Source organism: Gopherus flavomarginatus, chromosome 14 (assembly GCF_025201925.1).
Source record: "Gopherus flavomarginatus isolate rGopFla2 chromosome 14, rGopFla2.mat.asm, whole genome shotgun sequence".
Classification (NCBI taxonomy): Eukaryota; Metazoa; Chordata; order Testudines; family Testudinidae; genus Gopherus; species Gopherus flavomarginatus.
The window spans coordinates 13,778,471-13,922,649 of record NC_066630.1 but is presented as its reverse complement, the minus strand read 5'-3'; the positions used below and the strand labels follow the sequence as shown (position 1 = coordinate 13,922,649).

General features: G+C 40.6%; 2 protein-coding genes and 1 long non-coding RNA gene across 4 annotated transcripts in view; 2 read left to right on the top strand and 1 right to left on the bottom strand.

Moving 5' to 3' along the window:
• LOC127034251 (uncharacterized) overlaps positions 1-1,570 on the top strand; it is a 2,132-nt gene extending 562 nt beyond the window's left edge. Inside the window, exon 2 of the mRNA XM_050922895.1 lies at positions 950-1,570. Within this exon, the coding sequence (XP_050778852.1) occupies positions 950-1,491 (542 nt within the window). The 3' untranslated portion in view covers positions 1,492-1,570. The remainder of the gene's footprint in view (positions 1-949) is intronic.
• A 32,168-nt stretch (positions 1,571-33,738) lies between these two features.
• Positions 33,739-66,748, top strand: LOC127034256 (uncharacterized). The gene is made up of 3 exons (XR_007769340.1): positions 33,739-33,942; positions 58,488-58,597; positions 66,666-66,748. It is a non-coding gene; the product is annotated as an uncharacterized LOC127034256 (long non-coding RNA).
• On the bottom strand, positions 62,915-126,901 carry ADAMTS18 (ADAM metallopeptidase with thrombospondin type 1 motif 18). 2 transcript variants are annotated; one of them, XM_050922866.1, is made up of 20 exons: positions 126,743-126,901; positions 121,117-121,316; positions 120,511-120,594; positions 119,487-119,646; positions 118,394-118,499; positions 113,568-113,705; positions 111,706-111,859; positions 110,498-110,593; positions 109,384-109,532; positions 102,773-102,945; positions 95,624-95,754; positions 95,368-95,491; positions 93,405-93,649; positions 80,261-80,402; positions 78,737-78,863; positions 74,622-74,823; positions 70,629-70,820; positions 69,821-70,033; positions 67,838-67,985; positions 62,915-63,846 (listed from the first exon to the last, which is right to left on the bottom strand). In XM_050922866.1, exons 1-20 carry the CDS (start codon positions 126,813-126,815, stop codon positions 63,731-63,733), a joined length of 2,973 nt encoding a protein of 990 aa, XP_050778823.1. In that variant the 5' UTR covers positions 126,816-126,901; the 3' UTR covers positions 62,915-63,730. The 2 variants fall into 2 exon arrangements, with proteins under 2 accessions (XP_050778823.1, XP_050778824.1); XM_050922867.1 differs by lacking the exons at positions 119,487-119,646; positions 121,117-121,316; positions 126,743-126,901 and having other exon boundaries at positions 120,511-120,592.
• Between the last annotated feature and the right edge of the window lie 17,278 nt (positions 126,902-144,179).

Sequence of the window (144,179 nt, the reverse complement as noted above, 5' to 3'; positions counted from 1 at the left end):
CGCCAGGTTCGCGTTTCCCCAGCCCATGGCGCTCTGTTTTTAACCCCCGCCCCTTCCCAGCACGTAGGCAGCCATGCGGTGCGCTCCTGTGTTCCAAACCCCCCCATCCAAGCAGGCATCCAGCACCGCGGTGTGTTCCCGTGTTTCCCAGCCCCCTTCCCAGCACGTAGGCAGCCACGCGGTGTGTTCCCGTGTTTCCCCCCCCCAGCACGTAGGCAGCCCCGCGGTGTGCTCCCGTGTTCCCCACCCCCCATCCAAGCAGGCATCCAGCACCGCGGTGTGTTCCTGTGTTTCCCACCCCCCCCGCCCAGCACGTAGGCAGCCCCGCGGTGTGCTCCTGTGTTCCCCACCCCCCCTCCAAGCAGGCATCCAGCCCCGCGGTGTGCTCCCGTGTTCCCCACACCCCTTCCAAGCAGGCATCCAGCCCCATGGTGTGCTCCCGTGTTCCCCACACCCCTTCCAAGCAGGCATCCAGCCCCGCGGTGTGCTCCCGTGTTCCCCACACCCCTTCCAAGCAGGCATCCAGCCCCGCGGTGTGCTCCTGTGTTCCCCACACCCCTTCCAAGCAGGCATCCAGCCCCGCGTTTCTCCCTCCCCCCCCCCCGTCACCAGCAGGGCGGCGTGAACGCGGACCAAAGAGAACCCCCCCCCCCAAGCAGCTAGCTCACCACCTTCATGTTCACTACTGTCCCCTCTTCAGGACACCAGCTACCTCCTGTACCCATTGCTGATAAACCCCAGTGACCCACTGGTCAATTCCCACTCCCAAGGGGAAATCGGGGCAAAACCACTCACCCCATTGCTCGCCATGACTTAGCTTGCCTGCCCTCTCTGTGTTATGTGAGGTATGTGAGAAGGATGCTACCAAAAGTCTAAAAAGTCCTTCACCAAGTGATAATAAACAATGTAGCCTCTGTGTATTACATGTTTCTATCTCTCTTTTTTCTAGTGACCTTGACTGCTGCAGCCGGATCACCGGCCTCACGTAGGTTGCAGAACTTGAGACGGAATCCTAGAAAATCAAAAGAGGAATTGATAAAATCTGTTATGAGCCACTACAACAGAGAAAGTAGGAAGACAGAGGAATGGAGAGAGAAGACCTATGAATGGAGAAAGAGTGTACATGAATGGAGGCAAACAGAAAGCAGGAGAAAGGAATTGTCTGCCAAAAAAACCACAAAGCAGATGATAAGCCTCCTGTCTCGCCAAACTGAGTCTTTCGAGTCTCTTGTAGCCATGCAGACAAATATGTACCGTGGTAACCCACAGCCCTCCCAAAGCCCTCTTCCTTGTTCCCCAGTATTTCCACAAAACAACTTTCTCCAGCAGCCAGTTCCGTATTATCCCCAGCTGCCCCCAACACCTGTAAGATCACCTACCAGCCCTGATAACTATAATTCTTACCCTGTTCACTCCACCCCCATTATTCTGCAGCATAGTAATCCTGAAGTGCAGCAGACAGTGAATATTGATCAAAATAGGACATATTAAAACCTGTAAATGTACAGTCTACCACCCCTACCCCCTTGCCTGTTATGTACTGTATGTTGAATAAAGTTTTTTTTTTCTATTTCTTTCACTATGTTTTATTATTGCTGGAAGTGGTAAATATTACACACCAAGGTAAAGCAAAGCACATCAAATGCATCAAACATTACTGCTGGCTCTCAGCATCAAATTGCTCCCTTAAAGCATCCCTAATCCTTAAAGCCCTTTCCTGGGCCTCCCTATTAGCCCTGCTCTCTGGCTGAGCAAACTCATCCTCCAGGCGTCGAACCTCAGAGGTCCATTCCTCACTGAATCTTTCACCCTTCCCTTCACAAATATTATGGAGGGTACAGCACGCGGATATAACAGCGGTGATGCTGCTTTCCACCAAATCTAGCTTCCCATAAAGACAGCGCCAGCGAGCTTTCAAACGGCCAAAAGCACACTCCACAGTCATTCTGCACCGGCTCAGCCTGTAGTTGAACCCGTCCTTGCTCCTGTCAAGCTTCCCTGTATACAGTTTCATGAGCCATGGCATTAAGGGGTAAGCAGGGTCTCCAGGGATCACAGTGGGCATTTCGACGTCCCCTACTGTGATCTTGCGGTCTGGGAAAAAAGTCCCGGCCCTCAGCCTCCTGAACAGGGAACTGTTCCTAAAGATGCGTGCATCGTGCACCTTTCCAGGCCATCCTGAGTAAATGTCAGTGAAACGCCCACGGTGATCCACAAGCGCGTGCAGAACCACGGAGAAATACCCCTTGCAATTAACGTACTCTGATGCCAGGTGGGGTGGTGACAGAATAGGAATATGCGTCCCATCTAGTGCCCCTCCATAGTTAGGGAACCCCATTTCTGCAAAGCCATCCACAATGTCCTGCACGTTCCCAAGAGTCACGGTTCTTCTTAGCAGGGTGCGATTAATGGCTGTGCAAACTTGCATCAGCACCATTCCAACTGTAGACTTTCCCACTCCAAACTGGTTCGCCACCGATCTGAAGCAGTCTGGAGTTGCCAGCTTCCAGATTGCAATAGCCACCCGCTTCTCCACTGGCAGGGCAGCTCTCAATCTCGTGTCCCTGCGCCGCAGGGTAGGGGCGAGCTCAGCACACAGTGCCATGAAAGTGGCTTTTCTCATCCGAAAGTTCTGCAGCCACTGCTCGTCATCCCAGGATTGCAGGACGATTTGATCCCACCACTGAGTGCTGGTTTCCCGAGCCCAAACGCGCCGGTCCACGGAGCCGAGCATGTCTGTTACTGCTACAAGCAATTTACTGTCTTCACAGTGAGGCGATTCAATATCATCGTCTGACTCCTCAGTCTCACTGTCACTCTCACTGTCACTCTCATTTTGCAGCTGAAGGAATAGCTCCACTGCCAAGCGTGATGTGCTGGCAACATTCATCAATAAGGTCGTCAGCTGCTCAGGATCCATTTATAACAAAAATCGCAGAAAAAGCTCTGTACAATCACAATGCTGCCACACTGCTCGGAATGTGTACCAAAGCACCACGGGGCGTTGGAACAGGAAGCGGAAAGACAATCATACTTCCTTCCCCTTCCCACAAGCCGCAGCGCCGAAATGGGACGAGGTGCTCTGTGGGATAGCTGCCCTCAATGCACCACTCCCAACAGCGCTGCAAGTACTGTTAAATGTGGCCACACTGCAGCGCTGGTTGCTGTAAGTGTGGCCACTCTGCAGCGCTGGCCCTATACAGCTGTTCTAACACAGCTGTAACTACCAGCGCTGCAAAAGCGTAAGTGTAGACATACCCTGAGTGATGTATTTATACTGACTTAATTTCCTAGTGTAAACCAGGCCTAAGTCCCCATGCTTGCCTTTTGAAGGTTTTGTGCCGAGTTCCTTTGAGCACAAGTATTAAACCAGATATGGAGTGATTGCCTTGTGGAAAGTTTCCCACACAGGTGATAGTGTGTTTTGTCTTTCATCATTTTTTTGAGTGAGTTCATTCAAGAGTGTAATGATTGTCTGATTTCACCCACACAGCTGTTAGTGGGGAATTTGATGCATTAGAGGAGGCATACCACATGTTGTGATAGGCATGTGTAGAACCCATGGGTCTTGAAAGGTGTGTTGTGGAGGGCATTTTCATTGTAACAGTGGAGATATGACTGAAGGTATTCCATCTGTTGTTTTGACACCACTTTGAGTTGGTGTGTCCTGGTCTGTGGGGAGCTTGCTTCTGATGACGAGCTTGGTGAGCTGGAAGGTTGTTTGAAGGCCAGAAGAGGAATTTCAGGAAACATTTCTTTCAAGATGTGGCCCCCATAAAATATGGGTTGTAAATGCGATATCCCGCATGGCTTCCAGTGTGAGGTAGCAGGGGATAACTAGGGGTGTGCTGTCAGTGGTTTGTTTTTTCCCCCTGTATTGAAGCAGGTTCTCCAGGGGTATTTTGGTGAACTTTTCCATGATGACATTCTCTGATAGAGTGTCCTTGTTTGGTCAAGGCATTTGTTAGTATGTTTAGGTATGTATCCTGATTTTCTCTTTAGAGCAAATTTTTTGGTATCTGAGTGCCTGGCTGAAGACAAGAGATATTTTAGTGTTTCTAGGGTGGTGACTGCATCTGTAGAGGTAAGTGTAGTAATTGGTGGGTTTCTGGGATACAGACATTTGTAGGGATTCATTGTTGTTGTTAACTGTGGTAACCAGGACATCAATGCTGGTTCTGGAGAGAGTTTGTGTTGGAAATCAGTCAGGGGTATATCTCAGATATATTCTTGGTTTCATGGTGTATTTTTTCAAAAATTCTTCCTCAAGATGGCCCATGTAGAGTTGGGCATATTGGGGCCAAACTACTACCCATGGCCATTCCCATGTTGTGGAGAAAGTATCTGTTAAATAGGAAGTTGTTGTGGGTGAGGATGAATGGTTATGTTTGGCAATGTGTCTTTTCCAAGTGTTGTACATTTTCTTGTAGGTATTTGAGGCAGGCAGGAAGAGTGAGGGATGTTAGTGTATAGGGAGGTGAGATCCATAGTGGCCAGAATGGTGTTCCTGGGGCTGTTGTTAAGATGGTGAAGTTTCTGGAGGAAGAAAAAGCATGTGTTTTCTAATACTGCATATGGATTTTAATATTTAATATTGTATTATACCAAAAGTTCATGTTTCAGTTCAGGAGGGTGCAGCGAAGGGCTGACTCACTGGTGCAGCGCCTCCTGCTGGTCATCTGGGAATTAGCTCTTTTCCAGCATACGGAGCACCCTCTGCAGGCCAGTGTCTTGCCTGATGCTGACCCCGTGTCCCTCCTGGACCCTGGTGCCCTTTACCTCTGGGTTCTGCTCCAGCAGTATCCTCTCACTCTGGGTCTCTCCTCCCAGGGGAACCCCCAACCATCTAGCCCCCTTTCCCTGGGGCAGACTGCAGTCTGTAATGGCCGCTCATCATTGGCAAGGGGTTAGGACCTGCTGCCTTTGCCTATTCCCAGGCTGTTTCTCTGCAGCCCCAGTACCTCTGTAGACCTTCACCAAGGCCTGCAGCCTGAAGGTTTTACCAGGCTGGAGCTCCCCAGCTCCCTTTGCCCTTCCCCAGCACCACTCCACCTCAGGTACTTCGCTCCCAGGCGGCCAGCCCTTCCCACTCCAGGGCTAGAGTGAGACTTCTCTGACTTCAGGCCCACAGCCCTCTTATCAGGGCCATCTGGGCCCTAATTGAGCTGGCCACAGCTGCGGCTGCTTCCCCAATTAGCCTAGCTTGGCTGCTTTTAACACCTGTTCTCCAGGAGTGGGGCAGATGCCCCACTACAGAGGGTTTTACATGTCAATGAATGGGTAGAGGATGCTTCCTCTGATTTAACCAGCTTATGTGTCTTCTGGTCATAAGACAATGCTAATACTTCTTTTATTGTTTACTTATTACAGTCTTCATGTAATCTTTCCACTCTATGCATTTTTTAAAAACCTAATAAGATCATATTTGGTCCTCCAAGTTCCCTGACTTAAAAAAATATAAAAAGCTACAGAGAAAGAGAGAGACTCCCTTTTCCGTACTTCACATGGCTTCTGATTAACGTATCCTCTTTGGACTGCATGAGATGAAAATGGTCTCTAACTCTCATAGCAAAATATTCTTGTACAACAGATGCATAATTGCATTTATCTGTTAGATGGCCTAGGTGAAATGGATCTGTTCTCAGTTCTTTTTCCATTGGACAGGTGACTACAATACAACGATCATCCTTACACTAAGCACTCACTGACAAAAAAGGTCAAGAGGATTGAAGGGACCCTTAGACAAACCCAGCTAGAGCTGATTGCACCGAATCAATTTTACATATGCTTTGACGTCACTGCCAAAAACGTGTTTTGGGTTTTTTTAACCTCAGGATAGTTATTACGTAGTAATACACATGAGCTATCCCAGCATATATACGCAGTGAAAACCAGATACTTAGTTTAGTTACCAGTGAGGTAAGCTGCAAGGTAAATAGACTTATACACTCTCCCAGGGCTGATTGCCACAAGTTTACTTTCAAGTAAACTAACGTGCCTGGTCTTCACTGTGTTTTTACCTCAGGATAGCTCACATGTGCTAGTTAGCCCAAGGTAAAAAACATACCTTTCTAAGATAAGGCCATAGGGTTGATGTACTCTGGAAAATTAGATTGACTCGGCTACATTGCTCCTGGAGTGTGAAAAATACACTTAGCCCTGATCTACACTACAAACTTATGTTGGTATAACTACATTGCTCAGGGGTGTGGAAAATCCTAATCCTCAGTGTAGACAGCACTATGTCAATGGGAGGACTTCTCCCTTCACATCTTGGGCTGGTGGAGTACTTACACCAACAGGAGAAGCTATCCTGTCAGCATAGGTAATGTTTTCGCTAAGCACTACAGCGGCACATGTGGAGCTGCACTGCTGCAGTACTGTAAGTGTATACAAACCCTTAGTTAGGCCACCTTAAATCTCTGTGTAGACAGCATTAACTATCACCTCTTGGGGAGGTGGATGTACTACAATCATTGGAGAACCCTTCCCATCAGTGTAGTAAGTGTCTACATTGAAGCATGTGGTGGTGCAGCTGTAGTGTTGCAGTTGTGCTGGTGTAGTATTTTAAGTGTAGACATAGGCATAGTTATATGTTAGTCAGGTAGGACCAGAAATAGGCAGGGCCAGATTAACCTTTTGTGGACCTGTTGCCAAACATATTTGTGGAGCCCAGTGGGGGCAATGGAGCATGGCATGGGAGGTCAGTCCCCAGAGTGAGGGAGTGGCCAGCGGCAAAGGGGCATGGCATGGCGGGGTGGCCCCATGCTGCCCAGCCTCACACTGTGCCCCCCGCCAACTGGCTTAGATTGGTCAGGTTTCTGCACCAGTCCCAGGCAGCTCAGCTATGGGGAGACAGGCGGGGTCCCACAGCTGGTGGGAAGCAGAGACTGCCCAGAATTGGAGGTGTGTTGGGGTTCAGCCAGGGAGCAGAGAGGAGCCAGCGGATGGGGCCAGGGAGCAGAGAGGAGCCCTTGCCTGGCTGGCCAAGAGGAGCGAGTGGTGGGTGGGGGGGGGCCCAGCAGCCTGGCGGGGTCTCAGGGCGCAGTGCAAGTGTAGCACGCCAGGGCCCCTTCTGAACATGAGCCCGGCTCCATGGTGCCACTGGTGCCATTGTAAACCCCATACTGGAAATAGGTAATGGTGATTTGATGGTACATAAGAGTTTCTGCAGTGGTTTGTCTAGTGCGGCATCCTTTCTCTGGCTGTGTCAGGGGAAACTTTAGTAGCTTTGCAACACGCACACAAATTCATGTATCAAGGAGCCCATTATTCTTAAACAAAAAGGTCACGTCTCTGCCATTAACAATCAATTGAGATCAAAGGCACCTTTGTCCTCACCAGTGAACTGATCACTGAGCTACTTCTGCTGTGACTGTAAACTCCTTTTGTGAGGTCTCATGTCAGATATTCAACTATGTTAAGAGTCTCCTCTCTCAACCACTTTAATTTTAGTGTTCTCTCTCATTCTGTGGGGTTTTTTTAACCAGAGAGGGTCGAATAAACTGCTAAATTGTCCCAAGCCTTTTAGGTCATTAATAATAATAATTTTACTTGTGAAGCGAAATTATATTTCTGTAATTTAAAAACATTAAGATACTTTTATAGGGAGGAAGGATGACCCAGTGGATAGGTTGCTAGCCTAGAACCCAGGAGATATGCATGCAATTCCTTCTACAAACTCCCTCTGTGATATGCTGCCGAGTTACATTGCCTCTCTGTGCTTCAGTCACCATCTTTAAAATGGGGATAATAGCACTTGCCTATCTGATAGGGTGTTTGGAGGAAAAATACATCAAAAGATTGTGAGATCATGTAAGTATCTAAAATAGAATTATTTACGCAGATGCCAATAACAGGTCATGTTCAACGTGATCCTGTTTAAGAGCCAAGTTACAAAAGATTGACAAGAAGATTTAAAATTAGGACTGAACAGCCTTCCAACTTCCGTTTATAGCGGCACCACCCTCCTTTTCTCCACTGATGTCAACAAGAGGGCCCTAAAACCTCTCTGTAAAGACCTCTTCCCATTCCTCTCTAGAAATCAAGGACAAGAGCCACAGCCCACCCCTAAATACCCATCTCTATTATTCATGTGTTTGTTTGAACAAAAAAACAATCCACCCTCTCACCCTTTGGTGCTATACACAAGGTCACTCCAGTCTTAAAGCTGGGGAAAATTCCTCAGATTGTGCAACCCCAGTGGAAAAAGACAGACTGAGCAAAGATATTGACTTGCAAAATGAGGAGCTCTTTTGCTCTTCTCTATAAGCAGATTCTGAATAGAGCTTTGTGTAGCTTGAAAGCTTGTCTCTCTCTCACCAACAGAAGTTGGTCCACTAAAAGATATTACCTCATCCACCTTGTCTCTCTAAGATCCTGAATAGGTCAGTCTACTGCAGAGCTTCCTCAGAAGCTCTGTTGCATAGGATTCACTGTTGACAACACCCTTTTATTGAGTGTTAACTGAGTGAATGAGTCAGATTTTCTTAATGTATCAGAAGCAAGAAACAGGTTTGGCAAATCTATTAGCCCAGCAGACTATAAATAAGTAAATAAATAAAATACAATAGCAGGTTGAAGGTGATACTTTACTAATGGGCTATGCAGAAATAAATACAAGAAGAAAGTCTGGTTTCTTCGTTCATGTGTATGGAACATGAGACCTGAAACATGCATTATAGAATGAGCTGGTATATTAATTAGCTATTATGATCTAGATTCACAATCACCTTTGTAGCAGTAAAGATGATTTTTGCAAATTAAGGATTGGATCCTGCTCCAATTTAATTCAATATCAAAACTCCCATTGACTGCAGTAATGCTTGGATCAGGCACCAAAAGAAAAATGCTACATGTGTGTATCCAGCTTTAACTTTTAGTTAAATATTGTCATATTTAGAGGGGGGAGAATAATCTCATTTGTGTACTTATAGGTTAATTTAATTGGTCCATTAAACAATTAATTTAGTGAGTGAATGTTATACACTAGCATTCAGGTTATATGAGGTAAATTGTCCAATGCATAAACAGAAACAAGAGTCCAGAATAAGTTCATATGCAAGCAAGAATAAAAAAGTGAGAGATGACACAAATAATATGGTGTGTACGGGTTACGAGAGACCTCTAGTGTCCTTTAGCTGAATATTACATAACATAATACAGTTATAAGATTAAAAGGTACTGGAAGTTACAGAATTACTATTTACTGCAGGTCATTTATCATTTTCATTTTTGATTTTTATAAATATAAGTATCTAGAATAGATATACATTTGTCATTGTTATCCATACTCTCCCGAATTCTTATTATGGTTGCATTCTCTCAGTCAGTCAAATAATTGAAGTGTCTTGTTCAGGTTTTTTTAGAAATTCAAATAATTCAAATAATACAAACAATATTGTGAGCATAACATGCTTGTGACATAACATCAACAATCTGGGATTTCTTTTCCCATCTAATATTTCAGTTGGCCTCTACTCCCTCCAAAACTCTTAGGCAGTTTGAGTGAAGGTCTTCAATTAAAAATAAGGACATCCTAACCTTTCCACTGAATAGACAGGGGGAAATGTACCTGTACTAGTTCAAATGCAGTGTGTTGATGATACTGAACTAGGAGTCGAGCATTATCAAGGGTCAGAAGTCAATGAAACTCAAGTGATTGCAAATCTGCAAAATGGGGAAATCTAAAGGATAAAAGATGGGATCGTCTGCTACATAATGGCCTAGGGAGGGTAAGAACTTCCTGCCAGCTCCCTTTATAAATCTTCTTGTTAAATGGAAAAAATAAGTCTTCAAGTATCTAATCTGTTTGTTTAATTATCCTCACATCCGGTAGTTCAGCTGCAGCGAAGAACAAAATAATATATATACTACTGTCAGCATTATTTTATATAGGGAACCCAACCTGGCCGATTAGGAGACATTCAAGAATTTGTCAACAGACATTAGGTTTGGAGAGAAATGAAATCAAACTTAATCCCCAAAATGTTTGGTCACGTACCTTTCTGAGGCATGTTTTCTGATCTTACAGTCTGTTCCGATTAATACATAAACAAAACAACAACAATAGAAATAAAAGAGCTTATAAATGTTACAAAGGAAAATATAGTCAAGGGCTATCTCCTTTACACTCTGCCATGTGCATTCTGATGGGACAACAACTCCATCTACAGTTCACTGATGAAATAGTTCCAACAAAATGTTCTCACTGATATCAAAGAGCCTGGTCATAAATTTACATGATATGGCATCCCAGGATTATCGTAACATGGGGCCCACATTTTGCTCCAATTTAAATAACTGAAAAGCAGGAGCAAGCCAGAGTAGAAATACCTTCCTCTGCTATAGGGTATAAGGGTAAAAAAGTGAGATTTTAATCTATTTTCTGGACTATCCCTTCAAACAATATATATACACAATACAATATATCCTGGTGGAGAGAGAGCTCAATGGCAGTACCACGGCGACTGGCATTCACCGTGGAAACCAACATATGAGCCAACCTGATTGGTTGGTTAGTCGCACATTTTATTTGTTTTATTAGTAAGTTCTGGCCAGTTTCACTTTCTGTGACTGTGTCATCCCATCTTCTGGATTTATAGGGAGGGTAGCTAACAGGCCAACTACCCCAGAATGGTGGGATACATAAAAGTTACTACTCCTATAGATTCCAAAGTCAGCCCACAGTGGAGGAGGATTGCCTGGATGAGGGCGGAATCAATAACTTTGTATAAGAGCAGAAAAGCTGCCTACACATTGGTGGGGACAGGTTGCCACTAAGTGCTGTGATCCAGTGCAATGGGGTGGATCATGGAGTCCAAGATGTGTGTTTCAGGGCTAGAGCAATTCCCTCCTCAAGAGTAAATCAATTTACAAAGACTAGTTCCCCCCTGTCATCTATTGTAGCGAAACTGGAGTGTTGTTAAATAAAGTTGCAGCCAATCTAGGCAAATTTTATAAAGCATCTGTGTATGTGTCCATGTGTGTCCTACTTTGCAATATCCCTAATAAACAAACATTTACATTTTTTTAATTGTCATTGACCCAAAAAAGCAACCAGACATGGTAGTAATGAAGCTGTAATATGATTCCCAACTATTTAATTAATAATGATTATTATTTTCAATTTTTCAACCTTGGGTGCATCAATTTAGGCAAATAAATCCACATATTGTCACCTAAATGAAAATGGCCTGGTTTTCAGAGGTGCTCACACTCCACTTCCAATGTAGGCAAATAAATCCGCATATTGTCACCTAAATGAAAATGGCCTGGTTTCAGAGGTGCTCACACTCCACTTCCAATGTCTTCCCCGGGAGTTGTGGATCCCCAAAGTTACTTAGGATCCTAACTTCTGGATCTCTGTGCTTTGAAAACCAGACCACTGTTTAGGATGCTAAATATGGGCTCAAGGGTCTAACTTTAGGCTCCCAAGTAAGAAATTTTGTCCTTAGCAGTTAACATGATCAGAACACAGTACAAATATTACAGAATTAGTCTTCGCAATAGAGTTGTGAGGTAGGTAAGTAAAAATAATCATTTTACAGAGGCAAAGAGATGAAAATGACTTTACTAAGGACACAGAGCAAGTACTTGGTACTTATATAGCCCCCATTATTCTAGTTTCTGAGCATCTTACTAATTCTTAAGCTGTTGATTGTCGCAACACTCATGTGAGGTAGCAAAATATTATTATCCCCATATTACAGATGGGACCTGAGGCAAAAAGTCTGTGGGGGAAAGAAGAAATTCAACCAAGTTCTCCCAAGTCCAGGTAAGTGCCCTAACCACTGTACCATCCTTCCTCTCATTGATGGTTATCATTTAAAATCACTTGAAGACCATCCCTATTCTCCTTGCTCATGCTACCCATGTTGCTTCAGGGGGTTTGGTAAGGCTTTTTAACAAAACCTCTATAAATACAGTCTCAAAATCAGAGAGAGAATTTACTTTCTAATTATTCTAAGCCACAATGTAAACAAACATTTTTGAAAATTTAATTTTAGGACTTATTCCCACAACTACTTATGTTTGAAATCATTGCACATTATGTTCCAGGGACATCTGTTAATAGGGTTGCACTTAATAGTGTAGTTAGAAAAAAACACTCACTCTCGTCAATTTAGAGTCTGTGAAAGGTGCCAGGTTGATAGCCTTGGAGAATTAAGTCCTTGCTTTACCCACTGAAGTGGTACAGCACAACCAATGGCAGCGGAAACTTTCTTCAATATCCTGAAATGTGCCTTAAAAATATACAAGTGAGAAAGCAGGTCAGTCTCCATGGCCCACACAGTCTTTGGACATTCTACCAAGATTGCTAACAAGGATGCCTTCCCATGATGTTATTTTATGGCCACCTATCCATTAAGCACTGAACTGAGACTACCAGTCATATATCAGATAAGCCACTGAACAGCTATCTGGTAGCAAAACTTTTGGTGATTCATTACCAAGCCAGAGTTGGATTTCAAATGGTGACTTAGAATTAAAAGGCTGGTAATGGAATATAAAATCTCCTAGCAATCCAGTCCCCTGGTGTGTTTGTTTAATGCATAAATTTCCACTGACATGACAGAATTGGAGGCATCACAATCTACCATGTCAAGAATTCATATATTAATGGTTCTAGTCAGCACGCATTGGCACAATACACTGTACTAGTTTTGAATTATGCTAATGAACCATAGATAATAGGTCACAAGGAGATTTTTGAACCGTACCTTTAAACTAATGACACGGTGCTTTTAGGATGTGTCAAAGTGCATGGTGGCTTGGCACTATGACACGCTTTAATGCATCTTCAGAGCACCTTATCTCATATTAAATGGCTATGGAGGACTGAATACAATTTCAAGGACAATGCAATCTCTCATATTTCCCGTGAAAGGTTTTTAATGTATTTTTTTAAATAAAGACAAAATATTCAGTACAAATATATTATGCCAAACTAACATTAAAGGTCTGATTCAAACCCATAGAAGCCAATGCAATTAGAACTAAAAGGATGTTACCATCCCATTGCGCCTGAACATCATGGGGTCAAAGAACAGTGTATGATCTTGTGTTCCATATGTAATATTATACTTAAAAACAAGGGCACAAGTTAGAGATGGAGGCTAGGATCCTAACAGTTTACAGATTCCATTGAAATTCAAACTGGATCTATTCTGGTTGGGTAAGAGCTCTAAGGGTATTCCCCAGGGGCTGTATCTAACAGTTTTGCATCCCTTATATATGATTAAAATAGAAACAACACCATAATGAAGTTTTTTCCAGTGATCAATAGGGCTATATAACTGTGTCCTAAGATGACTAACATACAAACTGCATGGAGAGAGTATTAAAAAAAAAACAACGTAATGAACTTCAGTTTAATAAACAACATTTCAGTTAGTTGCAAACTTGAACTCTCTGCCTTTGTTCAATAATAATAAAAGGTCTTGGAAGATGGTGCCGTTGTATTCCAATAACAATGACTGAATAGTTTCATGACCCTACTGGTTTTGCATTTGAGGACTCATTGAAAAAGCTGCCACCATCTCACAAAGGATGTGAAGTGTAATACTGCCAATTTTTGAATTATTCAGTAGGCAGAAGGAATAACAATAATAAAAAGAGCAAGTCAGTCTCTGGCTTTTTTTATTTTATTTATTTATTTATTGTTTTACTACTCTCCACTTTTTAAGAGACAGGAATATAATTCTTCCCGCATATCTGCAGCCATAACTCATAAAGAAAAGAAAATATTTACTCTTGAAAAGTTGGGATTTCTAGGAAAACATTTTCCTCTTTTAAATTGCATTTTTAACATATGGTAAAACATTTCTTTGACAAGGTAAGTAAAGTAAGCAAAGATCAATGAAAAAGTAGAAATTATTGAAGTACTGGGAAAAAAATGCTGCAGGCTACTTTTTCACACATTGCTGCTCAAGTCAGGATTATGCTCTGACAGTTCTAACTCTCCTGCTGACATCCTTATAGATTCTATTACATTATTTACTTCTTGTAAAATAACATTCTATTATAGCTGCTTCAAGTCCTGCTGCTATTCTAAGTTCAAGGGAAAGAGATTCTGCTCAACCATAATTTCTTGCTTCCAAATCGTTAATACGACTCTGAGGAGATCATTATTAGAAAGACTGATATGTGGTCTCTATTTCATGCCTCATTTTCTGTTGCAGCGAAGATTGGATTTCTAGGGTGTTGGTCTTCACTTAAATCAGCAGCACTGTACTGAATGTATTAGCATGTGTCTTAAAGTATCAGATGGAGCATGCCCTACCTACCCTGTGCTGAAGCTGTATTATGCAGTGTTATTGTAGCTGTGTTGGTCCCAGGATATTAGAGAGATAAGGTGGCGAGGTCATATCCAATCTCTATTGGTGAGAGAGACAAGCTTTCAAGCTTACGCAGACTTCTTCCAGACCTCAAAAGTTTGTCTCTCTCACCAACCGACGCTGGTCCAGTAAAAAATATTACCTCACCCACATTGTTTCTCTGAAGATGTATTGTCATTTTTCTTTCAGGAAGAGACATGCTCTCAGATTCTCTCCTTCTTTTTCATTGCAAGGAAGAGAAAAGCCAGTCATACAAACACAGACCGCTTCAAAAGAAAACTAATCAGTTCTCAGAAGCCTTGCCAAGAGCATCTGTGGATAAAGCAGAGTTAATGGAAGAAAGGTTACTTGAATGCTCCCTGAAGATTGGTCGAGGTCTCTTTTTCAGCTGCAGGAGATAGTCAAAACATATTAGTGACTCTCATTTCAAGAGTCTGCTAAAACTTGTTTGGTTGAAAACACACTTACTAAGAACTAGAAAGTGAATTTGCCTGCTGTCTCCAAATTCTCAAACCTTTCTTCAGTATAAGCCCAGTTAGCATCTGTGATACCATTAACAAAATATCCCTGCAATACAGTGACTACCTAGAAGTTTTTATCAGTTTTTATCAGACTTTTTATCAATACATTAGAAGCAAGAGGAAGACCAAGGACAGGGTAGGCCCACTGCTCAGTGAGGAGGGGGAAACAGTAACGGGAGACTTGGAAATGGCAGAGATGCTTAATGACTTCTTTGTTTCGGTCTTCACTGAGAAGTCTGAAGGAATGTCTAATATAGTGAATGCTTACGGAAAGAGGGTAGGTTTAGAAGATAAAATAAAAAAAGAGCAAGTAAAAAATCACTTAGAAAAGTTAGATGCCTGCAAGTCACCAGGGCCTGATGAAATGCATCCTAGAATACTCATGGAGTTAATAGAGGAGGTATCTGAGCCTCTAGCTATTATCTTTGGGAAATCATGGGAGACGGGGGAGATTCCAGAAGACTGGAAAAGGACAAATATAGTGCCCATCTATAAAAAGGGAAATAAAAACAACCCAGGAAACTACAGACCCGTTAGTTTAACTTCTGTGCCAGGAAAGATAATAGAGCAAGTAATTAAAGAAATCATCTGCAAACACTTGGAAGGTGGTAAGGTGATAGGGAATAGCCAGCATGGATTTGTAAAGAACGAATCATGTCAAACTAATCTGATAGCATTCTTTGATAGGATAACGAGCCTTGTGGATAAGGGAGAAGCTGTGGATGTGATATACCTAGACTTTAGTAAGGCATTTGATACAGTCTCGCATGATATTCTTATAGATAAACTAGGAAAGTACAATTTAGATGGGGCTACTATAAGGTGGGTGCATAACTGGCTGGATAACCATACTCAGAGAGTAGTTATTAATGGCTCCCAATCCTGCTGGAAAGGTATAACAAGTGGGGTTCCGCAGGGGTCTGTTTTGGGACCGGCTCTGTTCAATATCTTCATCAACGATTTAGATGTTGGCATAGAAAGTACGCTTATTAAGTTTGCAGACGATACCAAACTGAGAGGGATTGCAACTGCTTTGGAGGACAGGGTCAAAATAATCTGGACAAATTGGAGAAATGGTCTGAGGTAAACAGGATGAAGTTCAATAAAGATAAATGCAAAGTGTTCCACTTAGGAAGGAACAATCAGTTTCACACATACAGAATGGGAAGAGACTGTCTAGGAAGGAGTATGGCAGAAAGAGATCTAAGGGTCATAGTGGACCACAAGCTTAATATGAGCCAACAGTGTGATACTGTTGCAAAAAAAGCAAACGTGATTCTGGGATGCATTAACAGGTGTGTTGTAAACAAGACACGAGAAGTCATTCTTCCGCTTTACTCTGCGCTGGTTAGGCCTCAACTGGAGTGTTGTGTCCAGTTCTGGGCACCGCATTTCAAGAAAGATGTGGAGAAATTGAAGAGGATCCAGAGAAGAGCAAGAAGAATGATTAAAGGTCTTGAGAACATGACTTATGAAGGAAGGCTGAAAGAATTGGGTTTGTTTAGTTTGGAAAAGAGAAGACTGAGAGGGGACATGATAGCAGTTTTCAGGTATCTAAAAGGGTGTCGTCAGGAGGAGGGAGAAAACTTGTTCACCTTAGCCTCCAATGATAGAACAAGAAGCAATGGGCTTAAACTGCAGCAAGGGAGATTTAGGTTGGACATTAGGAAAAAGTTCCTAACTGTCAGGGTAGTTAAACACTGGAATAGATTGCCTAGGGAAGTTGTGGAATCTCCATCTCTGGAGATATTTAAGAGTAGGTTAGATAAATGTCTATTAGGGATGGTCTAGACAGTATTTGGTCCTGCCATGAGGGCAGGGGACTGGACTCGATGACCTCTCGAGGTCCCTTCCAATCCTAGAGTCTATGAGTCTATAAGTTCCCTTTTGACAGACTACTGCTTTGAAGGCATTCCTGGCTAGAAATCAGAATCTAGAGAGTACTGAGATATTGCATTCTGAGATCCTGCAGTTGTGCTTTGCAGCTGGTACCATATATAAAAAATGTTGGCCTCTGAATGTCAAAGAAGCATAGTGTGGTGTGTCAGCTCACTTCTCAGGAAGACGTACATTGGTTCCTATTTTGCTTGGGAACAATGACACCAGGTGTATAATGGAATGTTAAACTCTATTATACTGTAAAAAGTGACAAAGAATCCTATGGCACCTTATAGACTAACAAACATATTGGAGAATAAGCTTTTGTGAGTGAATACCCACTTCGTCAGACGCATGTAGTGGAAATTTCCAGAGGCAGGTATAAATATGCAGGCAAGAATCAGTCTAGATATAACAATGTTAGTTCAATCAAGGAGGATGAGGCCCTCTTCTAGCAGTTGAGATGTGAACACCAAGGGAGGAGAAACTGCTTTTGTAGTTGGCTAGCCATTCACAGTCCTTGTTTAATCTTGAGCTGATGATGTCAAATTTGCAAATGAACTGAAGCTCAGCAGTTTCTCTTTGAGGTCTGGTCCTGAAGTTTTTTTGCTGCAGGATGGCTACCTTTAAACCTGCTATTGTGCGTTCAGGGAGGTTGAAGTGTTCTCCTACAGGTTATACTGTTTTGCCAGTAGGTGGCTCTCTGTAAAATACCTTATTTAAAGCTAACCTTAGTAATATCAGGCAAAGTATTCAAGAATCTTATGGTGAACACATCTGTTATGTATAAGCAAGCTGTCCATATCTGGTACAGGGAAACATGACACACTGTCAGGAGTAAACTAAGATCAGCAACAGAAGGAACAAAGTAACAAAGGTTCCAGGATTTCATGCTGTTCTTCAGTGCCCCAGAGACCTTCATCTTTGACAAACCTTCACAGTGCACAGACCTGGAAGCAGTATTTTGCAAGATTCCAAATTGCAAACAAACACCACAAAGAAACTGGAGCTATAGAGGTATCTTCTTTAATATATGCTATGGGGAACATACCTTTAAATCCTTTGACTTTACTGAAGATAGTCCCAAAGATGACCATGAAAGGGTTCTGGCTATGTTTGATGCATACCTCATTGTTTGTACCTCAGAAAAGTGGTTTTGAAAGACCATGTTTTCACTGGAGAATTCAAGAACGGGGTGGTGGGGGGGGAGGTTTGAACGTTTTACCAGAGGTCTGCATGCATTGGCTGAAAATTGTGATTTTGGGAATGAAAAACAAAAATATGCAAGATAATCCAGCCTATTGGGTTAACAGATAAAAACCTTTCACAGCATGTACAAATGAAGAGAGATTTAACCTTAGTCACAGTTATGCAGAGAGAAAAGCAGTCTGAGCTGGTGAGACAGCAAAACCTAGAGCAACTTGACAAATTTGAAAAACCTGAAACTATCTTAGAAACCATAAACAGACACTTGAGTGCTAAAAGTCATTATCGTAAAACCCTTGAGGCAAGGAGAGAGAACTCCCAGGCTAAGAGGGACGAATTCCAGTGAACATGCATGGAGTGTGGCAGAAGTATCCCAAGAGATGATGCATGTCCAGTCAGAGGCACACAGTATAATAAATGCATGAGCTATGAATATTTTGCAGCTGTTTGCCACACCAAAGCAGTCAGGAAGTTGTCCCATATTACAAAAAATCAAGAGCTATCACCACTGGTGACAACACTGAACCTTCCTGGAGGGTGAAATTGAATATCCATGGCAAGATTATAGAGTTTAAAATTGACTCAGGAGCTGATGTCACAGTCATTTCAGAAGGGACTTACAATCACCTTCAACCCCTCCCAGAGCTGAAGTCATCTAGTGCAGCTCTGACTCACTCTGGAGATATTCTGAACTCCATGGATCAGTTCACCAAAAAATAACTAACAAAGACAAAAGCTGTGCATTCAGAGTGTATGTGATCAAAGGACCTCAGCCACACCTTGGCAGTCATGATGGTCCTAGTGAGTAAGGTGGAAGAACTCAATGGAATATTTGGTGATAGTGGACTTTTGAAAGGAGATCCAGTACAAATAACCTTAAGAGACAATGCTGAACCATAAAGAGTACATACACTTGGCAGGATTCCTATCCCATTACTTCAGAAAGTAAAAACTGAGTTGAAGGAAATAGATCAGATTGGCATAACTGAGAAAATCCTAAAGCAACAGCACAGTGTGCCCCAATAGTACCAGTTGTAAAAAAATATAAAAAATGGAAAATTGTGAATCTATGTGGCTCTTAAAAGACGTAAGGGATTTTCTACACTTAAAATGCATCAGTGGTGCCATTGTAGAAATTTCAGTGAAGACACTACCTATGTGGACCGGAGGGCTTCTCCGGTAAGTGTAGGTAATCCACTTCTCCAGCAGGTGGTAGCTAGGTCAACGGAAGAATTCTCCCATCAGTCTTGCACTGTCTACAATGGGCATTAGGCCAGTTTAATTGCATTGTTTGGGTATTGATTTTTCACAGCAACGTAGTTATACCAACCTAATTTCCTAGTTTAGACCAGTGCTTAATGAAGCACCTGTGAGAGAAAAATATATCCTCCCAACACTGCATGACTTCTTCCCCAAAGTGAATGGAGCTGCAGTATCCTGTACAGAATCCTCAGGTAGATTCTGGCAAACCCCTTTAGCCAAAAAGTGTTAAACTGACTACACGTATCACATCCTTTGGGGATTTTGCTTTCAAAGATTAGCTTTTGAGATTACCAGTGCACCTGAAATTTTCCAAAGAACGATGGCAGAGCCATTAATGAACGATATTCTGCTATATGGATTTTTGATGGAAGAACACACCAAAACCCTCAACAAAGTCCTAAGCCTAATCAGTCTGCACCAAAGCTAAACAAGAAAATATGCATTTTCTGTCTACCCCAATTGAGCTTTTAGGACAGATAATAAACAAAGCTGGAATCAAGCCTACCCCTGAGAAAGTAAAAGCAAATTGAGAATTGAACACACCAACTAATGTACCAGAACAGAGACATACTGGAGATGATAAATTACCTTGGTTGGTACCTACAAGACATTTCTAGTGACAAAATCATTGAATGAACTGTTAAATCCAACACATCTTGGTTGTGGGGGCCAATTCAAGAAATTGCCTTCAAAAAGGTAAAATAAATTCTCTCAGCAGCCCCAGTTCTAAAGTGCTATGATATGAACAAAACTGCAATAGTCTGTGTGGGTGCAAGCATCTATTGCCTAGGTGGTGTGTGTTGCAACAACATGGCTCCGAGTGGAAGCCTATTGCATTTTGTTCTTGTGTACTCAGAGAAGCAGAAAAAACATATGCACAGATTGGAAAGCAGTTCCGGGAAACCATATGGGCACATAAAAACTTTCACAAATTTGTATGGACTGGATTCATTTATATTGAAAACAGACCATAAACAACTTGTAACCTTCATCAATGGAAAAGATCTGGATCAAGCACCACTGAGATGCCAACATCTACTGATAAGCTTAATGCAATTTAACCCACTTGCCAAATATATTCCTGGGAAAAATCTGACAGTAACAAACACCCAGCTTCACACTCAACTATTTGTGAGATGTACGTTGACGTAAAGTTGTACATGGATGCTGTGGACACATTCAGACCAATGTCAGAAAAGAGACTACTCCAGCTGCAAAAAGCAATCTCAACAGACATGCAACTTCAGAAAGTTCTAAATTACATTAGGGACAGCTGGCCCAAAAGGAATTGACACCAGACTACTTTTCAGTGCATGCACAATAAAGGAAGTCAAGTGGACTCATACTTAAAGGCAATTGCATCATAATTCCAAATGAAATGAGAGAAGAAATCCTAAACTCATCCCTGAAGGACATCAAGGATTAACAAAATGCCATAAATGGTCCAACTAGTCAGTGTGGTGGCCGGGCATCAGCAAAGACAAAGAATAAAGTATCTGCATGTGAGCATTGCAGAACTAACAGACCAATACAATAGAAAAGACATTTAATAACAACACCTCTACCAGACATATGTTGGAAGAGACTAGCTGCAGATATATGCAAAATCTGATTTATGTCAGAGGACATCATTACCTGATTTTGTGATTGTTTTTCCATGTATATAGAAATGATGTACTTGAAAGACAAATGTATTGCAGTGTTATTGAGAAAGTGAAGACCACTTTTGCTCATTTTGGTATTCCAAAACAACTAGCACCTTCATCATAACAGCATTCTTTGCTGGCCCTTCACATGGATCAGAGTGAGCATGACAGTAAGATCTATCTTTACAAGCCAGCCAGTGGGTCTGGGTCCCCCTCTGTGGCTGAGCCACATAAGATAGATGCTTGCTATTTGTCCCACCAGATGAAAGAATTAGGTCCAGATGTCCAAAAGTATTTAGGATTCTAATTTCCAGTTAAATAAGCCTAAATACCCTTGTGGGTTCAGTCTTTTGTCCTGTTGTGTGGTCTCATGGTCTCCTGCTTAGTGGTTAGAACAAGCAGGCAGGTACAATCTCTGAAAGCAACAGAATGTGTATTTTAGTAGAGGAAGAGAGGTCAGAGACAGCTCCTCTTCTGCTGCTGGTGCTGCTGACTCTCACATCATTGTCCTTTTCCCTAGGCAGGAAGTGCACGCTCCACCAGGGCCGTCCTTAGGCATAGGCAGAATAGGCAACTGCGTAGGGCCTCACACTGCCTGGGGGCACCACTCTCCAGGCAGCCCAGACAGTGTAGAAGCAGGGCTGCTGGGTCCTAGAGAGAGCCGAATGCAGCACAGTGGCTGCTGGGGTCTCTGGGAAGGGGAGGGGGTGGGGGTTGGGAAAGGAGCTCACCTGTGAGTGTGACTCTTTCCCCCCGGCTGAGGTCAGGTGAGGCTGTGGCTCTGGAACCAGTATCCTTTGTTGTCGCCCATAACATCCATTCTTCTCCCCCCTGCCCCACGGAGCACCCCCTCCTTTCTCCCTCCTCCCCAGGAGCATCCCTCTCTCTCTCCTCCCTCCCCTCCGTCAGGGCTAGGTTGGGTGAAGTGCTGGGAGGGAGGGGAGACTGACTGGCTGCTTGCTGAGGAATGAAAGTGAAAGTAACTCACTTCCTGGGCAGGCAGCCAGAATTGGAATGTCACACTGCGTATATAAGACAAAACCCCAAATATCGGGACTGGCCTTATAAAATCATGACATCTGGATCTGGCCACCCTAGCTGGGGAGCGCCTCTCCCCCAGGCTGGCAGCTGCCAGCAATCCATCTCATCCGGGGGGAGCTGCACAGGGAAGGATGAGCTGCTGTGGCTCCATGGGTGCCCTGTCCCTGAGATCAGATGCTGTGCTAACTTCACCATGGTCCATGAGGCTGGTGGTGGTGCCCATTGGCGTGTGATTGGACCTGAGGGTTTGCTGCTGCTGTTGCCACTCTGCACCCCAAGAGGTGGATTTTGGAGTCCTGCAGTTTTCCACCTATCTCCTTCTCTACTGCAGCTGTTGGACCAGCGGGCTGGGGGGTGAGCCAAGCATGAAAGCAGTACTGTGTTGCCATTTAGATTGTCATTTAACAACTTTGTTTGCCAAAAATTCTTGCTAACAATCCTGAATCCAATTTCAATATTTTTTTTTAAAAAAAATCAATATCTTAGCCAAAAACAGAAAATTAAGTTGTTGACAATTATTAGTGACAGGTTTGGTTTGAGGCAGGGAGTGGGCCAGTTTTCATCAGAGAAACAAAAAATGTTGACTGACTTTCCTATAGCCTGTTACTCCTGATAAGAGCCCTCCAACAACTGTAATATGCTCATCTCCTTACTAGTGTATAAAGCAGGGGTCGGCAACCTACGGCACACGTGTCAAAGGTGGCAGGTGAGCTGATTTTTGATGGTATGCAGCAGCAGGCTGAGCGGCTCAGCCCATCACTGCTCTGGGGTTCCGGCTGCTGCCCTATTGCCAGCTGGGATACCAGCCATCGGCCCCACTCAGCACCTGCTGCTGGCCTGGGGACCCCCAAGGAACCCCAGGCTGGCAGTGGGCTGAGCAGGCCAGCTGAACCACTCAACCTGCTGTCAGCCTGGGGTTCCATTCACTCAGCCGGCAGCGGGCTGAGTGGGCTGGTGGCGGGCTGAGCAGGGCCGGTGGGGGGTTGAGTGGCTCAATCTGCTGCCAGTCTGGGGTGCCAGCAGCACTCAGCCTACTGCTACTCTGGGGTTCCGGCTGCCGGCCCCTTGCCAGTCAGGAGCTCAGCCGCCAGCCCCACTCTGCCTCCTGCCAGCCTGGGTGAGCAGAATCCCAGGCTGGTAGCGGGCTGAGAGGGGGTTGGCGGCTGGGATCCTGGCTGGCAGGAGTTGGTGGTCAGAACCCCAGACCAGCAGTGGGCTGAGCAGGGCCTGGGATCCTTGTCTAGGGTTCCAGCCACCAGCCCGCTGCTGGTTTGGGGTTTCATTTACTCAGCTGGCAGTGGCCTGAGCAGGACCAGTGGTCAAGACCTCAGATAATAACAATAGTTTATTTATATAATATAGACATAGAGAGAAACCTTCTACAAACATTAAAATGTATTACTGGCACGAGAAACCTTAAATTACAGTGAACTTGGCACACCACTTCTGAAAGGTTGCCGACCCCTGGTATAGAGTGACCATATGTTGTACTAAGATTCTCCTGCTTTTTTTTTCCCTTGTGAGTCAGTATAACTTTTGCCAGCCCAGAAGTTGGGCAGCCAATGTTTTACGTTTTCACAATGTTTTCTCCAACTTTCATAAAGTAAATACATAGTTAATATGAGTTAAAAAGGCCAGGGACACTTCTTTGTGAAGAATCTGTACAGCAGATCATGCCCATAGACGATCCAGAAAAGAAATTTGAGGTTGAATTTTTTAATGTTGTGATGGATAAAGCAGTATCTGCTGTTGATGAAAGGTTTAATACCTTGCAAGTACACCATGAACAGTTTGGATTTTTGTATGACATAACTAAATTCAACGAAATAGGAAAACAAGAGCAACTAATGACAAAGTGCAAGAATCTAGAGAGCCTCCTGAAGCATGGTGATAGTTTTGATTTAAATGGACTTGAACTGTACGAAGAATTGAGTACACTGTCATCAACGTTGCCACATGCAAAATCGGTGATGGACATTGTACAGTTTATTCATACCCGCAAACCTGTTGACATATATCCTAATGTGTACATTGCCACTCGTATTCTACTGACAATTCCTGTAACAGTAGCATCAGGAGAACGGAGTTTCTCAAAACTCAAGCTCATTAAAAACTATCTCCACTCTACAATGAGTCAGGAACGCTTGACTGGTCTTGCTGTTCTTGCGATCGAACAAGACACGACTTTGTCTTTGTCATATGATGACATTATTACTGATTTTGCAGCCAAGAAAGCCAGAAAGATTGCTTTTAATTAAAAACAAATATCTTTGTTTCAATACCTCTTCATATAAATTTCCAATAAAATTTTGATAAATTAAAAAAATATATTATTTGCATCATTCTGTCATATCAGAATTTTTTCTATAGTGCTGCTTCTTTAGTGCTAGTCCATCAGCATTACAGTGTGCTTAATTAAGTTAAACTGGTTTTAATAATGTGAATGTGGCAAGTTTTCCAATACTATAAGCTTATGTTTGTGTTGCTAAGAGCAGATCAGGCACAGGGGCACCAGTTTAATAATCTCGCCTAGGGCACCATAAATCCTAAGGCTGGCCCTGCGCTCCACCCTGACCTTCCTCTCATGGTTGCTGGCTGAGGAAAGATTCCTTTGGAGTCACAGCATTTAGGAGCGATCTGCAGGTATACCTCATATATGCATGCCCAGTCAGCACAGCAACTCTGTTACAGTGCTTTAGTTCAAGTGCTAGATGCCTGTTCAGTTGTCCTGACTCAATTTGCACTGGCAACCCAAGCAGGTGGTCATTATATATTTACCTGACTGCGTTTTATGGTTTTGTACAGCACCCATCACTGCAGTGTATAAGTGTGTTTGGTAACTAAATGCATGATCACCTGGGAAAGCAGATAACTTCATATAGTTTGGAACCTAACCAATTACAACTGAAGCTACCTTTTATTTATTGCAAAGGCTAGCACATTCATCAACTTGCCTAATTAAAATATACCAACTAATGAGCAGTAGCAAACCCCATACAAAGGTCAGTAGCAACCTAAGCAAACTTATCAAAAATGCAAAAGGGTTTAGAGTTTTTAAAAAGTTCATTCTTTCATTAATTAACAGATCTAATTACAATCCTGACATAACAAAATGCAAAAATGTTCTCTTCAAAAGACAATTAAGTCGAAGGTTTATAAGCACAGATAACCTTCTTCTTCAGTACACACTGACCCAAGTGTAGAAGGAAATTTTACCAAGCAGTCAACAGTGCTTATGAGATCTCATTGACAGAAATTAAAGCTAAGCAATACACAGGAATCCCAAAGCAACAAAGGAATTGAGAGCGAATAAAAACTATCTTGCACCTTGGGATCTGAACTAACACCAAGTCAAGTCTTACAATAATCTCCTTTCTTAGTAAGATATCAATGTGTTTATTCTGTGACCTTTACTGGTTAGTTTTGAATAACACTTTCACATAATAAAGACTGCATATATGTAATTGTCACCTCATTTAGCTAAAAGTTATCCTGCAAAAAATCAGCTGGAATAGTGTATTCTCTTCTCTATTTAAAAATTAGAGCGTTAGGTATTTAAAAGTCATGCAACTATTTTTCAAGCATTTAGGAGCTCAAGTTTATTTTCTAGCTCCTAAGCTAGGATTTAGGCAAGCAATACATCTTCTAGAAAACGGAAAAAGAAAATCCAAACATACAGCGCTGTTCAGTTAGGTTCATAGCCTTGCAAAAAGAGGATGGCAATAATGATGCTGTATTCATATGAGAGCTAATGAAATCTTCACAGTTGATTTATGTGGACAAAGGTCATTACACCTGGGCAATATTAAGTGACTGAAAGAAAAGATAGATTGCTCAAAAATGAATAATATATAGCTGGAATGAATTGTTACCATTCATCCTTAGGTTTGGATTAGCAGAGAGAACACCAATATATGAGGCAAGATCCCTTCAGGGCAACCTGGACCATACAAATTTAGTTATTAGTCATTTCACTCTGTCAGTGACAAAGTGAACACAATCTATGGAACATAGGTACATACAGTAGAAACAACTGGCTCTCAATAATTCTCTTTGAAAGGGTTAAACACACATGAGCCATATTCCCCTTGTACTGGAAGAAAACTACATCAGACTAAACATTTCAGGCAAAGGACTCATTAAACACAACATGAAAACAGAGGGACATGCCAAGCAACTTCCATGTCCTTTAGATTTACAGCTGCACTATCATAGTCTGAATTCATTTAATATGGCATGATAATTTTCTATCAGCTCTCAAAGTGAAAAAATGAACTCGAGTAAGCGGCTTAAACTCAGACTGATAAACATGTTAGGAGGTATCGGTTAGTCCTTTCTTTACAAAGAATACAATGTTGTTATTTTAAATATCCTGCTTTAAGTATATAAATGGTGTCAATCACCCACAATAAACCACACCATTATAGCCATCAGTCTGGTCCTCTGTAATATATTTGAAAACAGACATGGTGGGAACATGTATTTAAATATGGCAAACACATATTATCTGGAGTTATTCTTGCAGCCCCATATGCACAGATGAGTGGTCATGACACCATTCTCATCCCACCCAAAACTAACCTCCCCAGAACCCAGAGGCTGGAAGCCAGAGTTTGCTGGCCCCTGTGATTTCTCTGCACTCTGCTGCAGGAGAGGAGACATAACTTGGCCCTTTGCATTACTAAAAATGTACACATAGTAGAATAAATAGATTCAGCATTATCACATCCCTTCTTTCAGTCATTTTTCGTAATCTTTTCTTTATAGGATAAGAAACCAAAACAAAGACTTCTCTGAAACAGCATGGAATGTATCACTATAAAAATCCTCCGAAGGAGTCTGTCATTGGCCCAGGCCATTTGTGATTTGCTCCACACTTACATTTCTCTTTCTCCTCCCACCTCCTCAACTGAATTCTGAATCATTAACTTGACCCTTGACATTTCCAAAGGGAAGCTTTCGTAAGCAAAACACTTTTCTTCATGTTCGATGATGTTAATCACTGCTGCCATAAATCCAAGACAACCAGCCATCCCAGCACCCTGAATTTATTGAAGAGCTGCAAGCAGCAGGATGTGTTTTTTTGTTTTATTTTTCAGCACTAAACAACATTCAGGCTTAGACAATCCCTTTTATTAATAGCAGTCCAAGCAGAGTTGTTAGCAGTAATGTATGGGCAAAATCACAATATGAAAGGGCAATAAATCGGGCTAAGTGAAAAAAAAGAATCAAAACAACAACGCTCCCAACTTCAGCCAGCTTTAAAGCTTACATTTTGACATGGAGTTTGCGCAATAAAACATAAGTAAAATCTTAGGGCTGCACTGGAGCAATCCCTTTAACAAAGAGGCAAGATGCCTGCATGCATTTCAGCTCCTGCTATGAGCCTCGTAGTCATTTTCTTTTCTTTTCATCTTTCTTTGCCAGTATTACACCCACACAACAAAAGAATATGAGGCCTCTCGAAATGTCCTTGAATTTTGTTTGGTTTTGGAAGAACACATCTTTGTCATTCTCAGACATCCAAAAAGAGTGAGAAATGTGAAAGGAACCAAACTTTTTTGTGTGTGGGAAGCTTTCTGCAAGCGAGCCCCACCACCTCTCCACTCAATTCCTTGATGAATAGAAACACATGCACTGATTAATCAATCTACCCTGCTTTGCTGAATTTTGCTTACATATTAACAAGTAGAGATCATCTATCTGGGGCCCCCTCTGTCTCACAAGCTGAGTATATCACATACATTATTGCCCTCTAGTGTTGTTTTTAAATGCATGTAAAAGATTTTGGAAAAGAGCACATTTTGCACATGAAAGCAGGGGCACTGGAACAATTCTTATAGTGGGGGTGCTGAGAGCCACTGAAGCAAACTGTAAACACTGTATATAATGAAAACCACTTCAAGCCAGGGGGTGCGGTAGCACCTCTAGTTTCAATACCTATGCATAAAGGATCAAATCCCCAGCTATTGCTGAGGAGTTGTCACTGCAGCTGTGAACCAGGAGTCTCCTCACTCTTATCAAGGAGTCCCCTCACCCTTATCTTCCCTGCACTGGGTCAGTTGCCAGAAGACTGCCCTCGGCTGATGTCTAGTTATCACTCTGTCATGTTTAGGCATGTAATGTTTTAATTAATCTTTCAGTGGACGACCACTCATTTCTTAGTGCCATTTGTGAAAATACTTCCAGATTCTGAGAAATTAAAGCCATTCCAATCCTTCATTACTTATGTTAAAAATAATAAAAATCTCACTTTCTAGGAGAGAAAACTAAGTTTAAAAAATTCAAGTTTGCTGCAAAGCAGCAAGAAACTTTAGACCCAAACCCTGGATACAACCTTGGACTTTGGGAAAGTTTGCATCCAGGTTCAGATCCGCCCTTTCCCTGAAAATGGGAATAACATAGCAAAAAATGGCTAGGATTTTAGTAAATAAACTAGTCTCAATTTTCAGATGTGGGTGCCTAAAATTAGGCACCTAAATCTGTATTTAGGCAACTAAGTAACCCTGATGTAAAGAGATGCTGAGCACCTACAACACCACGCAACATCAATTGGACCAGTGGGTGCTGATTTTCTCAGAAAATCTGGCCACTAAAAATTCAGCCATTATGTTCAGTACTGTTACCAGAGAGATACTGAACTTCATAGATGCATCTTCCTTGTCAGTTTATCTCCTCGGCTAAGAAGTATGTTGCTAAAGGGAGGCAGTGTTGCCTAGTCTATAAAGGTGCTGGCTTTGGACTCAGGAGATTTGCATTCAATTCTCAATTCTCTGTCACAGGTTTGCTGGGTCATGTTCCTTCTCTGTGCCTTAGTTTCTCCATCTGCAAAACACTGATACTGACCTCCTTTGTAAAGTGCTCTGAGATTTACTGATAAAAAGTGCTAAGAACCAAATATTATTATTAAATAATATTCTGACTCTTTCCCCACTCTGCAAATCAGGAGTCCTAGCGAAATGGCTGAACAGATTTGGGGACAAAGGGAATATTTACAGCACAGAGGACATGAAGATTTGTGAGTAGATCTGGAATTTTGACTTCTCAATCAGTGTCTGAGTGCCAGAGTCTTAGCTATGAACAGCCCAAGACAGTCTGAACTAAAAAGACAAAAACTTCTGAAACTGACATCACAGAATGCAGAAAGTGGATTGACAACAAGTAGACATGGGCCTAAATCAGGATGTAAAACCCAAGCCCCTTTGAATTTGTGATTTTAGCCCAGAATCTTTTAATCCAAAACTGTTCCTGCTGTTTAGTCCCAATCTGCAAAAACTATTTCTGTTTCCAAGTCACAGGCATTTGCAGTCTAACAAGAATGGCTGAATCTACAACATTTCCACCATTCAAGGTGGCAATAAATTGTGCAAAATTATTGATCTCACAAGATTTCCACTGTCTTGCAAGCAGTTTGTTAGATTTTATTGCCATTCAGTCTAAACCCAAATTCTAGCCCTGAATCAGCCTTGAGCATGAACTCTGTAACTCAGCATAAGGGCTTGTCTGCACAGGTCAACTGACTGACACAGGGACCATCTTTTTGTTCTCTGTTTGCTCAGTGGATCGCACAATGAAGTCCTGGTCCATGACCAGTGCTTTTAGGTGCTTCAGTAACAGAAATACATAAATAATAGTGGGATAATTATCCTGTAGAGCTATGCAGTATACTCCCCATGTGTACAGTCTGTTGTGGAATACAATCACATTTATTCTGGTATAGAGTGGATATGGGGAGTTACACTGACATAGCTATAGCAATGTAATTATACTGCTATAGTTCTGCTGGTCAGTTTCCCCATGTAGACAAACCCTCAACCTAGTCTGGATAGGAATAGTAGATTTTGTTAATCTGCTAAAACTCAATCTGAGCATGTGAAAATGTTCACTAACCTTCATGAAAATGTTGAGCCAACCCGGACAGATTTATTGACATGTATCAAACTCTTTAATATTGTCTTTTTGCCTCAGTTTGGGGGGCTTGTTTGAAGCCAAAACTGAAAGCAAACCTCAGAAGGTACAAATCCATAGATATCAATCACAAGAAAATGCATATACACACACCCGCAAAGCAAAATTGCCAGTTTCTTCTGAGATCTCGATGTCATTCCCTTTTTCAGGAGCTAATGTTCCTGGGAAGAAATTTAAAAGGTGGCAGTCTATCAATCTAGGCACTACTGGGTAAACAGTTTATTGGGAACACTCTGAAAGGATCAAGCTAGGTTCTCTATACTCATTTCTAATTGGAAAGTACACATTTCCTCAATAGAAGCAAAATCACGATACAAACAACCCTAGGTATTTTGAAAGCAAGAAATGTTACTCTTTTATTTTTTATCAGGCATGTTTTTGAACTCCCCATGATTTTACACCAGAATAACTCAATTGATTTCAAAGACATTACTACTGACTCATGTTAGTGTTAAAGAGATCAGAATCAGGTAATTTTAAGTAGCCCATAACTAATTTTTGATTAATTCATCCATTGTTTTAAATTGAGTCACACTTGGGTAGGATTTGATCCATTCTGATTATTCTTCTGTGAAATAGTCACTGCAGGGCACAAAGTCCTTCATAATTGTGCTGTGTAGCTAGAAGAACAGACAATGACATCCAAACACCAATTGCATTATACGACACTCTCAGAACATGCTTTGCCAACATTTTTACACATCTCCTTGACCTGTCTGCTGAAGGCTGACATGTCTCCCTCTAGACTCTCAAGGATGATTCAAAATTTGATCTTCAGCGGGGCATTATTTTTCCATAGGATTTTAAATGTCTAACATTTCATGCACTGAAGACCATTTTTAATGATACTCGTAACTGGATTTTACTATGAATTTTTATGATACAGGGAAATCAAATCAAAGTGGTTTGTGTCCCCCATGACTATAGGTACTACTTTATAGGAATCTCAGGATGTGTGCACCTTGGGCTACACAGGCTGGGAGTGTCATAGGATTTATATCCTTTAATTACAGATGGTGACTGTAGTGCATATTATATAACTCTTCAGTATTTTCCGAGGCCAAAATTTGTTGTCCTGTGCAAAGTCTGACTGAAGAGGTTTTGTATAGGGGGAGGGATAGCTCAGTCGTTTGAGCATTGGCACCCTAAACCCAGGGTTGCCAGTTCAAGCTTTGAGGGGGCCACTTAAGGATCTAGGGCAAAAATCAGTACTTGGTTCTGCTAGTGAAGGCAGGGGGCTGGACTTGATGATCTTTCAAGGTCCCTTCCAGTTTTAGAAGATAGGTATATCTCCAATTATTATATTATAGTTCCACAAGAGCAGGGGAAGAGAACTTTCCTCCAAGGCAGGAAACAGCAGCAGAAGTGCAGTATGCAGAATTGCTACATAGCCCATAGGCTGCAGCAACCACAGCTGCAAACCCTTGCCCTGGCAAGAGTTGGTCGGTGAATAGGCACAGTCATGGATTTACTGGGCAGATCCCTCTGTATCCCCAAACCTGCCATGTTAACATGGCTGGAGACCCCACAGATCTCTGGGATGCGGAGGCTGAGGACACGTGCTTGGGCTATGCACTTTCTCTATTCTCCTGAGCAATAGAACTGTGCCTATTAGTATTTGTGGAACTGCACATTCTGTCCCTGTGAACAAAGGAACTGGACCTGTTCACATGACATGCACATAAGAGTGGTATCTTTCATCTGCTGGCACTGGCTCAGCATATGTGCCTTTGACCCGGGGTCGATTTCTGCCACTTAGTGCCTGCTAAGTGTGCATAAGTAAATTGAGAATGTCAGAACCTGCTGAACATTCACCCAGAACTGGAACTGAACCCAAATGGAACCTTTTTATGGTTCAAAATGTTTGCTTAACTGTTTCATTTCATTATTTTTTTCATCTTTGCCTTCCTCTTAGCCTGGACTGGAAGTGGGATTGCAAAATGGTGCAAGAACAACCCATGGCCTTCAAAAAGCTCATAAGTGATGGCACAAAATAGCTAGAACAGAATCTGGTTCCTTGTGTGTTAACCAGGGCCGGTTCTAGCCATTTCGCCACCCCAAGCACGGCTGCACGCCGCAGGGGGCGCTCTGCCGTTCGCTGGTCCCGCGGCTCCGGTGGACCTCCCACAGGGACACCTGCGGGAGGTCCACCGGAGCTGCCTGCCACCCTTCTGGCAACCGGCAGAGCACCCCCCGCGGCATGGCGCCCCAAGCACGCACTTGGCGCGCTGGGGCCTGAAGCCGGCCCTGGTGTTAACAGCTGGCACTCCTCACATTTTGTCTTCTGAATTACATCTGCTAACTTTAATGACACTACTTTGATCTCCTGTTAGCCTTGCAGAACCAACACAGCTCTGGGAGAGTAGCTAGGACAAAAAATTGACTCACACATCTACTGTAGAATTTTAACTAACTACTGCAGAGAAGTGGTAATGAAATGCATGAGCCAGGAAGAACACAGGGCTGCCAGCTAGAAAAAATATATTTTTACTTGGAAAGTGGGCAAATTTAATCTGTAAGTCATTCAGAAGCAATAAACTTCAACCCCAGTATACCGCTTATCACTTTTCAGAGTACAACAGCTCCTTAAAATTCTCATATTAGTGCACCAGAAGCTCATAAGCATCTTGATGTACCCTCACTTTTTACCTCTTTGAAGAATCAGCAACCAAGTTTATAACAAGACCTGTCCTCTTTTATTCAGCTCTAGAGACTTCTTTAATCACTTCACAGTTGCCTGCATGTGTCTAATTTTATGCAGCAAGACACAGAGGAGCATCTCCTTACTGACTTAGCTAGTTCAGAGATATTTTGTTTTGAAATTGACAAGCAGCTGGGATATCCATGACTGGAATTACCAACACAGAGAGGCACAACATGCCTGGAATTACATTTCTTTTCAGGTGTTCCTCTGCAGCTGGTGACATACCTCTGGCAGTCCTCGGACAGTCACAGAAACATGAATGTCATTTGGCTCTTCCTGAATAGGTATAAATTCTGGTCCCAGTATCTACAGATTATTTTAAAGTGGTACAGATTTATAAAGAAGACTATCCATTAGATATCCACACTTTTAGAAGAGAAAAGAAACAGAACTGGAATCTGATCAGTTGCAGCATCTTTGTAAATCTGGAGTAACTTCATTGTAGTCTATGGAGTTGTTCCATTTTTATACTGGTGTTACCAAGATCAGTGGAAACAGCAGGCCTGTGGAGTTGAAGCATGTGGAGGCTTTGTGGTTAGTATATCAACAATATGAACAGAATGGGGCAATTTGGTCTACATAAATTACTGATCACGTATTCCCTCCTACTGGTTTGCCATAATTGATACACTTTTAAACTGCACCCACTGTGCATCTCACCAAGAATATTTACAGTGCATTTCAGCCTCTGATATTATACAAAACATTTGTTACCTTACAACTACAGAATAATGGAAGATTTCCTTGGGGATAAACAGAGCTTCTTCAGGGAAAAACAAACAGAGAGAACTAACTACTGAAAAACTCTTGATCTTAATCTAGAATGGGATTTTCAAAAGAGTCTCAGACTGAGAAGCATAAATCCCATTGAAAACTCCCATTTCTAGTAGGCAACTGTCTTACACCAAAACCATCATCACACTAACTCTTTTAAGACAAGACAGAGTGGACAAAGATTACATGGACAGGAAAGATGAGCTAATCTTTATCCCAAGCACAATCTCTTCCAAATTGGGATGAGGTGCATAGGAGGAAGGGAAATTAACTTGAACACATGTAGGTCATGCTGTATCTGTTCTGCAGATAAGCAGAGTACTCAGTCCTGGCATCTTTCCCAAGCGCTGCAGTACATTCACTTTCAGTTTCACCCAGTTAGTAAACAAAAGAATGTAAGATCCTGGGCTTGGATGTGTCTCTTATTATCAGAATTCCCACCCCGGGGAAAGGTTTGCTTTTCAAAATATCAGTTGAAAGTCACTCTAAGGATGGAGCTGTCATAGTTGTTTATCTTGAAGGAAGACAATACAGTGAAAATATGAGAAAGAACCATTCTTTGACCTTGAGGCCCCTTTCCCAGCCAAGATGAGCGTACAAAGGTATGAAGTTGGAGACTTTAACCAACTAGTAGCTACAATTTGCTAACCTATAGAAACCCATCTAGTCACAGTAATATTGATGGATCACATTCATAAAGTTCTTATAGGTTTAAAATGGTCTAAACTAACATTCTGCTGATTACACTGTTTAATGCCAAAATCAAAACATTTGTCACTTTTCTGTACCCCTCTCACAGGTCCATAGAAGCTAGCCAAGTACTGGTAGAGAAAGAGGATTAATACTGACACACAAAGGGGAGAGAAGCTTACAGCTGCATGTCTTAAGTGCATGGCTACAGCTGGGCCAGCTGTGGACAATTAAGTCATTCCCTCAGCCCACTATAAGAAGGAAGTCAGGGGTGGTGTTCTGGTTAGCTGGTATTAGACTCAGGTAGTTCTTTAGAGGAGAATATTAACTGCAAAACCTTTTTAGCAAAACTCTCCTATGCTTTGCCTAAACATAACTATCCTTTTAGTTAAGTTGCTTTAAAAGCCAGGCTGAAAGAACCTTTTTTTTAAAAAAAAAAAATCTCTTTAAAACCCTGACTGTGGGAAATGTTATTATCTTTACCGGATTTTGGAAAGACTGGATACCACAGCTTACCTGCTGTTGTATGTCCCCACTTGCTGCTTCTGCTCTACCCTCTTAACGATATAACTGATATGGTGTCATAACAAAGCTGATGAGTCATCATATTTGTTGATTACTGTGTCTCACAGAAGAAGGGCACAGGATGTAAACAAAAAAGGAGCTGAGCAGTGTGGCTATTGATTCCTTTAATAGCAGCACTGCTTGTCTATAATTGTCCACCTCTGCAGTAGGAAGTGATATGGAAAAACAGGAGGGAAACAAACTTCCAAGCTTGAAATTATGTAAAAATATTCAAGTTCATAATTACAATGAAGTCCAGTCAAGTAGTCCATTATTAGACAAAGACTTAGTTTTACCCTAGGCCCTTAATTTTACCAGCTGGTCCTTATTTAACTGCTAAAGGCCAAGAATACTACAACTTATTCTTTGGTTAATTATCACAGCTTGCACAGCCCTCCTAAAACCACAGAGAGAGTCAGTAGTGTGCAAAATCCACACAGAAACCAGAATGGAGTGCAAAGGAATGGTTAAGATATGGATCAAACAAAGACTTGTTAATAAGCTGGAGGGAAGAGGGATATTTTCTTAGTGTTCTATATATAGCACTATCTTCTGGCACAGCAATAATCTAACAAGTTGTGCTTTCCCATGCCTCGTATGCTTGATGTACAGTGGAACACAGTGATCAATAAAACCTATTAAAGTATAGTCATCACTAGATCTAGATAGTAGAAAATATAGGAGTCAAGGTCTGTTATTGCCATGCACACTGCAATTGTCCTATAGATTGTACATTATATGGTTGTCATATTATGTAGGTGTTCTGAAAATGACAGCTGTAATTACAAGCTAGGTGGGGTAAGGAGAAGACCCCAGGAATCTCAAATCTCTGATGTACCTGAACATTTTCTTGACAACAGTAACTATATCCTAAGCATACACAGTTAATTTGCAGCTCAGCTGCAATCCATACATATCTGCCTTACACACTGAAAGTTTCTCTATTAGGATAGGTGCCGTAGAAATCCCTATAGTAGATTGTTTTCCTAGATATCTTGTAATCCTCATCCATTTTAAACCATCTTTCAGGTGTAATGATGATCCTGTTTTATGTTATTAAGCCAAAGAAATAATATTTTTAAAGTGCTTGATGCATTTCAACCTCAGTTCTGAACAGGGACTCTAACTTAACTGGAGTTTAGCGTATGATTCATTCATTCATTCATTCATGGATTTGTCAAGAACAAATCATGTCAAACCAACCTAACAGCTTTCTTCAGTGGGATAACAAGTCTTATGGATAATGGGGAAGTGGTATATCTTGACTTTAGTAAGGCTTTTGAGACTGTCTTGTGTGACCTCATAAACAAACTAGGGAAATACAACCTAGTTAGAACTTCTGTAAGATGAGTGCATAAGTGGCTGGAAAACCATTCCTAGAGAGTACTTATCAGTCATTCATCAAGTTGGAAGAGCATATCTAGATCACTTCTGGGTCTGGTTCTGTTCAATTTCTCCATCAGTGATTTAGATAATGACAAAGAGAGTACACTTTCCCAACTTGGTAATATCCATAGTTTTGTAATATGAGTCAATAGTGTAAAAAAAAGGCAAACATCATTCTGGAATGTATTAGCAGGAGTAATTCTTCCATTCTACTCTACTCTACACTGATTAGACCTTAAGTGGAGTATTGTGTGCAGTTCTGGGTGCCACATTTCAGGAAAGATGTGGACAAATTGGAGAAAGTCCAGAGAAGAGCAACAGAAATGATTAAAGGTCTAGAAAACATGGCCTATGAGGGACAATTGAAAAAACTGGGTATGTTTAGTCTGCAGAAAAGAAGACTGAGGGGGACATAACAGGTTTCAAGTACATAAAGGGTACATAAAAGGAGGAGGGAGAAAAAAAATCTCTTTAACCTCTGAGGACAGGACAAGAAGCAATGGGCTTAAATTGCAGCAAGGGCGGTTTAGGTTGGACATTAGGAAAAGCTTCCTAACTTTTCGGGTAGCTAAGCACTGGAATAAAATTGCCTAGGGAGGTTGTGGAATTGCCATCATTGGGGATTTTTAAGAGCAGGTTGGAAAAACACCTGTCAGGGATGGTCTAGATAATACTTAGTCCTGCCTTGAGTGCAGGGGACTGGACTAGAAAACCTTTTGAGGTCCCTTTCAGTCCTACACTTCTCTGATTCTGATTCATGTTAGCATGGCTGTTGTTCTTCTGAATAATAAGGGAGGCTGGATGGCCGCTAGCAGGGAATAAGAAAGAAGAGGGGGAATGAAATGTAATGGCAATGGTAGACAAGGAATGTTAAGGACTTCCTGGGTGGTTTTACATTCCAGTAGCTACATAAGTGATACTGCTTGAGACACCAATGGAGCAAATGACAAAAGAGGGAGGAAACCACAATTCTAAGGTTGCATTATCCATTCTGTTAAGTAGGGCCTTCATTTCTGATTATTTTTGTTCATTTGCCAGTGTGTAATTCTACTAAGTACTAATGTGTTTAATCTTTAATGCCATTACAATGGTAGGGGAGAATAAGTAAAGAGTAACACAATTATGAAAGGAAGCTTGCTTAAAATTATGGAATGTAAAGCCAGTTTAGAATCTGTGATGCATTGGACCCCAAAATGGGGGAGGCGGGAATCAGGTTGGGGAAGCTGTTTTTAAGAATTTTTGTAGTGAGGCTAATGTTTGTGAGAAATGCTGGGCTCACAGCCCTGAAAGAGAAAATCCTAGCTGATCCATAGATCACATACGGCAGTGGCAGACTACCTCACATCCTCCTCCTGATGTGATTGAAGTACATAGAGGCATAGAATTTAAAGCCAGAAAGAACTCATAGAAAAACTAGTCTGTCTTGCTGCACATCACAGGCCATTAAACCCCACCCAGTTACACCTGCATGGAACCCAATATCACTGTTGTGGAAGATATCACTTGAGGTTGGAAAGTGTTTCAGATCTAATTCCAATGAACCTTCAGCTCTCTCTACTGAGCTGTCTGACAAGTGCCAGTTGTGATGGTTATTTACATAAAGCCACTATCCACTGGATTCCAACCAAGAGACATTTCATGTGGGCCATAGAGCAGCCAGTTGTTGACAATGCACTTTGGTTACTATTTATCTAGAAATGTTAAGGGGAAAGGCTTTGATTCCCATGAGGTACTCACTCATGCAGATCAGAGATACCATCAATAGTTTGTCTGCTGGGGGAGAGGCAGATGTTTCAGTTATGTTTGGTTCTTTGCTTATTGCACCACTCTTTGGGGGGCAGAGACTGTCTTTTTATTCTGTGTTTGTACAGCTCCTAGCACAGTGAGCGCCATATTGGGGCTTGTAAGCACTGCGATAATACAAATAATAGAATTAGGTTTTTATGGCTAGATTATCTCTAGTGCAAGTGTGGAGCTTAGATGAGGGGAGGGTGACAGGCATCATCTCCCCTCAAAGGTACTCATTCCATCTGGTGTCATGGGGGGTAGAAATCACCCTGGCCTTCATCTTCACACCATCTGTCATAAACAGATAGTTAAGGGTTAATGTCTCTTTTACCTGTAAAGGGTTAACAAACAGGGACGCAAACACCTGACCAGAGAACCAATCAGGAAACAAGATACTTTCAAATCTAGGTGGAGGGAAGCCTTTGTTTGTGGGTTTGGGGTTTGTGGGTTGTTCTCTCGGGGTCCTGGACGGGACTAGAGGTGCAAACAGGTTTCTGCCAATCTCCCTGCTACAGTCTCTTGTCTATTCAGAATAGTTAACAAGTTACGTCATAGTATAATTCCCAAATCTGAACCTTAGCGTCCAACATATGGGTACTAGCATGAATTTTCCTAAGCTTAATTACCAGCTTAGATCTGATAGGCTGCCACCAATCAGGACTTAGGTAGAGTGCCTGATAGACTCTGGTCTCCCCAAACCCTTCCCTGGGGACCCCCAAGACCCAGATTCCCTGAGTCTCACAACGAAGGGGAGTAAACCATTTCCCTTCCCCCCTCCTTTCTTCCTCCTAGCTCTTTCCCGCCCTGGGTACACTAGGAGACCACCATAATTCAACTCCTTGAATCACCCCTTTCCCCTCCCTTCTTCCCTGGAGAGAGATACAGAGATAAACGCAGAGAGGAGGTTTTTCTTCCCTCTTCCCTTTCCTTTCTCCCACCAATTCCCTGGTGAGTGCAGACTCCCTTCCCTGGAGTTTTACAAAAGATAACCAAAAAAAACACTAACCTATGGAGCTGGCTGGGCACAGTAGGAGAGCAGGCTGCCCCTTCCCAGGGGTAACGTGTAACATGCCTGTTTGGCTAAAGTTCTGGAGAGCTCAGGGACTGATGGCACCCTCAGAGCAGGGCAGCTATGCACCATCTACAAAGAGTCAATAGCTAAATGTCACAACCTGGCCCTTATCCGTGAGGTAGAGGCAGGGTAAAGAATGAAAACAAAGCAGGACTTCAGTACCTTGGGTGGGAGGGAAGTATTGTTGAAAGGCCATTTGATCAGAGTGGTAGTGGTGGTGATGATATTTTTGTCTCAATTACTTTGACATCAAAGGCTTAGATCATCTCATTGTCAATAATGTAAATGAGGTCACGCATGGCTCAGAATTGCCATTCATGTGACTGTCAGATGGGTGCTAAGGGGAAAAAGCAAACTTTTTTTTAAATTATCATGTAATATGTTTATTATGGCAGTGCTTACGCACCAGCCAAGAATGGGACTCAGTTGTTCTAGGCACGGTATATAAAGAGAGGAATAGTTGGTCCTTGTTCTGAAGAGCTTACAGTCTGAATAGGCACTACAGGGTGGGGGAAGAAGTGTAACATACAAGCAGACTTAACAATATGATGGCAGCAAATGGCATGTTAGTTCCATGATGTTTTGGGGAAGGAAGTAGGTTTACTTAGGAGGGAATCAGCCTTCTGTCTCACATATCCTTCCAAAACAGTAAGATGAAATATCCCAGTATACAAGATCCAGGAACTTTGTATATGCAGACACTGCCATTACAGCGAGGTACACAAAGTGTCTGATCTAATGTACCCTGTAGTCAAGGGGACTCTTTCCACTGACTTCAGTGGTTGTGGGATCAGGCCAGTTTCAGCACTGGGATGCAAACATTGCAACTCCAGCTCACAGAGGAGCGCTCCACTGTATCAACTAATGCAAATTTTCCATAAGCAGAGTCACCGAGAGGGAACTTTGCTACTGCACACATAGGCAGTTCTACAAAGAAGCCCATTCACTAGAAAGTAGTGATGTGCACTACAAGTTAATACATCTCCAAAGCAGTCTGTGTAAAACAGTCCATGCTCTGCTATCCATCCCACAAGGCTTTCTTCTGCTCTGAAAAAATTAGTTTTTATACTTCTCACTGTATTTTCTAATTTTTATATTCATTCATGAAATCACCTTATTTTACTGAGGTTTAGCAAACGGTCTTAGCAAAATTCAAGACTGGGAGTTAGGATTGTGGTGTCTTTCTGGCTCTGCCACAGGCATTGGGTGGCCTTCGGCAAATCACTTCAGCTCTCAGTCCACCATTATTCAGTATCTCAAATGAGGGTAATAATACTTAATATGGGGGGCATAGAATGCCTGCAGTGCTCCCAATGGGCCACATGACTATGCACCAACCCAATATGAGGCTGTACATGTTAAAGGCACTATCAAGTCGTTAGCACCTTGAAATCCTCGTCTCTGCAGTATTCATCTTGTTATTTACAGCACGCTCAGTGCATTTCTAGTGGTAGGTGATGTAGTCTGGCAGGGATACAGAACAGTAATATAGTACTATGTATCTGACAGCTATAAAGCTGCAATCCCATTCGCTCCTACTGACAAAACCAAGACAATTCAGAACCAAGGCTTTGCCTCACTCTATACTATCTGAGTATGGGAGAGACCTGAAATCACCATGTAATGTTTTTGCCATAAAGAATGCACTAGAGTGGTTAGAGAAAAGTGCCAAACTCCACACTGGTTCACACCTCCACGCCATCCTGTTGTCTTCAGCGGAAGTGCACCTGCCCTCTATGAGAAATGTAACTAAATGTTTGTTGTTGTAAGTGAGAAATCTAAGTCAGTTTAATCATTTGAAATGCAGGTTTTTCTGTTTGTCTTTGTAAAATAGGAAGCAGTTGTTCTTCCCTTTACAACAATAACATGGAATTTATTCATGATTTGCTAATCCGGTGGGAATTGAATTTGCTTTGCTTTTCACTGGGTCTGTTAAAGAGGGATTCAATGTGACAGGATAACTAGCTAAGGGAGGCGATAGGTGATCTAATGGCTAGTGCTGAGTCAGAATGTCAGGGTTCTATTCCCAGCTCTGTGAATGTTCTTAGGCAAATTGGTTAGGGGTAGATAGATCATGAGTTTACCTTTAGCCCTGAGATAATTGGCAGTGTCTAGCTGTGTTGCCCCAGGGTAAGTTCTGCTCCCCTCTTCCTCCTGGAAAGTAACTTATTGCATGGCACGACTTATTTCCCAAATCATTAATCAGTCCATCTGTGAGACAGAGACATGAACCTCTCCCCCTCTCCCCGCCCGCTTCCCTGCTCAGCTGCTCCTTAGGGAGAATATTGTTCTGCCCTCACCCAAGACACTGGAATGTCCTACACAACCACCTGAGGTGTTTGGGGAGTCTCATTCCCCCATGTAATTGGGTAGGAGCAGGACATGATATACAGATTTTAAGGCCGGAAGGGACCATTACACAGTCTACTTTGACTTCCAGTATATAACACAAGCCAGAGAATTTCAGCCAGTTAACTCTGTATTGAGCTTAGTAACTTGCCCAATAACACACTGACCCTCAACCTCCTAGTTTTCCCATATCTGCCTCACAAGAGAGATGTACATTTAAATGAATGAATATTTGAACGATGCTTTGAGATCTCTCATAGAAGGAACTCTGTAAAGGCCAAGTGTCATGGATAGACCCGATGGGAAAGAGTATACTGCAAGTATAGTGCAGTCTGCAACACATGCTCATGGTAAAACTTTTAGCACAGCACAGGCTTTCTACTGCTTTTCATATTGCTGCAGATGATACTAGAGAGCTACACAAAGAGAGAGAACTCTTCTTTTCAAAGTCAACTTGTACCTTCTGTCATCTCTCTCATCTTGGTTTGTCTCTTGCTGTTGTTTACCGATTTATTCTAGGTGCAAAATTAGAGACCAATATGGGGAAACAGGGAAAAAAATCAAGAACTTAAAAAAAAAAAGGCAAACCAAAAACAAATGCTTCCCATCGAGGAGAGACTCTGCTCAAGTGCTTTCATTTTTTGTTTTTAAACACCATGCACACTAACAAATGCTATTTATCCCGTCTCCTCCACCCATAGGAAGGCTTTGTGCTAAATGACAATTACAGGGAAAAGCAGATGGGAGATAAAATGTTGGGTGAGATTTTCTATCTGTCTAGCCATCTATTCATTTATCACTTGTCTCCATATGTCTTTTCCTGACTTTAGTTATTACATCATGTGATTCTTTAAGTGCCGTTGTTAAATGTCAGAGATTCAATGTACTGCCACACTGTGCTATCTTAGTCTTTTCCAACATGGGGAAAATGCTATTTGTTTATATTGGGTGGTTTTAATTTATTTATTCATGTGTTTTTAAAGTGCTTCTATGATGGGCTTCATGGTGTAGCCCATAAATATATAGAGGATGTTTTACCTACAGTGCAGCATATATGCTTGAGGGTTTTTCTTGTCTTCCATGCTACATATCTTTATTTCTCTTGCATGTTTTAAGTCCTGATGTTGAGTCTTCAGTTTGCTTGGTTCCCATTGCCCCTTTTAATTTTTTTTAAAAAGAAATGTTCATTGAAAGATTTTACTGTGTTGCCTGCACCAGAAGCTAAAATACTTAAGACAAGATGTAGCATAGTTCTGAGGACTATACTCAGGATTAAGGAGCAAGGTATTCCTGAGTCCTAACTTTGCCTTTGATACCAATACTCCAATCCTACATGTGTTGATTAAACTTTCTCCCTTTGTTTCCCTAGCTGGAAAGTAGAGATGATACAACTTTCCCTACTGCGAGATGTGTGGAGAAGGATAATTAATTTTATAGTGGTCATAGAGGACTTTTGAAGAAAGAAAGCACCATAAACTTGCTAGGGCCATTCTTGTTTGGAGGGGGAGTGGATTATATTAGAGTGCCCATCTATTGCAAAAATATGACATTTTATTAGTAAATGGTGTTCAGATAAACAGCAGCTTTCACATCACAACATGAAAATGGGAATAGCTTCATGTTTCGGTGGGAAAAGTGCACTTTGTGAAAAAGCTACATTTTACAGGAGTAAAATCATCCAAAACATATCACCATTTCACAGAGTGCTGCTCCATACACAAACTAACTTCCTTTCAGCTGACTATACCGCACGATCACTTTGGAGTGTCTAACAAGAGTAGCAGGACAGAGCTGTGGGCAAGGAGGTGAGTTTTTAGAGGAGTTGTAAAAGAGCTAGGGAGCTGGGAAGGGGGTCAGCTCTGTTGCTGAGGGGATGGGTATTTTCAGGAGGAGGCTAGGAACTGAAGGAAATTAACTCAGGGAACTCCTATGATTGGTTTTGTACAGGAGATCAGAATAAATTATCACAACAGTCCCTTCTGGCCTTATAATGTATGAATCCTTGGGGTCATCAGTTCAATTTACTAACTCCTAAGGTTTAAGAGTACAGATAAACTCTTGGTTCTTCTACGGCCCCAAGGTACAATAGTCATTGTCTTGGAGACATGCTTGTGGTCTTTCTCTTTATCAGTGTTTTACTCATCAATTTACTGTTCTGCACCTTGTTCACTGAGTCCTTGCAGTGGTTATTTAACAAAAAGTGAATTGATTCATAAGAAAACAGGAGTCACTCCAAACTTTTGCCAACTCCTGCATCAGGTCCATGCTATTTCTAAAGTTTGTATTGCTTTAGAGAAGGAACCTTTTCCTTTCCTCATGTCCCATACTTTCAGAACCACTGTCCCTTCCTACAAATAGGCCCCCCGTATACTCCTGTATAGCCAGCCCTGCTTCGTGCAATAGCCTTAAATTCTTATTTATTTCTTTTGACTTCCTCTAATCCCTTGTAATCATTTCAGCCATGGTGCTCTCAGCAGCTTTTGCTCCGGTTCATGTTCTAATATGAAAAGCCTTTGTATGGAATTGTCTTATCTCTCAAGCTTGAGAAACTCTATTTTGTTACCAATTTTAAATCCCAACTATAGATTTAATCCTGCTACTTTTTACTCAGACAAGTAACCTTTCCTCGTGCCAGTAGACTTTAATGGAAGTCACATGACTAAGAACTACTTTCATGAATAAGGATTACAGGATTAAGTGCTGTTTCTTAGTAGCAGCTTGATTTTTTCCCCACAAACACTTATTTTTTTGCCAGAGACACTGAAAGTTCACCAGAGTTGCATGGTTGAATTTTTGGCTTAGTAGCTGAGGGTGAAAAAATGTACAGTTGTGGCTATTGTATGTTCTGTAGAGAAAGAAGTTGTTATTTGTGCCCCATTTTCTTTCCTTGGATGAATAATATGCATCAAATATGAGCACAAATGCAGACGTTTAAATCTTTCTAATTCTTCTGTGTAGAAGAATTAGCTCCATGATAAATGCCAATGTCTTGCAGTCTCAAAGCTATAGAAATCAATATCACTTTTTGCTTTTCAGGCATTTCCATTCCACTAACCTCTGCGAAATACCGTGCAGCTGAAATCTTGGCTTAACTATTTTCATCCTTATTTGACACAAGTTGCAAGGCGGCTGGTGCCTTAATGACGTTATGTTAATTGACTTCACCATGTCTAACATCTTCCTCAGTTTCACTTTTAGCCTTTTTTTTTGGTTTGTTTGTTTTGTTTTGTTTTGTTTTATAACAATTGCTTTGGTCAGCTCAATGTTTCTGCCACATGGGTAATTCAGGCCAGCCATGCCAGCATGGATAGGGCTCAGATTCCCTTGCTTGCACCACTCCTTTTGTGCCACTGTGACAACGCAAATAGGATGAAATTTAGCCCTGTCTTCCTTTCTGAGAATTCCCAGCTGTGGGGAGTCCACAGTGGCCATTGAAGAAGCTCTTTCACCCCCATCCCTTGTAGCTTCTGGTAGTGTGTTCTGCCATACTGTATGGCAGGTCATTGACTCTTTTGAGCCAGGAGGCATGATACTCATAGAACAGAAGGTCCTATGGAATTTACCAGGACAAACTGATGGATGGTATGTGAAAAGGGAGGTTGGAGATGTAAATATGTTCTCCATCTTTTTCATGATAGGAGTGTAAAATATTTATTATAAATAGAGACAAACCAGCAGTAAACTTCTCCGTCACCTCACTGTGAGAAGCTGTTTTTTTAATTCTAGCTGAGTGTTGATTAAGTTGCAAGAACACGTACAAATATACTGAAATATTTTCATAAGGGCAATTTACAGGCCAATTCCTGCTTTGAAATGGATCCTACTTACTTCCCCACATAAAGCTCTCATGCTGGTCTATGTGTTGACTAGACAGACTGATTCTTTGGAATAAAGGATTTATTGTAGGTATATATATATAAAGACAACTTTAAAGAGGTGTTAGAGTTGATTTACCAAAGAAGGCTATAGTGCATCACAAATCTTGATTCAATGAAGCTGGCTTGTTACTGAGGTTTGGATAACTTAATCATATAACACGAAAAGGCTGCAGGGGACCTCCCTTTTGGAGGAGGGGAAGCTTGTATTTCGGAGAAGCCAGGTCAGCATAAATAAAATAATGACCTCTTGAAGTTAGAAAACTCAAGGGGAGTGAGCAGAGAGGGGACCACTTCTGAAGAAGGACTTCAGCAGTAGGGGGGTATGGGATGAAAACAGTATGGTGAAGTGATTCCATGGTGAATGTTCAGCACCTGGTGGGAAATTTTCAATGGGATTCAGGAATGGGTAGGGCACCACTTAAGGGGAATTGGGGCTCCAGCTTTCTCTTAAAGGAATAGCAAGACTGCCATGTACTGTATGATGCTCTTGGAAGTTTAGACAGAAGGGTTGGGCAGCTCACAGAAGACAAGTCGGAAATCATGACAAAAGATGAAATCCTGGCCCCACTGAAGTGAAAGATGGCTTCAGATAAGCTAGGGTCAAGGCAATGCCACATTTGTTCACTATTCCAGAGGAGTGATATTTTTGAGCGTGAATTTTCTTGTTTCTCTCCTCTGGACATACATTTCCTCTCTTCTCCTTGATGTTCCTTTCCTACAGGTGGCACCAACTCCTGAGGATACTTCCTGTTTCCTCTCCTTTTCTTATGTAGAAATGATCTCTAGTGAGGCAGCTAAGCTAGCTCATCCTCCTCATTTCCTGATGCAGTGCAAGGCTTTCCTTTAGCAGTGAAGGGCCAAGGACATCTGCACAAGCAGCTGGGGAAACTTGGAGAACTGACACCACATGACCTGTCATCATTCTGCTGACAACCAGCAAGTGCTTTACAGACTATAGTTTGAGAACGGTTGCTTTAACACATTTCATATTCATTTCCCAAAGGAAAAATGATTTTTATTAACCATTTATTGTGTAATGTAATATCTGTTACTATGCTTTAAAGTTTTTCCATATGCCATAAGTGTATCTCCAGTCCTTACTCTACCATCTCACCAAGCAGTCTGTGATATAATACTTTTGTTCCAAAATTAAGACCACTAGGGGAGATGAATGGAGAGAGCTGTCTCACATGAAGAGTGTAAAATATCAAAGAGAATGAGCAGACACTTCTTTTATGTTCTGGATTAGCTGTGGGATGTTTTCACTTCTATGAATGTTCACAGTCTGCCTGATTGAAATCCCCTAAATTTATAAAAAATGATCAGTTTTTTTTCTTTTAAATCCAGACTACTGAACTTTTTCCTACATCAAGATAGGCTCGAAAACATGCTGTAGAAGACAGAAGTAGATATCTCCACACTCGACGGTGTGTTTCTATCAGCTGTTTTGTTAGCGTTGTATGGTATCTGGTGTTATGTATACACGCATACATACTGTTGTTTTCTGTGACATTGTTAAATTAGAAGGTATATCTCTCAGTTTCTCAGACAGGTCAATTGTCTAACACTCCACAAAGTGTCAGACACCCTCATCTCCCCTACATTGTTTTCATTAGAATGGAGTGAGTCATTCATTGCAAGTAATTTATCCAGTGAATGTAGGTGCTCGTTTCAACATGACTTTAAATTTTTGCTTTCCGCAAAGATCCACATGCCAGAATATCTCAAATGCAAAACAGTTGGAGAAAACTAAACATACAAAGGGCCGAGTCTGGCTGAAGTGAATTTGTCAAGAAATTCAAATGAATATTCATGAAAAACAATGTGCTATCATCTTTCATCTCTCATTTTCACAGAATAACATAAGAATCTGACATCAAATCTACTAGTAATACAACCACACACTTTTTCAATATTCCAGGTTGCCAGCGTGTCAGCTTTGAACTTCTCACACATGTTTAATTCCACATGCCCAGGTCAGTTAGGTTTATGCTTTAAACTACAGTGCTACTGCCATATGACGACTTTGTTCTAACATCAGGAGGTGAAATGTTGGTTGTTCCACACCTGACCTCACCAACTTATGCAGTAGTGCTAGGCTGCTGCCCCTCTTTAAAACCTGGGAGAACAAACTCCAATTAATAAATTAGGGCAGGAATCAACCCAATAATCCACAAATAATCCAGTTTCCATTCCACAAAAGACTCAGACGTTTTAGTAGACATGCTTCTGCAGCAGATATACTTTGAGGGGGGTGGAGAAGTCTGCCAGGGTGTCTGTACTACAAAGAAATTTGGGCCCATGGTCCATCTCATCTTATACCCTGTCTCCAGCAGTGGCCAGTACCAGAAAGCTTCAGAGGAAAGTGAAAGAAAATACCTGCTCCAAACAGTTATGGAATAACCAGTTTACAGGAAACATTTATTTCTAATTCCCATCAGTTAGAGGTTGTCTTCTAGCCTGAATCAAGAGGGGTCTCTGAGCCCATGCTCCCAAGAGTCAGGCTCAATCCACCTTCCACCTACGGAGGACTAGATGAAAGACCCTTTAGCCAATTGTTGCCACTGTTGAGTGTGTTAGAGGGATATAAACAATCCTTCAGCATCGTCGGCAGTGCTTCCATCCCCTGCTTGGCAAGGACGTATTCATACTTCCCCCTGGGAATAGAGTTACAGCTTAGCCACCTTTATTTTCTTTTAAGTAAATCAAGAAAATTGTGAGACTTAAGGGCCTGGAATTTGTTGTTGTTTTTATTCCATTTTATACATGGTTTGACCTAAGCATACAAAGTCAAATATCTTCCTCATGTCAGAGTGAGTGGCGCTCTTCAGGCTGGCACAGCAACATTGGAAATGAATGAACACAAGTCTCCGGTGTAAGAATTCAAGACAATACACAATATTCTGGCTCAGAAGCCATGAGTGTTCCCATTTCTACCAATTTACCTTTGAAGCTGCATGACTCTCTTGTGCAGGCCGATATACACTGGGTCTGATTCCATTGTTGCTTACATTAATGTGTAAAATCTGTGGAGTCAGGGCAAAGTAAAATTGATGTGCAATCCGAATCAGGCTGAGCATTCCCAAGAGACATGTTCTTTCAGTGTGGATATCTATTAATATTAACACCACAGGAACAAAAGCTCAAACAATCCCCTTGCCTGTGCAAGAACAGACAAAAACTACTACAGATGCATGCTTGGATGGAGAACTGTGAAGGAGAGTGAGTCCACTATAGGGTTATTTCACCCTTCCCTGGGCCTATGCACAAGTTCCCTCTCTGTGCCCAGGAAGGATGAAGAATAGTGGGACTGATGTGGGGGAAGCACGAAGGTTAATCTTGAGTGTGGGGATACCATGAAATATTTAACACTGGCAGTCAGTACTGACTTGTATGCTTTCCCCACCACACAGAGAAAACTTCCTGCATATGGGAGAGATGTTTTAGGGGCAGTAACCCATGAGAAATAAAATGTATTGCAATATTGGTTGGTATAGCGTGATCTAAGCTCAGTGCTGGAAGCACAAGGCCTCCGGGAGATTCTGAGAGCTATGCATTATAAGGAGGAACCTCATTTAGGTGGAGTGGGAAAATCCTGCTTCCCCTCATCCCCCAAATGTATGGAGATGAATTCAGTTTTCCCAACAGAGAAACGGACCATGTTCAGGGACCAATTTAGTCCAAAGCATTAATGGCAAAGAAATCGCCAAATAGCAGCAGTTTTGGTGTATTTGGAACTTTAGAGGAAATTTCTGCCAAAAGTCCCAGTTCTGGAAACTGGTCATAATAAATGCTGTTAAATAGCAAAGACATGGCAAATGGGACAGAAGATCAGAATCCAATGAGAGAGAGACACAGAAGTGAAGACAGGAAGATTTGTGGGGGCAGAGGGGAGCACTGTGACTATTCAGTCTCATTGTGGTTGAATTCTTTGTAGCTCTCTGCACCGTAGGAGGGTAGGAAGGTCTGAAGAGTGAGCCCTAATTAAAATCAGCTGATACACATGAGAGATGACTTTCTCCTTGCACTTCTTTGTGCTGAATGCATTTAATTAGGTGCAGAGTGCTGATCGTTCTCAGTGGGATTAAAATTAAAAGTGCATTTGCCAGCTATATTTAGTACAGTAGTGATATCCAGGGACTTAGCCATTCAAAACCTCAGGGCTAAAGAGACAAAGAAGCTGTACTTCCAGCGCTTTGAAAATAGCTTTGGAGTTTGAGAAGCATTTCTCCACACTTGCTATTTTGAAGCCACAAAGTATTGAAATTTTAATTTCTACATTATCTCAATGATTATCTATAATGATAACATTATTAGCTAAGTTTAATGTTTTAGTTGTTGTGAACATAAACTTCCATCAATAGTATTTTGTCAGGGGCTATTAATAGAGGGTTAAACATTGGAGATCTTTGTGTTTTTCTTTTAGACCCTGAGGAATTCTAGGCACTTGCTGTTTTCCATTACTTTTATATTTCATTTTAACTGCATCTTTGGCTCACTGAGCATTTCTGAATAGTGGGACTGCCTGAAAGCTTATCTGACTTTCAGTTTTTAATTTTCAAATAACAAGTAGGTTTCTTAGCAAAAGTGCTTAGCAAATAGAGAATGATATTTACTGCCCCAGACTCAGAAGCTGTAACCGCTTGAGAAACAAACTGCAACCTCTGGGGCTGCTGCATCTTAATACTGCATTCTCTGAGTGCATATAATATGAGGATAAACTTGCATGCTTATTGGACACGGAGGGGTAGGATGGAGGGATAGTTGGCTAGATCTGATCTATCCATTGCAAGAAGTCTCACTACATGATTTACAGGAACCTAAGTTCCCTCTAAGCCACGGGTAGGCAACCTATGGCACGCGTGCAGAAGGCAGCAAGCGAGCTGATTTTCATTGGCACTCACACTGCCCAGGTCCTGGCCACCGGTCCAGGGGGCTCTGCATTTTAATTTAATTTTAAATGAAACTGCTTAAACATTTTAAAAACCTTATTTACTTTACATACAACAATAGTTTATTTATATATTATAGACTTATAGAAAGAGACCTTCTAAAAACATTAAAATGTATTACTGACACGCAAAACCTTAAATTAGAGTGACTAATGAAGACTCGACACACCACTTCTGAAAGGTTGCTGACGCCTGCCCTAAGCTGTGCGGCCGAGCAGCAGCCTATTAAGTGCCACACAGGTGCTCAGGCTGTGGTGGGGAGAGATGCCTCTCCCGCAGCCTCGGACCTGCCTCCTCTCCCCTCCGTAGCCCCTGGGTACCCTGCACCCAAAAACCCTCATCCCTGGCCCCACCCCAGAGCCTGCACCCCCAGCCCTGAGCCCCCTCCCACACTCTGAACCCCTCAGCCACACCCCCACCACATGAATTTTGTTATGTGCCCCAATATGGAAGTGATGTGTCACCTTCATATTGGGGCACATAACAAAATTGATTCCACATATGGGTGGGAAAAATTAAAGAGAACATTGACAGGAACTATTACAATTTTCACATGCATATTTGAGGTTTATGATTGAAAAAATGTTGACATGAAAAATATGCAAATATAAACATAGTATGCATGCAAATTCACAAGGGCTATTTTAAAGGCCAGAGCAGGACCCTTTTGAAATGTTGGCTATATAATCTGCTGTGGGAGTTAATTGACATCAGGGCTTAGATTCTGGGATAGCAGATTAGATACAAAATTACTTTCAGCAACTAGTATAGATGTGTCTATTTAGCTTAGTTTTTTTCTTTTAAACCATCAGTTAGGCTAAAAGTCTAGAAACGTTTTGCCTATTAGTAATAAATTGCTGAAAAAACAATCTGAGTTAGTCATAAATAAATTAGAAATCCTGTCTCTAAACTTCAAATAATTCAAAATAATTTCTGCTGTGTTTGTGCAGAAAATCACTGAAAATCATCTCTAGTTATGTTGTTTTGTTTATAGAGCAGTTCCAGCTTTCTAACAAAAAAGGTCTTATTAAATATCCTCACCAAGGTCAATTCTAATCATGTCCACTAGGTGGCCGTCTAGGAACACACATATGTTTTGGCTGGCAAAATATATTAGGGTTTAACATTGTGTCATATTCTGATCATACACTAGAGTGTAGTCTCTCATCAAAAGCATCATATAGAGGTACAGATTATGCCAGCTACACTGGCTGTCTCTTGCTGAGCATTAGTAATAGATCCAAATCCATAGTTTAAATCAAATTCCTTTGAATGAAGTCTTACATGTTACCAAGACAGGGAAAAAATGTAAAAGACAGAATTAAAATGAATAGGCGTGTTGATTACATAGGATGAGAACCCTTCGCCTCCCATGTTGTAAAGGCTGGTGTTTGGCGACCTGGCTGTGATTTCCCTGGCTTCCCAGTTTCCAGGATTCGATAACATATTAAAGTGAAAACTGTGGACAAGGCACATTGACTCTTATAATATCCAGCAACAGTAAGTTAACAAGTAACTTTAAAAGATTGCAACCTGTGGGCTTGCATGTAGGGACGGGCACTGGAAAAATCAGAACTCATCCAGCCATTTGCCTGACACTCAGGTGGAACAGGACCTACTGTGAGGACAGAGGAGTTTGGTCATTACTGAGTATGAATTTTTTTGGCTGGGCCTTTCTTGAGTACTAAACACTGGTCATAATTTTTCATTTTTGCTCCCCCCGCTATAGATCAGAGTGCCAGCCTTCAGCTAACCTAGTCCTTTGAGACACGGCCCTGTATTGAGGATGCGGGTCCTAAGGAGAGAGAGCAGGAGCCACAATCGCTCATTGGTGCACAGTCTGGACTATTGTCCTATCTCCTCCTACCACTGGAACTGTATGGAGGGAGAAGTCCCTGTGAGTCCCTAGGATCAGAGACTGTAATTGCCCCTGGTTCTTGCCAAGATCAGGAAATGGGGATTGGGAGAATCATCTCCCATCTCTTGAACCATCTTCCTGCCCCCATTCTTCGCAGCTGAAGGAACAGTCACTACAGGATCCATATGTGTAAATAGAAGAACCAAAGTATTGCAAGAAAGCTGTTCTGGTGGTTATTTCCAACCCTTCCAGAAGCAAGGAAATCCCAAATACCCTGGAGGAAATCTAACTTGGCAGTATCCAGGGACTTGATTCCGACCTTAAACACATTAGTTTGACATGGGTATAACTCCATTGCCTTCAGTGATGTCATTCTTGATTTACAGAGATGTAACTGAGATGAGACTCAGACCCCAGAGACTCAAGAGAGTTCAGATAAACTTTGGATAAACATTCACACTTTTGAGAGCTTTTCTGAATGGAGGCCTTAGCGCATCAAGGAACTTCTGTATGCACCTAAGTGTAAGACCATGAAGTGTCGCATTGACTTCAATCCAATGACATAGGAGCATAAAAGGGAAACATGGCCACATGCAAATGCAACCCTGTGCAGCCTCCCTGCATCTTTGTTGCAGGCACAGGAGAATTATAAGAGCTTCATGTCCTGCACTATCTCCACATGCACTTGGGCCAGGGATGTGCACTGTCTTGCCTCTTCCCCATGAACTGCTGGCTAGCACAGCTGAACCAGCATGGGGTTGGTAGTTGATAGGCAGTAGTAGTCTGCTACTGGTGTGCAGCAAAATGGAAGAAAGGAAAGGTTCTTTCTAGAGCTGGTCATGAATTTTCTGCCAAAGTGCTTGAGATTTTTTTTTTTTAAAGGAAAATGCAGCTTCTGCAGAATTGAAATTTCCCAATGGAAATTATGAGTTAGCCAAAACATTTTCAATATTCCCTCTAAACAAAATATTCCATTTTGGAGGGGGTTGCCCCAGATCAAAGCCTTTCAGTTTGTCAAGCTGAATCTAAATGTTTCATTTTGTGTCATTTTAACCTTCATCTGAACTGTGATGGTGCCTCATAGGGTTGTAATTTCGGTATCTTATGCCTTTTCTCTCCCCTGTGGACTGGGCTCCCTATCTGGACAGCCTCTCCTGTGAAGCACCATGGTTTCTGCTCTGATTGAGCCAATGCTCCATAGTTGACTGTGGTGCAGCATGAAAGAAGTAGTTTAGGAAATGCTGATTTTTAACCAGCTCTGATTCACTTCCTGGCATGACACAGCCACTTGCACTCCTCTCTTACTCATCCACATAAATTCATGATGTAGGCCTTTGGTTGCCATGAGTACTAATTTGCCTGTTTCAAGTTTAAGTGGAGCAGTGGTAAGTTACAGGGTTGTTCTTCGTCTCTCCACCACACACATATGAAAAGCCAGCATTCTTGGTTCAAAACCTGCAGGATTGCTATGAAAAGTTAAAACATGATCTTGGAGCCAATCAACCCTTACAAGCTACACCTGAGGGGAATTTTTTCTCAGGGAATTCATAAAAAAAGTTCTTCTTTTCTCTTGATTAGATGTGACTGTTATGATTTAAAGGGGGAGCAGTGTCTTGTACATGGATTCCAATATAAACAGCAGTGGGGGCCTTACTGTTCCAAAGCCATGACTTTAAATCAGCATAGTTCCTCTGTCAAAGGGGATTATTGCAAAACACTGCACTACTGAACCCACCCCTTCCAATGGTTTCAAGGGGGTCAGAGAGGGAGGGAACGCACTGAGAAAAGGATGGAACTAAAAGAGAGATATGCAGAGTTCTGCGCCAAACAGTCACGAAGATTTAAGGACTGGACGACGCATGGATTATTAACAAATCTCTTTGCAGCCAAATACGTTTTAAACCACTAGATGCAAAAATAAACGGCCTCCAGTTTGTGTCTCGTCCATCTATTTAGAGACTTACAATGACACAAAGAACAAAGATGTCCTGAAAACGGAAGCGCAGACTTGCCTTTCAGAGCAGCCTTTTGGTGGTTGAAGGGAGCTGGCTGGGCTCCAACAAGCAATGGGTGCAGAAAATTAATGAGAAAATTAGGAAAGAGAATGTCTGAAAGTCAGCCCCAAGAATAACAATCTTCCCTAACTGCTCTGATTTTAACCCTAGCAAAGTGCAGTTGCTTCAGCTACAAAGCTGTTGATGCTACTTCACTTAATATTCTTCTGCATATTTAATATTATTAGCCAGATCTTCAGCTGATGTCGGTATAGCATTTATATCAGCTGAGGATCTGTCAGTTTCCCTACCAGTAATACGTGAGACAGTATTTGAATTTTTGACAATTAATTTTAAGAAGAATCTAAGCTGATGTTCTCCTGCTTACAGGTGATGTCAGCTGCTGGAAAAGTTGCAACTGCTGATGCTGAGACAGTCCTATTAACTGGACATTGGTGCATCTTAGTTCCATCTGTTCTCCGTGTGTGGCATACAGTAGTTTAGTTTCTGGAAGGATATAATACTTTGGTCTAATTATGGTTGTTGGGTTTGGTGTGTAGATGACTGGGGGTGTTGGTGGCCTGTGATATACGGGAGGTCAGACTACATGATCTGGAGGTCCCATCCCCAGAAAATTATACTGCTAAAATTGTTGTTTTGAAAGTTCAATCTCTTTAATGAGTTCAGTTATTTGAGGAGGTGGGAAAAATCTATGGTAAATGTCTTGCTGTGATTCCATTGTTTTAGAAAAAGAACACGTCATTAACACTGTGACTAACCCAGGCAGGCTTGTTCCCTTGCGTAAAGCATGGTGAAATATATTGGTTTTTTAAATGAAAATTGGTCTATTTTTAATCAAAATTCATTTCTTTGGACACTTTTTCTGGCTTTTCTAACAGAAATAAAGTGAACATTTTTCACTTGTGGAAAACCAAAAACAACCAAAACAATTCTGGTTATTGAAAATAAAAATAATAATAATAAAAAAAAGACGAAGAAAAGAAAAGATTTCAATCTGCTCTAGTAAATTTCCAATATGCATAGGCAAATTGTAGTTGTCAATGGGTCCTGTAGTTTTTCTTAATGGACTGGGTCGTGTCCCTAGATCTGCAGCCACACAGGGCAGTATTTGAGTTGATTTCTCTCCCCCTTCCACATAGGAGAACTTTGTGCTTCCATATCATTGTCCCCCGTCTCTGTGGCCCCTGCAGAGAACTCTTGACGTGGTCTCCTACACAGGTAGAGAGCAGGGAGTGGGCAGACCACTGCTGGAGGCTGGCTGAATCACATTGAAAATTAGTCAGAAAATCCTGGGGCCTTTCTGCGATCCTAGGCTCATATGTGATTTGGACAAGTCTCTGGTAGTATGAGTGCAACAGAGCACCTGTGGTCCACAGCTAATCTGGAGGCATGCCTGTGCAGTGCATACCTGATTTGGGGTGGGGTCTGAGGCCTTTCCTGTTAGACAGGATGACATGGGGAGATCTCAGGGAGGGAATCTTATTAGAAGCTTCCTCCTATCATCCTCCCTCCTGATTGCTTTTCCATGGAAAGCAATGATTTGAGCTAATACTTCTATTATAAAAATCCCCATAAACCTTTTCCAAAGAAGCTATTGTGTCAGCTCTCATACATCATTATGAGAGGATTAATGAACATTGTCACACCAAAACAAAATTAAATTCATCCTCAGCCACCTGAAGTCATTTAAATGATGCTAAGAGACCATTTTAAATTCTGACAAGCACAGAAATTCCATGTTAAGGCTGAAATATTGGGTGACAGTGGCTTGACTTAATCCTGGAGGATCAGTCTAAATGTTGAGGTTTATCTTAATGTCTTTGCCTCTGTGGGCAAAATTCAGGCATTAAAACCGAGTTGCTTTGTGGTTGAATACTTTATCTATGTTCAGCTATAAAAATATGTAATGTATCATTTCATTGCATGAAATATGACATAGCTACTATAGAAAAGATAGGTATTATTTTTCATGGTGTATAAGGGGAAGAATGGTCTTAAGGTTAACGCTCTGGACTGGGACTCAGGAGAAATGGGATCCAAACATGTACTTTGCTATGTACTTCCTGTGTGACTTTGGGCAAGTCACTCATGCTCTCTGTGTCTCAGATTCTTATCTGTAAAATGGAAATTTGACTACTTCCTTTGCATGTCTTGTCTGTTTAGAATGTAAGCTGTTTGAGACAGACACTGTGTCTAACACAATGGGAAAGTAGTCTTGATGGGGGTTCCAGGAGCCACTGCAATATAAATGAATAATTACAAATATCAATACCAACTGAATTTTGTCTCATTCACAATCTGAAATATTCTTCCACGAAGGTCCAGAAGACTGTTTCCTGTACAGTTATTTCTTTATCTGTCCACTGCAACCCATCAGGGCTGGCTCTAGCCATTTCGCTGCCCCAAGCACGGCGGCCGGTCGCGGGGGGCAGCGAACCGGAGCGGTTCCGCGGCTCCGGTGGACCTTCCGGAGGCGTCCCTGTGGAGGGTCCGCTGGTCCCGTGGCTCTGGTGGACCTCCCACAGGCGTGCCTGCGGATGCTCCACTGGAGCCGCGGGACCAGCGGACCCTCCGCAGGCATGCCTGCGGGAGGTCCACCGGACCTACCTGCAGCCCTCCTGGCAACCAGCAGAGCGTCACCCGCAGCATGCCGCCCCAAGCACACGCTTGGCACGCTGGGGCGTGGAGTCGGCCCTGCAACTCATACAGTCTTTTTCATCTCCTTCTGATAGGGAGCAGATAGAGGTACTGAGTGACACTTTTACAGATGTGTTCTTTTTCCCATATGCATCATTTGCCCAAACCACTAGGCTCATTTGTGGTTGTTCAAATCACTTCAATTAGGTTGTCTAGTTCTTTTATGGGAGGTAGTTTTTATGTCTCACCATTTTACTTACATTATTTGGCATGAACCATTAGAGACTATTGAAGTATTTCCCCCTTGTGCTTGAATTTGAGACCCATAGCTGAGGTCTGGTATATAAGCCTTTCCTTCTTAAGGAAAAACCTTTACTTTTCCAGATAATGCAAAGCCTTCTCGTCCTGTCTACCATTTTTGTATGAAATGGCCCAAAAATATTTTAATTCCCTGTTCCTGCTCTCAACATATACCAACAGTGTATCACACCTACAGATTACAATACCTATATATAAAAGGAAAACTTAGAGACTGAATTGCGAGCTGAATTCTGAATGTTCTTGACACCGTGTTTTTAATTCAGACTCTAACTTAATTTACATGTAGCCTTGGGTTTGGGCTTTTCTTAAAAAAAGAGATTTAAAATGAATGTACACTAAGGTCTGGAGGGACAAAAATGTATTTTCACTAGTTAGAGTTAACCGTATAACTATAAGTGGTGGAAGAAAGCAGCCACCAGGGAGTTGTGGATGGCCATTACTAGCGAGTGAAATTGTTTAAACTGTTTATTCTGCCATCTCATGTTGCTACTTTTATTTTTACCCTGTTAGTCTTTCAGGTGCATTATTTAAATCAAATGGTTAGCTATTGAGTTGATTAATTGAGCCTTCTGCTTTAGTTTCACTTTTATGGGCTCATGAGCTAAAGTGGCTTGAGGTTAAACAAAAGCAAGTCCAAACATTGAAAGGGCCTGCTGGATCCAACTCTGCAGAAATTCAGCAGATAGATGAAGCAAGACAAAAGTACAGATTTGCCCTATATTCTGTCAGTCAATGGCTATGCTGATGGGAGTCAAGTAATGTTTATAACCCCAAGTAGTAAAACTTCTGAAAGAAGTGAAGGTCCAGGCATGACATCTCCGCATTGACTAACATTCTCCAGCAGTTTTGAAGAATAACAGATTGAGAACCTCTGTGAAGAGTGTCATACATTGTGCAGGAAATGGACAAGAAATCAAGACTGATTTGGCTCTTATTCACATGAGATTGCCTAGTGAAGCATTCAGGGCATTCTTTCTGGCAGTTATAACTTCTTATTTTCAAATGTCTTTTGATGGAACTGAGACATTCTGTCATGCCAAGACTCTTTGCAGTCTGTTTACTGACAGGATAACTCCCTGAAAGTTCTACGTTTATTAATTTCCACGACTGATAATCATTATCTCTATTTATGACTCAGCACCTAACTTGCACCCATCTCTAACTCCCTTCTTGTTTTGACTCACTCCTTTGCTTATCCCACTTTGTTTCTCCATCTCTCCTCAGTTATCCTCTCAGACATTGGCCAGTGTTGTGCATTGCTTTCTAAAGTTAAAGACAAAGCTACGTTACTCAATGGTTCATGCACTGTGCTCTTTCAAAACCCTACTTAAAATTCACCTGTGTTGTGAGGCCCACAAAATGCACTGTGGTGGCCAGACAGCTGGTGTACTATGACCAAGGCTTTATTACACAATCATTATTATCTCACTTAGTTTGTGCTCCTCCTGTCTGCTTGCTGCATCCACTCCTTATTTCTCATAATGTAACTGACTGTAACTCTTTGGGTTAGGGATGGTCTTTTCATTGTATGTGTGCAGTGCACAGTGGAGCCACAGTCACTGATTGTGCGGCACCTATGGGCTATTACAATAGAAATAATAAAGCCGGTAATTTATTGTGTTGATGCTTTTGAACAGGATTCACTTTAAAAAGGAAACTAGCAATTTGGCTCATGTTGCTGTAAAACCACATACAGCAAAACGCTCATCTGCCTCCAGCAACAGTTCATGACTTCCAGGCACCTCAGGTAATTGAATTTGATTAAAACAATCAAGCCATTGTTCAGTTTCAGCAGTGTGATGAAATCTGACTATGGGAAACGCCGGTGTTCCTCTTTTGAAAGCCGCCATTCTGCTTTGTAAAGTGAGTCTTGGAGCAACTAACTCATTGAAAATTGCCAAGCTTTGCAAACCAACTATCAGCATGAGGGTTCAGCAATTCTAGATATTGATATATATTAATTTGGGGTTTCTCCAGCAGCATAACCAAACACATTTATGCAATATTGTCTTTTTTCCAATGTTTGGCTCCAGCACTGTTATTCATTGGCAGCTGTCAGTCTATTTTAATTCCAAATGGCTGTCCCAGAGTAGAGCACAATTCAGCATCCTAATTTTTGTGGCAATAACTAACTGAAATCAGTGGCTCCTAAACTGTGCACCAATGGAGGTGGTTATTCAAGAGATGGTTGGTCACGTTATTCTAACTCTCCTTTATTTTCACCTCCTGACCTAAACAATGTTAAAAGATAGTAACAGCACATTAAATATCATCCTAACATAAATGTTCCATGTAAGCAAGTGTTGACAGAGATGTCATATGATGGTGAATAGGCAAGGGACTGGCCTATGCAGTTAGGTGGGGAAAGAGGTCTATGGGACAGTCTATTCAGATAGAGTCCACCCTAAGAAATGGTTTTGGAAACCCCTGATTAGAGTACTTTATAGTAACAAAAATAATGCAAACAGCATCTCTATCAGCCTACAAGTTATTGTCATGGGAAAGACTTGGTGGGATAACTCCCTGAGGAGTTATCAATGAATAAGCATTGAGAAAAAGCTAAAATAGGAAAGCTCCCTTAGCAAACCACAGTCTCTTCTGAAGTGCAGTGTGCATCTGAAACAAATCCTGTGCTCAGTGCTCAGCCTGAATAGCTGAGCTGTGAACTAGGGGACTTGAGAGGTTTGGAACATCTCGGAAGTGTTCAGTTGTAGCTATTAGATTGCAGTAGCCCCAACAGCTACTGGAGATATAGACAGCAGATCTGTTGGCCCCTTTCCTAACACTTGGGCCTACTGAGGTGCAAAGGGATATACTGGTGAACATTGCATTTTGGTGGAAAGGGACTGACACTCACCATCCTCCCCCAGCCTTGCAGATAAACAGACACGCTGGAGTGATGAAGGAAGAGTCACTATATTCAACTTCATGTTCCATCAAAGTGTGCAATTGTACCTCAGTGACCCATTTTATTTCTGTGCATGTAAACTGAGCACACACAGGTGCTACTTCTGTCCCAACAACAGGAAGATCCTAATGAAAAATATTAAGATGGTCTACAGGCAAGTAAAGTAAGATAATGGGACATTTTTCTTGATAGCAAATGCAGTTTCTTACCTAGTGCAACTGCTAACTGATGAAAAAGCAAATAGTCCAAGGAGAACAAATGAACCAAACATGACCTCCTGAACACAGGAGGTTTTTTTGTGATTGTCCTGTCATCATGCTAATAAAACCATGAAGCTGTATCAGTTCAGGCCCTTTTAATGTCTGAAATCTAAACTCCGTTTATTGCACAATAGTAATGCAAACAAGCTGCACCTTTTACCCTACATAGTCAAATTGGCAGAAACACTGTGCTCACTCTGTTGAGTAAACTATGGTGCATTTCAGATGGAACAACCAGTAAGGTGAACAGCATATGTCCTTCCAATTTCAAGTGGAATTTAATATCCGGCCTAATTCCTGAAAGTTATGCATCAATCCTGCTGCATTGAATTCCCACTACCATGTCCTACTCGAAATGCTTTTAATTTTTTCTCAGAATTTGTGTAATCCATAATCACTACAGAGTGGACAAATTGGAGAGAGTCCAATGGAGGGCAATGAAAATGATTAGGGGGCTGGGGCACATGACTTATGAGGAGAGGCTGAGGGAACTGGGCTTATTTAGTCTACAAAAGAAAAGAGTGACAGGGGAGTTGATAGCTGCTTTCAATTACCCAAAGGGGGGATTCAAAGAGGATGGAGCTAGGCTCACCACTTCTCAGTGGTGGCAGATGACAGAACAGGGAGCAATGGTCTCAAGTTGCAGTGGGGGAAGTCTAGGTTGGCTATCAGAAAAAACTGTTTCACTAGGAGGGTGGTAAAGCACTTGAATGGGTTACCTAGGGAGGTGGTGGAATCTCCATCCTTAGAATTTTTTAACGCCCTGGCTCAGATTATTTAGTTTGGGTTGCTCCTGATTTGAGCAGGGGTTGGACTAGATGACCTCCTGAGATCTCTTCCAAGCCTAATCTTCCATGATTCTATTATATTGGCAGCTGACTTCTAGATTCTTGCTTGTCCTGGATATAAGTAAAGGGTAAAAAAATCCAGCCATTCTCCCATGTCTCTCTTGTATGGTACTTAGACATACACTCTATCTTAATATATCTGTAACATAATTTGAAGCCCCCATCTCTCTTTATGGTATATACCTATATGTAAATTTATGTACATGCTAATTATTTGCAGTATCGGGTCCTCAGAATTAATGGGATGATTTATCTGGCATCACGGGGGGTGGGAGGAGGAACTGTTTCTAGCCCTCATGTTGGCAAAGGAAAGCTTGAAAATATGACTCAAATGTTACTGATACAGTAATGTCCACCTGACTTTGCAGAGCCTGAAACAATACCTCTGAGAGAAGTGAACTGTGCCCCATTCATCATAATGAGTTGTTAACACTCAAACCCACTGCTGTGGGAATCCCTCACAAACATCATCCTGACTCATGACACTTGGACAAGGGCCCTTTCTGTAGCCACCCCATCAGGGCTCTGCTAGACTGGTGTTGGGAGTCTCTCCCAAACCCACCCACCCACTCTTGGATAAGAGGGGCTGGAGATAGGGAGCAATGCTGTGTGGAACGGGAAGGGCCCAGCCAGCAGTGGTCGCTCCCCCTACATCCGCCCAGTAGACAGTTCTTGTAAAGTCAGGCCTTCCTTCTACCGCAGCAGCGTGGGTAAATCCACAGCATGAGGCAGGTAAACAGCACAGGGGTGGGACTATGGCATTAGGGAGGGGCCATGGGGCTTGTCAGCCTAGGATACCGTATTTGTCTTAATCCAGAACTGTCTGGGATTATTTGCATTAGTATGGATAAACATACACCATTTACATTACTCTTCATCAATGTATAGCCTCCATATTTTATTCAAGAATTGTACAATTCCAAATATAGTGAACAGTTAGAGTACTTTATTATAAAACTTATAAAATAATTAAATATTACACTTATATTTTTGCTTTTTTTTACACCATAATCCATACTTTCTGACACTATCATTTTCTCTTCTGCACTGTTGTCACTTACTTAAGGAAGTAAGTGATGAAATATAAAGGAAAAGCTATGCATTAATAAATTAAGTATTTTACATCAAATAATAAAAGGACACAATTATAAAAACAAAACAAAAAAAACTGCAGTTTTCCAAGAAAAAAAAAAGTTACAATTATACAAAGTCCAATATCAAGGCAGAGCCTAGTTGATTGAGATATGTTTCCAATCAACATTTCTTAAAGTATCAGAGAATACATGTTTTTCATTTAAATTGTTGCAAAAGGAACTGCTAATTTTAACTGACCACTGTCTGGCATTAGTGCTGAGATGGCTAATCCTAGTTTGAAATGATACTTTAAAAAGCAGGAAAATTGAGCTACATTCATCAAAAGAAGTTGTGGGATTGGGTGGAATTAGATAAATATGTCCCTTATAGCCACTCCCCAGAAAATTACAGTAGGACACAGTCCTGTTTCAGTTACAATGGTTTTGGCAAACGGATTGGGTGTTTTTTTTCCAATGCAGAAACATTTTAAATGGTACCATTTGATATATGATATCTATTGACTGCTGGATACTGAATGACTACACATATCATTGCAAGTGGTATAAAATGTTTAAGGAGCCTGACCTTAAAAAGTGTGTTTTGAGGATTATCAAAATGTCTAAAAATATAATTGAATTTGATTTTTCTGATTAGATTACTATTTTTTCCAATTGATGATCTTTCATGTATCAAGAGTTAACCATTCCGAGAAGTGTGTGTGAATTAACAGACTATCCTATTCCTGCTATTTCTCTTTTGCTAACTGATGAACCAAAATTTGCAGAGAAAATTGAGCTAAAAATAAGTTATTCTTAAGCATATTGGCATTTAAACAATTTAGTTTCTGAAAAACATATTTTGAAGTTTTATTATTTAAAAAAGTCAAGTTTAAACCTTAAAATAACTTACCTAACGTGCTTAGAATGTTGAAAACAATATAACCATTGAGCTCAATATATCTTTGAGTTCCTTGAGTTAGTCAAAATGTGAAATTCTATTTTACTTGTATTACACAGCAATACTAAAAGTCCCACATAGTCTACTGGCTGAATATTTCTAGGAATACATTTCAAGTTGCTAGTTAACCACCTCTGAGTTTCTACACTAAGCAGAAAGTGTAAGTTTTCAAAACAATAAAAACATTAGCATGATGCCAAACTTGCTTTTCCAGCAGCAAGTGTAATACAGAAGCACCATTTACTTTAGTAGTGCACTATATACTTATTGTAGTTACAACACGTGTGATGTGTGACACTGCATGCTCCGAGCAACAGCCATATGGACCTCTCTCTCATGAGGACGGTAGTAAACCTCCTCCTTACTTTGAATGGACATTATCATAACAAATACTGAAAAGAAGCAATGGTGATAGACTGAGATATACTATACTGCCACACTGTAACCTCCGGCATGGAATTCTCAATCTCTTTTGCTCACATTCCAATAAATATGCGGATGAGCATTACTTACCTTATTTTCTTCCTTATCACATATGACAGTGCAAAATGACGTATTTAAAGAGTGATGGGAAGAAATGACCCTTGTTTGGGAGTGTTCAAGTGATCCATACTACTCTGCACTTTAGAGAGGTCAGCAAAAAAACAGTCCTGGATCACCGTTTATCTAACAATTACTGTACCTCAGATAATCCCCTAGAAAGGTACTCTGCCGTACATCTCTCTTCCATCAGTGGCTTATGTGGCACCAGGTCCTGCCTTAAAGTCAACTGAATTTCAAGTAAACAAAAAGGGAGAATCTTGACATTGCAGGATTGCAATAAAATATTGCAATCAGTTCTTCCTTGTGCATGATTTACAGCACTGCTTGCCATAAAATTTGTGGTTGCAGACACCATGCTGGGGAACCAGATGACACCAAGGGAAGAAATCCAGACAAGAGGGATCATCTGAAAAAGGGAAATCCAATCAATATGTTTAGCGGGTATTTCAGCAATTCTGCAAATTAGGCAGTACTTCAGTTTATTGATTTCTACACACTTGCCGAGGATGTAAACATGACGGATGATTCCAGTTAAAGAAGAAGGAGGCCTTGTACATTCTTTTTTTTATATCAATTTCTTTTTAATTTATTAGCTCTATTTTTGATGTAATACACTATGGCACTATGAGAGGCAAATGAAATAGTTTATAACACAACACTTCAAAAATAACCTAGGGTGACATCCTTGGCCCACTGTAGTCAATGAGAGTTTCACCACTTTACTGAAGCCAAGATTTCATCCCTTATCACTATATTATTTTACAGATTATAACCACTGCAATAAAACCAACTATTTACACAAATGGGTCCACCACAGAGCCCTATGCTAATGAATATTACTCTACCCTTTCTTTGATGTGCAGAGAAAATAGTTCAGGCTCTGAGAGTGTGTGTATGTACATACGCTATAGAAATAAATCTAAATGTTCAGACCACAAGCTCTGTATGTGTGTGCGCAAAATTGCTTGTGTACATACATGTACCCACATTTTATGGGTGTGGGGAAGAGGGTTCAGTTTCAATTATCTAAGCCTAAATGCACAGAAGGGTTAAAATTTGCATCCACAAAGCAAAATCTCTTGCAAGGTCCCTACTTCTGAGACCCCAAGTTTGCATCCTCAAATGGAGACATCTAAATTCTGTCATTTATAGGCATGTTTCACTCATTAAAATCTGAACAGGACCCCCAATATAATAATCAAGCTCTTGATCAGATTATATGACACAGTAATTTAGGGTGGGATTTTTCAAAAATGCTTAACATTGGCCTTGCTCTGCTCCCACTTCAGTGGTAACATTCTCATTGACTTTAATGGGAGCAGAGTTAGGCCAACTTTGTGTGTTTGAAAATTCCACCTTTAATTAAAAAAAAAAATCAGACACTAAAATGCAGATGAATGTTTTGCTTCATTTATTTCTGTATATGAGTCACACACATACAGCCCAGTTGGTTAAAAACTATTTCATGGGCATCCCATTCTACATTTTGCAGTCACTGCTTTATGCTTCTTTTAAAGTACATAGTGATGATTCATATGGATGATTTATAAACGAATTCAAAACGCATGAGAAGCATGAAGACTTTTAAGTGAGGTTTAGAAAAATTTATAGCTAAATTGAACTCTTCAATGAGCATGGGAAAACATTCCATTCTGCCTTCACAACTACTGTACACATGGACAGTAAAGGGAATTTACAAGGATTCTTACTCAAAAAATCTAGCTACTGTTGCCTGTGTTCTCAGATCAGCTACTAAAGGGGTGGCACAGAGAAAATGAGCTCACTCTCAGACCATACAGACTCCCTCATATCTGTAACACCAGAGTTACACAGCCACACACCCCTCTGTTTTATTACCTGCCACTTCACTGTGTTGGCTTCTTTTTAAAGAAGTGTTAAGGGTTTTGTTTTGAAACCCCCCTCAAAAGATGGCATGCATAAGGCACACAGTCTGACAAGAGATGTCACTGTCTAATAAAATGCTTCCCTCCACCCCAATAACACATTGCAAGCAACGTCACATACTGGACAAACTGCACTCTGGGAAGTAGGTGGCACATACCTTGCCGCAGCATTTCCCCACTAGAGTCAAGCCTTCAAATTCCAATGTGTTTTACAGATTTTCCACACACAATGAAGGAGATAGTCCCAGCTTTGCACATTTTGGCCCATTATCCACCATACCAAGACAAAACCACCACACAATTTACCAAGTCTGACAGTGAATGCTCAAGTGAGGACTATGACTTGAAGGGAAAGGGCATTGCAAGTGATGACTGAGAGGCATATGCAGAATGATGAGTGGAAAATTCTCACAGCACATTCTCCAACCCAGTCAGGCTCCTAAGTCACTTAGGGTAAATTTTAATAAGTGATTGAATCTCATTTTCAAAAGTGACTTAGGCATGTGGGAGCATTCACAATCAATGGAACATAACAGAAACCATGGCACGTAAGTCACTTTTGAAGATGGGATTTAGGCACTTGAAAAGAATTACTTTTAGGACCTAATCCAGAGACTGCTGAAGTCAACGGAAAGACTTCCATTGATTCCAGTTAGTATGGTCCCTCATTTTCATGAACGTCAATTTCTTTAAAAAATGCAGTTTTCCTTTTAAGATGCTCCAAGTATCTTGGATTTCCTGGCTATATGCTACAGTACCTGTTGCTGTCTCTGGCGGAGTGATGAAAATGAGAAAAAATTGCTAGAGGGGAGACCCAAATTGTCTAGCAGAGCATGATAACACTCCCTGAAACGTTTATTTCTTCTCCATGATCTCTCCCTAATGGCTCACAGAGCTGGAGCTATGTGGCTGTTAATTGAGAGTGATTTGCTTCCATGTGATTGCAGTATGGCTGGCCCCTTCTCCATGCATGGGTTTGGATGGAGCGTTAGAGAGCAGTGGAGAGATAATTGATCTCCAGAGTCTGAAGAACCAGTTACAAAACAGGGGAAAGAGCTTCTTACAGCTGTGGGGAGGAAGAGAAACTGGCCAAGACCAAAATGAATAACAGATACCAGCCCAGACATGAAATATGGCTGGGGGGAGGCATGTTGGGGGGTGATGGGTTTGCTATACCATGACAGAAAGTGATTTAATATATTCACAGAACAAATTCTGAAGCACAGCAGAACTTCCCAGAAGATTTGGAACTAATTTCTGAGTCTTTAGAACTGCTTAGTCACTTTTCAAAATCGTTCAGTTATTTACTTATCCCTTTTAGGCCTGATTCATCCATTCCTCCAACCCAGGCTGGTTGCAGCTGACTGATGAATCCTGAGGATGTACTTTGCACACCCCACAAATAAAACAGTATTGATATTATTTCTGTATCTGTCTTGCTTCTTGGGCTCATGCAGTATTATGTTTCCCAAAGGCCTGGTGCCTGACATATCAATGTGTTTTACAGATTTTCCACACACAGTGAAGCTCCAGGAGTCAAAATGGATGAGAGAGAATATTGTCTGATGGTTAGAGCAGGAGACAGGGAGTAAAAATGCCTGTGTTCTTGTGCAAGTGCTGCTATGACCTTACTTTAGGACCTGAAGAAAGTCAACTATGACCTGGCTCTGGTTTTTGTTTTTTTAACCAGGGCATCACCTCTATTTTCAGCTCCTATCTGTAAAATGGGTATAATAACACTAAAATTCCTTACCAGGGGTCTTTTGAGAATGAATGTTTGTAAAGTATTTTGGAATGCTGGGATGAATAGCACTGTAAGCTGGGCCTACAAGGCATAACTGGGCCATAAGTGACAGCTACAGGAAAAACTTCAGGGTTGTACATATTGAGTCTTACTTTTGTTATTATTCATCATGACTTGGGAGCCAAAGAGAGACAAATGGAAGAAAATTGAAGCTATGAGGGGCCTCTGCTCAGCAGCTGCAAGAACAGTTTGCCACTGCTCTACAGAAAAGTCACTATTTTAACTTTATGCCAATGTCTCTATAGGATGCTCCCATCAACAGAATTCACTGTAAGAGGGTGGAAGTTAAGGTAATGCACAGTGCAGCCTGATCTTTACTTAACCGGAGACAGAGAAACAGCTCAAACCTGAACTGCGCAAAAAAAAAAAAAAAAAAAAAAAAGGTACATATCCTTTATTATTCAACATGTTCCTGCTTTTAAAAATATCTGTCCATCTTGAACATATCAGATCTAGCAGTTAGCCCCTTATGTCTGCTTGTGAAAAGAGAGGTGATGCACTTCCGAATTTAATATATTACAGAGTGCAATGGGGATACTGAAAAATGTGGGATTTACACAGGAAGATATAACCCCCACACATTTATTCTGAGAACATACCTGGCAAAGATGATGTTTGTCAGGTTATACAATTTCAAGCAATCAAACCCACCATTGAATGTAATTCACAACGCAGTTTGGTGGTTTTACCTTTTTTCTCTGGAGCTGGGCAGAAGTTAGTATTGCAGGCTCTAGACACCACTGGTTTCTGATGTGGCAGACACCCAGTTGCTGGTTGCCCCTGCTGGAGGCACTGCACACTCCGGATTTGCACTCCCCCACCACACGTTACTGTACACTGCAGAAAAGGAAAGATGAGAAGCCACATTCTATAACACAGATGGTCTTCCAAGGCTCTTGAAAGTCAATGGAAAGACTATCCAGAGCTTTGGATGAGGCCTACAAATTGTAAAGAACCTAAGGGCCAAATTTTCAAAAGAGCTCAGCACCCACAGTCAGAGCCAGATTTTCAAGTGAGCTCAGCTTCCATTGAGCCACTAAAGCAAGTGCCAGATTTTCAAAAGAGCCCAGTATCCAACTTGCGCTGAACACCTCTGAAAATCCCGGTTACTTATTTAGGGATCTAAATGGGAGATGACTTTTGAAACTTGATTCTCTGGGCCCAGTTGTGCTGTCCCAACACAAGTAAAATTCCCACTGAACCCATAATTGTGGAAATAAAGTGAGTGAGTCTTTTACTTGCACGTGCTTCATGAAAAGTACGTCCTTAAGACAGATGTAATGGGTATATCTGATTACAACTGTCAGGCATACATTGTTGCAAGTATACAATGTTAAACGAATATGTGTCTCATAGATATGTGACTCATAATCTAGATAAGTTCCAGAAATACAGAAGCTTGGTTGCAAGAATGTAGAAACAAATACAGGTGATCCAGTAATTAATCATAGTATTTAAGGAATTCCAGACAATCTGTGCAGATGCTCTAATACTTGAGAATATAGATATGTAATGGTTCATCTATAGTGCACTTTCAAGAAGAGTGGAAAGATGGAGTTTGGAAATGGCATAGAATGTAGTGCAGCTGCAGCACATGTAAGAACATAAGAATGGCCATCTAGCCCAGTATCCTGTCTTCCAACAGTGACCAACACCAGATGCTTTACAGGGAACGAACAGAATAGGTAATCATCAAGTGATCCATCCCCTGCGCCCCATTCCCAGCGTCTGGCAGAGGCTAGGGACACCATAAGTAACCGATTAGATTCTTCAATTTTAGCATAAAGGAACTAGCTACACCAAAATGTAGTAATATGGAACCAGCTACATCATACCAAAATATCGGCATGGTCCAAGATTTTCTATGGATTATTGCCAGAAGCTAAGACTGGATAATGGGATTCATCACTTAATAATTGCCCTGTTCTTTTTATTCCCTCTGAAGCATCTGACTCCAGCCACTGTTGAAAGACAGGAAACTGGGCTAGATGGACCATTAGTTGACCCAGCATGGCCATTCTTATGTTCTTATGACTATATGCAGAAGACACCTGTGGGCTATCAACATTAAGATGCAACAGTCCCATTATGGCTGATTATACTATGTTCTAGCCCTCTCTTTGGAATTGCTGCACAACTCTGCATGGTTTGCTTGTGCAGTTTCTATGGACATTACCCATGATTCAGAAGGTGTTTCACCAAATACCCATGCTGTCTGCAAACTGGCTTCACCATGCCCCAGTGGACTTTTGGGACTGACTGCCTTACATACCAGCCATTCCAACCCACTGGTAACATTATGCCCTATTACCACGTTAGCCGAATGGGGCTGCATTGGATGTAATGGAGAACAGAATTTGGCCTGATATTTCTAACTTTGACATTAGCTGACTACAATGTGTGGTTGGGTTCAAAGAGGACTGAACTGGGATGGTTATTGGTCTGGTCATTAAGGGTACATTCACCCATGTGATGAATCTGAGGTTCTTCATTTCACAGTGACCAATAGTGGGAGAATAGTGTTAGATCTACCACACAGATAGGACTGTGCACTCCCTACTGACTCCATAAATGCCAAAAGAGAAAGTGGCATTGGGAATGGAAAGCACTGAGGTGGGAGAGAAAGGAGTAACCTACTCCAAATAACCCATGCTGACTTTTTTTTCTCATACCTGCTGCCAGGGTGAGGAGTACCATCCGGACACCATGCGGTATAGCCTCTGAAATGGACAAGCTCCTCTGTTACATGCTTCTTCTAGTTCTAGGTTTGATTTCTTTATGTTCCGACATCTTCGCTGAGGGAAAGTGATCCATTTTCCATGGAGGCTTTTCTCGCTGCACTTCATTTCCCGCTTTTTAATACCTGGGCCACAGGAGGCTGAGCACTGAAAAAACAAAGTGCATGCTTTTAAAATAATACATTGCTGTAAATTAATACCAGTTCCACTAAAGACTGGACAAACTTTTATGGAATATGAATGCATCGTGGAAAATAAAAACATAAGATCGTGGGAAAATGTTTCCATACTAGTATAAATTCTGCCATCTTGGAAACCACTGTGACACCAGGGGCAGTCTGGCATACACACTGACAGCAGGATACAGCCAAGTGTTTTGAGACACGTACATTTTCAAAATTGACTTTGCCTTAATCTTTAGATACCCAAATTGAAACACCTTAAAGGGAGGGAAGGTGCCCTAACACGTTCTGAAAATCAGGCCTCTCCAGGTGTTTTAAGTAGGGCACCTAAAAAGTAAGGTCCTAGAAATTACTAGTCTTTTTTAAAAATTAGACTATATTAGTTACAGTCAAAGCCCTTATAAATGTCTGATCCAGAGTTTGTATTTTCATCAGATCATGACCCTTACTGAATCCATGGCACTTTTTTTCTCTCATACGCTCCGTGCATGCCAGTGTTTCAGTACTCTTTTATGAACTCTGCAGAGAGCAAGTCAGTCATTCGGATTGTGGTACAGTACCTCACTCCAAGAAGAAACCACCCACTGGAGCCGATCGTTTTTGGGACATCGTCCTAGTACACAGATCTGTTGGGATTCTGGCTTGGGATCTCTGCTGCACATACTTTCTGGTAAGATTTTCAGCTTGGAAGGGCTGGTGCTTTTGCAGTGGACATCCCGTTTCTTAATGCCTCTCCCACAGGTCTTTGAACACTTTGGCAGAAAGAAATATTCATTTGAGTTTGGGGCACTTAAAATTGACATTTTTGTATTTACAGCAGAACACAGAAGCCATAATGAATCTTATCTGTAGCCACTGCTGTTAACTTAAACCTGTAATTCTATTATGGAAAATGTAATGTAATAAACATACTTCTGTGGCATTTTTCATTTTTCAAACCTGGAGTTAAACATTTTATTGTGTAGCCTTAACTAACCCTCACAGCCCTCTAGTAAGGAAGATAAGCATTCTCTGTTCTATACATGAGGAACTGAAGCAGAAAGAGATTCTCTCAGCCCCTGGCAACACAGAGGGGCTGAAATCTGGCCCTAATAACCCACCTGAGAATCCCTCCAGTGCAAGGAGCTCTCAGCAAGTGTAAAGCTACACTAGTGGGTTCCTATGTTACCCAAACCCACCCTGGCATAGAGGATGGGAGGAGGGAGATGGCAGCTGTACTCTTCCAATTCTCAATTAGTGTTTGGGCCCTTCAGGGCCACAGCCAGCTACTCCAATTTATGCTAGGGCCAGCGCTAGTCAAAGCCACAAAGCAAGTTATTTGGCAAAGCCATGACTGGAACTTGGGACATTTTGGCTGTGGTTAGAAAACATTATAAATATTGAGTTATTATTATTTTTTTATTTGTTACTATGCTGATTTAAAATCTAAAATATGCATTTTGTGGCTGAAACAAAATGCACCAACTGAATATATTCTAGAGCAGAAATTGCAGAATTGTGAAAGTCCTGAGATAACTGCAGATTTCCTACCATCCTGTACTTTGTTATTTTTTTACCAGAGTTCATTAGGTTAGTAATATGCATGTAAAAGCCTGTGTACTGTGCTACCAAAGTGCATATTATGGACATTTTTAAAACATTCTATCCAAACTCAGTGCACAGAAACCTGTGCTCGCTGAAAAGCTTGGATTTGTGGTCTTCCCATAAACTGAGCTGCGTTCTCCCTGTCTGTCTGTGAAGAGATTTGACATTATGAGGGATACACTTTTATGTATTTATTTAAAGTTTGCAACATGATAGACGGAGGCTGAGCTTTTCAGAGAGACCTAAAGAAGTTATGTGCCCAACTGCCATTATATTTTGATAGGAGTTTTGCCTAATTTTTTAAAATGTCTTTGGAAATCCCAAAGCAAAACAGCAAATTCACAGATGTATAGCAAAGGGGGAAAGATTGGCTTTTTCTTTTTGCTTCTGTATGATGTAAAAGAAAATCTGAATGGTTCTCAAGCCCTTCCCACCCCTCCTTCTTGCCCCAAAGAAAAGCTATTTTCATATCTGTTTTTCACATTAAAAATTCAGGTCCTGAATAACCTTGATGAATGCATGACAATGAGATGACAATATCAAAGCCAAAAGTAAAAGATGAATAACTGAGAAGGGAAAGGTATCTTTAGTCCCACTCTTCGATTTTTTTATCTTTGTGGATAACTGTTTAGCATCAATAACTAATGAATACTGTAGACAAAGGAAGACTTTGTTAAAGACTGAACACCCCAAACCTTCATTAAGATATCAGAGATACATTCTGTAAGACTCCCAGCTGGTGGTGGTAGTGGGGAACTAGAATTGACACTTTTATTTCTAAGAAAAAGATGTAGAAACAAACCATTTACAAAATAGTTCTACAAATACAAAACCTTTTAACACACCTTTTGATGTTTGATACCTTTGTGTTTATAAATATTTTTCTTTGGTCTCAGGACCAAAGCTAAATAAAGTTTTAAACTTAATTGCTTTTAGATTATTCAAAGAGAGAAGAGCATTATTATTTTTAAAATTAAGATAAATTACAAGTTTACAGTATATTTGTCCTGTCTCCCAGTTGGGATGCCTGTATGTTAAGAGACTGAAAAGGGTAAAAAGATAGAGTAATTGGACTGAGCATAGTGAAGTTACATCAGCATAAAACCAGAGTACTGCAGGGTAAATCAGACCCAATATCTTTATATCTATCTGAAAAGCCAAATGGATCTAACTTTGCAGTATCATTCAGAAGAGCCACTACATTTAACCATTGGCTCATCTGATCTTGCATAAATGCAGTTTTTGGCAGTTTCCAATCCAGTGTCACCAACTTGTATGATAACTGGTGATTTTTCTTAAAGAACCGGTTGCTGGAGCTGCATGAATACATGCAGAGCTCAGCTTTAATTTTTTTAATAAAGAAAGTTTCTAGACTCATGGTTTCAGAGGAAAGCACGAAAAGGTGATATCCATATACCTTAAAGTCTCAGAAACCTCTATCATATATTTTGCCAATTGGGGAATTGTGTACATGTGGACCAATTTCCTTCTCAACTCATTGCAGGGACTCAATTTAAGTCATGTTGGATGATATTTTATTTCCTTTACTTTTGTTTATGTAACTGCAAACTTTGTTAGTGTTGAAAACATTGTCCATATTCTTTAAAATTTTAGCCATATCTGATTTCATAACCTCGTGCAACAGTGAATCCCAAGAGATTTGCCTATACACTGAAAAGCAAATAGTAATTCCTTTTGACTGTTTTAATACTACAGCCCACTGAGTAGCTTTGTTCTTCTTGTGCAATGTGATAGGATAATGAGAAGTTCTGGTCTCCTTAAAAGGCATTATATCCTCTGTGGCAGTGACCACCTAGATCCAGTCCTCTCTAACTCTCACAAAGAGTACTAGAATTAAAAAACAGTAGTTTTTACAACAGATTTCTATTACTCTTGTAGCTCATTAAATGAAAACAGAAGAACTTAAAATGGACTTTGCTTCTTTTGACATTGGTCCACAGTGTCAGTTCCCACGTCAGTTCATTTATTCTTAAATTAACACTCACTATGTGCCAGCACCAGCATCACTGCAAAAATAGCAGAAATGAGTTATTAACTTCAGAGTGTTCATGCTTTTCATACATTTCTGAAAAAGGGTGTGTACACACAGAAATGTCCCTGGGGGCCCACTGCTACTGACTTATGCCACTAATAGTAATTTACTGCACTACTAAATTACTTACTTGGAATGGGCTACACTAACAAAAGTAAATATGTGATTACTACACGTATAATTGAGTAAAACATAACTTCATCTGCCCACATTTAAAAAATGCGTGTGCACTCGTGCCATTCTAACCTCATTCTTTTTCCATTAGTGGTACCTCTGTTGATACACCTCTACCCCGTTATAATGCCACTCGATATAACATGAAGTCGGATATAACGCGATAAAGCAGCGCTCTGGGGGGGCGGGGCTGCGTGCTCCGGCGGATCAAATCAAGTTCGATATAACGCAGTTTCACCTATAATGCAGTAAGATTTTTTGGCTCCTGAGGACAGCGTTATATCGAGGTAGAGGTGTATTCCTTCTCTGAGAAATGTTAATATTGCTGTATGAACTAATGTCAGAAAGGGGAGGAAGGTGGGGTCTATGACTTTAAGGAAACCAGAGTATTATCCTTCAGAAAACCAGAGAATCCTGTGGCTGTGTTTATGGGTACTAGGAAGCTCCTCCTTTTCCCTCCACAGATTGTGGGACAAATCCCAAATTAGGGTAGGCAGGTGCAAGTCCATGCATCCACTTATACTAGCCATGCTTTGATTCTTTTAGTAAGGTCGCTATCTAAAAACAAATTAGATTGTTCTTATTATTTTCCTACACAGACCTTCCAAAGTAGGCAGGATACAACTATGTGAAGAAAACTATTCTGTACACGTTCACTTCAGCTACTTCTGTCACTGGACTCAGTACCAATATTGCTATTACTTTGGCAAAAGAAAACATTTTGACTATTTCTCTAAATTACCTGAGACCATGGTCCAGGGCTCCATTCAGGTGGGCAGTCTTGGGTATTACATATCTGTACTTGGGCTGGAGTGCTGACTGGACAAAGAGAATGTGCTACCACCTCTTCCTTTTGAAAAGTCTTCTGGACACATTGAACTGGGCGACTTTGTTGCCCTCCATCACAAGACTTGCTGCATACACTCCATTCACCTGTCGACCAGCTTACAGGAGAGAATAAATTTATTTCTTACAAGCACATGGTTTATAATGCACCCTGTATAATCAGTATAGCAAGGACTAAGTTCAAATGTAAAATCCAATCTATTCAATCCATTTGACTGGTGTTGCCGTTAGATAATTTGACAAGATTCCTGTGCAAGACTCATGCAATCTATTTGCAAAGAACACTTTGAAGTGCAACAAGAATAAATTTTGCAGCCCTTGCTCAGGAAAAACTCCCAGTAATTATTATTTTTATTTGCAGTGTGGCAATGCTCTAAAGTTCAATAAGGATTAAGGATCCTATTATGCTAGACGCTGTACAACCATATGGAGAGAAACATTCCCTGCCCCAAATAGTGTTTAATCTAATATGAAACAAGACACAACATGTGAGTGCAACAAACAGAAGGAGAGAAGAGAGGAACAAAGGGCACGCTAAAATCTCGTGCTGTTACACAGGTGAATATTGTGGAACTTGGTGGGTTCCAGCCATGTTCTGTTTTAGCTGATGGTGAGACTTCCAGCAGGAGCAGCCAGAGAGAGGGACACGTTATGGTTGAGTAAAACAGGTCAGATGTGACCAGGTAGAGATATTAGTTGAAGGCTTGCGAGCAAATGGAAAGAGAAGAAGGAGACCAAGGACAAAACCTTGTGAAACCCTAAAAAAGTGTAGGAAAAGAAAGAGAGGACCTACCCAAACAGACTCTGAAGGAGAAGCCAGGATGGCAGACGGAGAACACTAAGGACCAAATTTTCAAAAGCACCGTTTTGCAGATGCTCATCCTCCATGCATGCAACCCCCAATGTATAAACACATGGAGGCTAATGCACATGGACCTACGTGTATTCTTGGTGCTGCCCAATTCTAGTCTTCCTCTCAATTGTTATCTTGTCTTTGCTTTGGATAATAAATCTGTTTACAAAGTTCTGTGGATCTTTAAAATAAAGCAAGAAAAAAATGGCTTGCTAAATTCAACAACCCTGTCATTAGAGTTCAGAGGATTTAGATGATGTCCTGAGACAAATATTTTTGGCAGCTTAACCAGCAAGATTATCTGAAATCTAAATAAAACAATATCAAATTAACCAGCTGACTACTACTGGCCAAATATATCCTCCAATCACCCGACAAGGTTCACTGATGCATATTGTCACTTAAAATCACATAGCGTCCTCAGACGTATTGCTGAACTGCACAGTCGGGGTTCACTTTGGAAAATGAGTAATATTCTTTGTAGTACAGTGGCAACTAGAGTGCAGAGCCCCATTGTGCTAGGCATACAACATATAGCAAAGAGACAGTCCCTGTCCCAAAGAGCTCACAAAGACTATTGACAGCAGGTGGATGCAACAAACAGATGGCGAGAGCACAATGAAACATATAAACAAATCCTCTGCCTATGGGAGAACCATGAACTGATCCAATCAACTTAATGAGTCTTCAAAACCTTCTCCCAATGTCAAGCACTGAAATTAAACTGAATCTTTTAAAACAGGAATTCTCACACTTTTTCATTATATGACCTATAGAGATCGTCCCTTTTAATTCACAACTGCATGGGCCACCAACTCTCCCATGCACTATCACAACACAAGCCCTATGGCAACCAGAGCAGCTGCTTATATCAAACAGAAAGTATTTGAACTCTTATAACTATGTGGAAGTTGAGCACCATTCACTGGACTGTATTTCAGATCTGCGTGAAATCAAAATTAATTTGCATGTTTAAAAATGTGTGACGCCTCCCTTGGAAGATTTCCTCTGGGAAAAGAAGAATTCTTGAGTCACAATCCAGATTTGTAGGTACCAAAAGCTGTGGGAAGTTTAAAGCTACCAAATCTAAGGACAAAGGAATTTTAACACATATATCATGCACCTTAGGCATTCCATACAATTTCAGGACTGTGGTGGTCTGCTGCTGTTGGACTAAATATGGAAACGGATCTGGAAAGCTTGGAAGGCTTTTCTAAGGAAGCAATAAAGAAACATGGAGATTGCCTTTTAACTCTCTCTAGTGGGAATCTGAAAAACCTGAGACCTTCATCCTGCTTAACAACCTGCTTTCACTCAGCCTGGATTTCTCTCTGCTTTTTGACAATAGCATTGTCAGGAAATAAATGTTTGGGTTTTTTTTCAAATTGGGAAAATAATATAACACTTATTTCAAGTAAATCTAGTCAATACTAGGAGTCAAGAACTGTCTTCTCCTTGGTAGCCTACCTTGAAACATATGCTTCTGGAAAAGTCTTGGTTCTAATCAATTCTATATGTTTTAATTAGTTATACTAATGGTACTAATCAGTTTGATAGGTAAACTAACCAAAAAGAAATAGTTAGTTTTAAAAGCCTACATACAGTAGGTGTCTAGAAAATCTACCTTTTCATATGGAAGAGTGCAATAAACCTGCTTTATGCCCTCTTGTAAACTGCTATTTTCCAAGAGTATCTTGGCTATGTTTCAAGAGCATCGTCCATTAATTCAAATAAGCTCAATAATTATGACTAGATTTGGCAGCCCTTCACTCCAATCATAATAGTATGCAATTCCGACACCTCTGTGTATTCTTACTGCATTAACTGAGTAGTCATTTTATTCCTTCTCATATTAATGAGCCTTTGTTCTCACTGTGCAGTAAAGATTTGTCCTTGAACCTTAAAGTTTTGTCTTCTTTTTTTATGTCATGTCAATATCATGTTGACTTAAATGATAAGTAAGATACATTTGTCCTTCTCTCTTGCCTATTATGCCTACCCAATTTATATATGTTTTATTTGCTGCTTACCACTTGTTATTCTTTGATTTCTCAATAAATATCTGGGCATTTACAGCATGAGTGGATTGGAAGCTATTGCACACTAACATTATGGCCTACATCCTCAAATGATATAATCTCCACTGAGCTCAAGGGAGCTATTTTCACCAGCTGAAGATATGGCCCTATACATAGCTCAAATATGCATTTAGTGGATGCCAAATATTCTGAAGTTTGTGTTCTGTGTTATGCTACAAAACAATCTATTAAAATTCATCAACTCTCCATCTTAAACTACTGAATCCGAGAATATCAATTTAATGCAGCATGAACAAATGATGATACTGTATGTCAAAAATGTTTTTTTATTCACCATTAATTCTTATTAGCAGTATGTATGACATACTAGCTTCAAAGGAAATGGAAAGCTCATTAATAGTAAGGCAGTTGCATACGTGGCCCTGTTGCACGATTAAAATAAATGTTATATTTTAGAAACGTTATATGACGACAATGCCAAGTCAAAATTAAGGCATTTATAAATAACTAAAAATGACTGTTGGAAACATCAGAGATTATTTTTTCCGTCTATAAGAAATTGAGCCCATTGGATAAAAATACATTTGGCAGAAGATAAGTCATATACAAACAGATTTTGTTTGGTTAGGAAGATTACTTAAAATTAGTATTCAGACAATAGTGTGGCTAAAGCAACCCAAAGAAACTGCTGAAGCAGGCATATGAGGCTCTCACGTGATACTCTACCGCTATTTAAACCTTATCTCTATTTTTTTGTGCCTCTACTGTATAATTTGCCATTTGGATTTAATGTCCTGTGTTATAATTTTAAATTTTTGCAGGAAATTTCAAACGATTACTGGACCACTTTTAAGGGTGTTAAATTTATTACAAACTATAGACTTTAACTAAAACAAGGCCATTCCACAGTGCAAATCTTTTTGACATATCCCACCAACATATTCCTGGATAGGGAAACAAATCCCATTAAATTTCACTTCACTAAATGTGCTGAGTTCATATAACAATCATGGCTGTGGAAGGTACAGCCAATTAGCGGGATATACAGTTCTATGTGCCTATCAGAAAGTATGGCAAACACAAACACATAGTAACGCTACAGGAATAAATAACACTTACAATGCTGGGCAGGGATTAGCATTGCATAGTTTTGTTTCAGTTAAAGGCTTTGTCCTTGGGCCACAAAAGGAGGAATTAACTCGTGTACGATGATCTTGTAAACAAATAGCTTTTGCTGTAATGTGCCCTAAGGAAATATCAAAAAAATATACAATAAAATAAATTATTACATTTTCTCCTTATATTTAGGGTATTAGTGTAGAAGGTTAAATAATGTAGACCAGACTCATCCCTAGTACAATTCCATGGATATCAGTGGAGTAACATGGGTGGGGCCAATTTGGCCACTTGTATTAATGTTAATTCACTTTTCTGCAATATAGGTGTGACGACTGCCACTGAAGTCAGATATAACATTTTTATGACAAACATTGCATTGGCAGAATTTAAAACCACAGGTAGATAGCTGCAAAATGTAAGACTCAAATACAAAGCCACTCTTTGAGTTCCAGCTACCTGCAGAAACGAGCAGAGAAAATTCTTAGAGCTTTTCTCGAGTGTTTAGAAACTGTCCATCAAACCCTTTTGTCAACTTTTTATTCTACCTTTATAGCTATCTTTACATTCTTTGAGACTGCTGTTCCTAGTGCATATCTACTTTGAACCATGTTTGCTGGAAAAGTCAACTGGGAGCTTTCCCTATGAGTTCAACATATTAAGAGTTAATCATAGAAAAACTGCATTTGTCTGACCCCAACCATTTGGAACTTCAGGGCCTTCTGAATTGATGAAGCAGTTCTGACACACACTCTGGTAAATGTGCAAAACAGCTGTATGCTCTTGTTTGCATGTGAATTTATTCTGAGCCAAAGTCTTCTCACCCTACTTCACACAAATAAACCCCGCTGACACTTTCTGTGGAACATACACTAGGATCATTCCATATACAGATAGTTCATTGATTTGGGGGTTGCAAATGATTTAAGAGCATTCCATAGATTTACTTTTTTATACTTCACATACAATCCATGGGCACAACAAAGAGAAATCTGGGAAATACAGAGACATTTCTGGCTACTGCTATCTATTTTTTAAACAGAGATTTTACCCGTATGCTACTCTCAGGGGGGCCGATTCTGATACCCTTACTCATGCTGAATAGCACCTTACTCCATGAGTAGTTCCACTGATTTGTTGGTAAATATGTCAATGAAACTTACAAAATATTTACATGAGCCTCGCTTAGATTTTTTTTCTACCTGTTCTCCCATGCCTATTGCCTGTCTCAACTCTTTGTCCCAGAATTAGGTTTAATGACAGAATTTCCAGGATTTAGAAAAAATAAATAAATGTATAATAAAATATTTCCTGGAAAACAAGAGAAAAAGTTTATCATTCAGTTACATGGACTTTCAGAGCTAAACTCTGATGAATTCAGCTATTTGGGATTAAATTTACACATGCTCTATATTGCCTTCTGAACATGATGTTTTAGACCTTTACAAAGCTACAGAGATTTGGAGTGGAGTGTGTTTTAAAAAGGAATGAAAGAAAGAAAGGATGGGATGTAGGAGAACTACCTACCCCCGCCACAGGAAGCTGAGCAGTCTGACTGCACTGTCACCCAGGAGTAGCTATGTCTTTTGGCAGATGTCTTGTTCTCATTGATGATCTTGGGGAATGTGTATTCCCAAGCAATACCTGGATTTTTGCCTTGTAACAGGATCTAAAGAGTTTAGGGGGAAAAAGAGGGGAATTAAAAATATGCAAATTCTGGAATTCCTAAGGTAGCTGAGAATGTTTAAAGATGTCTGTATGGAGTATTTTTATACGTTACATATCTGAAAGAGTATTCAGAACTAACTCCTGCAGATAAATGTACCTTTGTAACACTGAAATGTCCTGGTTCCAATAGTGGTGTGATATGGCCAAACCTTGGCGGGGATGGCACTTCATGTAACAGGGAACACAGTGGAATAGTGCACGAAATGTGGGCCATGAGTCAGCACCCTTGAAAGTCAATGGAAAGAGTCCATTGAGTTCAGTGGAAGTCAGATCAGGTTCAGGAAGTGGAAATAGCATCTGCTGGTATGAGGTGGCACCAAGAGCACCATGACAAATATTTTTCTCAGTATGGTCTTGCCCCACATGTTCCTTGGCTACTCAGAATAAATGCCTCTTTAAAACATGGATCCCTGAATCCACTGGGGCTCTGTACAGGTACTGGACTCTTCTTGTGGTGATTCAGCTGCTTGCTTGAGGCCACAGGCTCTGACGCTGGGTGAAACTCCGTGTCCTGTGCTATGCAGGATGTTAAGCTAGCTGATCCTTTCCAGCATTGAACTCCAATTCAGCAAGGCATTTAAGTCCCATTGCTTCAGTGCTAAATTCCTTGCTGAAATAGAGTCTGAGTAAATGACGGAGGAATGTGGGTGAGGGTTGGAGTCGATGTGGTTGAAGATGTCTCTCTTGCTTCTGGATCCTGGGGACACAAAATAGCTATTTTGCTGCTACACAGGTACTCCTGCATGCTTATAGTCACACAGTAAATCCACAGCAAATGCAGTTGCTGGTGAGAAGTCTGTGCGGCAGAGGGCGATTGAAGTCAATGGAGCTATGACAATTACACTCACCAAGGATCTGCCCAAGTATGTCTAAGATGGGGAAGTCTGTATCGCTCCCTTGTGCATTGGCATATCACCCATCCTATTTTTGGTCTGGGAAGATCTGGCCCACAGTAGACATTTTATAGAAAACATGTCTTTGATTATAATAATGCAGTGGCCACTTCATTCAGGTGGTCTGGCTGCTGGTGGTGCTCCTCGATGTGTGTTTTCACTATATTTAATATATTACTGGTGAATTACATTGCACCTTTCATGGGAACAACTTCCTAAAATTTACTGCAGTCATTCCAACAACAACAACAAAAATTGCAAGCTTCATAAAAGCCTGACACATATTTGAACTCAAATTTGAACTGAAGCAGAAATTTCCATTTTATAACATTTCTTTTAGATAGAGGAGTTTTGGCAGCTAAAATACACTAATATCCATGTTCAATAGAAACTGTGCCTCATATGTAATACTTCTAAAATTACAGTGTTCTATTAAGTTTTACTCCTTGAACAATATGGCCATTACAATGATATGGAGCAGGTGCAGTCCATTCACCTCCTAACCACAGTTTTTGATAAGCGTTACAGTTTAAAATAGGATTCCAGTCTATGTTAATAACTTACTTCAGGGACATTAGTGAAATATAGTGGGCAGTCAGTATCACCAAATGTCTGCACAAGTAGATCTATGTAGGTAGAAGTCACTGCTAAACAGAGGGGTTTCAAAAATCAGCAGCAAACTTTCATTTTATCTTTTATGATCAAGAGCAACATAATAAATTTTTAAAAGCAGTCAAGGGATTTAAACTATTCTGAAAATGTATATATTGGAAAAAAGAAATGACCCATGACAGTGAAAAAATTAGAAGAAATGTACATGAACTCCAGTGCAATAACGCTGAACATATGAAGGATCTGGACAGAGTGCTATTTAAATCTGCAGAAAAAAAATGGATGATATATTTTGCATTGCTACTAGCCAGACATTTTATTTCATCCTGTGAATCTTGATTTTGATCCAAACTGGGAATATAGGAGTTCAGGTCTGTAACAGGCAAAATATATTCATCCAGCAGAATAATAGCATACTCTGGTTTATTGCAAGATTCAGATACAAAACACCTAATACTCAGATGAGTTTACGTTTGGGTATTTTATGTGAAACCAGTGGTGGAAACAACATATGGCTATGTGCACAGAGTTTGATTCATGACAACACTAAGATATGCTTTGTATGCATGTGTGTAATAGTATTTAAAGTAATTATCCATTGTCGCATTTTAAAGAATAGTCAATATTAATGTTTACAGTATGCATATGAAGATAGAATCAAGTGTCAACTTCTGGTAATACTACTCAGAAAAACTATGTTATTCAGGCTGCAAAGTCAAACACTCGAAAGTTAGGAAATACTAGAATTAAGGTTGTCTGTGTAACCTTAATTTGGCCTTTCTGTGCATATATATTATGATACAGTCTTTAATTACGTGATCACATACTATTTGTCCACATGACCCTGCCTTTTTTGGTGCACACAATGGATGATGTTTGCTTTATGAGCCGCTATTTTATATTTAGTTTTATCCTCATTGTTTAATGTATGGCTCCATGCCTTATTTACTGCACAATCATCAAACCATGCTCAGAGGGCAGAACCATTCATTTTGTCATCAACTTTTCTATAGCTGTAGCATGTGAGTGCTTCACAAACATTAAATAACGTTCTCAACACCCCAGTAAAATCACAGGCTGGTTTCATCCCCATTTTACTGATAGGAATCTGATGCACAGAGAGATTTAAGTCAAAAATGTCCTTTAATTTCTGGTGCCCAATCTGAGACACCTAGGACCTGATTTTTTCATTGTAGGTATCATAGAGAACTTTATATATTGAAAGCACAATTCCAATTGATTTCAGTTGAAGCAGAGAGAGATCCGCCCCATGGTCTCAAGCTGGACTTTCATAAAATGAGAAACACACCATTAGTGGCCACCTGTGAAATGTTTGGTTTAAGTGACCTGCCCAGCATCACACAGTAACTCTGTGTCACAGGCAGGGATAGAATCCAATTCTCCAGGGACGCATTCTACTGCCTTTAATGTAAGACTATCCCTTTTCTTCCTACAATACCCTGCTTCATTCACTACACACCTTCCAGCTTCTGTAACAAATAAAGCAGGAGTCTTACAGACAAACAAGTTCCTTCACTGTACAGCCCTATTCTGTCCCCAGAGCAAGTCTATTCTGTGCACTGAATGAGGCAGGGGTCCTTTCAAAAGATAGCATACGATCATATAATTAAAGACTGTATCATAATGCACAAGCACGGGGTGGGTGCGGGAGGGAAAAATTAGTGTTGCAACCTTATTTCTGGCATCTCCTAATTTTCAAATGCTTGATTTTGTGACCTTAATAACACTTTCGTAATGTGTCGATGTGTATAATTTGCTAGGTTTTTAAACAAGCAAACTGAATAAACAGAAATTCTATCATGAAGCATCATATTGACACCTGCACGAGCCACAAGCAGGGCTGGAACATTTAGATCCACCACAAAGATCCCAGTCACCTCAGCTAGCAGAGTAACTGATAACAACACTAGGTTGCGAATTGCTGTGTAGACCAGCTCTACAGAGGGATGAGAGACACAGCTTTTCCAGTGGTTTTCTAAAATATTTGCGGACAGCAGAGGAATTGAGATGCAGGGATCTTGGGTTCCATTCCAGACTCTGCAAGGGAGTGTGCTCTAGTCAGGGACAGCTCCAGACACCAGCCCAGCAAGCAGCTGCTTGGGGTGGCCAACGGTGAGGGGCGACACATCTGGGTCTTCTGCAGCAATTCAGAGGCGGGTCCCTCAGTCCCTGTGGGAGCGAAGGACCAGCCACCGAATTGGCACCAAATTCTGAAGAGGCGGCAGTAGAGCTGATCATGATCGCAGTTTTTTGTTTGTTTTTTTTTTTTTGCACTGCTTGGACCAGCAAAAACCCTGGAGCCGGCCCTGGCTCTAGTGGACCCACTCCCAACTCCTATGTCCAATTTCATGCTCTCGTCAACCTCCAGTCACAGTCTCCCTCCTGTTCACCCAGACTCCCTGACTCAGTCCCAGGTCTGGCTCTTATCCCGTCTGCATCTGAATCAGGCAATTTTCTCCTTCTCACTGCCTGGTAGGCAGGCCACTCATCTGATCTTAAACCAGACAGTCCTGCTTTTGTAATATTTGTCCTCCATCTGGTACTGAGACAAAACCAGATGTGGAGGACACCATAATGTATGATGTGTTGCTCCCGCATCCCTGCCACCATGACCTCTCATCCAAAGCATGTGTGCATGGCTGTGCCAGTGGTATGCCCAGTCTTTAAAATGGCATCCCCCATGCAGTGTGACCTTGCATATACTGTGCATATGAGATCATGCCAGCAGGGGCAGGCCAATGCCATATCAACCAGCACCCCATGTCTGGTGTTCTGGGAACATGCGACTGAATATGCTGCTGCCTAGGCATCAGAAGGGGGCATTGAGAATACCAATCTCAGTTCTGGTGCTCATGTCCTGCCCACAGCATCCTAGAACTACAATTGCAGGGAAAGTCCTATTCAGCCCTGGCTGAAGCACGCTCAGTGCAGACAGAACCTTTGGGGAATTTAGCTACAGTGCTCTGGCAAGTCTCTTCTGAACATGCACAAACTGATTTTTTTCCAAAGGTTTATTACTTGGCCAAATTTGGGCAGATTTTCAAAGGGAAAATCTCTGACATAAAGGCCACCTCCATACCAAATTTCAAATCCCTGCTCCAAAGCCGGAGAGTACTACAGCTTTCCAAGTAAAGGTCACCACAAATTTTTAACATGGTCAAAACATTATTCCCACCTCCTCCCATCCTCACTCTCAGAAATGGCTAAACTCTTTTGGCTGAAATTTTCCAAAAAAGAAAACAAACCTTACTCTCTCCCGCAAATCCTGAGGCAGAAACCTCAGCCCAAATGATTAAAGTTTGGCAAAGATATAAGCATCTGAGTAAGGGTCTTACAATGGGTCACGTCAGGTCACTGAGTGCTACCAGCTTGGCCTATAAAAGAAACTGAAAGGCTACTGTGAAGGATTTGTTGGCATACAAAAGCAGTTCAATAATAATTATTATTATTTATTAATTCTATTGCAGTAGCATTTAGGCATTCCAGTCATGAACCAGGACTCCTCTGTGCTACATGCTACCATATGACATGTAAATTGATTCATAAAGGCTTTTGTAACAGCAGCATACCTTGTCTGACCTTCCCACAAGAGGAAAGGTGCCAGTAACATATTGATGAGTCCCAGATCATGTCCACTGTGTAATTATATAATGCCCAGCACAATAGGACCCTGATGCTAAGTGGCACTGCCAATACTAATTACATATTATTTATTTCTACAAATGTTTGCTTTTTCAAATGAACCTATTCTTTTTTTCTTTTTTTTTACGTGCAGCCTTGGTTTTACTGCTGATGGTTTTAAAAATAAGTGTTAGAAGCTGTTGACGAAGGTGAATAAAGGAGAACAAATTACTGCAGTCAGTGAAAAGGTACACATTAATTCCCTATTTATACCTGCTCAGGCTACTCTGGCCAGTAAAAAGCATAAGTTAGAACCCTCCTAACCACTTGATCACAGGAGATACTGAGAGAACAGGGACTGCATTCTGCATCAGATTTGGATCTAAGAGCTGGGTATGCTGAGCAAGGGGAAAGAAGGACCTAATACCTCCTTATACCCCTGCTCAGCCTAGTAACAGGGAATATAATCTAGCTGTATTAAAATATTGCAGACCAAGTATTGTATAACTGAAAATTGCATAAATATAATTTATATTCCATGGCATTCATGTAAAACGTATTGTGTAATGTTCATCTAAGTTATTATCAAGGAAAGTTGCACTTTGCCAAAGAAACAAGCATATACATAGCTCTTCTGTCATATTTTCAAACATTCACTATAAAGCCCTTCCTTAATAACCCAATATTTAAAGCCTGCATATATAGCCAAGTTGTTAGACCTACAAATTTGGAAAGACCTCCAGCTTCAGTCTACTTAACTGGACTCATTCCAGAGACTTTTCAGCCAACTGGCATTTGCTACCAAATTTACAGTTGGCAAACAACCTTCTTAAACATTTCCAGGTCCTCTGTAGAACTGTTTAATGTCTACCTTTAACACACCAACCACCTGACTTCAGACACAACACTCAGCAGCTCGGACCGCAGGGCGCAGAGTTATAAAATTTACAGCTTCTTGAGTCTGAAAACCACAGGCTCTATGGCCTGGAATCTGCCAAATCTATTCTGAAGAAAGAACTGCAGCTTTTGCTTAGGGCATAAAATGTTAAAACAATGGATAAATTGAATTCTCTTGAGTAAATAAACCTTTTCTTTTGCTGCTAATTTTGATTTCAAAGCTAAAACAATAAATTTTCTAAACCAGCTGTGCATCTGCTTCTCTGTTTAAGGCACTTTTTTCATTGCTATCCCAGGTTTCCCATGTAATGCCTAAATTTGTGAGTCAAACCTTTTAAATGCCTATCAACACATCCTTATTATGACTGGCTTTTTTAGTTTTAAACTGGGTTTTCATGTAACAAGCATAAATTAAGCCACTGATAATATATTTATTAATTTCATTGACTTAAGATAAAAGCCTGACAGTGCACGATATACAAGCCAACTTACAAATGATGCTTGTAGCTAGTTGAGAAAACTATGATTATTTCTGGGAAAGGCAGGCAGACAAAAGTTGTAATTAGAAATAAATATATTTTAAAACAAGAACCACCTAAAGCTATCATGCTAGTTATTGCCTACCTGCCCTTCACGGAAATAATCATTCATTTTGTCAACTGTTTAGAACCAGCAAGCATCACTACATATTTCTGATATTTTCTCATACTGCATCTGTGTAATGTTCAAAGATGGGCTTGAATCAAAACGCTGAATCCTACCTCACCCAAGTTTTGAGAAGTTTTAAATATGGATCCAGATTTTTGTGATCACTTCCATCTCTGGGACTGATTCATCACTTCTATAGGTGAGGTATCACCAGTGATGGTAGATCAATAAGTCTGCAGGCTTCTGTGTGGGGAAAATTGTATCTTGTTGAACTGGTGGTGTTCTTGGAAAGAACATTGCAGTTTTCACTTATTATGAACCAATCTGACATTTAACGGACTGGCATTCCTAGTAGGTTACAAATTGAATACCTTTCTTTAGTAGCTTAGTTATACAAAAAAAACTTTACTTCCTGTTAATTTTCAATATACTGAGCCAAATTCTGATTTCATTTACACCTCTATAAATCCTGAGTTATTCCACTGATTTCTACAGAATTTACTCTGTTTTCACTGGTGTAAATGAGACCAGAATTGGCTTAAGCTGTGAAACACAAGGGTTTATATCCTTTTAAAAATTTCTAGATGGCATCATAATATCTTGCAATTAGCTTATGAGAATTCAGGACTCTTCAGCCAATTCCTCTAAGGTCATTTAAAAATCAACAAGAGATATCCTTGGAAAGTCCTGTATGATTTCATTCCCACTTGCAGCTGTTTCAGATTTATCCTCTTTTGTTATTCTGTCTCCTTCTTTTTACTGTTCACATGCTAAATGCACGATTTTAAGGGATACTGTCCAGCTAATCTCTTTTCACCAAAGCAAGATCTTTTTATCCCTTATGTAGGATCTACATCTGTATCTTATAAGCACATCTCTGCTCTCTTCAACTCACTTTCTCTTTAGGGGAATTCAATACAAATTTATCATCTAGTAGCTAATAACAAATGTAACGCTTTATAACTGCAACCTGGCTGTCTCCCAGTGGCAGCTAGATAATCAGTAAAGTCATTCCATCTGGCTTCCTTTCCTTTTTCCCCATTCAACAAAGAGGAAGTGATTTACTGGTTTTAATTAGACACCTTTTCCTGCTTTGAAGCTACATGCACCTTCTCTTCCTGTGAATGTTCGCCTCTTTGTAAAACATCCCATCCATCTGCTACTTATTGCTGTTGAGATAAACTCATCATCTTTCACAGAATTTTCATTTTTTCCTTGATTCAATATCTCAGGTATGTTTGCTGAAGACTTTAATGTTCCCAATGATTTTATGTCATATCATCTTGAGAAAGTCACTGTGTTTCACATATGGATATAAAGAGGTGATATGGTAGCACATTTCATTGATAAATAGGCAAATGCGTTATCACATTATCTTGAATTGCAATCAATTTATCCATCCATGGTCAAGCTACTTTATTCTCTCACATCTATGATAAATTTCCCACTAAATAGTGGCATTTAGTTTAAACCCTTACCCACAATTCTAGTCAATGGAGGGGAGTGACTGAGTGTTTTGAGCCACTGGAAGTCAGTGACCCTTTCCCCTTTGGAAAATTGAATAATTTTTGATGACCAAGTTCTCCTTGCTGTTTTGCTTACTGATGCTAACCTAATATGGAGAACATATTTTCAATGCTTATTTCCCACTGTTGTCAGGCCTGATTTCTAAGGTTAGGCAAATGGAGTGTTGAACCCACAATAAGTTCTTTCTTGAGCTAAATCTCTTGCTAAATTCTTTGAAAAACGCTGACAATGTCTTTAAATTGAAACCAGGTGACCTTAAATTACCTATGTCTGAATCTCAGACAAATGTAATAGTGTTGAGCATTAAATTTAATTTAAAAATATTCTAGTATGTCTCCACTTAAGATGACACAATTGCCTTACCAAAACCATATGTTAAAAGCCTAGTATTAATTCCTGATCCCAGATTATCATTTAACTATCACATTTCTACCACCATAAAGCTTTGTCTATTTTTTCATCCAGCCAAAATCTGCCCAGTTGGGGAGCTACGCTGTGAATCCACACTGAATCTGGGCTTTTGTTGTTTCAGTTTTCATTGGCTTCTGTAAACCCACAATCAAAACTATAAATATTACTAACTGTAACTTCAGGACTTTGCACTGATTCCAAGAAGCACTGGCATACAGAGTAACTGCTGCATTTTACCACCTGAGATTCCACTTACTGCCCTATCTGGAAAAGTTCTGGTGGATTTTGAAATCTCATTGAGCTTTTGCAATTTTAACAAAGTGTGTAATGAAACACCATTGCCCTCACGTATTTCATTCCTCATTCTCATCACAATTTTATTATCTTCCACCAAAAAATAGTTGGCCATGGAAGTTCGTATTTCTGCCCCGCAACCCGGCTAAATTATAGATTCACTCCTGTTTCTCTTCCTTGGTATGACTGGTTCCCATAATTATATATATATATTTGCAATATTCCAATATAAATATGAAAAGCACTGCATCATGCTTTTCTTGCTGTACACCAATTTTTGAATAGTATTTTAATGAATACTGTAAAGGTTTAGATTAAATGAGGTGCTCAGCTGAAGTCTGACGGGGTTGAAAACCAAAATCCCTTAGGGGCATTTTCCATGAAATATTTAGTGGAATCTTAGGGCAAGATTGTCATTGTTTAATGTATCCAGACAGGGAAGTAAGGAGGCATAAGGTCTCACTTGCTTCCTTGCACGCACAAGGCAAGGGGAGAGCAGCATCCACATTTCTGCTCCTCCTTATCTAAATAGATAAGCTGGGAATGAGGAGGCAGGGGCAACGAGTGGATGGAACCTTTATCTGGCTCCACAGGGCTGCAGCCAGCACAGCCAGGCAGGCACAGGTTAAGGTCATGGGATAAAGGGCTGATCCCAGATACTTCCCATTTAGAGGAAGAAGGAGAACTATTGACCAAATTGTGCAAGTGGGTGATGCCCCTTACTGGGGGAATGTGGTATTTCCTTAATGTGGCTTTCAGTGATTTTTAATACTTTATCTCCTGAAAGTAAAAAGGAAACTATGTATGTGACAGAAAAACAATCCTGGGATCTTAAAAATTGTCAGCAAACCAAAAATGTAATATGAATTCATCTTGCTTCAATCACCTTCCCATTTCTTAAAACATGGTTCATGCTGTACAAACTGGATCTCATAGAGACATTTTGGAGAGTGCTGGAATGCACAGATAAGTAAGCTCAAGCAATGTGGATCTGCCATGCAAAGGATCATACTGAAGATGCAACCGGTGCACTCACAAAACCTTGCATTGGCATGCACAGATGTAGGAACCTCACTCCTTTATAAGTGCATATATTTACTCAATGTACACATGCAAATGCCAGTAATACATGCACTGTGGGTTTTTACAAGGACACCCATTGTGCCCTCCTACAGAAATCTTCTCCAGAAACTAGTAATTGAATTGCTCTTGGGCCTTGGGAGAATACTGACAATAATAAAGCATCATAGACACAAGGTGGGTAAGGTAATTTCTTTTATTGGACCAACTTCTGCTGATGAGAGAGACCAGCTTTCAAGCTACACAGAGCTCTTCTTCAGGTCTGGGAAAGGTCTGAGTACCTTTCCCAGATCCGAGGAAGAGCTTCGTGCAGCTTGAAAGCTGGTCTCTCTCACCAACAAAAGTTGGTCTAATAAAAGAAATTACCTTACCCACCTTGTCTTGCTAAGATCCTGGGACTGATGTGGCTACAACACTGTATATAAAGTATCATATACATTTTAAAAAGAACACCCAATTTTTTAGACAGAAAGTTGTCAATATATTAGGGCCTGATCCTACAAATGCTTATTTCATGGAAATAAAAACCCTTGTGAGAAAAATGTTGGCAGGATTGGGCCCCCAAGCTTGCTGTGCATGCTTCTCTGAAAAGGCGCATGAGAGTTTAAAAAACAGCATGCTCAAATACCCCTTGTAATATGCTGTCTGCCTATCTTAGGTATTTATAGTTGAAGCAGGATCTGCTTCATCATTTGTACTGAAATAGTAAATTGTCATGTTACATTTTAGGAGCACGCTTGGTTTCTAATAATGCATTTGTGTTTGTTTATATTATGGATTGGCTTTTCCATAGCTTAGAGTAATTGATGGAGCCAAAATAGTATACCTCTTTGAAAGCAACATGCTTCGCATTGCTTAAGAATAAAGTCCATTGAATGTCACTTAAATTATAGAGGGCAAATATGTATATATATTAACAACAGTCCATAGATTATATATTTTTGGAAAACATAGCCCTACATGCACTGTAACTTTTCTAGTCATTAAAGTCCCTGGTTGCCAATGGGAGTAGAGTAGGTATTTCAATAAAAATACATGAGAAGTTGAAATAAGCTCTCAGAGGAGCAATAGCCTGAAGTTAAATGTTAAACCTAAGTGAAGCTCTTCAGCATAGGATGAAAATAGATGAGTTTTCTGGCATTAAAACCAGGTTTTTAAAATATATTTTTGCAGAGTATTTGCATAATCTGCAACAAAACAGATCACTTTCTATGTCAATTTACTATTCATACTTCAGTCTTCAGGGTTATAATAATATAGCTCAAATTACACTGCATTATCACGAATTAAGATTCCTAGGATTTTAATGTACTATTTCTTAGTATTTGTACATATACGAGTAGCTTTGGTATAAGGCTATTTTGGACATGACTGCACAGACCGGGCTTCGCGTCTGAAACGTTTCCCTCCTAAGGCTAAAACATTCCTGTCAATAGACAAACATACAGAGAATGAAAGAAATTAGTAGCTTTTAAAAAGTACAAAATATCAAGATATACTGTAACATAAGAAAATTCTTTTGACCCCCTTAAGCAATCCCTCCCAAACCAAAGCACTCAGGCACGGGCTTAAATCCCATTGGCTTCGATGGGATTTAAGGACAAAATTAAGCACAGATTTAAATATTTCCCTGAATTAGAGCCTTAAAGACTAAGTAAGATTTAACTCAACTATTAAATATTCCAGATAAAAACTATACTAAATAAATGTAAAGGTCTGGCTAACACTGAAAGCAGCCAAGAAAGCAGAAATTTCACACTGTGGTGTAAAGAGACCTTATTATGGCTTCGTTTTACTGCACAGAGGAATGAAGGAGAGGTGAGATGTGACGCTTTAGACTTGTTAATCATTGCTGCAAAGTTTCAGCAGGATACCACTTTCTTCAAATTACAAGTATTTTGAATGTAATGGGGTGTAGGACCAGACACGGCTGCCTCAGAGAAAGATGTACAACGCTGAACGTCATCCTCCACATGTGCACTGAAGGCAAAACAATGCATTTGGTAGTGATCTAATCTGAGCACTAGTGCATGGGGTGGGAAAGAGTTGAACTCCCTGGGGGAAGAGCTGCTTCCCCACTCTGACAGTGAAGGATGAGTCAAAACATGCCAAATGGACAAGCTGGAGGTTCCAGATACTTGTCAGAGATTTCCAGAGAAAGAAGTAAAATAATGTAGCTAGGGCCTCTGTAACTGTCATCAACTAGCAGTTGGCCACCAAGTGTTCTGGGACACATTAAAGAAAAGTCTGGTAAAGCAACTCAGTACGAAAAGGATTTTCCTTACCCGGAGCAAAAGTGCTGCAATTCTAAAACGAAACCAACCCAAAAATGATATGAGCAGTAAGTTCACTTTCTGCTGCACTGATCTGAGGACACATGGCAGACAGACCAGGCGATAGTGACCTGATTGTGAAAAATATTTTTCCCCCCTCTCTGCCACATGGTGTTAGCTACAAAACTGCATGAATGGAAATTGCATAGGCACCCATGAGTAGTGTTTAGACAATCAATGACCTAATCCACAATCATAAAAGCCTGTATGTGCATATAGCTTCAGAGGAAATATTTGAAAATGTGGCTCTCACACTCTACCATGTTGTTTGGTATTTAGTTTGCACGTCACTTAATTTTATTGTATACCATTTATTGAATGAAGCTATAATCTCCATTACAATTGTGTGGCAACTGAGAAATAACGCTGTATAGTGTGTTTTACACATTTTCCTTTTCACTAGCCTTGTGACAGTTTACTAAATCCCAGACCTCGACAAACTGGTGAAAGGCCTTTCAGTCTAGCATTACTATACAATTAAGTCTGAATAGTACCATGACTCAATGCTATTCTTTAATCTGTCTGAGAGCTACAGCAGTGAGCTAAAGCTGTCATGGTTAATTCTGTAATAGACATCAATGATAGAATAAACAGAAGAAAGCTTACTTCAAAGACTAGCGTCTCATTAGTTGGCCCTGCTGCATATAGACTCTCTGGATGATTAAAAGAGCGTTGATAATCAAAAATTGTCCCAGCAAAGGAGAACTTTCCTGGCCAGTCAATTGTCCAGTCCCCTGTTAGATAATACTTCTTATTCAGGTTGCGCACTGCAAGATAGCTGGTAGAGATGTGCAATTCCTGGATATCAATACTACGTGCTCCTGCTGGAATGATGACCACTGGATAATAGTCTACAATGAAAGAATTAAGCAATATTTTCCCAATTGTAATAAAATTAAGTTCCTTATTTTGAGTAAACCAGGGACTATATAGACAGCGGTCCTGATCCATCAAATTGTTGCTTTAGATTTATGACGGTGTAACAACATTGATTTTAAAGGTTCTACACCAGCTTATAATTAGAGCAGCTCAGTGGGTGAATTAGTCCCTGGAATTCTATTATTTTTTTCTTCTTGACTGAAGACAAGAAAAATCAAATTCTTTTTAATACATATCAGGAACAATCAATTTGTTTCAGTTGTTTTACCATGTTTTCTCTGTAATACTTATAATAATAAATAAAACAGGACCAACACACTTTTTGGGTGAAATGCAACAAAATGCAGAGTTTGTGCAAGGTCTTATACAGAACTAGATCTTTCAGTTATTGGGGATCTGCCTTATATACAGGCCATTTCCATTGGAATGAATTTGTGTTTTACCTATGCATACAGTGAGGATTTATTCTGGCCCTCACCCAAAATTTCACCCATTCTGCAACCTGGTCACACACTACAAATCACTTGGACTATAAATTCCCAGTGATTTATTGCTTCTGTAATTGCATAGGCCATTTGAATGTGATATCTCTATATCTTAGATTACTGACATGGTCCCATCTAACCACCTCACAATTTAAATGTATTTAGCCTCACAACATGCCTGTGACCTAGGGAAGTGCTATTATCCCCATTTCACACATGGCAAAACCAAGGGAGACTAAGTGACCTGATCAAAGTCACATAAGAAGTCTGCGGGGGAGCAAAGAATTCAACCTAGGTTTCCCAACCCCTCCACTGGGATCTTAACCACTGGTCCATCCTTCCTCTCTCAACTGAAGATGACTTTCCTGAGTCTCAGACTTGCACACTAAATATTGGCCCATCCACAGAACCCAGTTGAAAGGTTCCAATCAAGATACATCACAAAATATACATACATTCCATCTGGTTCCTAATAGAACAAGAAGCACCTGCTTGTTTGTCATTAGTCTATGAACAACTTTTTATATCTTCCACAATTTCATTCAAGACAAAATAATTCAGATATTTTTTAACTTGCCTGTAACCTTAAACCCTCTATCTTTTAAACCAGTGGTGGGCAACCTGCGGGCTGCAGGCCACACACAGCCCATCAGGGTGATCCACTGGCAGGCCACAAGACAGTTTGTTTACATTAACTGTCCACAGGCACAGCCGCCTGCAGCTTCCAGTGGGCGCAGTTCACTGTTCTCGGCCAACGGGAGCTGCAGGAAGTGGCACGGGCCATGGGAACGTGCTGTCCGCTGCTTCCTGCAGCCCCCATTGGCTGGGAATGGCAAACTGCAGCCACTGGGAGCTGTGGGCAGCCATGCCTTCGGACGGTCATTGTTAACACTCTCTCGCGGCCCACCAGTGGATTACCCTGACAGGCCGCAGGTTGCCCACCACTGCTTTAAAAAAACAGGTGTGTTTGGAAAGTGGCTTAAGTAACAATAAAATACTTGCAATTTGACTATGGAAGACTTATGGTCATAGTTTTCTTGTAGCCTAGGAACAACAGACATATGAACTCTCCTCTCACTCTCCCTGTGAGTTTCAGTTTACATCTGGACCCTGAGCCACTGACCTAATGAGCAAAGAGTCATATATACTACATGGAGATCCAGCAGAGAAATGTGCTGATGATCATGTGGAACAGCTTTCCTTACCATTAGCTTTGTGCTGGATCAAGTACTGGCCTTTAAAGAACTTGCACGTTGAATTATCTCCTTTACAAACTCCACAGGCATCCAAAGCAGCTTTTGAACCAAGTCCACGATCACACCCTACTTGCTGAAAGCAAAAGGCAGAAGTGAAGGACTCAGACACAAGGGAATTTCAAGTAACAGCTGCATTTTCTATTAAGGAGTCTATTGTTCACTTCAAAATGACATTGTTACTGAAAGAAACTTCAGTTTATCTTACTTCACAAATTCCATCAATGCAAACATCATATTTGTTCTGGGAGCATAAGGTTCCATCTTTCACTTTGCTGGACATTGCAAAGAAAAAGTCAAAGTCTTCAGCTGTGCAGTATAATTTACATCTATCTTCCTCTGAAAACATGAAGAGACAAGTAGATTAAGAAAGAGATAGATAATAAGACAGTAAATATCATAATGCCACTATATAAATCAATGGTACACCCACACCTTGAATACTGCATGCAGTTCTGGTCACCCCATCTCAAAAAAGATTATATTAGAATTGAAAAAGGTGCAGAGAAGAGGAACAAAAATGATTAAGGGTATGAAACAGCTTCTCCATTTAAGGGGAGATTAAAAAGGCCGGGACTTTTCAGCTTGGAAAAGAGGAGACTAATGGGGGATATGGCAGAATCATGAATGGTGTGGACAAAGAGAATAAGGAAGTGTTATATACTTCACATAACACATGAACCAGGGGTCACCCAATGAAATTAATAGGCAGAAGGTTTAACACAAACAAAAGAAAGTACTTCTTCACACAATGCACAGTCAACCTGTGGAACTCATTTCCAGGGGATGTTGTGAAGGGTAAACCTATAATGAGGTTCAAAAAATAGTTAGATGAGTTCATGGAGGACAGGGCCATGGATGGCTATTAGCCAAGATGGTGAGGGATGCAATCCGATGCTCTGGGTATGCCTAGCCTCTGACTGCCAGAAGCTGGGAGTGGACAATCAGGGATGGATCACTCGATGATTGCCTGTTCTGTTCATTCTCTTTGAAGCACCTGGCATTGGCTGCTGTCATAAGACAGGATACTGGGCTAGATGGGCCATTGGTCTAACCTAGTATGGATGTTCTTATGTTCTAGACAATGAGGTACAAAGTACTATTGTGATAGACATGGAGCTGCTATGCAGCTGTGCATAAATTTTATGAACTCTGCATGTGACCAGGTCAGTCAGGAAATGTTATTGTATAGCTATGATGAGTTACTAGAATTTCCTATGTGACTGTATTGATCCAACTCATATTAGGGTTTAATGGAATGTTTATTATACACCTATAGTGCTTGAATTCCACCCTGCAGTGTTGGTGACAATTGAAACCATAAGGATCATGTTTGAGTGGTTTATCGTGTCTTTAGGACCCCAGAATGGGTAGAACAGACAAATATGATAGGTTATATGTTGTTATTTTAAATTAACGCATGGATTTAGCAATCCACATAGACATATAATTAAAATGTAATACCATTATGACAACATGTAAATTCCATTAGCTCTACTTCAGTCTCTCCAACCTCCGTTGCTGATGTGGCTTCAAATTTCAGAGCCACTTGTCCACAGTTCAAGCTTCAATTTTTATTACAAAAGATTGGCTGGGGATTTATAATATTTTCATTTAACTTTTCAATTAAAAATGGAGAGCATGTAAGTTGGCACAAATGATCAGCCTATTTGGAAGCTAAGACTGTGGGCTGGCATTTCAATTCAAAAGACATTTTTCCCCCAAAGCAATCCACCCAGCCAGCACCAGATTTAGGGGCAGGTGACCCATGTGACCACCTGGGTGCTGGGCTTGAGGATGGGACAATGGGCTTTGTTAGCTATAAAAGGGAAAGTAGAATGTTTAAAGTAACATGTTTCAGGTGTTCCATATTTCGATTCATTTTTCACTAACCTCCCAGAATTTTTGGGACCTTTGTAGAATCTCATGGAACCTTTCAGGGGTGGATGCTGAGTGTCCTGCAGCTGGGGAAGGTTTCTGGGGGTAGGTCAGACATAGTCCCATCCACTCCTTGCAGGGGAAGAGGAAGTCCCATCCTCCCAGGCCTCCAGCCCAGCCGGAACTAGCAGCTGATCCTGGCTCAGGGTAGGAGCCCCTGACAGGGGTGTTCCCAGCCCCATGGTGATTTAACTCTCTGCCAGCTGCTCTAGGTGCCTGAAATGTTGTACCTGTGCTGATAGGGAGTGGTGTGCACTGCTCTTGCAGCTTCCCTTTGCTTCCCTGTCAGAAAGTCATTTTTCTGTGGGAAAGCAAAGAAATCTCTGGGGGACATGAATTCTGTGCATGCGCAGTGGTGCAGAATTCCCCCAGGAGTAAACCTCCCAGAATGTTGTCAGCCATCCCCTCATAGGTATACAAGGGGCAGGGAATAGCCAGTCAGTGAGATATAATTACTAACTGAAGTGAAGTGAGAGCCCAGGTGCGATGTTGTGAACCTTATTTTACTGTGTAATTGTGAAAGTGTAGTTGTGTTTTAAAACTTGAAGAGTGCAAGCAGTAACTCATAAAGGAGATATTTAATGAGACAGCAGAGATATCTATTGAACATCTATCTATAAAACAAAATAAAAGAAATACTATTACTTTTAGCATGCTTAACACGTAATGTGTGATGACTTTCTAAGACTAAGGAACATAGATTTTTGCTCTCCGTAATGCTGTCTGTTTCCCCCTGTAGAAAATAAAAGATGCCTACAAAGTGTCCCTGCCTGCAGGTATATGGGATCTTGGGGAGCAATTACCACACAGGTGGGGTGCCAATTAATTTCTTTATTAAAGGGAAAAGGAAGTGGTGGGAATTTAACAATGAAAGACGATGGGATGGGGTGTATAGGGTGTTTACAATAGACAATGATGGGGGGGGTTCTTCTTATTGAACAGTGTAGGGAGTTCTAACAGTGGGGTACAGTAAGTGGGGCTCAGCACAATAGGATACAGTACAGTCAATAAGCATATCAAAAGAAATGCAAAATAAAATGGTAGCTTCTATATAAAATGGTCAACAATCTTAGACAGAATGTATTAAGTGGTTAGTGGCCTTATACACAATGTAACACAATGGTATCAATGCAAATACAAAGTATATCAGAAAAGTGGAAGCAACCAATGGGGTGTTATAATTACAAGTAAAATGTGAATCACAATACAATAATACAATATGGGTGATAAGTGAAATTATGCAATGTAACAGTATAAAAGAAAAGTAATGACTTAATTTGTGAGGCTAGGATAGCAGATAATCTGTCAAGGAACAGGAGGGGGGAGGGGAGTGAATGATTAGTGGCAGCTGATGAGAGGAGAGTGCGGCTGGAAGCAGCGAGAGACTCTGAAGCCCTGCAGGGTAAGGACAACGGAGCAGTGTGATGGTGATCTTCGGTAGGGGAGCAGCAGCGGAGAAGTGTAAAGAAGGGCTAGAGAGAGGTTTAAGCAACAAGCGGACACCAAAAACAAAGGAAAAAAAGCGGCCAAGAGTTTGGGAAGTTTCACAGGGGGAGAAGCAGCAAGGGGTTTGGGAAGTTCGGAGGGTGATGCAGACGCGGGGGGGGGGGAAGCAACAAGGATTTGGGTAGTTCGGAGAGAGTGCAGATGCGGGGGAAAAAGCAGCAAAGGGTTATAACAGGGAGACACGGAGAAGCACACAGGCGGAGATTGGAGCGGGGGAAAAACAGACACTAATTCAAGCGGCAAAAACCTTGTCTATAGACACGGAGAAGTACACAGAGGGGGAGATTGGAGCGGGGGAAAAATAGACACGGGAAAGTTCAGGGAGAGATCGGGACAGCGGGAAGACGAATTTAAGCAGCAAAAACCTTATCTATCTTAACCAACGACTAGGCAAAACAACAAATATCATAATTCTAAGCAAAACTATAACAAGCAACTATACGGAGCAACAAAACAGTAAACTATAACAAGGCAGGTGAACTTACAAGCTCTACAATCTTAACAAACTGTGACTTAAACAAAACCTATGGTGCACCTTATGCTATGGGGAAGTCACAGAGGGCAGAGTGGTATGTGCCCAGGATACAGCTCCCAAGGAAGCCAAGGGATGGTGGCTGAAGCCAAGGGATACAGCTGAAAGCAGGGAGCCCCGAGGCAAAACCCACAGGAGCAGAGCTTAGCAGCGGCACAAACTTATTTTTAGCAGCAAAGCACCGCGGAGTTTGAGAGGTTTTAAGACACAGACCAAGGTTTAGCTTGAGTCTGTGTGCTGGGGAAACAGAGCCAGCAGCTAAAATAATAAAATAAAAGTAGGGAAAGTTTCACTGAGGGATTCTTACCAGTCCCCCGGGCAGCAGCAAAGGCAGAAGCAGCAAGAACATCAGAAGGCTCGGTACAGTCTCAATAATCAGGAGATCTCTCAGGTAGCAATTCGTTCTTCGGGGGGGGGGGGTTTCAAAAACCAGGGGTACGCTCAAAAATAAAACGAGAGCGGAGAAAGGACCCCCCAGAACCCCTGGCTGATCAGACCAGGCAGCAATGCAGGAACCTTTCTGATGTTTGTTCCAAAAATGTCTGTTTTTAAAGGCAAACTCAGGCAGTTTCCCGCCAGTAATCCTGATAGGCTCCCTCTGTCACAGGGCAGGAGGCAAAGGGAAAAGACTGCAGGTGAGCACAGAAACATGTCTGGGCAGAGTCCTGTGCAATAGGTGACTCAAAAGCACATGAGGCCTATGACTCATGCCCAGGATCTTAAAAACACAATAGGTCTTGCAGCTCTGGACATTGCCTGCCCTACACCGAGCCCAGGTTCAATGAGGTGATAACAGGACTAACCCTTTGAACAGGGCAGTGGTCCCATTTAGCACGCAGCACAAGTGGCCATCCCTTTGAGAAGGGCAATGGCTCTTGTCAAACAACTTAAGGGCCCCTCCCTTTGAGAAGGGCAGTGGCCCTGGTAAGCAACTTAACAGCCAGGGAAGGGCGGCCACAGAAGGAGAACAAAAACAAAATGGAGTATGAGGACAGCTGTAAGAAACAAAATGGAACAGGGGAATAGCTGTAACAGACACAAAGAAGCCTTCAGGAGCTCAGTATAGGAAGTGAAAAGTTCAGTTGCAATCTAGTTAGCAGCAAGGGGCAAATTTGATGGAAAAATAACTGAAACAGAATAACACAGACCTTTTGAACTAAAGGACTAGGGTTAACTTTCTAAAGCTGTCACCTACTGTAACACTATTTAATACTGGTCCATCCAACACTGGTGCATAGTTCAATTTCTTGATGTTAGTACATTTCAGCTATTCTTAAAATTAAAAATTTTCTATAAGATTAGAGGAAACATTTTTTTATTTGCTTATATATGGCATGAATAAATACAGATTTACAGATCCTAGCATGCAAATGTATTGTCTTATATGACAGGGATAAATTGTGCATGCAAGTTGTGCATCAAAGTTGTGAAATGGGCTACAAATGCAATAAAAAATAAGGTATTCAAAAGTTTAATAAATGGGCGGAAGGGACGCCATAGACACTCCTTGCTTGGGGTGCCGTTTGATATAGGGCCATCCCTATGCACAGTTAGCTGGCAATCAAGTCCTTCTTATACACAGATCGCACATTATGCCTACAAGGAAACTGATTGGTTCTATATTGGAAAATTCAATAATTATATTCTAATGATTGCTTTTCATAGACTGGACAGTATTATTGAGTCACTTACTATCAATTAAGCTCTATGGCCAAGATTTCAAAAAACAGCAGCCTAAAGTTAGACTGCTAAATATATGTTTAGGCTTCTAACTAAGGGTATGTCTACACTGCAAAAAAAACACTCGCATCAGTGAGTCTCAGATCCCTGGTCTGAAGACTCAGGCTCACAGGGCTCGTGCTATGGTGTTAAAAATAGAGTGTTAGATATTCCTGCTTGGGCTCTGAAACTCAGAGCTCAAGCTCCAGCCCAAGCAGGAACATCTGTACTGCTATTTTTAGTGCTGTAATGTAAGCCCGAATCTGTAGACTCAGACTCTGAGACTTGCTGAGGTGGGTGGTTTTTTGCAGTGTAGACATACCCCAAGTATTCTAATTTTCAATACCCAGCAGTTTCCATTGAAGGTAAAAGCTGCTCAGCAGTTTTGAAAATCAGTCCACGTACTTAAGTCTAAATACAGACTTAGGGGGAGATGTTGAAAAGCACATATGGGACTTTAGGTGTGTACATCCTATTTACTTTCAACAATACTTGTGCTCCTAAATCCCTCTGGTGCTTTTGAGAATTTTTTCCTTTATGCCTAAAAGAAGGCTCCGATTTTTGAAACTCTTGGCCCATCTGTTTAACATAAATGTGTCACCATGATAGTAAATTTTAAACAAGATACATCATATGAATGATTTAATGCAATAGACATTGCCACCTAGTTCTGAGACCCACGCCAGCTAGATCACTCCTCTTTAGCTTTACACATTCCTCCCACCCACAATGGTTATATCAGAAAGCAGGCTTCTAACCAGTAATCAAACTACTTATAACATGTCTGAATAAATGAAGATAGCTTAAATCATTGTATTCCCAGCTAATGTTGACTATCCTCTACAGAGTATTTAAACAGACCACAAATAAAAGCATATTTAAAAATATATATGTACGTATGTAAAAGTATGCCCTCTTGAGGTTTTTGAAGGTAACTTCTGTGAATTGTAGACAAAGCAGCCACAATATGACATATACCCGCCACTTTCATTTAAGAAATAGCAATCACAAATATTCACTGTGCTTTGAAACTACGGGGAAGTATTTGTAGCTATTAACTACCCAATAAAATCCTAATATTGATACTGGATGTTTACAAAATTGAGGCATATGCAGAAAAAATAAACAAACTTGAGCAACAGATAAGGAATATTTCCTTAGCCATGAGTCTTATGAAGCTCCAGCAACAATTCTCATGAAAATATACCAGTAGGAAATTCAGAAGGGTTGATTTACTGTTACATTTAGAAATCTGGGAACATTCCAAATGAATGAAGATCCTGGCATGTTATTGTAGGAGTTGGTGGTTCCCATATAGAGAAATTCATGGGTGTTTGGGTGTGCTTTGGTTTTTTTTATTTTTGTTTTGTCTTAACAAAAAAAAGCAATATAAAACAAAAGTGAGGGACAGCATGGTCAGGGAACAGAGGATAGAGAGCTAAATTCACAGTCAAAGCCAACTTTGCAGGCTCTTACATGTGATGTTACACCGAAGACCAAATTCAACCCTGCTAGAAAGCATGTGCAGCTTCACAGAAGCCTCCCTGGATTTCCACACACTCACAGAGGGGCTGAATTTGGCCCAGAGAATATCAATGAATTATAACAAGGTATGCTGCCTCATGCAAATTATTTTGTCAATCGGAACCATGGCCAAATTACCTTCAACTTTAGTATAGGGCTTCCAACTGTAGTACCATCCACGGAAAGGCTTGCTGTTAAATTCTGCACACTGCTGGGCACGGAAATCCAGACTATTGGGTGGACATTGCTGAATATTGCAAAGCTGATAAATACGACTGGAGCCCTGACAGAACTTGCCACCATACTGTGGCCTACAAAGAAAGAAAAAAAGACTATTTTGCAAAACCAAAAGTGGATGTGATTGACACCTGTTAAATACATTCAGTGACAGTTCATTAAGCAGCCTCATTCTATTGACTTCTGTTGAGCTAAACAGCACAACTTATTGACCCAAAAGGTCACGATTTCTCTCAAGTTACAATGAATTTTAATTATCACCAAAACCAAGCAAAGTAGTCAATAAACTCTATCTGCTTGGATCATTAAATATCAGTTTAACCATGTGCCCATCTAGAAGTAAATAATGTTTTCACTGAATTAAACGCTTGCCAGTCAGGGTATTTTTATTTGCATGTATGATCTGATCGGTCAACACAAGTACAGATCTCAGAATTACTGACCTGCGGAACTAAACAGTATCAATGTACTGACTTGCTAAATGCCTGTTTTCAATTTACTGTGATCCAGGAATTCTCATGTATGTAACAATAATTATTTACCACAATAGTTCTTAATAAAGGAAAAATTAACAGATAACATAAAACTAATCAAACATACACTGAATGAACAATTGCATTGTGATATTGTTAAAACTACAGTATGTAGAAATGTTCCTTTAAATAGTTACCCAGCAACTCGACTCTTACAGGAGAACAAGGGATTGTGCACAGTTGGTCTGATGTAGGAAAGCACTTAAGTACCTGTTCAACTTTACACACGTTTAAGGCACACTGACTTCAGTGGACTTTAATTGTGCACTTGAATACCCTTCTGAATAGTGATGCTTTCCTAAATTTGGACTAGTACGAAGATAAACGATATCATTAGTTTGCTACTGTTCATATATTAATTATATAATCAGATTTTAACTGCTAGTTGGGAGTATATAAGAATAAACAAATTAAAAATGTTAGCCTTACTTTTTTTCAGAATGCCTACGAGAGCTAAGCAGCTGATTACTGTATTCATTCTCCTCTCTATTCCTTGCAGATCTACATTGAAATCTACTGATGTTATGGTTTCAATGTATAATTTTGCAGTATTCCAATATACCACTGTGCCCGAAACAATATGATTGTTGTTAGCACTATTTATATTTTCATAGTACCTGGGAGCCCCAGGCATGGACCTGAACCCCACTGTGCTAGGTGCTGTACAAACACAGAACAAAAAAAAGTCCCTACCCTAAAGAGCTTACAGTCTAAATGTAATACAAGAGGAAACAGATGGTAATAGACAGATGGACAGGGGCATACAAGGAAACAATCTGATCATATTGGTCTGTATGACCAAGTTGTGTTCTCAGCAAACCAGCAGCCTAACCATTGTCAAGTATTTTGTATTATTCCACTTAGCCTTGCTTCTAGTGAAACAGTTGTAAGTAGACCTTTTGTTCCAATTCTGCACCTGCATACATTTGTCTAATGATGGTTTAAGAGATTAGGGAAAATACACTTGGAATGCATGTTATGGTCTTTTAGTGAATGGCTTGGCTATGTTACACAAACATCAAGGGAAACACTTTCAGAATAATGTACCTGGTGCAGTATTTGCACAGTTCCTAACTAAGATAATGGGAGTAGTTTGTTTAAATCCCTACACACTGTATTATAAACGTCCAGTATATCTTGTAACTTATGTTAACAAACTTTCCTGTTGAATCCATTGTGGAGTGATGCTGAGGGGACAACTAGGTAAAATATGGATAAGAGTTTCCAGGTGCATTTTGCAATTATATTTTATACTATTTGCTTATTCCAACATTCTAATCCTCATACATTTGTAAAACAAGCTGGAGTCTGTTTTCATGTCTTGAATCAGCATTACTGCTTTGAAGGCAATACAATAGCTGGCTTTTTCAGAAGTCTTTAGTGAATACTGGACTACAGAACAGCCTCTCAAAGGAAATGGTGGAAATCCATCTGTTAGCCCATTTAAAACTGGGCAGAGCACTAGGGAAATGTGCTCTAGGGAACAATCTTGCACTGACCTCACCCAGGGATGGACTAGAATCATTACTAGCCATCTTAACACTGGGCCTATAGTGAACTAAGGCATGCTTCCCATCCTGATTGGCAGCCATTCAGTTCAGCCAAAACTATTCTTCAGCTCAGAGAGCATATATGTTGACTGAGTGTAATAGATGGCAGTTTTGCCTGAATAAAGTAGGAAAAATTGTTGGGCCCATACTCATTTCTGTTCAGATGCCTTTCCTTTACAGCATGTATGATTTCTTTTAGTTCCTCTGGCCTAGGGAACAAGACTCTCTATATGTAAGCGAGGGAAAGAAAGCAAGTCCCTGCCCAAGTAAAAGTCACCAAACGAGCGAAATAACAGAATAATTTAGGGTTAGATTGTGGCTTTTAGCCCCAGCCCTGTATTTGAGGATGGTAAAAAGCTCCACCAACGTAGAGGAGCACTGAGAGAAGCAATCTAGTTTTCCATTTGTGCTACAGACCTTTAAATGGGGCTGTATACTCCACTCTCTGCCAAACTGCTGGTCAGCGAGTAAGTGGGAGGCAGGGTATGGGTAGGTGTCTGCTTACTCCTCACCTGTCCCTACCCCTTATCAATGAGCCACTCCGAGAGGGGAGAAACTAATTAGAAGACTCCTCACTTCTGGGAAGCTCTTACATGCATGGGCTGTCCAAGAGAACTTGGGTGCTAAGTAAGGGCTCACTACAATTTAACCCTGAGCTGTTACTATGTGAAAGGGCTAATCTTTATAAAAAAAGAAGGCTGGCTTTGTTGTCCTATGAATCTTCGGGATGAGCAGAGGCTAAGCACAGAGATATCCATGTAAATTTCAATGTACTGATCAAATGATGTTATTGCTGCTGTTTTTGTTTATTTAGCAGAACTAAATAGGGTGGTACACATCTCACAATATAAATAGGAGTGCACAGTCTCTGTCTCGAAGAGCTTACAACTGAAGTCCCTGATCCACACACACACATTCATAACTTCACACATAGCAGTAAAGTTTCTCACATATCTAGGTGTTTTCTGGATTCAGACAATGGAAAAATGAAGGCGATACCAAAACACCCAAGGAGTTTTGAAGTAGGAGCTGCAGAGAATAGTCTCCAAAGACTAATTTATAAACAATCTCAGAGTCCAAGCACAAAGATTCCAATAAATGTACTAATAAATAACACATTTAATAAAAGATCTAAGGTATTAAAATACTATTAGTGTGGCTTAAATTAATTTGCCCATCTGCGATACCCATAGCAAAACCAATGCCCCTATTCCAAAATAATTTTAAGCAGCCCTACTGGTATATATATGTGTTACCATATGCACATTCCATCATTACAGTAGAAGCTAAATGATTGATTATGAAGTCACATCTTCCGCAAAAAACAAAATCAAACAGACATGTAGTCAATACCTTGTTGGAGCAGATGTGACAACAATTAAAAGATCTGGGATGACTATTCACTTGAAGCTGACAGATGGAATACAAACAATACACTGCAATGATCTGTACACTGCTCTTTCCAGAGATGGTATTCAGTGCTGAACAGTTAATAATGGTAACTAGACCATGAAGTGCTTGCTTCAAACTCCTTCAGATTTTGGAATAGTTTACATCTAGATGTGCACACTTCAGCATAGGCCCAAATGCTATTAATAGTATTACAATGCTAAAGTGCCTTTTTTTCCTATATGAAGTCAATGGTCTTCAGACTTCTTTCATGGTCCTTATAAAATTTGATTAGTTACTGTTTCAAACTGCATTATTACTTTAAATTTTCAGTGCTTGTGATCATTCTTAAAATAATTGAATACAAAAGAATAAAAAGTTGTTTTAGTTAATAAATAATTATTATTGTAGTCTTTTTATTATGCACATGCCTAACACTGTATTCTAATATTTTAGTAACCAGCGCACAATTATGAAGCAGGTAGGATGCAATCCCATCAATATGATTCAGGTATTAACTTAAATCTCTTGGGCACTATTTAGACTCTTTACCAGCTGAACTATTAAATGATGTAACTTATTTCTTGGGAAACTATCTTAATTGTAAAACTTTGTGATGTATAAAAACCAGATCCCTGAAATTATGCTGTGCCAATTTATAAAAGCGTAATGAGTTTAGCAAATCTGCATAGCTCTCAGTGTACTATAGCCGACCTCAGTAGGTGTTTGGTAGTGTAAATTCATGCTGAACTCAGACAGTCATTCAGACTATGTTTCAAAAGACTCTAGGGCAGGACCACAGTGACTGTGTTACAAGCGTCAACAAAAAGGAAACTGAATTGGTTGGGTATTATTTACAGGAAGAGACTCATACTGACACACAGACGTGCGCACACAAACAGGACAAGATTTTCAAAACCAGGAATCTAAATTTACTTCATAGTTAAGCTCCAAATAAGTGATCTGATCTTTAAACTCACTGAGCATCCAGCAGTTCCTATTGAAGTCACTGGAGACTCAATGCTTTTGAAAATCAGGCCATGTATTTAGAAGCCCTATTTTGAGGGCTGAAATGAATCTTCAGTGGGGCATAATCATGATGCTGAAGACTGAATTTCACCAACAGTTACAGCTAAATTAGCTGAATGCCTTGGTGTCATCCCAAACCTTTGAAAAATCAAAGCGGGAGAAACAAATTTAGTTTTCCACATGCAGTTTGGATTTGGGAAACAGAAATGAATTTCGGGAATTTTGAAGATGTAAGTCTGAATCATTAGGATTTTGTGCATGTGCACTACACATGCACAGAATACAGTGAATGTGTCATAATTTTTTTTACTGTGTTTCCACATTGTAACTAGCTAACGACTACTTTCCAATGCATTCACCTTTATTTTAAAAGCACTATTGGTCAGGGATGTGAAATACATCTATATGTGTATTTGTTCATCCTGGAACAGGATGTTCTGTAGACAGTGTTTTTTATAGTGTTGGGGTTTCATACGTCTAATTCTGATAGAGATTTATAGTTACTCCTCTTTGCTCTAAGTGAATTATCACTAGCATAATGTAATTAGAGTAGGCAGAGACAAGATCAAGTACTGGCATTGAACATAACATGTGTTCATATCAGAATCCATAACACACATTTCTCACTGATGGTTTAAATACAATATATTGCAGTCACACACTGTTCCTATTGGAATAGTTTACTTATAACACTGGGTGAAATGTAAGTTAAAGTACACAAGATCGTTGAAATATTTCAATTAGTAGAGGTCCCCCTTCTATATTCTGCGCTGTGCCAAGATAGCCATATAAGAACTTGAGAAAAGAGCACTAAGTAGATAGATAGTATAGTATATACATAGATCCCATGGAAACATCAGCATAAAAACTAAAATCTATCTACCTGCATTTAAATTTTGATACAAATAGACCAATCTAAAAAAAAATTCACATGTATATGTGATTCTCCATTGAGAACCCATTTGTGCACGTCTAGAGACAGCTGTGAATTCATATATACCATGAATCCTGTGTCTATCCAATAACACTGAGACACAACAGAAAACGTTAAGAAAGTGCCCTGCCATAGATTTTTAAAGATTAGTTCCATTAATTGAAGGGCTGTTTCATTAATTGAAACTGTTATAACTAACCCACATGTTCCCATAATATAAAGTGTGAAGTGTGACTATTGCTACTATAACATTATACAGTAGGTGTGTATGCTACTTTACCATTTCATATAAAATCTGTCATATTTTGTATTTTTATTGGCCATAAATAATCATTTTATTGGCTACGATGGAGAGCATGTGTCTCTATGTCTGTCTAGAGGTGTGTCCAGAAAAAACCAGTGAACCTTTTTTTTCCTGCAAGCTAAACTGAATTGAATACTTGGAAAAGATGCTGGATCGATAGCACTTCATCACTCTTCTGAAATGGTAATTCTAAGCAATAAGAGGGTTTTTTCAGTCTATAAGCCAATGTAATCTTTGCCTTTTGGACAGAAATGCCAATTAAGGTACACATTAGTGAAAGCTGGGAAGGCAGTGTGGGAGCATGTACGCAATATATATATACACACACACACACACACACACACACACATATTACAGTAAAATGTATAGATTAAAATAGACATTAGAGTTACTTTAAAAATACAGCTGGACAAAAAAATGGATTTTTTTTGTCAAAATGTTTTCCCTTTTTTATTCTAAACATTTTGCTATGTTTCAACCAGTTCTATTTAAAACTTAGTCAGGTCTGATCAAAAACCTATTGATGTCAATGGGTGTCTATTCACTTATGTCAGTGGGCTTTAGACAGGCCCTTCGTTCCTGATATCGGAATATCCTCCCTCTTTCAGAGCTCTCTATCCTACTGACTACTCACTGTGTACTGTGGAGCTTTCTGAGAGACTCAGAAGCAGTTACCCTCATGTGAATTTGCAACAAAATCTACGCTTTCCCCTTTTTTGTTACATCAGAAATAATTATTATAAAAACAATACCTTTCCACATCAATGTCTTACTTTGGGTTATTGCAGTGTCTCTCTTGATAGGTGACTCCACCTCCACAGGTCCGAGAACACTTGGACCACTCGGACCATGCAGCCCATTGGCCGTTAACAGGCTTGGGTCCATGATCTCCATATCTGACACACTGACCTCTTCGACACCACTGTCAAAAGAATTTCAACAAATGTCCCATCACAGCTGGTGATACCTAGTAGGCTGCTGAGAAGAAAAGACCTAGGTGCCAATCCTGCCATCACTTATGCATTCATTTAACTCTATAGAAATTAGCAGTCCCATTGAATTCAATGGGATGGCTCACAGAAGTGTTAGCAGAATTGGGGCCCTGGGTAGTAACAAGATAGATAAGATGATATGTACAAAGAAAAACTCTAGCACTTGTCTAGTTTTGAGTCTCTGCCTACGTTGAAATGACTGAGGACCACATTTTAAAAAGTGGTCTCTAATATTAGGTGCTTCAATTTTGGATGGCCAACTTCAGACACTCAATGTCTGATTTTCAGAAGTGACGAATACCAAAAATTCCAGCTGATGTTAACAGTTGCTGTTGGTGCTGAGCACCTCTAAATCAGCCCCGGACATTCAGAGTCGGGCATATTAAAATTAGAGGCCATTTTCCTCTCTAGCTATTAATTTACTATTATTGCAATAAGAGAAAGGAGGAAATGAAGAAAAATATTCAAATATAGCAAGGAAACAAATCAGGCTCTTGAGAATTACAATATCTAATACAAATTACATGTTACAGTAAAATAAAATATCAGTAATTATGGAATCACACGCATCAATAGCAACAATTATTATTATCTCCTATACTTGCAATTACAGTGTCATGATAAAGCAAACGAACATATCCTCAGACTCCTTCCAGTAGGCTGATCAATAAAGATAATAAATCTATAGACTATGGGCCAAATTCATTCCTGGCATAAGCAGATACAGTAAAATGTATGCTGCTTCTGCAATGCCTGAATTTGCAGCCTTGCTCTAACTCCTATTAAAAGCGTTCTATTTTTTTCAACGACTTAAATGAGAGTTGGATCAGCCCCTTGGTCCACTGTATTCTAATACAAGTTAGAACACTGTAGCTCCACTAATTAAGTAACTTACCATACTTATGCCACAAGCCGTCCCTTCCGCTGCTGGCATGAACTTTGTCTCACATCTATGACCTACTTTATGACACCAGAGTGATTTGCATATATCCTAGAAAAAAATCAGAGAATTCTCACATTGTATGCTGATGTCTAGAAGTTTTCCATGAGTGACACTTCATCAAAGCATTCCTTTGCTATCACAAAAGCCCTATGAATTAGACCCATTTCTGAACAAAAAAGAACTAGTTCTACGTTTTATAGCATAATGATACATGCTAGTCTACTGACTTCATATTTCTAGAACATTTTCAGTTTTGGTTCTCTGATTATTTTCTTGTCTTTTCAAGGCAAGACTATAAAAGAACCAAATAGCTATTAAAACTCCAAGGGCAGAACATGAACAACTCCACAGGCCTTCTAAAAATGTGGAGGGAAACAATTTTCTTGAAACACACGTGTTTAAAACACACTTGTGCTTGAACACACTTGAAACACACTGTGTATAAAAAAATTGTTGCCACCTGGCAAAATGCTGGTTAACATAAAATAATCCCAAATGTTGCAGCATAGCCATAAGAATAATAATAATGAATAACAACAGCACATTGTCAGAATGACCATATTGTGATTTTAACAGAACACCTTTCTAAAAGAAATCAAAGGGGCCAGAACAGCCACCTACATAAACAATGGGTTAATATAACTACATCCTACATCAAAAAGCTAAGGATGGAAAGCTGCATTTTTATTACTCTGAAATAATCTTCTCAAGAGGAGCTATATTGTGCCAGGCCTTTTTGCAAATGCATAAGGACTGAAGGAGCGTATAAAATCTTCCTTTCCTTGCATCCTCTGTCCAAGTGACACAACTGGAGCACTTAGTTTCCCCTGAGTTGTAGCCACACCATCCTGGTCACTGGAGAAAAGAGCATGCTGAAGCAACCTAACAAACGGTGAAGCTTGTGCGTTCAACCTGGGCTTTTTGTGGATCCTGGAAAGATTTTGCATCTCAGAGGCACAGTCCCTTCTGAAGCTCCCTCTGGGATCATGAAACTCCCTAACAGGCTAGAGCCTTCAGAGCATATGACAAGCATGACAAGCAATTTCAGGTTTAGAAATAATCCAGACCTTGTTGCTCATTGTACTCCTTGCACTTATTTACAGAACATTACAGTCTTCTAATGTCAGTTCTAACTTTGTCAAAAAGATATTAACAGGTACCTTGACAAAACTGAGGTTGCATAGTTTTGCTTTCATTCCAAATTGCCATTTGCACTGGATATCAGCATCATAGATCTGCCCTGGCAGTTTATCAGGGTATTTATATTGTCCTGTTTGTTTAGGTTCATCAATCAGGCAAGCAGCTTGAGCTGTACTATAATGAAAAGTATATTTATTAATCATGATGTTGAGCTTTTTAATCAAAAATACTTTTATTTGCTACAGAACAGCAAAAACACATGCTATTGCATACAGTACCTTTCACAAGCATTACAGGCATGAACTGAATGAGAATACTTGCTGCAGAAGCCAAGAGATGTTGACTTCTTGTTGGCAGCCTGACCTGCAAAGTTTTAAGAAGCAGGAATTCCCAGGCTTTAGGATTATGGTAATATTAGATGTAAATGGTGTCAATTTCCTATTCTCCCTTCCTTATGTGAGTGTAACCAAGAGCAAGGAGATCTCCCTAGACCACACTTTCCAGAAGTGGACCACAGGATCTGATGCAGAACCCACATGTGCAGTGTCTCATTTCTGCATTTTCTGCACGTGAAAGGCCATACAAAAAGGCCACTGAGTTTTAGTTGAGAGACCAATCAGCATTGTGTGTTTTTGGCTGGTGGCGCACATGTTAAAGCCAAAATTGCATATTATTATCCATCATTTTTCTTCTTTAGTGCTTGTGGTTCCATGAGTATGGAAGTTCAATCTACCTACAATTTGCCTTCCAACTATGCATCTGTTGGGCCATAATAAATGCTTGAATGCCCCAAAGTGGATAAATAATTTTCCTATAGCAATATTATTGTGGCAGAGAAAATTACTCAAAATTCTGTCATCTATCCTTTCCCTTAGTTAGGTAAACCCAGGGCCGGCGCTTCCATTAGGCGACCCTAGGCAGTCGCCTAGGGCACCAGGATTCGGGGGGGGCAGCATTTTGCGCGCTCCCCACGCGGCACATGGAAACTTCCGGTTCCACTCCTGTCACGCCGCCGAAGAAGGACCTTCTGCCAATGTACCATGGAAAATAGCAGCAGGCAATTGAGCAGCTCGATGACTGCAGCTATGACTGCGGCATTTAGGCGGAGGGTCCTTCTTCTGCGGCACGATAGGAGCGGAACCGGAAGCTCCCGCATGCCCCATGGAGAGCGCACAAAATGCCACCTCACAAATTCTGCCTAGGGCACCAGAAACCCTGGCACCGCTCCTGGGTAAAGCAGTTTGGTATCTAAGTGTCCACTCCTGTATTCAATGGCAATGTGTGCATATTATGCCATTGTGGGTTCATGTAATAAAAGCAAGAACTTATGTTGCAGAAATTGCAATTCCAGTGATCGCAAATGCTAAAACTAAAGGTTACTCCTTTATCAGCATACATGGTTTTGTACCAACGTGCTAGGGAAATAATGGGATACCATTTTTTTCAGCAGCTCTGTAAAATATCCTTTTTGAAGGCACGACCATCAGCTATGACTAGGTCAGGAAAAAATCCACAAACATTCATTCATTTCATGTCAGCACCCCTTTTATATTCACTTTTCACAGATATTCTAATAAACCTGTTTGACAAAAACGTTTGGGGTAAGAACGAAATGGAAGTGAACATTGCAGCATTTTCACAGAGGATGAAATTCATTCCTATGAAGAGAGCCAGCACACAGGCCCATAGTACCACTTACGTCCCACACAAACCAAAGTTTGTGGGCTCATCTGGTACATTGGTTTTGTATTGGCCTTTTCCACAGAAATGAAATCCACACCAAAGTAAAATTTTAATTTCTAGTCATGAGTATTTGCACCAGAAAGCCAATTATAAGAGTTGCCACCCTCCTCTGGAAGATCCTGACTTACATCTGACCTACCTGAGGAATTTATTGAGATACTGCCTGCTGCATACAGACCAGGAAAACACCCCATTGTTTCCTGTAAGCGTGGGAGACATAATGTTACCTTCGGCTTTTCTACAGGGATTTCCTTCTCCATCATGAATCATGCCAAAGCTAGAGAGAGAACCACAAATGAGTGGGGCACCCAAAACAAAATGCCAGAAACAAGAGACAGCTTTTAGGGGGAAAGAAACGCTGTTATTTTATAGCAGTAATTTTATCAACAAAGTCCACCAGTCAGAAATAAATGAACACAACAATGGTCACTAGTCAAGCCCAGGTTAACAGAGACTGAAATTTATTGTTAGAGTACAATACATGGAACTGGACAAAGAAGGTTGAGTTTCAGGGGAATTCTAGTTTGGTGAGGCATCAGGGGTTCAAGAACATAAATCAACTCCCCAGGCTGCCAGTACACAAATACCACAACATCATCATGTAACATCAGTGTCTCAGCCTGCTTAATAAAGTTATCTTTCCTGCACATCAGTTTGCTAATGAAACAATTATCATCTACCCGCTGTTTGGTGGCCCATGCGAAATAAGATGGTGGGCTCATTCCTCTACTCAAAGGAGATTTTTTTTCCCCTCACACCGAAGAACCTACTGCAATTGCTAAACAAATGCAACACAACTGATGTGGACTGAGTTATGGTAGTGGTGAATCGAACTCTCATTCTCAAGTGGATATGTTAAATCTGCAACACAAATCCATGGGTGCAGTACTGGCCCCACAAATTCAATAGCAAAACTCCCACTAACTGGGGTCAGAATTTCACCCCATATGTCTCTTTTCAGCTTACAAGACTGTGAATCTTCACAGTCTATTTGTAGAGAACCTTTATCCTGCCACTTTAATTTGAGGGGGTAACCAAACATATTCAACTACAGTCAAATACGAACCAGCATGCAACAGAGGCAGTGTGTCTAGTGGATAGAACACTGGACTGGGGGTCAGGAGGCCTGTTCTATATAGGTACGTCTACACTACATTGTAAACTCGGATCTGGGAACTTGCTTGCACGTGCATACTACATTGTAAACTTGGGCTTACAATTGCTGGATTCAGGTCTCATGGCTGTGCTAATGCATCCATACTGCCAAATGACAGGACTTGGACCGGAGTCACAGCAGAACTTGGGCTCTGACTCATCCCCCTAGCAGGGTCTTAGCCCCAAGCCTTGAGTGCTTGCTAACCTGAGTCAGACTGATTTGTGCAGGGATGGAAGGGAGGCTTAGGCTCAAATCTGAGTCAGAGCTCAGGCTTAGAGTGCCTCTGCCACTGACCCAATCTGGGACCTTGGGCGATTCACTTCTCCTTTCATTGTCCTGCTTTCCCATTCCTCCTATAATACATCTTGTCTGTTTAGACTGTACCTCTTTGGTGAAGGGAGTTTCTCTTACTAGATGTTTTGCCAGATGTCTAGGCAATAGTGTCCTGATTTGAATAGGGTAGGTACTACCCCCATATAAATAATAATAAAACATCCATTAAAATGCTAAATGTGGAATTTATGGCTACACAAAAGTTAACAGTTTCAGATCTTTTTATTTCTCCACTTTCTATTTATTTTATATACTGTACATCTGAGAATTTCAGTGTGTTTTGAATAGAAATCTCATGGTCTCCTACTTCAGTTGGTGCATTGGCGGTTTTGAGCACGTAATTTGTGTGTGCAGGGGAGGGAGGGAGGACTAGATGCTCAGCTGCTGTAAATCAGTGTAGGCTTACCATACTGCTTCCACCAGCTGAGGATCTGGCCCTGCTGAGAAATACTGTTCACTCAGCATATGGACAAAAAATCCCAGTTGAGTAAATATTTTATTAATAGTGGAATAAAAATTTAGTTCACTTGCTTTGCAGCCAAAAAGTCCACAGATTTAATGCTCAATGACACAATAGACCATAGACTCCCCAAAGAGTTATTAAACGCTCAGGTAAAAACATAAACTATTAAAAGAAGACCATAAAAATGTATAACAATAATAGCCATTCTCAAGGAGCCAGCGTGATCTACCAAGTATATAATACACATAGTAAGAAATCCTTATTTTAGTATTTTCACAATAAACCTCAACAACTTCAGAGCAATCACACCAGTTTATCAGATACACACTGTGTGCTTTAATGAATCCAGTATTTATAGTCAGGATCATTAGGGATTAGAAAAGCAGCAGGTTTTGGACAGAGGTCTGGAGGTTCGCTGTGGAGAGAGAAGCAAAACCAAAGTTCAGACCTAGATCTGGGTTAGTACTTTCCCCTAATTTCAATGGGACTGAGATCAGGGAGGGGGTGGATCAGATGAGTGACCTGAAGACTCTGAATGCACAAGGGACTGTGCTGACTCCTATGAACGCGTACTGGTCTGTCATGTGAGCAATACTTTGAAATGACCGGAATTTACAGACGTTCCCACGGGGTATTGTTTGCTTTTTTGCTCTCAGTAGTCTTGAATAATGGAAATTTGCATATAAAACCTATGTTAAAATAAATGAAGATTCTTGCTTAAAACCATTATAAACTGGTGATTACAGGGCCAGATTCTCAGCTACATTTGTGCTTTGCACTTCTCCAGCAGTACAAACCTGCCCTAAAGTTGATGAATCCTGCTACAGGTGTATTCTCCCTGTACAGGGTAGGGAAATTCCATTGCATAACCTCATTCAGCCCCATTTCACAGAGTGATATGGCCACTCATTCCTATAATGCACAGCTTTGCAAGTTATGCGCAATGCATGCCATGAGCAAAACTAATCTAGATACACTTTTTCATTTACAGATGTTTTTCCTACCTGTGAATCACCATTTCACAAATGCAAATCTTTAGAGTGTACTTGGAGCTGTTAATTAAATGGCGATTACATTAGTAGTAACATTGATTTTCAGAAGGAAGTAATACTAATATTTAATTTAATAATGCCTAATATTAAAGTCCATTGCATTCATATGATGAAATCTTGTATTCATTTCAAATGCACTTTCCCGCCTAGTATTGCTACCTGATTGTTAATAAGATCATCAGGCAATACTTCAAAGGATGGTTTGCTTCCACACACCATTGCTGCCAAATTCTGCTTTTCCCATACAAAGCTCTTTCAGGAACACAAGCTTGGATGAATGACAACAGGGAAATTTTCTACCTGTTATTGCAGAGTAAAGATGACAGTCTTTCCAGGATGCTAGTTTTATTTAGTTTGGAAAGACATCCTTCCTGTCAGGATGCAGAAATACAGAAGTAAATCAAAGAGAAGCCAAAGAATATAAGGATTAGAAAAGCAGTAGAGATGACGAGCAAAACTTAACAGCTATAAATATATTATTTAAAAGAGAATGAAGAAAACAAACAAGAAGGAAAGACAATTAAGATAGCAGAAGAATAATTCTAGAACAACATGCCATGGGCCTAATTCTCCTCTCACATTTGTGAATATCAGAAGTGACTCTACTGAAGGCAATAGAGTTGTGCTGATGTAAGTGAGAAGAATCAGGCCCTATATATTTTACTTATTTGGTCCCATTGAAATCACTGGCAAAACTCCCACTGACTTCATTAAGAGATGGATTATTCCCTAATTCCTTGTTTCCCTTCAGATGTACAGAAACCTGTGAAAGGGCCGCTCATGTAGACATTAGGTCATAGTGTATGCTGTAGAGTATATTTATACAATGAAAACCGAATGGCCCCAGTTCAGTCATGCAGAATCAGAGGGATTCATGTAACAACTGAACAGCAGAATCCAGTAGCAATGTCATTGACAAAGGAAAAGTTCTGAATAGATGCTCTATGTCAACATCTAAGAGAATAGAAGATCAATGGCAGGCACCTAATGTTAGCGGCAGAAGATCAACAGATCTTAGAAAAATGGGAAGAATTACTACTATAGAAATCAAAGTCCAGTGGAAATACCTGCAAGAAGGTGACAAGTGGCCTGGGAACCTCTATAAAGACTACCTTCCACCAAATCATCCCCTAAATGTGGAGGAGTAAGAGGCAAAGGAGGATGGTATGGAAATGGCGTCTAAAACTATGAATCCCAGGATCTGCTGGGACAGAGATGATCCAATCACACACAAAGGGGCTGTTCCTCCACACTGCTATCTGCTGTGTCCCTTTCTTTTCTGGCAAGACCCAGCAGTCAATCCTCCACCAGGACAAGATCTCCCTCCCTGGGAGAGTATACTCATGCCGTACAGTTACTTCAGGTACTTCAGGCAAGATTCACTTTGGCACAGCTATCAACTAGAATAGCCACAACAAGAAGGAAGAACAGCATCATGGGCATCTGTTCCTCCACTTACCACTCCAGGATACTCCCCTCACATCCCAGGGAGCCCTAATTCTTACTCAGTAGAGGAGATTCCATAGACTCCTACAGAGGTAAGAATAGTGACATGGAAGTGGCATTGATCCCCCTTTTTGTATTCCGCAGGCAAGATATGCCACAGTAGGGTCTCCTCAACTCACGGCAGCTGAGAGGATGATCATGATTTAGACTTACAGTGATTACAAAATATGACACATCTATTGTATTCTAACAGGATACACATATAAAATGGGAATAGAATCCAGGAGTTCTAACAGTCCCCTGTTCTAGCCACATGGCCCCTCTCTCTAAATGATCTATAGAATTTTTCATTGGGGTATCAGCTTTTTCATAATCGCAGCAGACATTCAATTTCCATTCGCTGATATGTTTATCTATAATATAGACACAGGAGGAAAAGATTTATCTATAATGTATATAAACTTATTTATCTATAATATATATAGGGGGAAGGACTCACGAGAAAAATAGCTTACTTATGTCCGGATTCGTGGGCAATAGTAAAAGCCAAGCCAAGCCCTGTATCTTCATTGATGGTACAGCTACGGTATTTACTGCACATGCCACTAATAGGGGCAAAGCCTAGGGGAGGAGGAAAGGCAGAAGAGATGTTATTTCAAATACTGTAAGATACATACATCTCATTGTGATGGATATGCTTTTGTGAGTACATGCTTATTTTGGTGTGTGGGGAAAGTTCCGTTCATGGAGCACCAGGAATTGTAGGCAGACCTACATTTAACGAAAAAAGGGAGTTGCGTATAGAGAAGTGCACACGTGTCTATACACACATCTATATATGCACACACTGGGTCCAATCCAAAAGGAATTCATTCCACAGGTGCTGGCCTACACAAATTTTAACTCGGGCTCATTTTTAGCACAGGTGACTCAACGTCAGTCAAGTCAGCTAAGAAAGCCATTTAAAAGGGGACAGCTCCTTTCTGAAGGTCAGTCCCTTTCTGAAGGGAGAACAAAGAAGGTCCATGTGGCCCAGATGTATTTTTGAAATACAAAATGAGATCAGTGATGGAGAAAATTCCCTGAATGCAGTGGAGATCCTAAAAGATGTCTTCTGTGGCCAAAATACTGGCAATTTGATTTTTTTTTAATTTTAAAAGTTTTTAAAACACTCTTATATAGAGCTTTTCAGTAGATCTCAAAGCATTTCACAGTCTTTAATGGGTTTATTCTCCTAGCACCTCTGTGAAGTAAGGAAGTGCATTTAGCCTTTCTGTTCCCAAGTTTCCTAGATGTAAAATGGGAATTCTCCCCATTTTAGAGGTGGGGAACTTGGGCATGGTGAGACTAAAAGACATGCTCAAGGTCACACAAGAAGTCTGTGGCAGGGCAGGGATCTGAACGTGATTCTCCCAAGTCCTAGGCTGGTTCCCTAATGGCTGGACCATCCTTCCTCTCACTAACATCTTACTTTCCACCTTGACTATTCCTTTACCACATCTTCAAACATTCTCATTAGCCACAATACTGGGATTGTCTTTTTTTTAATAATCAAGATGCTGTCAGTTGACATTCATCAGTTTTGCAGAGCGTATTTTCTTACCATACCTAAAGTGTCACAGGGTTCATTTTTCCAAGAGCAGATATCAAATCCTGTAAGCAAGATGGCATGGTCGTGACGCTTTCCGTTCTTTCCAACCAGAGCAGATTGCCACTGACAAAAGCTATTTAATGACTGGTCCGCATGATGGTTGATCATTAATCCACCCTACAGATATTTCATAGACACAGAAATAAGATGCTTCTACCGGCAGCTGAGGAAGGTGATTGAAGGAAGAAGAACTGGGATTGGGGGAAGGGGAATTACTTTAGTTAGTTATATGACCAAATGTGAAGAAATGTCATCCCTCCATTTCCTATGTCGCTATGTATTTGACACACCTGCCTGAAATGACTATTTCAAGTCAATCAATCAATCATAATTATAAAATGAAGCTGAAGAAACTCAGGCCCAGGGATATTTTCAGGCACAGATGGAGATTAGGTGCCCAATTCCCAAAGACTTTCAGTAGGAGTTGGATACCTAACTGTGTCTTCGAAAATCCCCCACAGTATTTCAATAGCAAGAGGTGATTCATAAACTCTTTTAAACTTTAATTGCAATGTGAATGATTTCAGGGCTTGGCTTCCCCTTTTGGAAATCATTTCACTTGTGAATTTGTGCCCATTTCGGTTTTCACTGGGTAATATGCATGAGGTACAAGTGTCTTTAATCTCTTGATTTGGTTTTCTTGATAAAAATATGTCCTAGATGAAGAACTACTAAAGGCAACAGCCCTTATAGAACACTTGGGGATTCCATAGTAATAGTCAGAAACACTGAAGGGTAAAGGGGGAATTAATTAAACTCCTGGTTCTATTATTAAAAAAAAAATTAGGAGCAGTGAAATATGGAAAATGTAACATCAAGGGTTCTGGAGACATCATAAAATCTCACACTTGACCCTTGTGGTTTATAATGTCATGACAAGCCCTCAGTGGAATTTCCTTTGCATAGCATGGGCTTGTCCATATATTCCCTGTGAACAATGTCAGATACGCTCTGCTACAAAAGAATAATGACACCACTTACAGGCACTTGTTCCAAAAGAAGAAGGCTCACAACAATGATGTTTATGTCGCTTCCGATTGTTCCATCTTTAAAAAGACTAGAAACCTGCATGAATATGTAAGAGAGGGTAATAAATAAAAACATCTGTAATAAAAATAGAGTAAAGATAATTAATGGGTTATCATGACCTAACTTTCAATGGCAGTCAAGAGCAGGGTTACTCAAACAGGGGTCGCCGCTTCTGTAGGGAAAGCCCCTGGCAGGCCGGGCCGGTGTGTTTACCTGCCTCGTCCGCAGGTCCGTCCGATTGCGGCTCCCACTGGCTACGGTTTGCTGCTCTGGGCCAATGAGAGCTGCTGGAAGTGGCGGCCAGTATGTCCCTTGGCCCACGCCGCTTCCAGCAACTCCCATTGGCCCGGAGCAGGGATTTCTAGGCTGGCACACATGGACTTGCAGAAATCGATTTAACAAGCCGAGTTTTTAGTATTGCCAACTTTTGTGATTTTATCACAAGTCTCACCAAGTTGGGTGTTTTTCTTAAAGTCCCTGCTCCTGGTTGTCTTGTAGGTTTTCCACAGCTGTAGATGAGTACAAAACCAATGGCACTTCAGTTACACCAACTCTTACCATGTTCATAACTGTTAAGATATATGTGGTTACATTGTCCTTGCCATGCTTCTCCAACATTTTTTTATCCGCTACAACAAGCGTTTCAACATTCAGACTTCCACTTTTCTGGGTTTTAACAGCTGATCTTTTGAACCTTGCTGAACTTCCATATTCATCCGATAGGATGTATGTATCCTCTGTCGGTGGCTTAGGTGTGTCTAAAGAGAAACAGAACACAGTTTTGGAAAGGGTTCAAAACGGGTCATTTTTATGAGCAGTTTGGTTAGATAGTAAAGTACCTGGGGAATAAAGCCCTAAATGAATTTACAATATTGTGCAAGAGCCAGGTATTGATTAATATGGCCTGTAAGATGGTGAGTTCTTCTAAAACATTATTAATTAAGATCTGATTCATTCTTCTTTAAGAAAAAAAACTGAATACAATATGCAATTCAGAGGAAAGAAATAATCTAGTAAAATGAGTTTCATGTGCTGTAGGGGAAAATACTTAGTATTTCTGCCTGAATAGCTATATCCTATTTGACCATTTTGTCACCTTCTTGCACATTGTGCATTGACTGCAAACACAGCGTATGGGCCAGATTCTGCCTCCCTTAATAAATGCTTCCAAATAGGTACAGAAACTAGATATGCTGCAAAAGCAGAGTCCCTGTGTGCCTGTATTTTGACTGGCAACAGCCCCCCATGGAGACTCTCCACACAGATTACTCCTGCTTGGAGTACAATATTCAGAGAGTGAAAAATAATGACCATTGCTGGATCAGAAGCCATGTGCATAAACATGCGGTCTATACAACCTGAGAAATAAAGCTTGCATGCCTTCTACTTGTGTAGGGAATGACTGCAGAGTCAACCCTCTCTCTGGGTTTTGAGGAAGCCAGAATTAGGGCAGAGAATCTTCATTCCATACTTTTCCTGCTTATGGATTTTCTTGCATAAGCCTATGTGCCCCTGGCAACCAGAATTCAGCCCACTGGTCACTATTTGAAAATGCGAGTTAGATAACAACAGGAGTTGTCCTTGCAAATCTTTATGGCAAAAGGGATGAAACATAATATGAGCAATGAAGCCCCAGGTAATTAAAAAATGTAACAACAACCTTTGTCTAGAAGCCCTGCCTGTGACTGTGTCTGACAGTTGCTCCAACAACAAAATTAGGTTGGTATCTACCTCCTTCTTGGTCACACGAGGACATCAGGGATCCAAGGGAAACAGGACGGTAAGTAGGGAAGCTTATTTGCATCAGTTGTCTATCCCAAAATCAGTTTCATTTACAAATCTTCTAAGGCAGGCCATCTCAAAGCTGAATAAATTATGCTCAGATGGAGCTTTGTTCTATGGCCTCCCAGGGCTTGTGGTGGTTGGAATGTTATACTTGTTTAGTTGTTGCTCAGACTGTAAATTCTTGGGGGCAGGGAGTGTGGTCTGTGGTTGTACAGCAAGTAGCACAATGGGGTCCAGGTCCATGACTGGGGCTCCCAGGCACTACAGATATTACAAAAAGTAAATAATAGTAAAAAATGCTGACTGTCCTTAATATTCTAAGTGAACAAGCTGTAGGCAGCAATATGCTGGTATTGAGCAAATACGAGTTGTAGCAATGCAATATCCCTAGTGATTTACTTCTGAGAATTCATTTAATCAGAACTATATTTCAAAACATAAATGAATGAATGAATGAAAGATATTTTAGTTATAATATCAATCAAGAATTATTATCCTGTTAACAATGTAGAGAAGTATCCTCTTTTGAAAGCATGTAAAACCATGCATCACCTAACAGCGAAATGCATAGCTTATTTCCCATGCAGAGCAATTCCATGATTAGGAGGCAGTACAAGTGGCTTGCACTTCATTGACAAAAAGTCTCTTTCATATTTGCCTTTACTGTAGGTGGCTCTCATCAGCAACACTTCCGAGACTCATCTCCACTTTGCACGTGCTTTACTACTACTAAAAGTTATTAAGCAGCAGCAGCTCTTCTCAAATATGACTTACGGAACTTGATCTGTTCAGCTCTTGCGCTTCAAACTATTTAGCCTGTGATGACATATCTGAAAGATGGCTGACTGGCTCCTCTCATGCTTACAAACTGCACGCTCAACATAGCTACTAAAGAAAGTTATAAGGGTTAAGCTTTAAGTCTTCAAGCATATATCTCTGCAGGCAGCACCGTACTAATAATCTCTTTTCCTATACTGCAAAAATGGATTGATTCTGGATTAGAGATTAATTAACCCTGTTGTATAGGCCATCTACAGTTAAGGCTGCCTGGGGCATCCCATTAAAAGACCCTGTTTTGGGGCTGAAATTATCCATGCCAGGTGTCTACATGAGACTGAAATGTTTTGGAGCGTTTCAGCTAAAATGGTTCACCTGTTTCCAAGAATGTGGTAAAGGAAAAATACATTGTTTTGCCTATAATAAAAAAATATTGTACAACCATGTCATTGAGAAACTCTAGAGCCACTACCACCATTGGTTGGAGCAGGGACATGGCCCTTCTGCCCATGACATGCCTTTTGCCTGTGCTACCTTAATTCAGCCCCCTTGTGCATATGTATTATGCTACAGGCTTTAATTGTATCATCACATCCTATTTTTTTTCCACAGGACCCCTGCCTCATTCAATGTCCTGGATGGACTTGTTTTGGGGATGTATAATGAAGATGGCTGTTCTATGTAGGACCCCTTGCTTCATTTGTTGCAGAAGCTGAAAGATCTGTACTGAATGAGGCAGGGGATGGCAGGAGGAGAAAGGAAGGTCTCGTGTTTAAGGCTGTTGAATGCTGCCCTGGAGAACTGTGGACTTTCAGTCCCTGCTCTGAAGTCCCCTGTCCCTGCTCTGCCACAGAGTTCCTTTGTGATACTGGGAAAGTCACTTACATCAAACTTTTCACAGGTGGCCACTAACTGTGTGTTGCTCATTTTGTATAGGCCTATCTTGAGGCCATGGAACTGAGCACCTATTTAAGTCAATGGAACCTGCAGTGCCAAGTACTCTGAAAAATCAGGCCATGGGCGCATCAGCTTGGGTAACCAAAATTAGCGGACATTTTTTAACCTCAGCTCTCCATCTTCAAAATGGGGACAGTGATACCACCTAGTTTCACAAGACCTTGGTGAGGATTAATTAGTATTTGTGAAACACTCTGCTACTATAGCAATGAACACCATAGAAAACCCATGAGAAAGTTAGTAATTCTGTCTTCAGAGCAGAGTTTGAATAGTGTACAGTGAACAAGGCATGGGGCCCTCGATTGAACAATGAGACGAAAATAAAATATTGAATAGCTTCTCATTAAGTGAGCACTGTCCATCTTGTGCACTGAATGAGGCAGGGGTCTGATGGAAAAAAGCTGCAAGTGATCATATAATTAAAGGCTGCATCATAATGCATATGCACAATGGGGCTGGACTTTGGCTGTCTGAGCAACTATCATTCTAACATTTCCTAACTTCTGAGTGTTTGACTTTGCAGCCTTAATGTTCTTTCAACATAGTTTTCAGGCGTTATTTATATAAAAGTCTTGTTCCTGATTCATGTAACCTGCCTTATTCCTGCACGCAGCATCATTAAAGTCATTGTGCTTGTAAAGTCTTAAATTTAATTCAATCACTAGTACAAACATCAACATAAGTGAAAGTTTAAATTTGTGCACTTAACATAGGGGTGCTCAACCTGGGATCGCAAATAGATGTCAAGTAGCAATGGCCGTCCTACTCTTCCTATATTGCTAAACAGGAGGGAGCCATAGCTATATCCAAGCTACATGAAAAAGTAAAGAAACCACTGCTTTAACAAACAGGAGAAAGGCCAGTGAAACTTATTCAGCAATATAAGCAACTACGTACCTTCAAAGTGTAACCAACCCCCGTACAGCACCGCCTTTCCTCTTTCAGTACCATGTTTGGATACAGATTCAGTAAAGTACCATTTTTACTTTCAAAATCCTGTTAACTTTAATTGCAAGAGCATTAACCACAAGTCCAAATTACTCCTGCTGTGTTGTTCCCTTGAAAGAAGAGGGAGTTGTGCGTCCTTTCTATCCCTTACGTGACGGGATAAAGGCCCACTGATTAGGACTTTAGCATAAGGGCTGGGAGACTTGGGTTCTGTTCCCTACTGTGCTATAGACGCCTTCTGTGACTTTAGACAAATAACCTACCTCTGCACATCTGGTAAAATGAAGAGAACAGTGCTTTCCTACCTCAAATGGGTGCTGTGAGGATAAATGTATTGACTATTGTGAGGTGCTAGGGTACTACAGGAATAGGAACCATATAAGATAAAATGGCCAACGTGGAAGAGCCTGGAACTATCTCTATCAAAGCCATCAATATCATACGGGTTTTGTAATCAGTGAACGACCTTTAAAAAAGTGCCCTGATGGTCATGGAAAATGAGAAGACCATGAGCTAATGAAATATTCCTCACATCACTTTCTTAAGTAGCCCCTGCTGTCTGCCATTCACATTAGTCATTGTATAGCTGTTAAAAAAAAAAAAAAAGGATTGAAACAGGATGACTATGGGTTTGTACAAGAATTATGTCCTGGGGCTTCTGCAATATTGAAGAAAAACATGAAGTGATTGAAAATATAAAGACTTCTCAATATTTAAAAGGGTAATTCTCAAACAGATCAATATTTTCCTGCAGAACGCTCAGAGACTTTCACTCCTTCCTCCTTCACTTTTCTCTTCCCATTTTCTCTTCTCCTCTTCCCTTCTGTGTGTTCCTCTCCCCTCCATTCAAGACCCTTTTTTATTTTCCCATTCAAAAAGGAACCCTCTTATTGTCCCCAAACTCAAGTATGAGTTGGGGAGGACATATTTAGACTGATGCAACTTTTTCAGTTATTGTTTTCAATTGCTGGGGATCTAGCCATGAAACTCAAATGAGAGGCAGATCAGCTTTCAAACAGAATCAAGTGAACATAAGAAGTATAGCTATAGGGTTCTTGAGGAGCTCCTAAATATTCTTCAAGTTGAGGGCCTAATGAAGGCCTCACAATGAACCTTGGTAGGATAATGTAGTTTCAATACATTTTTAAGAGGTGACTCCAGAATTTTATTTAAACAATTTACTTGGGAGGTTCTTGTTGAATTATCTCAGTTGCTGATGACTTCATTATCAAATGGTGGATTGTGAAAGACCTATTCCCCCTCCTTTGCCAAATCACTGATTCCTAATGCTCTTCCTCCATCTTTCAGACTAATCGCATATCTCAGATGAAGAGAAAATAGAGCAGGGAGTTGGCACTGGTAATTGTACAGAAGATGTGGTGTTAAAGTACCAGCAGAAAAAGGAATGGCCCATCAAAAAATAAATCAGTCTCAAGAAAACCAGAGTGAGGGATCTTCTAAGCTGAGCAGCACATTCCTAAGAAAGTCACTCATTGATTTGTGGTGGAGTTGTAATAATAGTGATGGACAGTGCCATAAACTTAAATGCATGATCCAGCTCCTTGTGTTTGCCCTCCATTTTGGCCATTTCCTCTGTTAGCAATACTATTTAAAATACACAGCCCCCATCAGAGCAGTGGCTACAAACCACACTAAAAGAAACACCTACAAGTCTCTAAGAACTACTATCTCAAACAAAGAGAGAAAGTTTCCTTACATACATTTCTTTCGACGTCCACAAAAATGCTGCTTTTGAAACCTTCCATGGTGGTAATCATTCGCCTGATCATGATACTTGTGGTGTGTGTGCTTTCTGTGATGACCCAGGGAAAAGCGATTGGAATTGGAATCTACTTTGTACCGGTGCACTTTCTCCTCTGCTGTCCGTTTGTATAATACATGAGGGTGATGTCCGACAGGTGATGTGTAGTTGTGTTCCTGTGCTAAGTGCTGAGGTAATGGAGATATAAGGAATTCGTTCTCCTGCATTCTTATCAAACCTGACTAAAAAAAAAAAAAGCACATTAAAAAAAAACATTATATTTTGCAGTTTGACAACAATATATTTATGTCCACTTGTCAGCACTAGATTCCTTCTAAGTAGCTGATCCTATTCTCTTAATTGAAGAGTCACTTATACAAAAAGAAGCCTTTTAGCACATTTTCAGACTTGCAAAATGGTTTTCTGGATATATAGTCATCAGCAGAAGAGGGCCAGGAAGAATGAGAGTGTGCTGCACAGACAAGAAAGGAACAAAGGTGGTTTTATGAAGCACAGCGTTCCTTTTTTTAAAATAAAAAAAAAAAAAAAGCATAGCTTAGAACACTGTCAAAGCAAATTATTCCATTTGGATTCTTAAAAGAGGTCTATACAATTAATAGATTCACTTAGGAAACAACACTCTCTGACATCAGATTCAGGGAAATTAAATCTTTGAACCCCCTATTCTAATTGACAGCAACAGATTTCCTTAGCGGCTAATCTTCCACTCCACTTGCTGTGCTGCATTCTGACTAATCATGGAACTCCATGCCCCAGCAATCTGCTTGTGTTCCAGAAGACTCTAGTCCAAGACAATGCTGCAGTTGCTCTCAAAGAATCTCAGAATCTTCCTCTCTAACAGCTGAAGTTTAGTCACTAGGGCGGATCAGAGAGGAGAATTTTGTCCTAAAATATGAAAAGTCTCTGCCACTAGTTGACACTTTTTTTTCAACCTCAGCACAGAAACCCAGGACTGAAGGACTATGGTCAATGAATACCCTCTCCAGCCTTAAGGCTGTTCCTTCAAGACAGAGTAGACATATTAGTGGGGCAATGTTGTAAAGCTGTTACTGGGGCAACCCGAGCCCTAAAGTTCTTGCTCTGTGGAATACATAGAAGACTTCACGCTGCAGAGTTGTCAGTGCACTAAACTACTATCATCACATTAAATATTAACCAGGATTGCTACACAATGTATATTAAAAATGAATACCGGTATATACGTATTTTCCAATGCAACAACAACAAAAAACCCTCTATCTTAAAATGGTGTTCAGGCTGAGGGTACGTATTAGTAAATTAAGAGTAAACACTTCTACAGGGATTTGTAATTATTCCAAAGTACTACAAATGCAGGAAATTCCAATGTATAGTGATGTTTTAAAGAAATCTGAGCACATTCAGGTATGGAAATGGAAAGGCAAAGCAGCTAAGCAATCTTAACACTACCCTGAAAAAATGCTACTTAATAACAGTTTGATTATGATTAGGTCTGTGCTCCCAGAGAAGATGAAAATGATTTTTACCAACACATTTTGTGTTTAGCACATTTCCCCCCTTTCATTATGACTAGAGGGCAGAGTTAAGGTTAGGGAGAAAAACACTGTATTTTTCACACATTGACTATGAATAAAGCTACACATATGCTTAAGTGTTTCCAGGATCAGAGGCAGCATCAGAAATGTGGGTAGCAATGAGGAAGTATTTACATTCAACTCATAAATCAGTTGTGCTGTTCATTCCCTTGTCTTTTAAAAACTGTTGTAATAAACACTCTTTTTTACCAAGTAAAAACCCAAGAGATGGAGGCAGCAAATATTAATGTGTAGCCAAGTGGGACAAGAAAAAGTTTGATTAGATAAGTACACGTGTAATATTACTGACAAAGTTTATTTTAGGTCACTGAGGCATTTTTGCCAAAAGTGGCATCCCCTGAGAACCACTCAGCTCTATGAACAACTTTCCAGAAGTATGTGCAGAGAAGCAAGTGCAACCACCCTGTATGATATATTAGCACTCTCAGCCCATGATACCACCTCTCCTTGCAAAGACTGCTTTCTGATGTTAGATGGTGGAGCTACGTTCCTAGCATTGCACATTTTGGATATGCGCTATCTAACCCATCTTGAAATGGATTTTTTTTCTTACACAAGCTCCTATGTGGAGACTGGCTAGGACTTGAGGATAAAGAGGAAGAGGGACTTCAACCAATACCTGATTTCACTGGGGTGTTTCTTTGGGATTTGTGGACCTTTCTGCACTTCCAAGCTTCATTCCAGGAGAATTTTTCAGAAAATAGGGACTTGTAAATGAAATCCTCATTGCTTTAACTGTAGTGTTTGCTACTAAGTTAATGCTATCACTGATATCAAATATATCCACAAGAAACAGATTTATCAGAAATTTTAGTTACACAGGTCCTTACTGCTCACCAGTCAGACACCAGCCCTCTGACTGACATTCATTACTGTCTTTTTCTAAATAGAGGGAAAATAAGTGCTTTCCCTTTGTGGTCAATTGCCAATTATTATAGATGGACAACTCAACCAGGATTTTAACAATAACTCTTCCCTATAACACTAATTGTGAGAATCTTCTCTTCTCAAAAGTTGCTGTGAACATAAACAGAGATCATATTGTGGTAGACATTTTTCTTCTTTCCTTAATTCAACATACATCCAACAAACATTCATCCTATATTTGCTCAACATATTATAAGGAAGAGGCAATAACATGTCTGTCAATGAAAGATCAAGACTGAGCAACTTCTCATATAGAATGTAGCTAGCTTGCTTGCCCAATTCAATGGACTGGCAATCTTCAATCGTCAGCTCACAATAGGATAAGGCAAAGCACTTCCGCATAGGAGAGAGAACAGATATTTTAATCCTTATGATTTATGTCATCAGATATTTAGAACTGACACAATTCAAATGCAGTTCGGGCAAGAAGAGACCTTCCATGCAATCATCTGTTATTCAGCACTGATAACTAGGCATCGTCTAACTGATTTTACAACCTTGTATTGGAAAACAGAAACATGGTAAATCTGTTTTTTATTTCTCCATTTTAAAGGTTTCCACGTCTGAAATTACCCCTACAGGATTCATTTAATAAGTGATTCAAACCATATGGAATAGAGGATTTTCTACATTTTCCTTGCAAGAAACTGTCCCTGATGTACATCAAGTGTTAGTCCCAAATGTAATTTCTATATTTAACATCACAAGGGTGGACTGAGAATTCCAGAAATGTGTGATGAATTGAATTCTGGCCCATGTGCTGAATTCATTTTGCTACAAGATTTTCGTGTGCTGAAACCAGTTGGTGAGTGACCTAAAAACCTTATTCAGTCAGACTGTGCAAACTTTTCTCCAGCAGAGACCAGGGCTGAATCATCAAATGAGATTTTGAGTTTTAAAGTAAATCAGAAAGGATTTTTAAAGTAAATCAGAAAGGATTATTCCAATTGGAAAGTGTTAGGAAAGATGATTAATGTCTACTTTTTCTTTTTTCTGACACAACATCTAGTTTCATGCAGTCCTGTGGCACAGATTAGTCTTTATAAGATAGGCCACTGGTTCATTTCTACAATTTGTGAGCAAGCTTCCAGTATTCATATTTAACCGATCTCTAATAATTCACAAAATATTGGCCCCAATCTCTCCTGCTTGGAGATGCACAAACTGGACTGGATTTCAGGTGGTCAGTTAGGTATGTGGTTACAGCTCCTTGATTCTCAAGCAGCAACTACTCTAACTTCAGACCTGACGTAAATTAGAGTAGCATATGGGCTGCTCAATCTTGTGTTAGCAGGTTATGGTCCTCAAAGGGTATATGCCAGTTGAGAAATCAGCACAGATGCCTGCCCCTGATGTGCCCGCTGTTGATATGATCCCCTATGCCAGGTTTAAGGTGGGGAGCCAGCTATGCTACCTTTATGCCATCTGAGACTCTCCTATGCCAGAATAATTTCCAGATGGCTAATTAAGAGCAGGTTCTGGCCACCCTGCACTGTCAGAGCAAGGCAATGGAGACCAAAATAAGGGGAGAGACTCTAGCCCAATCTCTCTCTTAGCTTGGAACTTTTTCAAAAGAACTATGAAGTTTAAGTGAAGTCATGAATTAAATCCAGTATGTTTCTCCTCATTAGAAACTTCAGCAGATGTGTGGGTATAACTAGTAAAAATTAACATGGATAAATGGAAGCTAGGTCTTTGCATTGCCAGGACCAGCATTAATATAAGTGCATACCCAATCTTAGCTTAACCATAGCTCACTGAAGTCAATGGAAAGTCTTTCCATTGACTTAAGCATGTTTTAGATCCAATCCTTTAAGACAAGAAGGGACAGGGCATTCTACATGCCTATGTCTACACTACAGTTTGTCTTCAAATTTCCCACTGTCATAGCCTCACCAGAGGAAGCAGTGTTACAAGTGTCAACATTTTCACCAGTGATTAAAAGTCCATTGTCCCCAGCAGACGATCTACACTTTCACTGTTGCTGTCATGACGGGAGTGGCATTGGTTGAGAAGTTTGAAGAAAAATGTTTACCTAGGAAAGGCCCAGGAAAAGTCTTTGAATGAAATTTGCTACCACCTTGGTCCACCAGAATCTATATTTGCTATCCTTCTGGAAACACTGTAAGGCCTATCTTCTCTCCCAGACCTTTGGAAAGGTAGATTATAGGTTTTAGGATGGAATATGTAAGGAGGGAAGGTTGGCCTAAGTGACAGAAGAATTCTTCCACTGACCGAAATGAATCCACAGAAGAGGTTAGGTCATCCTAACTATGTGACATAGGAGCAAAATATTTCACAGCGGTGAGCGATATAGTTAGATCATCTAATATTTAGGTGTAGGCCAGGCCTTAGTGATATGCACTGCAGTGGCAGCTGAAAGACTCATCATCCTGGAGTGGACTTCTCAGAACTGTTGTTTTCTTGTCTATATTTAAAAACTGAGATTTTGAGATGGAGTCTGTTCCCCTCCTCACATGAGGAAAGCATTGTGGCTACAGATTCCATATTTCCAAAAAGCCACCTTCATTATGTGTTAAATTAAATTACAGGCAACAGCTCATCCATACGCATTAAGAGTTACATCAGATTCATCATCCAGACACAGATAATGTGGTAAAAAATGAAACAATGTGAAATTCAAAACTAAGGACACAGAGGACAATCAAACATCTCAGCTGCAATATCTGCTAAACAAATAAAACTACCTAGCACAGACTTATGTCAAGTACAATTACTCTTTGCGTGATAACAGGAGCACCTTGACTGTACCAGAGTACTAAAATATATGTACACAAACTTTCTAAGCAACAGTAATGTAGCATTTGATGTTACGTTATGCGTTCACATGTGAAGCTATTAAAAAGCCTATAACCACTTTGTTTTAACTGTTAGCAAATCCTGATATGTTAACAGCAACACTGCACTTAGTGAATATACAACTGAACATTGCATAGGGATGGATGCAATCAGCGTGAAGAACCTTTCTTAAGGAAGTGTTAAGTATGAGCTCTTTTGAACCCATTAAATGTTCTCCAATGTTGCACACACTATTTCAAAAAGCAGTTGACTTGGGGCTTGACCCACAGCCAGCTGAAGTCAGTCTAAAGGCTTTGATTGACTTCAATGGGCATAAGTCCAGTGCCTTTTGTTGTGCTATTTCCCACAACGTACAGTTCCTACAAAACAATATCGAGTCAAACACAGATTAACCATAACAAGAGATACAGCGCATAACAGAAAAAGACTGAACTTGAAAGTACAACTTTCTGTTGTGCTTACAGCAAAAGGAAAAGATAAATGAAGAACGTCCCTGAAATAGAAACCTCCTGAGAGGAAAGATTATCTAAAAAATATAGTTTTTCTTATACAAAATGAGCAGAAATCTAACTGGGAAGGTACATGCATTCCTTGAATTCCCATCATAATAATATCTGGACACTGAAACATCACAGAATGCTTGCATGCTTTCTCACTCAGACTGGAAGGAACGCTCAGGGAATGCTATTGGCTGCACTTCATCCTAGTGTCACTCAAGTTGTAGTTTTAAGGCCTGATTCTCTACTCAGTTTCTGGCCCTTTGGCACAGTCAGAAGGCACAAAGGGCCTCAACTGCCTATCAGAGAATTCCCCTGTCAGAGATAAACTCCCAGCTGGCTCAGATATGACAGATCTGGATCCTGTGTCTGCCCTCTGGAAGAGGGAGGCAGGATGGGGGCATAGTGGAGCTCCATAGGACCCTAAGCCAGTTGCACAAATTAAAGCTACCTGCCAGCAACTTTTACTAGCCTTATGGCCAACACTGTCCCTTGCCCCATATGCTAGACCAGTAGTTTTCAATCTACTGTACTGGTGACCTCTTTCACACAGCAAGCCTCTGAATGCAAGCCCCCTCCCATATAAATTAAAAACATTTGTTTATATATTTAACACCACTATAAATGCTGGAGGCAAAGCATGGCTTGGGGTGGAGGCTGACAGCTCGCGTCCCCCAGTGTAATAACCTCGCAACCCCCAGTTTGAGAACCACTGTGCTAGACTGTATGCAAACTGAAGGAGAGTTCTGCAAAATAACACTTGTACCTCTATGCAGGGGTCAGCCACAATGTGTAAAGGAGGAGAGCCATTGCTTCAAGCTATAGCCACAGATGGTAGTATCCCCCTCACAGAGATGGGGAAGGACCCAAGCCAGCAAAGACAGCACTGCACTATGAATGCATTTGGGGCCTCAAAAGCTCATTGAAATCAGTGGAAAGACTCCCATTGACTTCAGCAGATTCTGAATCAAGCCCTTAAAGGATGAAGGCATGACTAGAGCATGCACTCTCCCAGAAAGCCCCAGGGAGGTGCTAAGTCCCACTGAGGGTATGTCTACACTATGGGATTATTCCGATTTTACATAAACCGGTTTTGTAAAACAGATTGTATAGTCGAGTGCACGCGGCCACACTAAGCACATTAATTCAGTGGTGCGCGTCCATGTACCAAGGCTAGCGTCGATTTCTGGAGCATTGCACTGTGGGTAGCTATCCCGTAGCTATCTCATAGTTCCCGCAGTTTCCCCTGCCCATTGGAATTCTGGGTTGAGATCCCAATGCATGATGGTGTCGCGGGTGATTCTGGGTAAATGTCGTCACTCCATCCTTCCTCCATGAAAGCAACGGCAGACAATCATTTCATGCCCTTTCCCCCCTGGATTGCCCTGGCAGACGCCATAGCATGGCAACCACGGAGCCTGTTTTGCCTTTTGTCACTGTCACTGTATGTATACTGGATGCTGCTGACAGAGATGGTACTGCAGTGCTACGCAGCAGCATTCATTTGCCTTTGCAAGGAAGCAGAGATGGTACCATTCCTATTGCACCATCTGCCATTGTAAATTGGTGATGAGATGACGGTTATCAATCATTTTGTACCGTTTGCAATTGGAAATTGGCGATGATGGTTATCAATCATTTTGTACTGTTTGCAACTGGAAATTGGCGATGACGGTTATCCATCACCGAGGCCAGCCAGGAGCACTTACGGGATGATTACGGTTTTCCACCATTTTGTACCTTCTGCCTTCAGGAAAGGAAGGGGAGGGGATGCTGCTGTTCAGCGCCGCAGCACCGCATCTACCAGCAGTGTGCAGTAGACATACGATGACATTGAAAAATGGCAAGAAACGATTTTTTTCCCTTTTCTTTCACAGGGTGAAGGGGGAGGTAAATTGACAAGATATACTCTGAACCACCTCGGACAATGTTTTTGACCCTACAGGCATTGGGAGCTCAGCCAAGAATGCAAATGCTTTTCGGAGAGGGCAGGGACTATTGGATAACTGGAGTCCTCAGTCCCCCCTCCCTCCCTCCATGAGCGTCCATTTGATTCTTTGGCTTTCCGTTACGCTTGTCACACAGCACTGTGCTGTGGACTCTATATCATAGCCTGGAGATTTTTTCAAATGCTTTGTCATTTCGTCTTCTGTAACAGAGCTCTGATAGAACAGATTTGTCTCCCCATACAGCGATCAGATCCAGTATCTCCCAAAAAGAGCTCCAGCATGGACCATACGGATTTGGGACTGCATGGCCACCCGTGCTGATCAGAGCTCCACGCTGGGCAAACAGGAAATGAAATTCAAAAGTTCACGGGGCTTTTCCTGTCTACCTGGCCAGTGCATCCGAGTTCAGATTGCTTTCCAGAGCGGTCACAATGGTGCACTGTGGGATACCGCCTGGAGGCCAATACCGTTGATTTGCGGCCACACTAACCCTAATCCGACATGGCAATATCGATTTCAGCACTACTCCTCTCGTCGGGGAGGAGTACAGAAATTGGTTTAAAGAGCCCTTTATATCGCTATAAAGGGCCTCGTTGTGTGGACAGGTGCAGGGTTAAATCGGTTTAACACTGCTAAATTCGGTTTAAACGCGTAGTGTAGACCAGGCCTGAGTCACCCAGCATTTCTCTCTGCGTTTGACCCTCACAGACATGTGGCCACTCCATCCTAACACAAAGGTGTTTAAAGCAGCCCAACACCATGTGTGCAATCCAGTAACAAACTCTCCTTTCTTTAGAGAGTATGTGATCAAGCTGACTCTCACGCCTATTATATGCTTTGTGTTGGGCCAGATGGGTAATCTGAAAAATATGCATGACTGAAACGATACTACACAGATAAGAGTAATCATTCAAGAAATTAAAGTACAAAAAGAGATTAAGCTGATCTGGAATCCTTACATGGCATTATGAGAGCTGGAGTACTAAGCACCTGTTGGGTCTGGGCCCACAGATGAACATTTTAGATAGCATAATCAAATCAGCAGATTCGGGTGTGGAATTAGCTTGAAGAAAATGAAAAGCAGGGTATCTGGCAAAGCAGAAGGTAGGAACCTAAACTGCTGAAAGCGTAGGTTAGGTGAAGCATGTTTTAGCCAGTGCAAAGCAGCCTGAGCAAAGTAGCAGTAGTGGCTCACCAAAGATGATAACAAGCAGTCATTGCTACTGAACTTTGAAATTAAGTGACATGAAAAGGTAGTGATGGATAAACTTCAGTAGGCTTTGAAACATGGTTACAAATTTAAATTTTAGGGACACCTCATGATTTTCAAAAATACCAGACTAAAGTGAGGCTCCCAAACCCATATTTAGGCTCCTAAATGAGTGAGCTACTTTTAAAAGTACCAAACACCCAGGAACTCCCTCTAAAGTCAGACTTCTCCACATATGTCATTTTTCAGAATGTATTCAAACCAATTTATTCAAGAAATCTGGGCCGGGGTTTTGTAGGAGTCGACTCTCATGAGATTTCCAAGAGTACACTTGTCTTACTTGGGTCAGAGATTCTACGAGTGATGCTCAGAATTTTCATTTTCATTTAGATCCCGTGCCAAATCAGGTAATGCTAAGGCATGGTGGGCATTGAAAAACACAGAAATAAAGAGTGTAAGTTAACTAAACTTTGCCTGAGGTTTTATGTTATGCAAACAAATTCACCCATCCCTCAAACAAAGTGTTGAGATTTTTGCACTGTGGTAGCATTTGTTGATGATGATACCAGAATGAGGAAATTAAAAAGGCCAGAAGATACTTCCTTGGGCCAGGTCCTCAGCTAGTAAAAATAACGTCAGTGGAGCTATGCTAATTTCCAGTAGTTTGGAGGATCTGCCTCTTCTTCTGAACATTTAGGTTAACTTAATGTCCACCATGCATTATTAAAATATTTTTAACATGAAAGAAAAATGAGAGCCACTGGCCACCGATTCTGGATTGTGAGTTGACTGCAGTCAAGTTTTCTTTCAAATCCAGATGAATCATAAAAATACTGAACTCTCTCTTGAAGCATAACATAGCTGACTTACTGCCTATATTTTTAAACTTTAAAATGTTAAGATATTTTAGCAACATAGCATTTTACTATCCCAAATCAATGGTCCCTGGAGAGTGGGACCTTAAAACAACCATTCTGAGTTCATCATGAAAGACTACTCTGTTCAGTTAAACTGCACAAAACGAGTATTATTCTGAACGTTTGGCAATTGTTGAACCAAGGTAACAAAATTGCATGCCTTTAATTATTCCTATATGGACAAAGGCAAAGTTATCTTGAATAGTGCCTTTGTATTTCTGCAGTTGACTGAACTTGTTTAAAACATCTTTGTGCCATCCTGCATCTATCAACATGTAGCAAATACTGAAATAGTCTAATTTGCTGTTCTGGTTAAGGTAATTGAACTGCCTCAACAGTATTTAAATATATTAATCTGACATTTATTGCAAGGTAATGATGACATATTCTAGAAATAATACTAAGATTACTGCTTTGCAGCAAATGCAAATTAGAATTCCTGCGCATATCTATCTGCACCTCTTACTCCTTACAAGCAGACTAAACATTAGAAATGACATTATATATATTATAAAAATTGTACTATAAATGTGAAAAGTCTGCCGGATTGCATCCTAGATTATAGGGATCATTAGTGATTCTATCACAGTTGGCCTAACACAGCAGTCTGAATACAAGCAAACTTGCCCACTGAAACCTATGTTTCTCTTGCTTGTTCTAATCTAATGGATCCAGAAGTCAATTAGCTATGAGCAACAGATCCAAGTTAGGTTTGTCAGTTATACAGATGGTTGGGGATGCACTGTTTAAGCAAGGCCTCAGTGACGACAAGATAAAATCTAGATATTCTATTCGTTATGACAGTTCTGAAACCCATTACAAAGCAAACAGGAAGCAGTGGGATTATTATATGAATGTACTAATGCTTCACTTACTTTATCTGAAAGGAGACAGTGTAGTATTTGTCATGTGTTGTCTTACAGCTGATTAATTACTTATGGTGCATCAAGAAAACTAGACATAAGGATGCAGGTTAGCGAAAGCCCTGATCCAGCAGCCCATTTAAGGATGTACATTAGTAAATCATTGAAACTATTCATGTGCTCAAGGCTATGGATATGCTTGAGTGGTTTGCTGGATCAGGGCCTTTAGGTGGTGCTGACAGGGTGATTAAAACACCACCTTCCAAGAGACTAAAATTCACCCCTGTTCCAGCACTGAGCTGGCGCACCATTTAAGTCCCACTCGAGCCCTCCAAATAGGACTTAAATGAGGCATAGGTCTTGTGCTGGACCTCTGAACAGGGCTGAATTTCACCCACAATAAAACATATGCTGTGAATTATTCCGTCCACCCCAGTGAATAGGTGCAACAAAAATGTATTATTAGGATTATATTTCTTTGGTGTGTATGGCTGACAGTTCTTAAATGGATGGAATACATCTGTCCTAATGGTTTTTGTGATGTGTGCTATGAATGTTATATTCTCTTTGTGAATTTTATCCTCTTATAATTGTTACAGACATAAAAGTAACAAAAACTATTTGAAAATAATAAAATAGAAAATGAACAAGTTAAGCTAGAGAATTGCTGGCAGATGTTAAAGACCTTAGTCGCAAATACTTTTACATAATGCCTATTTAGCATTCATCAGAGGCGTGCTTTAATGTTTCCAAATAGGAATGTGTTTCTGCATCAGAAATGCAATCCCAGACATTGAAAATCAGGAGTTAGGCTCTTTAGAATCATGGCTTACAAATCAAGAAATGTTTTAAAAATAAAAAAAATAGTGGTTCTTCATATTTCCTTTCTGGCTCCCAAGCCTTCAGGCAATTTTTCAAGTTTTTCTCTACAACCAGGAGTACTAGAAATGTAGTTGTTTGTTATTACTAATTATTATTGTTAGTGTTTGTTTTTTTAATGACTGCTCAGATTCTCAAGTAACCACCTGATTCCAGCAGCTGGGGGTTTAAGAAAGACAGCCAACGTCAGGAGACTCATGATCAAATTGTGAGATCTGGCAAAACTGGAAGTGACTTGGCTGCCTCTCTCCTCATGACATATGACCAGACATACTAGAACTCCCTGGATATAACGTAAAGGTGGCTTCTGGCAGTGCACTGTCTGTGAAGACAATGGGGCTCTCAGTCCAGGGCTGCTTTAAATTGCGCCAGCTGCAAGGGCACCAAGGGGCTGTTCCTGCAGCTGAGATTGCCAGAGCACAAGGGTGCTTTGGCCTCGTGTTCTTTTCCTCAGCTACATCCTCTTTACTGAAGGCTGCAAGATGTGGGCAGTGTAGGGCCAGAGTGGCACTCTGCTACCTGTTGGCAGAGAATCTGGGCCAGGGTCTGCAATGAAACACATCCAACTAAACTCACCTAATTTTATTTTTCTAGGAATAGTTCAGCCAGCTCCGATAACTATGGATTCAGGTTATATGTGTGTGTCTGGGGGTATTACTTACTAAGAGGTTAAATCAGTGGTTCCCAACCTTTAACTTTTTGTTGTTGCTGAAACACCCCTTGTGAGGAGTTTGTTACATCAGACACTGGCCACAAGCGGCTCTGTGGAGAACAGGTAGGCCTGGAGTATCACCCAGAAAACAAGCACACCTGGTTTACCATCACCCTGCCCGCCCCCCGGAACAGAGGACACACGGAAGGGAAGCATGGTTCAAAAATTAGGGCACCAGCCTGGGTCTTATGAGAACCACATTCAATTCCATGCTCTACCACAGAAAGTCTATGTGATTTGGGCGAGTCACTTAGCCTATCTGTGCCTCAGTTTCCCCTCTGTAAAAAGGCACTTCCCTACGTCATAGGAGTATTGTAAGGAGCTCAGATACTACAATGATGGGAACTATATATGTACCTAAGATAGGTTATTCCACTTCATATCCCCCACACAAAGCTAGCTTGCTTGGCATCTGGTTAGGGAGCCTCACTTTCACTCCCTCTGTTTTCGTGTAATCACCCATGTGAAATAGCATACAACTCTAGATGCAGCTGAATCCCATTTTGATTTTGAATTCTGATCGAGTGGTAAAACTTTCTGTTTGGATGCAATTCAAGTTGTGCTAAATCTGCAGGGCACAGCACCATTATTTCGCTGAAGATCCACTAGTTTGAAATAAGATTTCGTCCCTTTCTCATGGCTTTTCACACTAAGAAATCTGTAAAATGATAGCTGTATCTTTTAGATATATGGTAAGCCACATAAACATCTTATAACATCCAGATTTTAATACAAAGCATGCACTGGAATAAGGAAGTTATTTGTTAAACTAAAGTGGATATGTTGTATCTTGATTCTATGTCACGAACAAGACTCATATGCCTTCCTAATTTTATGCGAGCAAAAATTGTGGGCACAAAGATGAGTTCTTGCACCTTGACCTTATTTTACCCAGAATCGAGTAGCTACCACTGGCAAGTAATTAGATGTGCTGCCACAATTCAAACACAGGTGCAAAATTGTAGATGCTACTACAGGTCACCCTCTGCAAAACCTGACCCATAATAATTGAAATGCAGGACAACATGGGCCAAATATATCCCCGGTGGAACTTTGCTGTAATCAATTGAGGTAAATTTGGCCTATTCTGAGGATGTATTTAATATTAATATCAGTGTACCGGAAAACTCTTTAAGAAATAATTTTCAATAAAGTGCCAGTGCAACAACTTCTATAGTAGAAGCTTGATCACATGGTGACTGTCCAAGAATTTATATCTGCTTAGTACTGTACTGCAACTCTCTTTGTTGTTGGAACAATATTATTAGATTTAATGTTGGCCCAGGTTTGCAGCTGGTGAAAATCAAGTAGTCTCATTGAAATCAACTGAACCACACAGTCTATTCCTGCTGAGAATCTGGCCCAGCGTATCTAGAGACAGGCTAAAACCACATCATTCAGATCTAAGGCCATCTCTGGATTCCTAATACTCAAAGTTTACAGGTTTCAGACATGTGGTTGTGATTCAGACCCATATAATAGCCTCTTTTTTTAAATGCCCCACAAGACTAGAAAGGTAATGAAAGGGTACAATCAGTGTAACATATTGTACTGAGTATATGTCTGTGACATTCTGCGACTTTTACAACACGCTGTTTGGCTGGGACTGTTGTTATGAAAAGTGTGATAAACTGTGTGGGAGCATTTATGTATTTCCTTTCACTGAGTTGAAGAGATCAATCACATTGAATCCTACAGAGATTTGAAGATGGGAGGAACAGAGGATGGAAAAGAAGCTGAGTGGAGAAGATAAGTCCCCTTTTCTACAAAGGTCCATAAGCCAGTGCAAGAGGGGAAGTCTTTAGTTCCCATTGCATCTAGCAAAGCTTTGTTAGATTGTTTGGTTCAAGCATGTAAACTGCATTTCTTGTTAAAAGCATTTACACAGTAAAGTGTTTCTAAATGTATTGTCTGGTATCTTGGGTTCCCAAAACATGGACCACTGGTGCTCTGTGGAACCTGCAATGTTGCAGGAGACTCCCAGTGCAGGGAGAGAGAATGATATGGAAAAAGTTGGAAAACAATATTTTTTTCCAAGGGAATCTCTCTGTCTAATAAGTAGAGATGGGCAACATTTTTCTACCAACACTAATGTAGATTTTATGAAACTGAAAAGTTTCACAATTTGTGTCAATTTCTCTAAATTGTTTGTTTAGGGGAGAAAAATCATGCTGACACTTTTGAAATTAAACATTTTGTTTTTTTATTCAAAACAACTTTTTATTTCAAAATTTCCTTTAATTTTTTTTTATTTAAAACGTTAAATACGCAAAATCAAAACAAAATGTTTCATTTATGGGTGGAGCAAAACAAACATTTTTTTTTAGACATTTTAGTTCATCAAAAATTTTTGGGTTGAGTTCAATTCAAAAGTTGTTTGTTTTTTTGTTTTTTTGGAGGGGGGGGAGAAGTAAACAATTTTTCAAAATTGTCAGCTGAAATTCATTATTTGCCCAGCTCTAATAACAGTTTGGTCTAAAGAAAAAGAGAGATCGATCTACTGGAAAGGTTTCTAACTTCAGCACAAATGTATGGAAGTCTCACCATCTATACTTTGTGTGGAATTTGTGGACTGCCTAACACAGTGAGGACCAATGTAACAAAGAGATGGGTTCAGAGCAAAAATAGTCTAACCTGGAGAAGGATCCAGATTTCAAACTCCCTACAGTAATCTGCTAGTACAATTGTGACATAGGTTTAGATACTGAACATCCTTAATATTCAGTGGGTATTCAGAGGCTGGGGGTTTTGGCCCATCTCTCATGTCATTATTTGGGGCCCAATTCTGAAGCCCTCATTTGTTGTTTAATATCACAAATCTTAACACTGCATCTTGATTTCACTCTTTAATATAGAGGGGAACAAGGAAAATGTGAATTCATGTAACTTTACCTCTGTCCTGTCAGTCTATGAAGAGATCCACCTTTTGCTTTACGCAATATCTTCCTCATCCCTGAAAATGTATTAAAATGTATCTTTTAAGAAAACTTGAGAATTAAAAATATTCAGCAGAAACACTTTGGAGACCAAATTTCCAAAGTGTCTAACTTTCTATCTGCTGAACAGTCATAGGTCAGGAGAAGGGATAAGGTTCCACCATGCAGCTGGGATATGGGGGTCAAAGTCTGGAAGGCTTTGGAGCACTGTGAGAGCTGAAGGCAGTTGGAGAAGCGCTGCAGGGCCTAGCTGCTGAAGAATCTGGAATACCTGGCTGTGCATCATGGTGTATTCGGTGTGCTAGTAAGGAAAAAAGTCAGTGTGCTAAAGCACTCCAGTGGCCTATGAATGACAGACAAAATGTCAAAAATGTGCATGCATAATATTGCACGTCCAAGTTTAAAGGTGAAAAAGGCTCTGCTCAGCTTTTCACCTGCAAAGATCACTTGAACAACATATTTGCATCCACCCTTTGCAGGTTCCAACATTTGCATCGACTAAGGCTCTGTCCGTACATAGGCTTTGTGCACTGATGCACTCACATCTGCATAACCATCTGCTTCAATGCAAACTCCCATGGTGGGAGTGCTATACTAGTGTTAAAAAGGACTTGCATTGGTTGGCTCATTCTGGTTTCAAACTGTGGTCAAGAAACTCTATATAGACAGGGTCTAAGGCCTGGTCCACACTACGCAGTTAAATCGATTTAAACAGTGATAAATCGATTTAACGCTGTACCCGTCCACACTACATCACACTTTAAATCGATTTTAAGGGCTCTTAAAATCGATTTCTGTACTCCTCCCCAACGAGAGGAGTAACGCTAAAATCGATATTACTATATCGATTTAGGGTTAGTGTGGATGGAAATCGAAGTTATTGGCCTCATCATTTTACAGTAGCTACCCACAGTGCACAGCTCCAGAAATCGACGCTAGCCTCGGACCATGGACGCACACCACCGAATTAATGTGCCCTAGTGTGGACGCATAAAATCAATTTTATAATATCTGTTTTATATAACCGGTTTTAGTTATTTCGATTTTATGCTGTAGTGTAGACGTAGTCTAAGACTTTCACGTGTACTTTAAGTCCACTAATAACCCATGTGTATGCAAGCATTAGAATTTCTACTCACAAAACCCTTTGCCATCCATGTGTTTTGCAGGTGTCAGTCCAGCATTTCTATGTGTGCAAATGCTAGAATATTTAAAGTACACAAGAGTTTAGCTTTATAGTGGGTATATGCACCTGCAAAATGTGGGTGCCAGTATGTGTGCACATAATTTTACAAATGTGGAGACCTCGGAGAGGCCTAGCTGAATATTTACCCCAGCATTTTTTTTTGTGCATCCTTCTTTGGAAGTGTACTAAATACTACACCATACTATTTCTGGTTGGAGAAACTGAATATTAACCTCAAATACATATTCTGATTATAACAGATAACTATTTAACCTATTGTGTTCATAGTAATAGTCTAGGAGTAGAGTGCCTAACTCCCTCAGGCACCCTTGAAACTACCAGCCTTGGTGCCTGCACAACATTGCTGAGGTAACAAAACAATGTCAAACCTTCTGTTGTAGTTCAATGGCACTTGAATCATTGTGGACAAATCCTGTTTGCCTTACTCACATAGGCAGTCCTGTTAATTTAAGGTCCCAGTTAAGCCCTGCGGTGGCACTATGTGGAAAAAGCTATATGCCAGCAGAATGGATGTGGAGAGTGGTGGTCTCTGCACTGGCCTAAAAGGTATCAGTGGAGGTGTGTTGGGAGCAAGGTGGGAAAGGGACCCTTGTATCCATGTTTGAACAGATCCGGTGGCCCTCCCACACTACAAGGAAGCTACCACTGCTACTCCAAGCTATAGGCTGGAGTAGCAACATGATAGCTGTCCTGCAGCCCAGGTCCCAGGTTGGTGGTTGGATGGATTTCACCTCCTCACTCTAATACCCAACACACCACCCACCCAAAGGCAGATTATTCAGTCTTTATCTGGCTAAAGTGAATTCCATTCTCATTTACTTCAATGGGACTGCTGGCACGTGAGAGGCAAAGCAGTGTTTGCCCCTGTGCGCTTTGTTCT

Coding starts and splice junctions, on each gene's coding strand:
- ADAMTS18 (XM_050922866.1), bottom strand. CDS start 126,815: ATGATCAGGCGAATGATTACCACCATGGAAGGTTTCAAAAGCAGCATT. Junction 121,317..126,742: donor GGACGTCGAAAGAAATGTAT/GTAAGGAAACTT, acceptor GTTTCTCTTTAG/ACACACCTAAGCCACCGACA. Junction 113,706..118,393: donor GCCCACGAATCCGGACATAA/GTAAGCTATTTT, acceptor TTCTCTCTCTAG/CTTTGGCATGATTCATGATG.